The 144,179-nt window shown below is 42.7% G+C and overlaps 1 protein-coding gene across 6 annotated transcripts; it reads right to left on the bottom strand.

Moving 5' to 3' along the window:
- Positions 1-42,047: 42,047 nt before the first annotated feature.
- DCUN1D4 (defective in cullin neddylation 1 domain containing 4) lies at positions 42,048-125,408 on the bottom strand. Of its 6 annotated transcripts, XM_020890143.2 has the most exons (12): positions 125,301-125,408; positions 125,045-125,105; positions 89,490-89,560; positions 89,279-89,318; positions 80,522-80,636; positions 77,414-77,505; positions 69,735-69,805; positions 65,171-65,262; positions 58,429-58,537; positions 47,654-47,758; positions 45,482-45,584; positions 42,048-45,365 (listed from the first exon to the last, which is right to left on the bottom strand). In XM_020890143.2, exons 1-12 carry the CDS (start codon positions 125,304-125,306, stop codon positions 45,310-45,312), a joined length of 921 nt encoding a protein of 306 aa, XP_020745802.1. In that variant the 5' UTR covers positions 125,307-125,408; the 3' UTR covers positions 42,048-45,309. The 6 variants fall into 6 exon arrangements, with proteins under 6 accessions (XP_020745802.1, XP_070314142.1, XP_020745809.1 ...); XM_070458041.1 differs by lacking the exons at positions 125,045-125,105; positions 125,301-125,408 and adding an exon at positions 112,474-112,610; XM_020890150.2 differs by lacking the exons at positions 125,045-125,105; positions 125,301-125,408 and adding an exon at positions 112,004-112,108.
- Positions 125,409-144,179: the final 18,771 nt, after the last annotated feature.

Genomic DNA, 144,179 nt, shown 5'->3' with positions numbered 1-144,179 from the left:
GTCCTATTTTTACCATGCTACTGTTTCAAATACCAGAAATTATAGTGTACTTTCTAAAACATTAGAAGAACCAGAAACAGCTTTTCATAGGAGAGGAGAAAACACAACTTGTTTTAAATTTATTTATATTTGCAGTCATTAACAAGTACCATTTTCATCTATTACTGTTTCTTACCTGGCATTTTGTGACTTTTCATCTGTTTCATGATAACTGACATCCAAACAAATAAAAGACATTTACATTTCATGTGGTAAAAAAACTTTCATCATAAAGTAATTTGATAACAAGAGAGTTCTGATGGCTTTACCCTGGATGGCTGAGAAACACAGCCAAAAGGAATTATCACCAGAGATACAGACAGTCTCTCTTAAGGAGACTGTCTTAACCCTATTATTTAGCAAATACGCACTGGTAGCAATAGCACCTTCTCTGTCCAACAAAGAGGTATTCTTTGCATATAATGCCCAATTAAACAAACGTACCTTTAGGTGCAAGAGTTTGTTTACAGTTCCTTTTTTTTTTTTTTTTTAGAAAGACTACTGTTTTATTATTATTATTATATTTTTTACTGTGGTGGGTCTTCCTTGCCGGGCATGGACTTTCTCTAGTTGCGACAAGTGGGGGCTACTTCTTGTTGTGGTGCATGGGCTTCTCATTGCAGTGATTTCTCGTGTTTTGGATCAGGAGCTCTAGGGTGCAAGGGCTTCAGTAGTTGCTGGTGTGTGGGCATAGCTGCCCCATGGCATGTGGAATCTTTCCAGACCGGGAATTGAACCAGTGTCTCCTGCATTGGCAGGCGGATTCTTAACCACAGGACCACCAGGAAGCCCTACGTTTCTTTTTAATTAAAATACTTCTTTTCTTAAAGAGACTTAAATTATTTTTATTTCCTATCTTTCTCAAAAGATTAAACACTGCCCTCCAAATGGACTTCCTTGGTGGCTCAGATGGTAAAGCATCTGCCTACAATGTGGGAGACCTGGGTTCAATCCCTGGGTTGGGAAGATCTCCTGGAGAAGGAAATGGCAACCCACTCAAGTATTCTTGCCTGGAAAATCCTCCAAATGTATTGAGACAAACAGCTGGCTGATGAAACTTGATTGCTCAATAGCAGCTTACATGTAGGCCCCAATATTATGTTTGAAATGTAAGTGTGGGACTTTCTGCCATATTTTTACAAGATAGAGGGCTATTGTGGCAGTGCAACCCAGGCCCTGAAAGTTGATCTCCCTTGATATGGTCAGGACACATATGTCAGTAAACAGAGGGCCCGCTGACTTTCTCTGCAGGGTAGCCCAAAAGCAGTAGGATGTGCCCTGGGTGGTATACTGAGTAACAGTCAGTGACTCCAGGCTGTCAGAACAGGTCCTTCTTCCTTCTCTGACAACAAGCTTTGCTCTACTCAGAAGGGCTGGAGATGGCTTTGAAGCTTACTGCGGTTTTACCCATACATTTTATGGCTCCATGAAGGTCCATTCCTTTAGAAAAAAAAAAGAGACCCTGCTTTCAATTCCATCACCAGAACTAGAACAGCAGTCTTCATTCAACCTGTGTCCTATAGCATCTGGAACCCCAAGCTTACTGAGACTAAGGTCATGCTTTATACATAACCCCTACCTCTACCTTCCAGCAATCAAATATTGAACTGAACTTAAGGGAAAAATGGATTTCAAATAATCCTTACTTGGTGAATTATTTCATCAAAATAATTAAACACAGAGTTGATGCTTCAGTTTTAATGAAAAGTAGTCTGGAGTAGCTTATAAACAAGGAGCATTAGCAAGGCCTTGATCAGTTCTGGGTGGAGCAGTTTAACCCATTCAGTCAGTAGCAGATGTAGCCAGGAGTGAACCCATGGATTCCTGCAATTTTTGCTAGGATGTGATGTAGAAATTAGAAATGCTTTTCATATCAAATGTAAAGTTACAAAACGAATACAAATAAAAATACGACTAGATATTTTCCATAAATTATTTGCATTCATATAAAGCCTCCTTTCTGTATATTTAATGCCCTTAATACAGTCTTTCAGGTGGCTCAGTGATAAAGAAACCACCTGCCAAGAGGAGACGTGAGTTCGATCATTGAGCTGGGGAGATCCCCTAGAGAAAGAAATGGCAACCCACATCAGTACTCTGGCTTGGGAAATCCCATGGACAGAGGACCCTGGCAGGCTATAGTCCATGGGGTTGCAAAAGAGTTGGACACAACTTAGCAGATAAACAATGCCCTTAATAACTAACATAAATATTGCAATCATTTCTTATACCCCACTGATTTGAAAGCTTGTTTTTCCATTCAAATGCAATGTTTTGACTGGTTAAATAGTAGTTACCTGAATACACCAGTGGAAAACCTAGAGTTGTATTTACTTTCATTGACTATTTTTAAGATTCACTAATTATTAATATTTGCCATATTTATTTTTTCTCTCATACACTTGTGTACACATATATACTAAAAACATATATATGTATTTATATATTATACAATTATGTATTTAATATATACTATTTATTATTATATATACACAAATGTATATACACACATTCCAGAAATGTGGGTGAATAATATCACAAATATCTTCAATATGACAAAAAAGTAAAACAGTATTATCTATGATTCCAGACTCTATGGACATCTTGTAGATACCAAAATCATTATAACTACATTTTTGTCTTGCCTCTGCATCAATTTATTAATGTAGGTCACATTCAGAATGCCATCCCTCAGCAAGGGGAATGAATTTCTGATGGCAAATGATGAAAAATAATGTTGATAATCATGCAGGGAATAAATGCGCTTCCCCTCCTTTATCTTTCTTTCTTTTTTTAAGCTTTGTCATTTCATTCTTTCTTATAGCTGGTGTAGGTAACTGACCTGACTGGGGAAACTCTGTTCCAACTTGGAGCAGTTTCCAGGAGAATAACGGGTCAGAGATGGCAGAGCCCACCATTGATTCTAACCTTCTCCTGTAGCGGAAGAGACTGAAGCAACAGATGAGTAAACTGCTGCCCCCAAGGTCACCCAGTGGGTCCTTGTTCCCAACCAGAATTCACTCTGGACATCCCCCGCCAGTGAGGATGATCCTTATCCTTGCCTCTCTCGCTGGCTGGCTGACAGGGAGGCCCTGCCACCCAGGAGATGTAGAAAACATTCTCTTCAGGATGTCGCAGTATCTTCCAGGTGTTTCTTCCCAAGAAGATGCCACACCCGGCATCCTCTCTGCCCCATGCTCGGGGCTATGGGTGGTACCCAGGCTGTTGCAGCCCTGTCCTCACCTTCCTGCATTCTGGGATGGGCTCCACGGAGCTGTCTTCAAGGGTCAAGGCTTCCCTCTTCTCCCATCGCTCCCTCCGGATCCAGGTGAGCCCTGAGGTTCTCCCTCTGGGGGTGAACCCCCACTCTGCCCTTCCTACCCTGCTCCGTCCCTCAGGTGAGCTGGCTGTACTTGGCAGCTAGGACCCTACGGGCGGTAGCAGCTAAAACGGCCAACTTTTTAAAAAATCTCAAACAGCTGGAGTGTGTTTGTTTGGTCTGGAGTTATTCCTGCTACAGACAGCCGCCACCCAGCTGGCAGAGGCCATTTGCTCTGAGAGCAGCCTCCCTGCCTCCTGCCAGCCCCACGTTAGCTGCACACACCAATTTTTTTTTCTTCTATTTTTTTAATGAAATGTAGTTGATTTACAATGTTGTGCTAATTTCTGCAAAATGACTCACTTAAACACATATACACATTCTTTTTTAATCTTCTTTTCCCTTATGGTCTATCCAGGAGATTGGGTATAGTTCCTTGCTGTTTATCCACTCTAAGTGTAATAGTTTGTATCTGCCAACCACAAACTCCCAGTCTGTGTCTCTCCCTTCCCCACTGCCGCTGGGCAGCCTCAAGTCTGTTTTCTATATGTGTGCACATGTTTCTGTTTTGTAGACAGGTTCATTTGTGCCATATTTTAGATTCCACACATAAAAGATATCATATGGATGAGGTATTTGTCTCTTTAACTAAGGTTGCCACGTTTAGCAAATAAAAATACAGGATGCCCAGCTGAATTTGCCTTTAAGCTAAACAACAAATGTTCTCCAACTATGTAGGTATGTCTCATGCAATATTTGAGACTTATTTATACTAAGATATGATTTGTTATTTAGCTGAAATTTAGATCCAACTGGGTGACCTGTGTTTTACCTGGCAACCTTATTTTCATATTGAAATAAAAGAAGCTGAAAAATCTTCTGCAAGGTCCTGAAAGGATCTGCAGCTCCAGCAAGGGTGTGAGGCAGTGCACACTGGTGAGCTATGTTTGCTGCCACGAGGCAGTGATTAGATGTCTGGTATGTCCTCCGTGGGGCATTATGCACATGCCACCCATGCTTGCAAAACTGCCTCCTCAAAGCTAGACAGTGCTCTACAAGTAGTAAAAATGGAAATTCACTCACACCCAAATCCAGAGGGCAGAAAACCCAGAACAAGTTCTGCCCACAGTTGCCAAGGGAAAAAACAAAATAAACCATGACAAAGCCAAATAGTTGCAAAAGCATTCCCTTACACAGAAGCAAAGAGTTACTTGTAGGGAGAGTGGGTTTGTAAACTCTTGCCGTTTCCATAGGAGCCACTCCTAAGATCTTCCCATTCTGTAAACCCTGCCACTAGCAGTCACCCCAAATAGTCCACCAACTCCCTGTCCTCCTGACTTCAAATCGTATCAGCTTTTACTTTGGCTGACTCAGCAGCCTGGAATGACTCACTTTCTGTTAAATCAGTGACACATTTAAAATCCCCTAAGTATTTATGGTATTTATGGCAGGCCGACTTTGGCTCCCTAAATTGTACATGCACAGATGTGGAAATGTGCTTAAATTTACCTCTCCATTCAAGGGAAAGCCTCTTGTGTGCAAAATGCCATGAGGGCCATCCCAGGGGCCGGGGCTGGGGTGATGGGATGAGAAGCTGGGCAGGTAGGAGTATGAATATTCTGTCCATATTGTGAAGTGACTTATGGGTGTATGCCAGACGAGTGTCAATGTATTGTTTAAATCACTTCTCTAAATAATAGGTGTTAAATTGAATTCAAAAGTGCTAAATGTGATGGGCTCTGGTCCTACGTGGTCATTAGAGGAAAAATCATTTTACAGATTAACAAACAAGATTCGATTTACATTTAGCGATGAAGGTCCAACCATGCAGCCCAGCCTAAACCTAGAGATGGCAGCACCTGGGGATTTTGTCTTCAAGCACGTGATGTTACAAACTGCAATATGTGAGTGAAACTCAACCCAAGGAAGCTGTGCTGGGGCTCATTTCCCTGTACATGACGGTCACCACTAAACCACATGAAGGGGTTCTTTTTAAAAAAGGGAATCCTGACCCAGCCGTGAAGGTATGCAGTTTGCTCTTTTGTTCTTCCCCATTGAAACACAGCTGGGACTTGCACAGTTTTCACGGGGTGGCCAGATCACGTCATTGTCCTGTAGTTGTTGTTGTGTTAGTCACTCATTCATGTCCGACTCTGCCACCCTGTAGCCTGTAACCCTCCAGGCTCCTCTGCGCATGGGATTCTCCAGGTAAGAATACTGGAGTGGGTTGCCATTTCCTTCTCCAGACTTAGTGGAGTAAGTTCCTGGAAAAGGAACAGTGCCCAGGGTCAGGAGTGAAGCCAGTCTCTGTCTTCTAAGTTTGCTATTAGCAGAGTTTCTCCAAGTGAGATCCCAGAACCACAATGTCCGGACACTCTAGGACAGCAGTTCTCAAATCCTCACTGTGCAAACAAATCACAGAATCACGAGAGACCTGGTTAAGATGCAGAGGCTTCAGGAACTCTGCATTTCTAACTTTGCCCAGGAGATAGATAAACACCACACTTTCGGCAGAAGGACCTCAGGATCGTCCTGTAGAAAGCCTTCCAAGTGGGTTCCCTACTTGGCCCACATCCCTACTTGTGTCATCTACGCTGGCCAACCCTCACCGGGCTACTCTCCTTTCACTGCTTCAGCCACACTGGCCACTCTCTGCTCCCAGAACACGCAGGGCCTCTTCCCACTGCAGGAATGCGCACTCTGCAGTGCCTTTGTGTGGAGTGTTCCCACCAGGGCTTCTTATTGTCATCAAGATCTTAGCTCAGATCTCACCTCCACAGATAGGTGTTCCCATCTTATCCTATCTAAAGTACCACACCCCACCCGAAGCATTCTTTCTCACATTCATACCTCCTAAAATTATCTACAAAATCATTGCTTATTTAAATATTTCCTTCTGTATTATCTCTCTTCTCAATAAGAACAAAAATCATTTTTGTCTTGGTCACTAGAGCACCCCCCTGGACAGGGGACAGTGCCTGGCACACAGTAAGTGCTCAAGAAACATTTTTGACTGAGGAGGATTTATTTATTTATTTATTAACTGCAAATAAATTTCAACTAAAGTGCAAAAAAGTGCTTTTCAGCATACTTCTGTTAGAAAAGACACACATGTTAGTGATGGGAAGGTAGTCTCAAGACTGTTCACTTTCCAGAACTCACTAAAGAGGAATGCACTTAATCCCTTTTACTAACTTTATGTGATCTCTTGGGAAGCATTGTCATGATCAAGAAAATTTTAAAAGAAGAAAAATGTTAACTATTCCTGACTTTCAGTCTAACTTTCCCTTCACTTAGAACATTTTCATACAATTTCAATAGAAAGGGTGACCAAGTACTGTTTCTCTGACAGTCTTCATCATTGGAAGAGGGCTGTTTGGATCTAGCTTTTAGATGCTTTGGTAAGTGGAAATCCACTTGTAGATGTATTTTAAAAGGGGTTGGGTAAAGATTCCTGGGATTTCGAGGTCCCTGGCAGTATCTACCCGCATCTCTCTTGAGTCTGACATACCTTCCTCAGCCTCGTTCATGCTTTTACCCAAGCCTTGAACTTGCCCTGCCTTCCCAGGACCCCGCCTGTATTTCTACATGACCCGTGTGCCTAATGCAGCCATGCTTCAGTGGGAGTCTTTTATTATAGTTCGCCATCAGTCCCATCAGGGAGGACGTGTTGAGCTCCTCCTCAAGGGCCAGGGGCAGATTTCTATAATCCTCCTTGGGTCTCGGCGTCTCAGTCTACAAACCTGGCGCAGTGAGGACAGCCAGCAACCAAGGGCCTCCCTATATCTAACTGTGAGATCTTTCATCTGTCTGCTTACCTGGAAAAATCTTTTCAAGGAAGTATGTATAACCCTGGCATAAAAAAATTATCTTAAAAACTTTAGAAGTAGGGATAGTGAATAATTCATCTTCATCCCACTGCTCTCCTGGAGCTCATATCAAATCACAAACCAGATTGTCTGCAGCCAGGAAGTCAACAAACAGCTCATTGTTTCCAGAAACCTGTAGCCACTGAAACCCTGTACACCTGTCCAAATGTGTAACCTTTGCACGCATTCAGGCTCCACAGTAGCCACTGATCGATCCAGTGATTGAAGAAAACCGACTGAAGTTTTCTACAACGAGAAAAGCCATCAATGCTCCCAATCGCTCCCTCCTCCAAGCTCACCAGGTGCTCACAGGAAGGCTGGGGTTGGGGTGGTGACAGTGATTGGGCTCATGACCAAGCTTCGGGATCACCTGCTCTTTATCTTCAGGGAGAGGCTGCCTTGTCCCTCGGGCTGCTCCTTGCACGCACAGCCCTGAGACGTGGCCTGGGGAAGGGGCTGAGAGCTGGGGCTCCTGGCACTCCCAGTGGGAACGTGCTGGCACCTGCATGGTGGATCACCTCTCCCAATAAGGCCAGGAACCAGTCCTGGAGGCCCCGCCCAAAGGGTTCTTCCACGGAACCAGGCCTAGGCCACGGGCCTGCTGTTGAGCAGGAGGATGTGAAAGAGTGGAGGTGAAAGGTCAGAACTGCCCCTCTGGCCCCGAGGAACTGTAGGTGGTGATAAGACAGGAAACAGGAGGGGAGGAGTGAGATAAAGAGGAAGGGAGTTGGGGACGAGATAAGCGGATGCTGAGGGCGTCAGTGAGGACTCTGGGAGGGGGTCCCTCAGATCCTACCCCCTCCCACACACCTGGGGCTGCCTGAGCCCAGGCACCTCAGCCATGCAGCAAGGCCAGGAGGTAGGTGCTGGAAGCTAGCTTTCCAGAGCTGCTCTCTGTACCGCTGTGGTGTGGTTCAGACCAGGCACTCCTGCAAGGGCCCAGAAGGGGGTGCCCTGGACAAACGTGCCCCTCTGGACTGCTTTGGCCATGTGCTCCTGGTCCAGCCGTGCCGGACCCTTCCCATCCTTTGCCCAAAGCCGGCAGCACGCGCCCACCTGTAAGTCTGTGTCTTCACCCGTGGAATAGGGGTAAGAGTAGTGCCGACCCCACAGGCTTATAAAACTTCTTCGTGCCTTGGTTTCATCATTTGCAACGTGAAGATAATACTACCATCTATTTCAAATGATTGAGCTAAGAATTAAATGATTCAACATTGTAAAACACTGAAACTATGTCTGGTACCAATAAGTGCCATACAAATGTTTATTGTCATTGTTATTCTACTTCCAAGTTAGATTTGTTTCATGAACGTTCCTGTGTGAAACTTAGGAAAATTTCATTTCTCTTAGGAAATAAATATATTCCAGGGTCACAGAATCATAGCCTTTCAGAGCTGGAGTGAATTTTTAAAAATTAATCGATCCCCACCCTTTTGTATTTTATTTTATTTTATTTTGTTTGTTTGTTTGTTTTTCTGACTTTTTTTCATTTATTTTTATTAGTTGGAGGCTAATTACAATATTGTAGCAGTTTTTGCCATACATTGACATGAATCAGCCATGGATTTACATGTGTTCCCCATCCTGATCTCCCCCCTTTTGTATTTTAAATGATAAAAGTCATCTCAGTGTAACACAGCCAAGGTGAGTTGGCCCATAATGCAGAGGCCAGAGCAGAACCCAGTTCAGAGCTCTTTCCAACACACCACTCCCTGTCTGTGCTTATCAAACCAAGCACCACGTGTCACGGGCCCCAAGCAAGTCAGAGCCTTTATTGCCACAGTCAAGCTTGGGTCCAGAGAGCAACACAGAAGCATAAAAGAAGAATTTGGGAATCACTCTCCAACACCACCACCACCTCACTGTCTTTGAGATACCTCTAGAAACCTGATCCCCTAATCCTATTAATAGAACCTCTAGAGCTATTGCTGAGTCCCCTCTGAGCTCCACCCACCACAGCTTTCAGTGGAATTCCAGGGATTCAACAGGAAAGTTCTTCCAGTTCTTCAAAAATGAGCTGTGTTTATGCTACCTCTTAATTGTCCCTAAAATGTCTCTTGCCCTGGGGAGAGTTTATGAAACTTTCTTCTAAGGTCAAAGCACTATTCTCTTTCAGCAGCTGGATGTTAATTGGTCATTGATCTTTGAACTATGCTTTTTCAGACTGCTGCACTGAGAAAAATGAATAACATTCGTCTTTTGGAGTGCTTTCAGCAAAAAAACCTCTCTCAGGCATCCTTTCTCTCGTTTGCCACTACCACCTGCCACTACCACCCTTCTCTAGGAGGGCCCTTTTTACACTCCTGGGTGATTTATCACAAGGTGCTCTAGTGCACTGGTGAGGAGGACAGCTTTAGAGTGAGACCTGGGTTTGAGCTGACTCTGCTGTTAGTATGAAGGGAATTTCTTTGGGGGGATTTCTTAAGTCCTTTTAGCACAGATGCAATGGTGATGACTTCGGCTCCAGTCTGCACACAGAGCAAACTTTTTGCCTCTCTTCTCAGATGGGGCGTACCGCCACCCCCAGTGCAGGAGGATTCTCATGTTTAAACTGTGATGGTCGTCTCTGATGGAAGATGTTGCCTACCACCGAGTCTTCATGGATGCTCTCCAGACTTTTTGCTGCTTTTTCTATTTCCTGTTTGGCTTTCAGCTTTTCTTGTCTGTCAATATCATCACCTCCCAATGGAAGAAGGGAAAGTAGGAAAGACGTGCCCAGGAGATGCCAAAAGGCTATTAAGCATGATTGTATACCAAAGCTAACTTTTCCCTAAACTAACCAGTCATTTATCTGGTTTGCTGGCTTAAAGAAAATCTGCTTTGTGATTTTCTCTGAGCTCCAACAGAGTGGAAGAAGGAAGATTACGTGTTGTCCTTACTTTTAGACTCTGCAAAGTTACTCGCTTATGCCAAGGCTCTGCACACTTCCTTGAAAAGAGAGAAGGGAGAGGTGTTTTTCCACCTGTTCCTTCCAACTTACTCTTTCTGCCCGCATCCTCACCACAGCTTACCTGGCTCTTCCATGATTTTCCAGTTGGCCAGCTCCTGACCATCCCTCCTCCTGATTCTCCCTAAACCCATACACCTGATCTGAGCCACTTTGTTTTCCATAGCGAATTTGTTCCAGATACAAACAAATTTCCTCCCTCCTCAGTTCAGTGAAGCAGAGTTTGGAAATTTTTTGAAAGACCTTTATTAAGAACCTAATGGGCAAACTAGTATTGAGCTGGTATTCACCACTGTGATCCAACTGGTTATAAAGTCACTTAAATATTGCAAATGACATGATCTTATAGAGAGAGCCCTAAAGACTCCACTAAAAGCTAGAAATGATCAACAAATTCAGTAAAGTTGCAAGATGCAGAATCAATATACAAGAAGCAGTAGCATTTCTATAAACTAACAACAAACTATCCAAGAAAGAACTTTTTAAAAAATCTCATTTATAATGAGTTCAAAACCAGTAAAATATTTAGGAATAAATTTAATAAAAAGGTAAAATATCTGTACACTGAAAACTATAAAACATTGATGAAAGAAATTGAAGAAGACACAAGTAAATGGTAAAAGATTCCATGTTCTTAAATTACAAAAGTTAATATTATTAAAATATCTATATTACCCAAAGAAATATATATATTCAATGTAATCTCTATCACAATTCTAATGACATTTTTCACAGAAATAGAAAAAAAAATCCTAAAATGTATGTGGAACCACAAAAGACCCCAAATAGCCAAATCAATCTTAAAGCAAGAACAAAACTAGAGGCATCACACTTTCTGATTTCAAAATACACTACAAAGCTATAGTGAATCAAAACAGCATGGTAATAGCATTAAAAACAGACATATAGACCAATGGAACACAATAGAGATTCTAGAAATAAATCTATGCATTTTCAGGCAATTGATTGTTGGCAAAGTTCTGAGAATACACACAGGAAAAGAATAATCTCTTCAATATACACTGTTGAGAAAACTGGATAGCCACATATGGAAGAATAAAACTAGACCCTTATCTCATACCATATAAAAAAATCAACTCAAAATGGATTAAAGACTTAAATATACCTGAAACTCTAAAATTATTAGATGAAAACATAGGTGAGAAGCTTCTTGAGTTGATCTGGACAATTATTTTTTTGGATATGACACCAAAAATCATAGGCAACAGAAAAAAAAAACAGACAAATGGGATTCCATCAAGCTAAAGAGCTTTTGCATAGCAAAGGAAACAATCAGCAGAATAAATAGACAACATGAAACAGGAAAAAATATTTGCAAACTATACTTCTGGTAAGGGGCTAATATTGAAAATAAACAAGGAATTCAAACTACTCAATAACAAGAAAAAATAACTCTATTAAAAATTAGACCATATGATTATCTCAATAGGTGCAGAGAAAGCTTTTGACAAAACTCAACATCCATTTATGATAAAAACCCTCCAGAAAGCAGGCATAGAAGGAACATACCTCGACATAATAAAAACCATATGTGATAAACCCACAGCAAACATCCTCAATGGTGAAAAATTGAAAGCATTTCCCCTAAAGTCAGGAACAAGATAAGGATGCCCACTCTCACCACTACTATTCAACATAGTTTGGAAGTTTTAGCCCCAGCAATCAGAGAAGAAAAAGAAATAAAAGGAATCCAGATTGGAAGAGAAGAAGTAAAACTCACACAGTTTGCAGATGACATGATCCTTTACATAGAAAACCCTAAAGACTCCACCAGAAAATTACTAGAGCTAATCAATGAATATAGTAAAGTTGCAGGATATAAAATTAACACACAGAAATCCCTTGCATTCCTATACACTAAACAATAAGAAAACAGAAAGAGAAATTAAGGAAACAATTTCATTCACCATTGCAATGAAAAGAATAAAATACTTAGGAATAAAGCTACCTAAAGAAACAAAAGACCTATATATAGAAAACTATTAAACACTGATGAAAGAAATCAAAGATGACACAAATAGATGGAGAAATATACCATGTTCATGGATTGGAAGAATCAATATTGTGAAAATGACTATACTACCCAAAGCAATCTATAGATTCAATGCAATCCCTATCAAGCTACCAATGGTATTTTACAGGGAACTAGAGCAAATAATTTCACAATTTGTATGGAAATAAAAAAAACCTCGAATAGCCAAAGCAATCTTGAGAAAGAAGAATGGAACTGGAGGAATCAACCTGCCTAACTTCAAGCTCTACTGCAAAGTTATAATCATCAAGACAGTATGGTACTGGCACAAAGACAGAAATATAGATCAGTGGAACAAAATAGAAAACCCAGAGATAAATCCATGCACCTATGGACACCTTATCTTCGACAAAGGAGGTAAGAATATACAATAGAGAAAAGACAACCTCTTTAACAAGTGGTGCTGGGAAAACTGGTCAACCACTTGTAAAAGAATGAAACTAGAACACTTTGAACACCATACACAAAAATAAACTCAAAATGGATCAAAGATCTAGATGTAAGACCAGAAACTATAAAACTCCTAGAGGAGAACATAGGCAAAACACTCTCTGACAAAAATCGTGGCAGGATCCTCTATGACCCACCTCCAAGAATATTGGAAATAAAAGCAAAAATACACCAATGGGACCTAATTAAACTTAAAACCTTTTGCACAATGAAGGAAACTATAAGCAAGGTGAAAAGACAGCCTTCAAAGTGGGAGAAAATAATAGCAAATGAAGCAACTGACAAAGAATTAATCTCAAAAATATACAAGCAACTCCTGAAGCTCAATTCCAGAAAAATAAGCGACCCAATCAAAAATAGGCCAAAGAACTAAACTCACATTTCTCCAAAGAAGACATACAGATGGCTAACAAACACACAAACAACATCACTCATTATCAGAGAAATGCAAATCAAAACCACAATGAAGTACCATCTCATGCTGGTCAGAATGGCTGCTATCAAAAAGTCTACAAACAATAAATGTTGGAGAGGGTGTGGAGAAATAGGAACCCTCTTACACTGTTGGTGGGAATGCAAACTAGTACAGCCACTATGGAGAACAGTGTGGAGATTCCTTAAAAAACTGAAAATAGAACTGCCTTTCGACCCAGCAATCCCACTGCTGGGCATACACACCAAGGAAACCAGATCTGAAAGAGACACGTGTACTCCAATGTTCATCACAGCACTGTTTACAATAGCCAGGACATGGAAGCAACCTAGATGTCCATTGGCAGACAAATGGATAAGAAAGCTGTGGTACATACACACAATGGAATATTACTCAGCTATTAAAGGGAATGCATTTGAATCAGTTCTAATGAGGTGGATGAAACTGGAGCCTATTATATAGAGTTAAGTAAGTCAGAAAGAAAAACACCAATACGGTATATTAACACATATATATGGAATTTAGAAACATGGTAACCACGACCCTATATGTGAGATAGCAAAAGAGGCACAGATGTAAAGAACAAACTTTTGGACTCTATGGGAGAAGAAAGCGAGGGTGGAACGATTTGAGAGAACAGCAGTGAAACATGTATATTATCATATGTGAAATAGATTGCCAGTCCAGGTTCAATGCATGAGAGGGTGCTCAGGGCTGGTGCACTAGGATGACCCTGAGGGATGGGGTGGGGAGGGAGGTGGGAGGGGGGTTCAGGATGGGGAACACATGTACACCCATGGCTGATTCCTGTGAATGTATGGCAAAAACCACCACAATATTGTATAGTAATTAGTCTCCAATTAAAATAAATTTTTAAAAAAGGAGGCAAAGGACCTAAAAAGGATATTTCACAAAAGAAGACATACATTAAAAAATACATTAGAAAAATACAAACCAAAAACCACAATAAGTTGTAACTTCCATCTGTTAGAATAGCTATTTTCAAAAGACAAGTTTTGGATGCAGAGAAAGGGGAACACATATACACTGTTGGTAGGAATGTAAATTGGTACAATCATTATGGAAAACAGTATGGCGGTTCCTCAAAAAATTAAAATTGAACGACCTGTTATTGACAGGAAAAAAATGCACAATATGAGAGTCATAAGTAAAGTTTATTTGGGCATAAAATGAAGACTATAGCCCAGAAGACAGCATTTCAGATAGCTCTGAGAAACTGCTGCCAAGAGGTAGACGAGAGGTCAGTATTATATACGATTTTAGTGTAGGGGGTTATATGCAGTAAAACATACATTTTGGTAGAGGCTTGCTGCTAGTCATGAAGAGCAGAGGTCATCATTAATGATTTTAGTGCTTTTCTAGACAGGAGGAGTTGCAAGAATTGGGCTCATAAAATTGTCTCCTAAAAATATCTAACCATCCGAAGGTTTGTTCTGCTGTTTTTTTCCCAGAGAACACATTCCTGATCTCCACCCTGAATACCTTTCAGGGTGTATTGAGGATTAGCAGTACGGCAGTTTGTGGCTTAATCCCTGCAGAGGCAGATTGCTTTGCGACCCTATGGACTGTAGTCCACCAGGCTCCTCTGTCCATGGGATTTCCCAGGCAAGAATACTGGGATGGGTTGCCATTTCCTTCTCCAGAGGACTTTCCCGATCCAGGGATCAAACCCACATCTTCTGCATTGGTAGAGGCAGATGGCAAGGGCCAATTTTTAGGTGGCACTATGATCCAGAAGTACAACTTCTTGGTATATTTCCAAAGGAAATGAAATCGAGTCTTGAAGAGATATCTGCACTCCCATGTTTCCTGCAGCATTATTCACAATAGCCAAGATATAGAATCAACCTAAGTGTCCTTCAATGGATGAATGAATAAAGAAAATGTGGTGTATGTATACACAGAGGAATATGATTAGGATTTAAAAAAGAAGGAAATCCTATCTTTTGTGACGACAGAGATGAACCTAGAGGACATTATGTTAAGGGAAATAAACAAGGCACAGAAAGACAAATGCTGCATGATCTCACCTATATGTGGAATCTAAAAAAGTCAAACTTAGAAGCAGAGTAGAATGGTGGTTGCCAGGGATTGGGGGTAGAGAAAATGAGGTGATGTTTGTAAAAGGGTACAAAGCTTCAATTCTGCAGGTTGGATAAATAAACTATGGAGATCTAATGTATAGCATGGGCTTCTCTAGTGGCTCAGCTGTAAAGAATCCACCTGCAATGCAGGAGGCTGAGGTTCGATCCCTGGGTCGGGAAGATGCCTGGAGAAGGAAATGGCAACCCACTTCAGTATTCCTGAGGTTGTAAAAGAGTCAGAGACCACTTAGCAATTAAACAACAACAAATATATAGCATATAGCAAATATATAGATTACTTATGGTGACCATAAATAACAATTGTATACTTGAAATCTGGTCAGGCAACATGTTCTCATCACACACACACACAAATAGTTACTATGTGAAGCAATGGGTATGTTGAATTAACCAAGGTTATCATTTCACAATGTATCCATATATCAAAACATCATTGTATGCTGTAAATATTTATAATTTTTATTTGTCAATTACACCTTAATAAAGCTAGGGGGTGAGGATAGGAGATTAAAACACTGGTATTCATTCGGCAGCTTCCCCAAGATTCCTGAAAGTGAAAGTCATTCAGTTGTGTCCTACTCTTTGTGAGCCTATGGACTTCAGCCCACCAGGCTCCTCTATCCATGGAATTCTCCAGGCCAGAATACTGGAGTGGGCAGCCATTCCTTTCTCGAGGGCATCTTCCCGACCCAGGGATCGCGCCCGTGTCTCCCACATTGCCGGCGGATTCTTTACCATCTGAGCCAGCAGGGCAGTCCCAGCAACAAAGGTATTGTTGTTGTTCAGTCTCTAAGTTGTGGCCCACTCTTTGCAACACTATGGACTGCAGCACACCAGACCCCTCTATCATTCACTGTGATAGAGTGAATGATAAAATTTGTTCAAATTCATATCCATTGAGCCAGTGATGCTATCTAACCATCTCATACTTCCACCCCCTTCTCCCTTTGCCTTCAATCTTTCCCAGTATCAGGATCTTTTTCAAGCAGTTGGCTCTTTGCATCAGGTCGCCAAAGCACTGGAGCTTCAGATTCAGCAAGTCCTTGTAATGAATAGTCAGGGTTGATTTGATCCTGCTGTATAAGCAAAGGCAGAGCACCCACTAGAGCAGCAGGGGGCGCTCCAGATCCCTGCCCCGACACAGCCCCATTCCACTGATTAATGCTTGGTCCTTAAAATAGTCGCCTGTTACCCCACGCTAAGGGGAATAAATAAGATCACACATTTCCAGAGTTAGATTCCTCATCTGAAATTGAGTGGCCAGAGACCGGCAGGCTCCCACTGCCTAGAGGACATAGCCAAGCTCCTCCTAGAACCCTGCCCTGTCCCAGGTAAACTGCCTGTTAGTTGAGACCAAGGACATTTCATTGTTCCTTCTGTTTCTCACCTAGAACCTGGGCTCCCTCCTAGAAGCATGAGGGCTCCTGGCCCAGGGATCCCCAAAGAGCCACTGAGGATCAGTGTCCAACTGAGACGAGGTTTTTCCAGCCTGCTGAGACATGAGTGAAGCAAGAGACACACCCATGTAGAGAAGGGTTTGTCTTTTTTTTGAAGAGGAGAACGATGGTTTCTTTTATTTTTTCATTTTTAACTGTTATGAAGTACATAACATATAAAACTTTCCATCTTTAACATTTTTAAGTCTACAGCTCGGTAGTGTCAAGTGTATTCACGTTATTATGCAGAACTTTCTCAGTGTGCAAAACTGCCACTCTGTGCCTGATAAGTAACTCCCAGATTCCCCTCTCCTTCATCCCTGGCAACCACCATTCTATTTTCTCTAAAAGCTTGATAACACGAGTCCCCAATATAAGTGGAATCATACAGGATTTGTCTTTTTGTGACTGGCTTATTTCACTTAGCATAATGTCCTCAAGTTTCATTTATGTTGTTGCATGTGTCAGAATTTCATTCTTTCTTGATTTGTACATTATTTGGTATCTATATACCACTTTTTGTTCATCCACTGATCTGTCAGTGAACAATTTGGTTGCTTCCACCTTTTGGCTATTGTGAATAATGCTGCTATGAATATGGGTGTACAAATATCTCTTCAAGACCTTGCTTTCAATTCTTACAGGTGTATATATCCAAAAGTAGAAGAGTTGGAGCATATGGAAATTTTAATTTTTTAAATTGTTTTCTAGAGCACCACTTTACATTCCCACCAACAGGAAACATGGGTTACAATATCTCCACATTCTTACCTACACTTGTTATTTTCATTTCATTTCAAGAATGGCTGTGATCATATAGGGTGTGAAGAGAAATTTTTATTTCATCATTTTTTATTCTAGGATTGTGTATTTTTTTTTACTTTTTTAAAGATTAAAATCATCTTTCATCAAATGGCAGCAATCATAGATGATTTTTTTAAAACATACAAATGTGTTCTCATTTGAAATATTTAAACAATAAATATTCCCGTTTTGGTCCAGAATAGCCAATAAAGTTTAGTATAAAAGGCAAACTATGCTACTCTCTGCCACTATAATTATAAATAATTCCCAGTCTAGGGTATATGAAGAACACATACTAATTTGCACGGCTTGTCCTGTTTTGAAGTACCCTGGCATTGTTTCAATATCAGGTACATCTATACTCCACACATTTTAGCAAGCTTTTTTTTCATATTTAAAAAAATTCTTTTACATTATGGTTTATCACAGGTCATTGTTCCCTACGCTATACATTAGTACCCTGTTGTTTATTCATTCTAAAAGAAGGTATTCTTTTTAATATCCTTACATGGAAAATTTTTAAATCGACATTGCTATGTTAATTCCAGCCATTAAAAGAAAAACTTCAGATCAAAACATCCAAGTCTAGAAACTATTAGGCAGAAAGAACAATAAATGCACTAATACTTGTTTAGGGTAAGAAGACGATGGGTTTAAAATACAAGAAAAAATAAAGAAAATAAGTGGATTGTAGAATATATGCAATAGAGACAGAATAATATTGCTTAGCTGGAAGCCAGTCTTATTCCTGCTAATCTAGGAGGGGGAGCAGATGGTATTAGGCTAGTGCCCAGCCTCCCCACGCCATTTCGGGAAGTCTGTGAGTTGAGAATGGATGCAACAGAAACAGGATTATCTGTCTAACTGGCCACCACTGATATTCTTCATTTCGTATTCCTCTTTAGTTTTTTTCCCCATTTAAATTAAAAACTGCACTCTTTATGTGGCTGGTAACTACACTGGAATTTATTTCACATCCTAGGAACTAAAGGCAAACTGCAGGTGTGTTTAGAAAGGCTACGCTGCACAGAGCCACCTTCATACACACTCAGCAAAAAGCCTGGGAAAAGCATCTAGTGCACATTGGTCAGCTTCACAAGACCGCAGGTATTATCCTATTGTAGGCTTAAATGATCTAAAGTTCTGTATCTTGTCATAATTTTTAGCACCAAAGAGAGAGAGAAAGAAAGAGATGATTGATTTTGTATGGCAGAATTTATAAGGGATAATATCACATCATTGCCCAGAATATCAACTCAGCTAATATAAATGAGATGAAGCCTGATATCAGAGGCTGGGTTTTTTTAACCAATAAAAACATGAAGAGATGAATCGGTGTGTCTCTTTAAAGATCATTATCTTGAAGGCTATAAATGTACTTTAATGATTTCTGAAATACATTCTTTTGAATGATTCCCCGGGCAGTAAATTGCCATGCACTCAGAATGGATGTGATTTCTGGAAATAACTAGAAGTGATTCAGAGCCACATCTGGTGAAGATGATTGGAATCACGCAGGGAAATGCTAGTTTCATCTAAAAAGGAGATATGGTTACAACATAATATAGCTGGTTTGTAAACCTTTGTGAAGGCAATTCCAAAAGAAGAATTCTGGAAATGTGTGGAGCAATGAAAAACATTATCGGTAAAAGTGTAGGTGCCCAGCTTGACTGCTCTGTAGAAAAACCAAGTTTAAACTCTGCCATGAATATCTGGGGGAAAAAAACACAAACTTTGCTTTCTAAGGATACTGCCTAACTACTGCTCATGGAACGCCAGACACATGCTGGCAACCCAAAGGCCATGTCTTGGCCTACACTTCTGTTTTCTTTGGCTTGGAGAGTATTTTTAAACTCTGAATATTTAAATTGGAGTATTTAAATTTTTTTATTAATTAAACAATTTTATTTTATGTAGTTGATTTACAATGTTGTATGATTTTCAAGTGTACAGCAAAGTGACTCAGTTATACACATGCCTATTCTTTTTCAGATTCTTTTCCCATTTAGGTTATTATAGAATATTTAAATAGAGTTCCCTGTGCTATACAGTAGGACCTTGTTGATTATCTGTTTTTTATATGGTAGTGTGTGCATGTTAATCCCAAACTCCTAATTTATCCCTCTCCCTCTCTAAACCTTTCTCTTTGGTAACCGTAAGTTTGATTTCTAAGTCTGTGAGCCTGTTTCTATTATAAAATAAGTTCATTTGATCATTTTCTGAAAGTTTTTAAAATCTCAGTTTCTGACTAATCATGGGAAATCAGCAGAATTGTGCTATCACCAGGCATGTTCTGGCACCAGACTGCTTGTGTCTGAAGCTCAGCTCAGCCACTTTCCTACTTGTTTGGCCTTCAAATTACTTAACCTCTCTGTGCCTCAGGACTCGAAGCAACTCAAGTTATCATCTTCATCTGAAAAATAGGGATAGTATCAGTATCTCCATGTAGGGTTACTGTGAGCTTAAAATGAGATCATCTATTTGCCTCCATAAATGTTAAGCTATTTCCTGGGAACACCACACCCTCTTTTCTGCAGTGCCTGCCTGTTCATACAGAGCAAACATTCTCCAGTTCAAGTTCCCGTGAGGTCCACTTCACCCACTGCAGTAACTCCCTGGCCCTTGTGGGCACGTGCAGTTTCAACCTCTGCCTTAGAAACATTGATCTGGCCAAGCAGCCGCATTTCAGGATAAAGAAAGAACTACCTCCCAATCACAAAGTTAGCTAACGGCTGTGCTGGCCAGCCATCTGCCAGTCCATGGCCACTTCTGGTGCCCCTCAGTCCTGTAATCTCGGTTCTCACCGAGTCTTCCAGCGAGTTACAGGTGGCCCACAAAACTGCTCAAAAGCCATGGAGACTTGCAGAGTAAATTGGATTTTTTTCTTTCACTTGTAACTGATATTCTTCCTAGGCTAAGAGAAACAACTTAGACTTGCCAATAAAATATATTTATATCTTTCCCAAATCTAAATTGTCTCCTTTCTGAATGAAATTTTAATCTGTTGAAAAGTATGGAACTCTGGACTTGTTTGAGCAGACTCACTAGAACGACTTCATCTCCTTTCTTTTCCTCTGGTCAGTGTCTGGGTACATGAGGAACACACTCTGTTTTGGGGGCTTTGGGGAGGAAGTGTTCTCAAATTAGGCTTTGCAAGGGGACTTCCCTGGTGGTCCAGTGGCTGAGACTCTGCGCTCCCAATGGTGGGGACCCAGGTTTCGACTCCTGGTCGGGGAAATAGATCCCACATGCCACAACTAAGACCTGGTGCAGTCAAATAATTAAGTGCTAAAATAAATAAATAAAAGACTAGGCTTTGTAGAAGGTGTCACTGGACCGCCCAGTGGTTGCACATCTTATTGTCATTCTCTGGCTGTCCCTCACAGGCCAGACCCTGCCCAGGCTCTCACAAACACTGAAGTTGGCCTGATTTCCCTGCACTTCTAGCCCTAAAGTCCTCCATCAAGGGCCACCTGGCCACATAGTCTGCTTTAGGGCAAGATCCCCAGAAGAAAACCTTAACCACCCTCCACACTTGCTGCCTGATCCTGGGGACCCTAGAAAAAAGATCTTGTAGTAAAACTTAATAGCCAGTGTATTATTAGCAGTGAGACCTGTATGTGCACGCTATGTCACTTCAGTCATGTCCGACTCTTTGCGACCCTATGGACCATAGCCTGCCAGGCTCCTCTGTCCATGGGATTCTCCAGGCATGAATACTGGAGTGGGTTGCCATGCCTTCCTCCAGGGGATCTTCCCAACCCAGAGATCAAACCCGCGTCTCTTGTCTCCTGCATTGAGAGGTAGGTTCTTTACCACTAACCACCTGGGAAGCCTAGGGGGGCCTGGGGATGGGGGACAATCCCTGGGAAGCCAGAGTTAGAGGAAAAGGTCACTGAACAAGGACAAAGGGATGCAAATACAAGACGATGCTCAAAAAAACATAGCTGGTTGCCCAGGGTGGTGGATGTCTCTAGAATGGCTGCCTGGATCTTGGAGTCACTAAATAGTCAAGAACGAGGGAGGAAGGGGAGAGGAGGAAGGGCAAGGAATGCATTTGTGGGCTCCTTCCACTTCCTGTCTCCCTGTTCCAACTTTACCCCACAAACCAAAACTTTCCTGCACATCTGGGTTGCCTTCCCCAGACCCTCTGTGCAGCACTCCGAGAAGCCAAACCCCTGTGAAAGCGTGCTGTGCCTGAACTTGAAAATGGTGGGGCTCTGGCTTCAGCTGCAATGTTTCCCATGGGGTCTACATTTCACCATTAGAGGGTGAGGTCCATAGCAGGCCCAGGGCAGTTGCTCGCTCGGGCTGGGCATTGCTGGCCCAGGCTGGCTACCACGAGAGAAGAGCTGCTGAGGGTGGACAGGGTCCAGCACGGCTGGCCGCAGCCCCATGACCGGGCCCAGGTGTGGGTGGCCAGGGCAGCGCAGGGAGGCGTGGAGCTTAGCTCCAGGGCACCCCTTCTGGGCTCCCGTGGTGCTATCTGGTCTGAGCCACAGCACAGCCTATGACGGCAGCTAGCTTCCAGGCCCTACCTCCTGGCCTTGCTGCATGTCTGCGGTGCCTGGGCTCAGGCAGCCCCAGGTGTGTGGGAGGGGGTAGGATCTGAGGGACCCCCTCAGCATCCGCTCATCTCATCCCCAACTCCCTTCCTCTTTATCTCACTCCTCCCCTCCTGTTTCCTGTCCCTCAGGGCCAGGGGGCAGTTCTGACCTTTCACCTCCACTCTTTCACATCCTCCTGCTCAACAGCAGGCCCATGGCCTAGGCCTGGTTCCGTGGAAGAACCCTTTGGGCGGGGCCTCCAGGACTGGTTCCTGGCCTTGTTGGGAGAGGTGATCCACCATGCAGGTGCCGGCACGTTCCCACTGGGAGTGCCAGGAGCCCCAGCACTCAGCCCCTTCCCCAGGCCACGTCTCAGGGCTGTGCGTGCAAGGAGCAGCCCGAGGGACAAGGCAGCCTCTCCCTGAAGATAAAGAGCAGGTGATCCCGAAGCTCAGTGTTACTTGGTCATGAGCCCAATCACTGTCACCACCCCAATCCCAGCCTTTCTGTGAGCACCTGGTAAGCTCCAGTGAAGAACTTGTGGGCATGCTAAGTTGCGTCAGTCATGTCCTACTCTTTGCAGCTGCGTGGACTGTAGCCTGCCAGACTCTTCTGTCCTTGGGATTCTCTAGGCCGGAATACTAGAGTGGGTTGCCGTGCCCTCCTCCAGAGGATCTTCCCAACCCAAGAATCGAACCCGTGTCTCTTATGTCTCCTGAATTGTCAGGTGGGTTCACTAGCGCCACCTGGAAAGCCCCAAAGAACCTGTTGCTGCTGCTGCTGCTAAGTCGCTTCAGTCGTGTCTGACTCTGTGTGACCCCATGGACAGCAGCCCACCAGGCTCCTCTGTCCACGGGATTCTCCAGGCAAGAATACTAGAGGGGGTTGCCATTTCCTTCCCCAAAACAACCTGCAAACTGGTGCAAATTCTGAAGCTCCAAGGAGTTATGTATTTTTATTCTAGTCGCATTCAGACCTTAGTAATTCATTAAAAACCTTAGTTGAATTCTTACCAACTTGTATCTAGAAGCATCTGCCCTGGTCAAGCAAGTGCTCACAGCCCATTCCTTCTCGGAGATGCCTGTTTACCCTTAGGTTTTTTTTTTTCTCTCTCTCTGTTTTTTAAGCCAAGCAGCTTGTGGGATCTTAGTTCCCTGACCAAGGATTGAACCTAGGCCACGGCAGTGAAGTGTGAAGCCCTAATCACTGGACCACCATGGAATTCCTTAGATTTCAAGTTAGTTGGTTGACACAACTTCAACTCTCTGACAGATTCAAGAGAAATGAATTTGCAGGTTTTCTGCCCCATCATCATACATTTGATTAAAGTCTAAAACACTAGAGAAAAAGATATGATAAACCAACTGAGTAACATGACTCAGTAGTAAATGGAGAAATTGGAGAACAAACCATCAAACAGCAAGAGAAAACCCTGGGTTTTGTTTTCTTAAAACCCATATTAACTTGTATATTAAGCTGTTAAGAAAATTCTAGCATCTGCAAAGTTTCACAGTTCAGCTTGAATTGAGCTGGGAATGGGTGAGTGGTGTGGATGATGTTTTCATTAGAATCCTCTCTGAATTATATAACTTGTAACCATGCTCATTTATCATTTAAAAATATTTTAAAATCAGAGAAGGAACACATTTTATCACCAAGTCATGAGCAATAAGCAAAGCATCCCAGCCACATGTTGTTGATTGCTGCTACGATCTGGGGACACGACATGAAAACAACGGAACCGAAATCTGTCTCATTGAGAACACTGGAATCATTTCTTCTCCAAGAAACAGAAATTAGAAGTCTGGGAAGGGCTGGCTCCTTGTAAACTTGGCATTTCTATGCCTCTTCTAACCTGCTTGATGACTAAAAATATTTGAATTGTTTGTGGCACCAAGTAGGCATTTAAAGGAATCCATAAAATTAGTATTCATGTAATTAAGCTGTATGAGATGAGACAGGCTAGCAGGTCTCACACGCTGAGATAGCTGCCCGGACAAGCAGAAACACCGCAACGGTTGCCATTCACACTGGCTTCAGTCAGACTTCATCCCAGCAAACACTTTGCCATCTGCTGACACCCAATAGTTACCTGAGCTGGAATCAGAGCTCCCAGACAGCCTGGCACCCCTAAACAATCCGAGCCTTGCCAGGGTTGACTTATCTTCTCTAAAGTCACTTTCTTTAATCAACCATTTCCAGAAACACATTTACAGAATGAAATGAGTCATAAGTACATATGTGTAATATCTTAGCTGGTAGTATATTCCTTGGACACGTAGTTGTTTAGAACTTAATCTGAAGAAGGAACTAGCTTTCAGTCACTACAAAATTAAGTCAGATTAAGCCAAAATGTGAAACTTTGGAAATGCAGAATGCTCTTAGCAGCTGCTAAGGAGGTAGTAGAGTGTCAAAATCTGGATTCCTGGTTCCCACATTGGCTCAGTTGCCCATCAGTTCAGTTCAGTTCAGTTGCTCAGTCATGTCTGAGTCTTTGAGACCCCATGAACCACAACACGGCAGGCCTCCCTGTCCATCACCAACTCCTGGAGTCCACCCAAACCCATGTCCATTGTGTCGGTGATACCATCCAACCATCTCATCCTCTTGTCCTCTTCTCCTCCTGCCCTCAATCTTTCCCAGCATCAGGGTCTTTTCCAATGAGTCAGCTCTTCGTATCAAGTGGCCAAAGTATTGGCATTTCAGCTTCAACATCAGCCCTTCCAATGAACACCCAGGACTGATTTCCTTTAGGAAGGACTGGTTGGATCTCCTTGCAATCCAAGGGACTCGTAAGAGTCTTCTCCAACACCACAATTGCTCATCAGAGAGAAAAAAACCAAATTCATAGAATTTCATGTATTTTCAAATAAAGAGATAAATAAAAACCTAGAAGCCCTGACCAAAAAACAAACAAAAAACTGAATGGTGTCGCACTGAGGAAAGTCTGATGTTACAGAATGATGTGTGCTGTGCTTAGTCGTTCAGTCATGTCCAACTCATTGTGACCCCATGGATTAGAGTCCTCCAGGCTCCTCTGTCTGTGGGGATTCTCCAGGTTAAGAATACTGGAGTGAGTTGCCATGCTTTCCTCGAGGGGAATCTTCCCAACCCAGAGATCAAACCCAGTTCTCCCTCATTGCAGGCAGATTTTTCACAGTATCTCCCCTTTTCCTGAAGAATTAGGATTGGAAACGGATGGGGTCCTGAGCAGAACAGGCTTTGTAAAGAGAGAGCTTCTATTGCTTCTAGAAACAGGTAGTTACTCCCTGTCACAGCCAAGCTCTCCTAAGGTCAGAACTTTCTAGCAGCCTCCCCTAGTTCTAAGCCTCCCCCTCGACTAGGCAGGAGGAAGAATTTTCTATTACAAAGCTGCCAAAGGAAGGGCTTTTCACGCAGATGATCTTCTAACCACAGCCAATGGAGAAAACAAAAATATTTTATTTGGGCAGGGAAAAACATTCTACCAGAGCATTAAAAAAAAAAACCAAATTGTATTCTTTCCATCACATTACTGAGATGTGTGCAAGACCAGTTTGTAAAGTTGCTAATGAGCCTGGAGCAGCTGTGTGGACAGACTAGGAGTTTGGGCCCTGCAGCTAGATTGCCTGGGTTCACATCTTGCCTCTTCACTCCCACACTGTGGGAAGTTGCTACACCAGTCTGTGCCTCTGATATTTTCATCTGTGTAATGAGAAAAAGGTTATCGTGAGGACAAAATAAGTTATAGCTTGCAAAGTGGGCCTGGGTCACAAAAAGAGCTCAGCAGGTATTATGTACAATCATTTTTTAAAAAAGATTTATTTATGTACTTATTCTATTTTTTTGGCTGCTCTGGGTCTTCGTTGCTGCACATGGGCTTTCTCTAGTCAGGCGAGCAGGGGCTACTCTTCACTGGGGTTCATGGGCTTCTCACTGGGGTGACTTCTCCTGTTGAGAGCAGGAGCTCTTGGGCTTCAGTAGTTGCGATGCACGGGCTCAGCAGTTGCAGCTTGCAGGCTCTGGAGCACTGGCTCATCAGCTGCGGCACACTGGCTAGTCGCTCCGCGGCATGTGGGATCCTCCAGACCAGGGATCAAACCTGTGTCCCTTACATTGCAAGGTGGATTCTTGACCACTGGACCACCAGGGAAGCCCCACGTACAATTACTTTGGTGGCAAATTTTACATGCCTCGATTGCTTGTGATCCATGACTACCAGTTAGCAGAGGAGGAGAGTTCCCATTGGATATTTGTTAACCTGAGGCTTCTTCAAAGCCCTTGCCCCATAAAGGATTTTCTTTAATTGTCTTGTCCTTGAGATTCCTGGCAGCCCCATGGCTCAGCTGTGACAGCCTAGGGATCCATCTGGATGCTTCCCATACCACACACATTGCGCCCACTTGCCTGATTCTTGAGTTGTGTTGGGGTTTATACATTCATAGGATGAATTGCTGCTGTATACATAGGATACATAGGATGTATGCTGCGATACATAGGATGTATGCTGCTGCATACAAAAACCAGGGCGGTATTTGTATGGCAGTGCAAAAATTTTACAACTTCAGTAAAGTGGACAATTTCCTATGCTATCATGTTAATATAAATTCTTTTTCTGAAGTAGAATATGTATAACTAAAAAGGGTACAAATATTGCAGCACTCCAGGAGCAATTCCAAAGTGAAAAAACTTGTACAACCATCATCCTAAGACAAACAAGTCACTACCAGAACCTTAGAACTTCATCCCCACCCCCCACCTACTCTGCCTCCAAATGACGACTCTTCTCTTCCTCAGAGGAAACCTCCTCACTTCTAACCCTGCAGATTAGCTTTCCTGGTTTTGAATCATATGTAAAGGGAATTACAGAGAATGAACTACATCTTGTTTCTTCCATTTGGTAGTCAGTCAGTCAGTCAGTTCAGTCAGTCAGTCAGTTCAGTCAGTCAGTCAGTTCAGTCAGTCAGTCAGTCAGTTCAGTCAGTCAGTCAGTCAGTTCAGTCAGTCAGTCAGTCAGTCAGCTCAGTCAGTCAGCTCAGTCAGTCAGCTCAGTCAGTCAGTCAGTCAGTTCAGTCAGTCAGTCAGTCAGTCAGTTCAGTCAGTCAGTCAGTCAGTTCAGTCAGTCAGTCAGTTCAGTCAGTCAGCTCAGTCAGTCAGTCAGTCAGTCAGTCAGTTCAGTCAGACAGTTCAGTCGCTCAGTTGTGTCCAACTCTTTCCGACCCCGTTAACCACAGCACACCAGGCCTCCCTGTCCATCACCAACTCCCGGAGTTTACTCAAACTCATGCCCATCGAGTCAGTGATGCCATCCAACCATCTCATCCTCTGTCGTCCCCTTCTCCTCCTGACCCCAATCCCTCGCAGCATCAGGGTCTTTTCAAATGAGTCAACTCTTCGCATGAGGTGGCCAAGGTACTGGAGTTTCAGCTTCAGTGTCAGTCCTTCCAATGAACACCCAGGATTGATCTCCTTTAGGATGGACTGGTTGGATCTCCTTGCAGTCCAAGGGACTCTCAAGAGTCTTCTCCAACACCATAATTCAAAAGCATCAATTTTTCGGTGCTCAGCTTTCTTCACAGTCCAACTCTCACATCTATACATGACCACTGGAAAAACCACAGCTTTAACTAGATAGACCTTTGTTGGCAAAGTAATGTCTCTGCTTTTTAATATGCTATCTAGGTTGGTCATAACTTTCCTTCCAAGGAGTAAGCGTCTTTTAATTTCATGGCTGCAGTCACCATCTGCAGTGATTTTGGAGACCCAAAAAATAAAGTCTGACATTGTTTCCACTGTCTCCCCATTTGGTAGTAGAACTGTAATAATCACACAGCACGTAGGGGTGGTTTGCTTCCATTTCAATATCATTTGGCACACAGACTCGAGCATTTCTGATGAGTTATACCTAGGGGAAAAATGATGAATCACAGGGATTATGTATGTTCAAATTTAGTTTGTATGTTCAGATGACAAACACTTTTCCATAGTATGGGTAGCAAAGCGTACTCACACCAGCCATGGACAAGCGTCTCAGTCATTCAGTCTCCTCACTAAACTGGGGGTAGGAAGGCATTTTATTTTTCATTGTAGCCCCTCAAGGGGTTCTAATTTATATTTCCCAGATGATTAACTGTATGGATCATCAGATACTTAATTAATAAATATCAGATGCTTTTGTGAAATATTTTTTCAACTATTGAGATTATATGATCTTCCCCTTCATGTTGTAAATACAGTAGATTGCACTGACTGATTTTCAAGTAACGTTTCACTCTTGGAATAAATCTGGTTTGATCATCTTTATCAATTTCAATTTAATATTTTAAGATTTTGCATATATTACACAAAAGAAACTGATTTAAAGGATTTTTTCTTGTAAAGTCCTCAGGTTACACTGACATTATAAAACAAGATTCAAAATATTAAAAAAAAAAGATTCAAAATATTAATGTTATCTCTTCCTCAAACATTGGGACAAATTCATTGATCAGGTTCTCCAGGCTTGAAGTTTTGCCTCACTTTGTTTTCTAGGAAGGTTCTTTTGTTGAGAAACAGATGAATAAGTATCCCAAATGCCCATTTCTTTTCCTCTTCCTGTTATTATCCCTCTTCTCAAGAGTAATCCCCATCCTGACTTCTGAGACCATTATTTAGTTTTGCTGTTGGTACCTTATTGGAATCTGTTAAGCAAATCTGAGACTTGTTTTTTGAACCACTATATGGTTACTTTTGGTATTGTTTTACATACACCTGAAAAAATGCCTATTCTTAAGCTGTTGAAAGCTGTGTGCTATGTAAGTCAATGAAGTTTGACCATTTTGCTCTTCAAATGTTGAATATCCTTAATGTCTATTTATCTGCTTATCAGTGAGAGATGTGAAAAAATCCCAACTATGTGGATCTGTCTAATTTTCCTTTTGGTTCTGTTCCTTTTTGTTATATTTTCTTGATATAATAAATTGAATATATCAATAGAGTGATACAACAAATTGAATAGATTGAGTATATTGATAGATATAACAAATTGAGATATTGAATATTTTACTGTTTTGAAATATCTCTCCTTACTTCAGTAACATCAAAGTATATTTCAAGGCAACAGATATTACTAAAGATAAGGAGGGGTATTGCATACTTGTAAAATATCCAGTCCATCGATCTAGCATGAGCTGCTAACTGTGCTGCAAAACCGCTGGGAACATATTCTTTTGGTTTTCAGTTATCTGAAATTATCTTCATTTGCCTTTATTCTTAAAGGATATTCTTACTGGAGTAACTATTCTGGGTTAACAAGTTTATTTTTCACTTTAGCACATTGAAAGTATGGTCTGTCTTCTCACTTCATTATGGTTGATGAGAAGTGGTGGTTCTCAAAATGGCTGTAGCCATCGTTATTGCCACTGAAGCTGTTGTTGCCAAACAAATATATCCCTTTTCACCCTTACTGCCTTTGCAAATTTTTCTTTATCTTTTTTTTTAAATAGCAGTATAGTTGATTTACAATGTGTGTTAGTTTCTGGTGTATAGCAGAATGATTCAGTCATATATACACATATATGTTTGTTTTTAATTTGTTGATAATATTTTACTGTTGTTAACTATAGGTCTGGCCATTATTAAAGACTTTCTGTCTTTTTTTTTCCCCCAGAAGTTCTACTTGTATGTACTTAAGTCTTGTTCCTTTATATTCATCTTACTTGGGCGTTTGTAGGACTCTAATTGGGGCTTGTCTTCTTTCATTAATTTTTGGAAATTATTGAACATTACAGTCCATGGGGGTCACAAAAGAGTTGGACATGATTTAACGACTAAACAAAAACATTTCTTTAAAGACTGCTTCTTCTGCTTTCTCTCTCCTCTTTTCCCAGGACTCAAATTATGTGTATTTTACAGCTTTTCACTGTGTCATACATCTCCTGACTTGTTTTCATGTTTTCTACATTTTAAAAGTTTCTCTGTACTTTCATCTGGATTTTCTGACATATCTTCTCAACACAAATTCTGTCTACATAGTGTTTAATCTTCTGTTAAATCCAATCCACTGAGTTAATTTCATCTAATTTAGTTTCCCAGTTCCAGAATTTCCATTTTGATTCTTTTTTATAGCTTCCAGTTCTCTGCTGAATTTCCTGTCTTACAAATATTCATTTAATTTAAATTCCATGTCAGATAATCTTAATATCTGAATCTCTTATGGATCTTTTTTCTACTGATGTTTCCCCTTAAAAAAATCTTGTTCTTTTTATAGGCCTGTTTTTAAAAAAAAAAAAAAAGATTGCTAACACTACAAACAAGAAATTATAGACATCACATGAGGTTCTGTATGATATTTTTTTATAAAGGAAAGCTTATGTCAAGGCTTCAGTAGTCTTATAAATATCCAAAAATAGACATCAAAAAGCTGAGCAAAAACTGGGGAAATGGGTTATGGACCTGAAACTGAGGACCAAGCTTTCCCATCCATCTCTCAGGGAACTGCATGTCCCATATCTGCTTCTTGCTCCTGCTCTTTGATAATCAGCTTTTATTTCTGACTTACTAGCATATCGTTGTTGTTGTTGTTCAGTTGCTCAGTCATATCCAACTCTTTGTGACCCCATGGACTGCAGCACACCAGGCTTCCCTGTCCTTCACCATCTCCTGCAGTTTGCTCAAACTCATGTCCATTGAGTCAATGATGCCATCCAATATAAACAATGCAAAATGTCAACCTACCCCAAATCTTCATGACATTATAGATCTCATACTCACCTATATCTTCCTGACTGACTCAGTACATCTTAGTTCAAATTTCTGAGGAAGAGGATATAAAAGACTTAGCCAAGTCTGTGGCTGATTGGCACCTGCTGGAACAGGTGTGTACCTCAGGTCCAGTCACACCATAGGTGTGAACTCACATGATCCAAAAAGGCAGCAAGATCAAGCTTAGAAGTAAGGCTCAGCAGGAACTTGCCTGGTGGTCCAGTGGTTAAGAATGTGCCTTCCAGTGCAGGGGATGTGGGTTCAATCCCCAGTCAGGGAAATAAGATGCCACATGCCATGGGGCAACTAATCCCATGTGCCCTTGCCCCACAATAAAAGATCCCACATGCCACAAACAAGACCTCAGGCAGTCAATAAATAAATTTTAAAAAGAAGTCTCAGTAGAAACCAAAGATACTCATATCTAGTATGAAAACATTGTCAGCATCACTAGACTTTGTGTTATCTTCTTCCTTTGTGCTTCCCAGGTGGTTTTAGTGGTAAAGAACCCACCTGCCAGTGCAGGAGATATAAGAGATGTAGGTTCAATCCCTGGGTCAGGAAGGTCCCCAGAGGAGGGCATGGCAAACACTCCAGTGTTCTTGCCTGGAGAACCCTACGGACAAAGCAGCTTGGCGGGCTACAGTTCACAAGGTGGCAAAGAGTTGGTCACAACTGAAGCAACTTAGCACACATGGACACATTTCATCTGTTAGCTTTTCTGAAGATAAAATACATCTCTGCTTTTAATTTGACTTTTGTCATGAGTGAATAGAATTTGACTTCATATATGTATCCCTCGTGGATGACATATTTTTCCAGAGAGAATTTACTTCTGGTTCTGTCAGGCTGTTAGAGGCTATTACCTTAATTCCATGAGGGACTGAACTGATTTGGAACTGAGTTTTAGTCCTGTGAGTACTGGTCTATTTCTAGCTCATCCTTATTCATAGGCAGCCTTGACTCACAGCTTCTCAGGGCCCTAACCTTAGATCTGGTGACCAGAGCTCATCCTCCTGGACACACTCTGCACTCCGGGAATTGTGTCACCCCCTCCCCATGAGACCTTCCAAAGGTCTGGGTCCCTCAGCCTCTGCTTTCACTTTCATGCTTGAGAACTGCCTGGAGGGAAAAAGATGAGCCTCGAATACCAGGCTCATTTCTCTTGGCTTCTTTCTTCTTCTAGATCTTTGCCTAACAAATGTTCACTTCTTTGGTAGCTTTTCAATTCCTTCAAATAGATTTTTAATATTTTGCCTATCTTGTCTAGCTATTCTTAGGTTGCAGGAGGTTGTCCAAGACAACTTAGCCACTGCAGGAAGCCAAACTTCGTATGTCATCCATGTACTTCCCAAGAATGTTATCATTTTAGAATAAGAATTGGTCTTATTCCTGAGATCTTTGGACACTCCATATTATGGAAGATCTTATAGCTAACTTTTATATTAATTGTCTCACCTGATGCTTTTTCTCAACAGCTTTCTGAAAATATAAGCCCATATGGCACATTTTCTGCTCTTGCACCTTGTCTCAAAGAGAGATCCCAAGCTCGGGGTGAGCAACCTGTGAATGTGGAACAGTGTTATCTAAGTCTTATCCAGCTTTGGTGTGGCGAGTGGGATAATGATGACAATGCTTCTTTCTCTGCTTCTTAAATGTGTTGTGGTGCCTATGACAAGATCATAGTCCTGGGGTCAGGCCATGAGATCCATTCTTCCATTTCCTTCCACTCACCATCAGTTCTATTTCTAGATTTCTCCCCACTGGAGTGACTGTCTCCTACCAAAGGTCTTGGTCTTCTACACTTCCTTCCTCCCTCCAGGACAACCTTCAACATCTCCTGTATGCCAGGCAGGAATCTAGCCCTGGAGCTGGACCACTGGAGCATCCCTGGGTGAGTCCTCTTTACCTAAGTGGTCATTAATTGTCTTTATATCTTAGTATATCTCATTCCCTGCCTTGGAAAATTTGACCTCCTCTGATAGGCTGTATATTGTCACCCTGCTGATTTAACTTATATGCAGAATACATCATGAGAAACGCTGGGCTGGAGGAAGCACCAGCTGGAATCAAGATTGCCGGGAGAAATATCAATAACTTCAGCTATGCAGATGACACCACCCTTATGGCAGAAAGTGAAGAAGAACTAAAAAGCCTCTTGGTGAAAGTGAAAGAGGAGAGTGAATAAGTTGGTTTAAAGCTCAACATTCAGAAAACTAAGATCATGGCATCTGGTCCCATCACCTCATGGGAAATAGATGGGGAGACAGTAGAAACAGTGTCAGACTTTATTTTTTTGGGATCCAAAATCACTACAGATGGTGATTGCAGCCATGAAATTAAAAGACGCTTACTCCTTGGAAGGAAAGTTATGACCAACCTAGATAGCATATTAAAAAGCAGAGACATTACTTTGCCAGCAAAAGTCCATCTAGTCAAGGCTATGGTTTATCCAGTGGTCATGTATGGATGTGAGAGTTGGACTGTGAAGAAAGCTGAGTGCCGAAGAATTGATGCTTTTGAACTGTGGTGTTGGAGAAGACTCTTGAGAGTCCCTTGGACTGCAAGGAGATCCAACCAGTCCATCCTAAAGGAGATTAATCCTGGGTGTTCATTGGAAGGACCGATGCTGAAGCTGAAACTCCCAATACTTTTGCCACCTGATGCGAAGAGCTGACTCATTGGAAAAGACCCTGATGTTGGGAAAGATTGAGGGCAGGAGGAGAAGGGGACAACAGAGGATGAGATGGTTGGATGGCATCACCGACTCAATGGACATGGGTTTGGATGGACTCCAGGAGTTGGTGATGGACAGGGAGGCCTGGCGTGCTGCAGTTCATGGGGTTGCAAAGAGTCAGACACGACTGAGCGACTGAACTGAACTGATGCTTGTTCCAAACTAGTAAGGAGTCATCTAGTATTCCTGGTATTGTGATTTTGAGGCACAGCCTACCCCCTTGTCCCACTTTTCCTTTATATTCCACCAGCTGATCCCATCCAGTGCCCCCAAATAATCTCACAGATGCTATCCTCCACTGTGCCTGCAGCTCAAAAGCCATAGAAAGCCCTGGCTGATTACATCACTTCAGGAACTTACGAAGTTTCTCATGTCTGCTTCAGTCTTCCCCTGCTACCTTCTTATCAGTTAGTCACTCAGTCATGTCTGATTCTTTGCCACCCCATGGACTGTAGCACAACAGGCCTCCCTGTCCATCACCAACTCCTAGAACTTACTCAAACTCATGTCTATCGAGGTGGTGATGCCATCCAACCACCTCATCCTCTGTAATCCCCTTCTCTTCCTGCCTTCAATCTTGCCCAACATCAGGGTCTTTTCCAATGAGTCGGTTCTTCGCATCAGGTGGCCAAAATATTGGAGTTTCAGCTTCAGCATCAGTCCTTCCAATGAATATTCAGGGCTGATTTCCTTTAGGATTGACTGATTGGATCTCCTTGCAGTCCAAGGGACTCTCAAGAGTCTTTTCCAACACCACAGTTCAAAAGCATCAGTTCTTCAGTGCTCAGCTTTCTTTATGGTCCAACTCTCACATCCATATGTGACTATTGGAAAAACCATAGCTTTGACTAGATGGACTTTGTTGGCAAAGTAATGTCTCTGCTTTTTAATACACTGTTTAGGTTTGTCATAGTTTTTCTTCCAAGGAGTCTTTTAGTTTCATTGCTGTGGTCACCATCTGCAGTGATTTTTTTGGAGCCCAAGAAAATGAAGTCTGTCACTGTTTCCATTGTTTCTCCATCTATTTGCCATGAAGTGACAGGACTGGATGGCATGATCTTAGTTTTTTGAATGTTTGAGTTTTAAGCCAGCTTTTTCATTCTCCTCTTTCACTTCCATCAAGAGGCTCTTTAGTTCTTCTTCACTTTTTGCCCTAATGGTGGTACCATCTGTATATCTGAGGTTATTGACATTTCTCCCGGCAATTGTGACTGCAGCTTGTGTTTCATCCAGCCTGGCATTTTGCATGATGTACTCTGCATATAAGTTAAATAAGATGGGTGACAATATACAGCCTTGACGTACTCCTTTCCCAATTTGGAGCCAGTCTTATACCTCAAGTATAAACTTCTTATACTTGAGGTCATTCCACCCTAGTCTGATGACTGCTACACAGGGATGGGGCTGACTGCAGGACTGGTCTGGATTTGAAGGCTGGTAGGAATGGCAACTCAGCTCAGCTATGGAAACTTCCCACTTTGTTTTCTATCATCCCTCCACCTGGAAAACAATGCAACGTATATGCAAGCCTTTGGAGATGTACGATAGTTCAAGCTAGGGGAACTGGGTTCGTTGGGCCTCCCTTATTTTTCAAAAGGCATGTCCAGAGATGGGTGGTCTCAGCAGTCTGCAAAGAGAGAGGAGTTTTCCAGGTCAGAAGAGGCTGACTTCCAAATCTCACTGCTTTTCCTATCAGTCGGGGGCTGCAGCCTACCAGCCATGGCACCTAGATTGAATGTCCTGGATCCATCACTTCTTGCTGTGCCAGTCACACAGCCTGCTGCTGCTGCTGCTGCTAAGTCGCATCAGTCGTGTCCAACTCTGTGCAGCCCCATAGACGGCAGCCCACCAGGCTCCCCCGTTCCTAGGACTCTCCAGGCAAGAACACTGGAGGGGGTTGCCATTTCCTTCTCCAATGCATGAAAGTGAAAGTGAAGTCGCTCAGTCATGTCTGACTCTGTGTGACCCCATGGACTGCAGCCTACAAGTCTCCTCCGTCCATGGGATTTTCCAGGCAAGAGTACTGGAGTGGGATGCCATTGCCTTCTCCAGTTACACACCCTAGTCTCATTTTTACTTTTCATTTCTCTCAGGGCAATGAAACTTATTTCTTAATCATCTGTTCTCATTCTGTCTAGAGGCTCTTTCAAACTTTCATCTCTCTACCTCTTCTCTCCCTCTCATTAGAAATCTTTCCATCAGTCCCCGAGAAAATGAAAACAAGGAGAGAAACCTTCATGACCTCCTACCCATTTACAAGAATCTTCCGTCTTCTGCTCTTCTTGGGAAAATTGGTCCAACTGGTCCCTCTAGTAAATCTCTACCTATGCTTTGGAATCTTTTCTCCTTATTCCTTCAGTCCTTCACTCCAACATCATCTCTTGTCTCTCCTTTATTTTGTCAACTTAAAAAAAGTCACAACGTAGAAATTGAGCCACTCAGCCAGTTCCCTCAGTCCTTCACTCCAACATCATCTCTTGTCTCTCCTTTATTATGTCAACTTAAAAAAGTCACAACGTAGAAATTGAGTCACTCAGCCAGTTCAGTCGTGTCTGACTCTTTGCAACCCCATGAAACATGGCACACCAGGCCTCCCTGTCCATCACCAACTGCCAGAGTCGACCCAAACCCATGTCCATTGAGTCGGTGATGCCATCCAACCGTCTCATCTGTCATCCCCTTCTCCTACTGCCCTCAATCTTTCCCAGCATCAGGGTCTTTTCAAATGAGTTAGCTCTCCACATCAGGTGGCCAAAGTATTGGAGTTTCAGCTTCAGCATCAGTCCTTCCAATGAACACCCAGGACTGATCTCCTTTAGGATGGACTGCTTGGATCTCCTTGCAGTCCAAGGGACTCTCAAAGAGTCTTCTCCAACACCACAGTTCAAAAGCATCAATTCTTCAGCGCTCAGCTTTCTTTACAGTCCAACTCTCACATCCATATATAACTACTGGAAAAACCATAGCCTTGACTAAATGGACCTTTGTTGACAAAGTAATGTCTCTGCTTTTTAATATGCTATCAGGTTGGTCATAACTTTCCTTCCAAGGAGTAAGCGTCTTTTAATTTCATGGCTGCAATCACCATCTGCAGTGATTTTGGAGCTCAAAAAAATAGTCTGACACTGTTTCCACATCTATTTGCCATGAAGTATAGGACCAGATACCAAGATCTTAGTTTTCTGAATGTTGAGCTTTAAACCAACTTATTCACTCTCCTCTTTCACTTTTATCAAGAGGCTCTTTAGTTCTTCTTCGCTTTCTGCCATAAGGGTGGTGTCATCTGCATATCTGAGGTTATTGATATTTCTGCCGGCAATCTTGATTCCAGCTTGTGCTTCCTCCAGCCCAGCGTTTCTCATGATGTATTCTGCATATAAGTTAAATAATCAGGGTGACAATATACAGCTTTGATGTACTCCTTTTCCTATTTGTAACCAGTCTGTTGTTCCATGTCCAGTTCTAACTACTGTTTCCTGACCTGCATACAGGTTTCTCAAGAGGCAGGTCAGGTGGTCTGGTATTCCCATCTCCTTCAGAATTTTCCATAGTTTATTGTGATCCACACAGTCAAAGGCTTTGGCATAGTCAATAAAGCAGAAATAGATGTTTTTCTGAAACTCCCTTGCTTTTTCAATGATCCAGCAGATGTTGACAATTTGATGTCTGGTTCCTCTGCCTTTTCTAAAACCAGCTCGAACATCTGGAAGTTCACGGTTCACGTATTGCAGAAACCTGGCTTGGAGAATTTTGAGCATTACTTTACTAGCTTGTGAGATGAGGGCAATTGTGTGGTAGTTTGAGCATTCTTTGGCATTGCCTTTCTCCAGGATTGGAATGAAAACTGACCTTTTCCAGCCTGCTAAGTTTTCCAAATTTGCTGGCATATTTGAGTGCAGCACTTTCACAGCATCATCTTTTAGGGTTTGAAATAGCTCAACTGGAGTTCCATCACCTTCACTAGCTTTTTTCGTAGTGATGCTTCCTAAGCCCTACCCGACTTCACATTCCAGGATGTCTGGCTCTAGGTGTGATCACACCTTCATGATTATCTGGGTCATGGAGATCTTTTTTGTACAGTTCTTCTGTGTATTCTTGCCACCTCTTCTTAATATCTTCTGCTTCTATTAGGTCCATACCATTTCTGTCCTTTATCGAGCCCATCTTTGCATGAAATGCTCCCTATCAACGGAGGTTCATGACATTGTACAGGAGACAGGAATCAAGACCATCCCCAAGAAAAAGCAAAAAAGCAAAATGGCTGTCTAAGGAGGCCTTACAAATAGCTGTGAAAAGAAGTGAAAAGCAAAAGGGGAAAAGGAAAGATATTCCCATTTGAATGCAGAGTTCCAAAGAATAGCAAGGAGAGATAAGAAAGCCTTCCTCAGTGATCAGTGCAAAGAAATTGAGAGGTATGTTTTATTTGCTGGGAATTTTTAGGATTTCAAGCCTGGAAGACAGCATCTCAAGTAGCCCTGAAAGAACTGTTCCAAGCAGGCAGGGGAAGGAGTCAGGTTATATCGAAGTGTGCAACAAACATCAAGGATTATTGTGAATTAAGGAAAAGCAGGTATCTCAAATTAAGGAATATAGCACTCTTCTTTGTATGGGAAGATACAAATGTCTAGGTACACTGAAATCACTCCCTTCATATGCATCTCGGCTATCTGGGGCCAGCACCCTGCTTCGGGTTTCTCACGGCCTTAGTCCCGCCTGCACACTCACTGCAGTGTAAGCAGTCGCAGTGGCTGGACTGCAGGCAGTGCTCTCCGTTTGAGCACACTTGGGGCTCAGACATTCACACCCGGAGCCCCAAATCGCCGATGGCGCAACATCCTTGTTTACTGATATGGCAGGAAATACTCCATTTCACATCTTGAGAGTATTTCAAATTCAAAAAAGGAGGGAAAAGTGGATTGTTCACTGATTATAGGAACACATAACTGCTAGAACTCGTTTTTAAACTTGTCTCTATTGATCAATGACAATTTTGTATCGGGACCCACATGTGGTACTTCAACTTAAAAGAACAGCATGTTTGGTCTTTGTCCCAGTTCCTGACATAGAGCTCCTAAAATCCTTGGGATTTCTCTAAGTGAACAGAAATTATGGTGTCTTTTATTATGTCAATGAGATGCCTTTTAGAAAGCCCCTAAAGGGCCTGCTTGCCAGGGGATCCAGCCCTGTGATTAGAGGGTTGGAATTTCCAGTCTAAACCCCTCATCTCCAGAGAAGAGCTGGAGATTGCATTCAATCACCAATAGCCAATGATTTAACCAATCAGGGCTGTTATGAAGCCTCTTTAAAAACTCGAAAGGACAGACTTCAGAGAGCTTTCATGAGCACGTGAAGATTTGGGGAGAGTGGTGCACTCAGGAAGCATGTGAGCTCCATGCCCCACATACCTTGCCCTTTGCATCTCTTCCATTAGGCTGTTTCTGAGTTACATTCTTTTATAATAAACTGGAAAAGGAAGGAAGGGGCTTCCCAGGTGATGCAGTAAAGAATCCACCTGCCAATGCAGGAGACACAGGTTCGATCCCTGGGTCAGAAGATCCCCTAGAGAAGAAAATGGCAACCACTCTAGTATTCTTGCCTGGGAAAACCCATGGACAGAGGAGCCTGGAGGGGATACAGCCCATGGGGTCCCAAAAGAGTCCGACACAACTCTGACTAAACGACATTGGAAGCGACTATTTCTCCAAGTTCTATGAATCACTATAGCAAATTAATTGAACCTAATGAAGAGTTGTGGGAGATTTAGCAAATTATAGCCGGTTGGTTAAAAGCACAGGTGACAACCTGGACTGGAATTGGCATTTGAAGCGCGGTAGGGGTGCTGTCTTGCAGGACTGAGCCCTCAGTCTGTGGGATCTAACACTCTCTCTGGGTAGATCATGTCAGAACTGAACTGCTTGGTACTGTTGGAAAACACCCACACACCAGACCATGCCTTTGGAAGCAGCCCCAAACTTCTGAAATTGACTAATTAGCAATAAATAGCCTTACTCCAGTGACCTCAATTCCTTGACTGATGCTTAACAAATCCCTAAAATGCCCACTTCTGAAAAATTGGCCAAACCTGAACTCCAGTTTCTCCCAAACTCTTAACAAAATTAACAGGAGAAGGGCACCAGTAAGTCCATCAGAGAACCCAGCAGCGCACAGAGAGCTTACACGCCTCCATCCTCCTCCAGGCCAACTCTCTCCACACCGTGCGGGCACCCCAGCAAATCCTGGGTAGAGACATCCACCTGAGTTTACACCTCGGCTCCCCCACCTTCCAGCTATGTGACTTAGGACAAGTCACTCAAACGCTCTGAACTTCAGTTTCTTCTACGTATGTATTTCCAGGAGATCAGGAAACAGCACATGGTCTGACTGGCCGCCTTCTCTTCCAAAAGGAGCTACATGATGTCATTAAGTCAACAACTGGCCTTCTCGACTGCATCCCTCGAATCCAATACAGCCTGCTGGTGACCAGATCTCAAAACAAAAATCTACACATAAACACTTGACAATGGTGTGCTAAAGTAATGACAATCACTGCGATGGACTAAAAAGACTCTGCCACCTCCACTGGTACCTTTGTGCACACTGCTGCACCTCGTTAGGGACAGTCCTTGGATGAGTCCCCGTAATGCCCAGCTCTCCAAAAGGAACACTCAGCTCCAAGTGAGTCAGTGTCCTTCCGGCCTTCCATGTGTAACTGATCAGGTGCCACTTACACCCAATCAGCATAAGACCTTCCATCCAGAGGTCCTCCCTAATTCTTCAGTCTGTTGATTTTCTATTTATCCCAGTCCCCTCTCTGCACGCTTATAAAATTGAATTCTTATGTTCTTAATTTCACATAGGAATTCTGCCTCAACATACAATTCAAGTTAATAAAGACAATGATTAAACTGAGAATCTGAAAATCAACCTTGATGGGGGAGTAATAAGGTTTGGAAGGATTTCTGAGCACTTTAAGACATGCAGAATAGGTTATTCAAAGCCATCTAGTATTTTAAGGAGTGATTCTGGGAACTTATGTGATGAAGTATTAGTTGCTCAGTCATGCTCAACTCTGCAACCCCAGGGACTGTAGCCCACCAGGCTCCTCTATCAATGGAATTCTCCAGGCAAGAATACTGGAGTGGATTGCATTTCCTTTTTTCCAGAGGATCTTCCCGACCCAGGGATCAAACCCGGGTCTCCTGCATTGCAGGCAGATTCTTTACCGTTGTGAGCCACAGGGAAGCCCTATGTGACAGGATAACCCTTGTCCAAATCCTACTCTTGAGGTGGGATATGTAGGAGCCAACAATAAAGGCAAAATAAATAACAGGCCATCAAGAGGGAACAAAACCTATGGCTTTCAAAATACCATTAGAAGTTAGGCCAAAACTCTGGTGAGTTAGTTCGCCGGTAACAAGTACAGCTGCAGCTCTCTTTAATCATCATACATTTATCCTAAGACTTCTACAGAACACCAGCTTGAATTTCAGACATTCAAATCAGGCAATTCTGAGATGTCACTGCTGGAAAGTGTCAGAGGAAAAACCAAACCTCTTCAGCATACTTTCTCAAGGCCAGAGTTCTTCATAATCTACTCTCCAGGGAGTGATTGCAAAAGAATTTCCTTTAGAGGACTGAATACATTTCTTCGGGAGAAGAGATTTACATTTTAAATGATGTTTTAAAAAAATTTTCCATTTAATTACTACAGTCAATTTTTGTTTTTCAGTTTCCAATTATTATTCTCAGCACAGGCTACTTACCATAATTTCTCAGCAAGTACACTTCTATAGATGGGATGGTTTTATTTTTTGTTAAGGCAATTGAAGATAAATGTTAGGAACCAATTCAGGGGGGTAAAAAACCCAAAGTATTTTCTGTTGAATGTGCCAGAAGTGGTGAACATGCCTTATTTTGGAATATCTCCTGCACCACAAGCTTAGCTTAGGTACACAGGGCCAGAAAGCTTGATGTACTGTTTGCTCACATGATAGGTTTCTTTCTTCTTTCCTTTCTAGCTATAACAAAGTTCCAAGGGCAACTGTTTTCTAAAGAAATCACAAAAGCTTTTCTCTAAGCTTCTGCCTAAAAGTTATTCTTCTCATCAGAATTTGGGGAGAACATTCAAATGAGTCACTTTAGTATGATGTAACCACGTCACCACATCATGGGAACTAGGTCCTGCCTTCCTATAGGTTCAAACAAATGAAGAAAGTTCAGAGGGAACCGTTTCCCACCTCACTTTTGTAGCCTTGGGGCTGACTCGATGATACATGAAACACTTTTAAACTACCTTGTGTGCTGTGCTTAGTCGCTCAGTCGTGTCTGACTCTGCGACCCCGTGGACTGCAGCCCGCCAGGCTCCTCTGTCCGTGGGGATTCTCCAGGAAGAGGACTGAAGCGGGTTGCCATGCCCTTCCTTCTCCAGGGGATCTTCCCATCAGGGAGAGAACCCAGGTCTCCCGCCCTGCAGGCGGATTCTAGTCCGAGCTACCCAGGCAAGTCTAAAACTACCTTAAGGGGTTTCATAGGAGAAAGCCAGAAAAGAGAAAAATAAACAAATCAGTTCTGAAACCAAACACAAATAACTCTTTTATTTATGGGGTATCATTTTACATCAATTCCATTAAAACTTAAAACCAGTTTGCTGTACTCAAGTTAGGTGGCATAACAATATTTCAGTTAAGCTGGGAGTCACAGGACTTGCACACGTTTATGAAGGTGATGCAAATACTGAGGACACGAAGCATTCACAGTTACAGGTTAGCTGCAGTTCACTGACAGTAACCCCGAGAAATGACCTCATGAAAAGAAGCAACCCACATTTTGGTCTCATTTACAGACACCCAACAGTTTAGTTGGTCAATGGATTCTATACATTTATTATACAACATATGAAAGAATAAAAGATAAGGCTTACAGAGGTATTTTAGCAGTTGTAAGAATAAAAACCAAGGGCACAAACTATCTTTTAAAGCTTTCTGTATAAACTTCAAAAGCACTGTTAAGATGGAGACTGAGAGGCAACAGAAGTCTGTTGTTAATCCAGATCCTAGAAGTCTGTCTAGTCAGCTTTATAAAAACTTAGTTCAGAGGTCATGCTTCGAATAAGCTGCACATAACATTATAGAGGATGATTATGGCAAATCAAATAATGCAATTTCCGACCTACCGCAACAGTAAACATCTAAAAGTTGGGTTCCATTATCACACAGTATTGCAACGTGGAGGCCAAAACACAACAGAAAGAGAGAAAGGGTGGAGATGTAGGTGATAAAGAAAAACCAGAAAAAGGCACCCTCATTTACTTAGCATTTGCCCATAAATAAGTGCTTGGTGACTGCTCAACTTATGTAACTCAGGGAGATTTTTATGAAAAAATATCTTATTACTTCTGGCTCTTCTTCCCCTTAAAAATAACTGCATAAAATCACAGAAACCAAGGGCAAGCACGCTGCAGTCACAGAGATTTATTTTTCAAGGGAATTCAGAGATTATTTGGCCTCTCATCCTTTTGGAATACTTACTTCCATGTTACACATCATGAAATAATTTTTGCTTGGCTTTTCCAAAACCCCTGTCATCAAAATGTTCACTATGTATTAAAATGTAACGTTTTCCCTGTAGCCATACTCTTATTTTGGGATTAACTGTGCTTACTGTTAAAAAATTCTCCAGTTTCTTACAGTAGCTTTCAAAATAATTTTAATGATGATTTCTATTTGCTTTAAACAAAACTAGAGTCGATCAAATTTAAGAACTGCTGCCTTTAAAGTGTGATTTGTTAACTTCATGGGACCCTTTTGAAAATGAATCAAGTTCTCCACAGATCGGAACCTGCCTATAGCCAACTGCCAATGGAGTTAATAGGCACCCGTCAGAATGGAAGCCCTTTCAACACACTGGTCTCAGGAGCTGTGCTTGCTGTCAACGTCTTCTGTTCTTTTCAGGGATGAATTTGTGCAAACTGGTGTGAATGTGTAAGGTAGAAGGGGAGTCTACAGCTTCTAAACAAGGAATGATAAAGTATGCTTAATCACTACAGAGTTTTTCAAACTTCTGGTTTATTTCACAGCAAACCAAACCTTTCTATTCGGTAGAAAAAGGAAGTGAATTTCATTCTACCAGGTCATGGTTTTGTATACGCACACACACTGTATATACATACAAAATTCCTGTCTTTGGTGGTTCACTTAGGGAAAAAAAAGGTATGAAAGTCTGAACACTGTTTGCAAAGAAACTGAAATTATAGTCAAACAGTAGCATCGTTTGTGTGCTTTACTCATAATGCCATTTAAAGGTTCACATTTGACCCAAAAGGTTTTGGGGCCAGGTTTTGAAATAATCTGAACCTCTTCCAACTGGCACATGTTCAGTCATGGATTCTGCTCACAACTACGCATTCACTTGCTCAAATGCACCAGTAATTTTCACTTCGTTTAAGTCATTAGCCTACTGTGTTCTCACAAAACTTTAGGGACTAAGTTAAGTCATTCAATAGCACCAGAGAGTTGAGGGAGAAGCATGTTTTTTATACATTTCCTTGAGAAGGGTTAAGACAAGAAAAGAAAAAAAAAAAAAAAAAAACACATAAAAATACAAACCTAAAAATACCGTCCCGTTTGCTCCTGTTTCCTCACCCACATAAATAATGGCTATCACCTCTCTGTACATATTACTCAGGTAATGACGAGCGGCCCCTCCAGGAAAGGTCCTACCGTGTAATAGAGTTTTTAGCTCAATGCTGGTGGTGTCGTGTCCACTGCCTGCAATGGACATTCTGCCAGGAAAAGCCTAGCATGAAAGAAACAAAAAAAGGAAAACAAAACAAAACACCTCTCACTTACAGTATAGTTCTTCCCCCACCCCCCGCCCCCGCAAAACTAGAAAATTAGACACCATGAAAGCTTAACTAAAAATTCAAGCCACAACTAAAAGTGCTCTGCAGTTATAAATTGCCAGCAAACCGTTAGGTTTTCATGGAGGCGGCAAAGTAAATTTTACTTAGAATGGCATAGAAAGCATCAGCAGAACAAACACTGACTAGAAGAATGCAAAAGAAAAAAAAAGCACTAAAAAAGTGTACAAGGGTTTAAAACCAATGGGAAAAAAAGGTGCAATTGTAATTTGTTCATCTGTACCTATATTCAAACTATGACAGCTTTAACATTAGAAAATCAAAACCTATATCCTGCATGGTAGAGATGATTTGTGGCATGGTATGGGTCTATATGTTCAATTATTCTAACTTTCATCACTTCAAAATGCTAATATTTAAGTAAACCAAATTAGATTTGGCATAACGCCTCTGAAAGTTACGACTCCCACCTCCTTTCAAAGTTGGCCTCTTAAATAATAAGGTTAATTCTGGCAACATTTGCATATGGTAACAGCTGTTCTGTCTTGTGTTCTGAAATGCTACATTTTGAGACCAAAGAAAAGTGTAATTGGGTCATCTGAAAAAAGGGACTAGAAATATGCCACAAAAATTATTTTACAATACATTTTTGCAGAAATAATCTCTAGGTGAAGCTTTGTCTTTTTATACACATATACAAAATTTAAACAGCAATATACACATAATCACAGTGAGGACGTTGGCAAATTCACCAATCTGTAGTGTAAATACAAACTGCAAAGCAGCCTTCCAAGAGAACAATGCTACACAGCAAGCAGAGCTGGCCCATTCAATAGCAAACACCAAGACGTCCCTGCCAAAGGGAGACAGTGCAAGAAAGCAGCATGCGCTTGGACACAAACAGCGGTTTATGGCTAACGGCTGACATGACTGTGGTAACAGTGACTCTCTTGCTGCTATGCATAAAGTCCTAGGACATCTGTTTGTCTTTATACCACTCCACAAACTCGTCCAACAAAACTGGCCCTGAAGAGAGAGAGAGAAGAGAGGGAGGGAACAACACAGCTATGAGACTTGTCATGACAAGGCTGAGGAGCAAATGTGCGGGGGGCGGGGGAAAGCGATGCCCACCCAGTACTTACATGCTCCATCTTCATCGTAGTTGCTGAGGTCAAGGTTAATTGTTCTGCTAAACTCTAGCACATTGCACCACTGGTCTTTATTAATAACTTTATATTTTGATTGCTGGTGGGGGAAAAATAACATGAATTACTTACACAACAAGTCAGTTTCAACTGCTGTGACAATCAACTTGAAGGTTAACACTCACGAAGGTTAACACTTTCCATTTGTGGTGTGTCAGGCACCATTCTAGGAGAAGGGTGAGAGACAGCGAGAGGGTAACTTTGGATGACAATTTTCATTACAAAAATATTATGGGGGCTCAACATAAAACAACAAATGCATCAAAGAAACACAACTTTACATCCCTAGAAGTGAAATTTCTAGATGGCGAACGTCCTTTTATGTAAAAGAGGGATAATATCCATTTCACAGAGATGTGGTAAGGATTAAGACAGATAATGTCTGTAATTTATGAAAAGCACTTTACTGTGTGGCACACAGTAAGTGCTAATTAAAGAGCTGCTCCCATTAACAGGCCCTGACGTGAACATCACGCTTCCTGTCAAGCTGTCAGCTAACAGCATATGCCGCTGCGGGTTTACTCAACGAGACGGTGCTAAGTGCTGCAAGCAGTCTCGGGACTAGGAGGCCCAGCCACTGAAGAATTAGTGTCCTAATAATTGAAAACTTGCGTCTAATCATACAAGGACTAAGAACAGCCATGAAGCAGTTTTTCTCTTCCCCCCAGACAAGAAAAAGGCCACATGCATATTCAAAATACAATATTCCTGTATAAAGATCTAAAAATAAAACCCAGTCTGATAATTCTTAAATCTTTGCCACTAAAATCGGGAACACTGGGAAACAAAACGAAAGCAAAGAGAGTTGAGCCAATGGTTTGGAGGATGCAAACACAAGAACAGCTCAAATAAAAGGATTACTGGGTCCCTTTAAAAGAAAAATGCAAGCTGGTGTGAGACAGAGAACAAAGCACAGACTACAAGTGCAGCTTTCTAAGCAACTAAAAGCAAAACCCAGTCACTGAAAGCTGATGGTGCCCCTCGAACCGTGTGAAGTCAAATCAGCTACAGAAGGACCTTCACACCCGGCCTTATATTCTGCCCAGCCTCCTGAGATCAGGAGCCCATTGTTACTCACTTTTCAAATAAAGCTAACATTTCTGAGGGTTGTCAGAGAAACTGGAAGAGATCACTGGTAAATACGGGCTGTCATGTAAACAAGTGCTTCTTATATTAAAAACTAGTTTTCATACCTTTCTTCAGGAATCCCAGTTAGTAATGTTAAAAGCAAATTTTAATAACAGTTCTCAAAAAATCCTACCAGTTGGAAGTTTTTCTGGACCATTACACCAACAAGTTGTAAGGAAGATTATTTCAAGAGTGAAGCTAGAGTCAGGGTAAAGTCCAGGATTTTCTCCAAGATCCAAAAGCCTCATCCTTTCAAGCAAAAAGCAATTTTTAAAGGGGTTTGAGGACTGGAGGGCAAGAAGGAGGCTATATATGACAACCCAAGTAACTCAGACTTCCATCTCAGGTTCTTCCAGGTCTTAACAGTACTATTACATTGGCATCAGAGACGGTTCCTAATAACCAGCAGCTCAGAATTTCTCTCATTAATACTTAGAGCAAACAAACGATAACAATGGAGGGAAGTGCTGGGTTATTTCGAACACAAACGTGAAGAAAATTTAAACTGCAGGAGATACCAACTGAAGGAATTGGCCACTGAGACTGATCTAGGTCCCCAAGGTGCTTGGAGGTAAGAGTAGTTAAGGACATGTTACAGACTGAACTTAAGGGAGTGAATGGTTGCTCTCTAACCTTCGCTTCATCAAAGTAGAACTTCATCTAAAGCCACAAAATAAGGTAAATCTTGTTTTACTCTTGTTATAAAAAGCAGGACACCTAAACACAAACAAAACTTTTAAAGGGGGGACGAGAGAGGAGAGGCCAGAGCTGCGCTGCCTGGAGCATTTGCAGGGGGCCAGGGGCATGTGCAGTGCACACACGGGGACGCGCGGGGATGTGTGCCCAGTGGCAGTAAGTATGTCGCCACTTCCTACAGGCAGGGAAGGAGACAGACAGAAAGGTACAGAAAAGGGTCAAGTAAAGGATACTTGGTAGTTCTAAGCAAGCAAACACACATTCCACAAAGTAGCAATTTAGTACCTCTAAGAACTGGTGAAAAACTGGAAAAAGGGGCCAGATTTTTCCTAGTAACAGTCCCAACATGCACTTGGCAGTGTTTATGTCTAGGCTTCGCTGGTCCTTTTCCTGTTTAACAAACAAAAACAAGGATGAGCCAGGTGCCCCCAAACAATCAGTTTCAACAATCCAAATTCCTATTTCACTTCAGTGAGGAATTAGTAAACAGCTCCTGTATCATATACCATAAAAACCTGAATCAAGACTAAGGTAGGAGGAGGGGAGGTGGTCTATACTTGTACTGTAGAATTTTACTGTGAGAAAGATTCACATCAATTGAATGATCACCCTAATCTATGATTATTTCATGGGATATGTTTGTCATCTTTGATTATTTCTTGGGATAAATAAAAATCCATAACTCAATCACTAGCTGTTTGACATTTATGATTATTATTGACATCATAACTACTGGTCCCCAAAACTTATAACTTAACTAAATAGAGTTTAAAGGTTTCAAATTTCATGCTTAGGAATCAGGTTTCCTTGAAAAAATATCTTTCTTCCACCAATTTTATTTCACTGGTAAATGTTTTTTTGGTACCTAAAAATGATGGAATTCAATGGAGCTCATAATGAACATTGGGGCTCTGGAGACTCTCCCATCCCCCACCCTGGGGGAAAGCAGTATGCCCACCTGTCTACCTGCTTCATGCTGCTTACCTTAGATTTGCTGCAAGCGACATCTAGAAGAACACCCCTAACTAACAGCCAAGTGAAAGACAACACTGCATGGGGAATCCAGAAAAGACACTTACATAAACCTGAATGTGGGCAGATTAAGCTCCTTCTACTTAAATTTACAATTAAAAATGTTAATTTCTCACTGATCTTTCTTATAAGATTCCATTTGGGAACTAAGAAGTGGGCAGGTTGTATGTAAAAGGACAGAGGACCTGGGATCTTGAGTGGTAACCTTAGACATCAAATGCTAGCTAGCCTCCTCCTGATATCTTAGTTTCAAAGAAAGTTTGCAAAAGTATCTTTCTACAAAGGGAGAAAGTGCCTGGCTGTTTCATGTGGATTGGAATCTAAATGTTTACCAGATTAAGGGAGGATGCATGACCCCGTGCGGGCCACATATGCAGCCACACATACCTCCTGATAAAACTGTTACCTCAAGGATTCTAACAGTGAAGTGCTCTTGAGTACAAGGAGAATTTCTGGCCCTGACACTGATTTTAAAGTAAAGGACTTAAACAATACAGCAAACGTAAGTGCCTCACTCAATAGCCAACAATGGAGATGTGCGGCGGGTCTGCCTTTCGGCCCCAGTTGTGAAGCACAACGACCATGCAACCACAGGCCAGGTCAGATGGCTCTCAGTTAGCCGGCCCTGTCCTGGCCACACAGCTTAAGCCTGAGGAGGGCTCCACAGTTCAGGGCAAGGAGGGGCCTGCCCTCCCTGCCCACGTGTATCGCCCTGCTCAGGGGTGCAGGGCTCACTCCGAGGAGAGGACGACAGTGGGCACGGAGCCCTCGTGGGGGCCCCCCTCCTGCCCCCGGGCCTCACAGTGTGGTGCACTGCATGGCTCACACTTCTGCAATGCACTGTGCAAGCAAACAGAAGACTTCCTCTTGTCCTGTCACGTGGGTGCAGCAGCAGCATACCCCGCTATGGAGCACCCTCCGCAGTCCCATGGAAGAAAACCAGGGGCCTGCTGAAAACACACGCAGCTCCACGGGACCGGGCCCCAGTTGAACAACAGCTCAGGCAACGCTGGGCTGAGGGCATGGACGCTCTGGAAATGCTCTCCCTCTGAGGAGCCTGTAGTCGTTCACTAGACCGTAAGTCGCCAGTCTTGCCCTGATACACACTGTGCCTTCTTCCAACACCATCCACATCCCCATCACAATGGACATACACTAAGGTGACAGAAAAGAAGATACAGAGGACCTGGACAGACTCTTGGAAACAGTGCAACCATCTGACAAACTGGTGATCATGAAGGATTTCAATGCATGTGTTTGGCAGCGATGCCAAAACATGGAGGGAAGGCATCCGACTCACAGGGCTGGAAAGCCGAACAGCACTCACTCACTCCTGCTCTGCCAGGGTGCCAGCCAGCAGCTCGCAATCACTAACACCATCTTCTGCCTAGCAAACAAGAGAGAGATATTACGGAGGCACTCGCGATCCGAACAGTGGCATCTCGCTGATCACCAGTGTGGCCTGGGGGGGGTGAGGCTAGGTGCAGATGACCATGACTGCAAACACTGCGGATTCCTGGGGCAGCACGACTGAGAGCTCCCAGAGCAAACATCTATGCAACAGCGAAGTGGAGACACGCCGGGGGTTCTCCGACAGTGATCCTAACGGCACTTGCAAAGGTGTTCCCGACCAAGTGAACTGAATCTCCCAGGATGCTATGAAGCAGCCATAAACACTGAACGTTGTTTTTTTTTTTTTTAAATCACCGTAACAAATCCAAGGAATACGGCTAGAAACATCTAGAAGCCCTTCGAAGGAAATTCAAATAGTACACAGTCAACACTGACCCTGTGACTCTGCTTGTGGAGTATCAGGGTGCGAGAGGCAAACTTTGGCATCTCAATACACAAATAACAATGTTTTTGCAAGGCAATTACTTAATTAAGCTCAACTACTGACACTTCCTTTAAAACATAAAGAAAAAAAAAGATCTGTCAACTGGCACAGTTTTTACACAGTCATTTTATTTGGTATAGATTCTATTATTGTACTCTTAGAAGGTAAGATATTATCTGAAACCTGAGGTTTGTGTGTGTTAGTTGCTTAGTCGTGTCCAACTCTTTGTGACCCCATGGACTATAGTCTGCCAGGGTCCTCTGTCCATGGAATTCTCAAGGCAAGAATACTGGAGTGGGTTGCCATTTCCTTCTCCAGGGGATCTTCCGACCCAGGGACTGAACCCGTGTCTCCAGGCAGATTCTTTACTGTCTGAGCCACCAGGGGATTACAAGCACCTAAGTAATGTCAATGAAGAAAAACTCAACCACTGTTTCTAATTTTATGGCTAACTTTTATTGAGAACTGAACCAGCAACTGTTTTAAGTGCCTTATACTCAATACTCACGTAATATGAGAGGCTATTACTATATGCCTATTACAAGAGGCATTATTATAATCCTCAATTTATAAATAAGGAAACCGAGGCACAAGAGTTAAATGACCTTGATAAGAACTGGGTCTGAACCAGGAGACTGATTCCAAACCTGAGCATTTCATCATGTACCCATTTGCCTCCATCTCAGCTCTTCAGAGTTCAACTCACTTTACAAACAACTGCTGAGCAAATTCAGGCAATAACCAGAGGGTGACCTTAAAGGTAAAGCCGACAAGATGTTCACAGTAACGAACCTGGGATTAAATGACCACATATTCCTCCTACTTTTGTCCTCACCCATGCCTGCCTTCTGTCTTCCTCATAATTTACAGTAAAAGTATAAGGAAGAAGTAGCAAGGAGTGGGTGTATGTCTGGTGTGTTGTGAGTTGTATGGAGAGGGAAATCAGACAAACACATTGGTTAAGAAATAAGAACTGACTCAAGTTAGAAGAGGAAATGAATCAAATGGTCGCAGCAGATCTCCGGTTAAAGCTGGACAGAGTTCTCTGATAACAGGGTGTTGAACATTAAGACCCAACAAATTTTCCTCAGCACACCCTATGAGTGACATCCACAACCATTCCACTAAATGGAAGTGACTAGGACATTAGCTCTAACATGTGACCTGAAACACCTCAAAAACTAAATAAAACCACTCGCAGTTGGAAAAGTTGGGTGCATCATGGGACAGGCTGTGAGGACTGACTTCTGACAACAGATTAACCATCACAGGATCACCTCTCAAGAAGGCGGGATTTCCACTAGTACCTTCTGCCTCCACAAAACCCTGCAATACAACTTCTTAAAGCTTCACTGCAAGGGCTGAAAAGCCAGGACTCGCCCCTAAAGAAATCTCCCATTCTTTTCTTGCTCACTGCCCTTCTTCTCTCTCACCCCACAAAAGCCCCCTTCTACCCATCCAGAAGCCTCTCTGCCTCAGTCACTCAGAAGGGCTGCACTCAGCTCCCATCTCCCCACCGAGCCTAGAAACTTCCCTCCGTCCTCCCCGTCATTCTCGCCTTCCAGCACCTAGGCTGTGGGAAGACCTCCTAGAGTGGGCCATCAATTCATGGTGTCAACTCTCAGCCAGGCTAAGATGCTGTTATTCTCAGCGCCTCACTCAGCCCAACATTCACCCTTCTCAGAACCCCAAGAGGCAACTCCTTCTATGGCTTTCAGCACAGTACCTTTTCTTTGCCCCAGAGAATACAGAAAAAGCAAATTTAACTGATATTTAATAACCAGCATCAGAGCAACCAAAAAATCACTCTATTTAGTCTTTTATCTCATTCTCTTTGTCCCATCTTATTCTCACTAGGTCCTTTTAAAGGAATCAAGCCAAAAATGACTGTTTTACTTAAAGGAATCCACAACATTTGTTTATGCAATAAAATTTATATTAGGGAAAAAAACACTAAGCATAAAAATATTCAAGACAAAATTCCCCTTGCAGAAGGGACTGGCCATTTCAGGCCAAGTCTCTCTCCCACCACCTCCCTGGAACAGGACCCCCCGGACGGTGACAGTCTGAGTCAGGAAGGCGGTGTGGCTTAGGGACAGAGCCGAGGCCCTCAGTCTCATCGTCTGCACGGTGACAAGACTGAACCAGTGTCCTCCACAGCTTCTCGCAGCTCCAAAGCGGCGCGATTCTCTGACGTCTGTAAGACTATATGTAAGCTCAAGTCAAAGTAAACTTGCGAGAAAAATAATATGACTTTATAATCAAGGGCTATTTTTAATCGGCTACAAGGTTCTAAGGTGAGGGAGAAAACAAGCATGCCCTTAGGACTATAATTTTGATGGAGAGATGTTAAAAACGGGCATTTTATCTTTTCCTAGTGTTGTCTATAGTTTCTTCTCAGGTATATTAAAGGGTGAAGTCAAGTGTAAGTTGCTCAGTTGTGTCTGACTCTTTGTGACCCCATGAATTGTAGCCCACCAGGCTCCTTTGTCCATGAGGATTCTCCAAGCAAGAATAGTGGAGTGGGTTGCCATAGCCTCCCCTCCAGGGGATCTTCCCAGCCCAAGAATTGTACCAGGGTCTCCTGCATTGCAGGCAGATTCTTTATCATCTGAGCCACCAGGGAAGCCCCAAGAATACTGGAGTGGGTTAAAGGGTAATTTGAAAAATTTAACAAATGCAACTGTGTGGTCTTTGAGAAAAAGAAATGAGCCCCCAGTGACACCAGCATACTGTGTGGAGGTGGTTTCCAGGCTGCAGCACAAGAAGGGGAAACCCAAACCCAGCCCAATGGAGCACCAACGCACTAAACTGGAGAAGACAGTTTGTGAGTTTCAAGGAGGCATGTAATTTGTGGGGCAAAACACCAGCGAGGTAGAACCGCAAAGAGAGACCTGGGGACCCACACTGTCTCCCTAGTTGCTGGCTGAAGACTTGTCCGTGCACATGTGAGAGGAAATCGCCTGAGTTTAGGGAAAGAAACTCTGCAGAAGAACAAGCAGAAATTCCCAGAGTTCACACAGGGCTGGGAACAGTCTGAATTCCCACCAGGCACAGTCGAAAATTCTCAAAATACACAGGGCCTTGGGTGGAATCCTCAGGAGGGTGTTGTCTTCCTGCTGGGGCTTTGTCATCCCTAGACTGAGGCTGCTCTGGACCAGTCCTTTCAAAAGAACAACATGATTCCAAGTAACTTAAATACACACCAGGAAAAAAAATTTAATCCAACATTAGTTAAAGGAACACAACAAACCCAGGCAACCAACAACCTAAAACACAATACTCAGCATCCAATTAAAAAACAGAAAAAAAAAAAAAAAAAACTATCAGGAATGCAAAGAAGTGGTAAAATATGACCCATAGCTAAAATAAAACTTTTAACCAGAGAAAGAGATAAAGATATGACAGATATGACAGAACCACAGCACAATGCTGTTAAAACACCTGTCATAAACACATCCGAGAAGTTTAAGGTGGTAGAAGAAAATATTATCATGATGAGAGAAATGGATAGAAAAAGTCACAAACAGAATTTCTAGAGATGAAAAATATAGCATCTGAAATGAAAATATACCATCTGGAGTGAGCAGAAGAAAAGATTAGTATTAGAAGGTACAGTAATAAATATTACCCAAAGGGAAACAAAAAGAGAAAACAAAAACTGAACACAGCATCAGTAGCTTGTGTGACAGTATCAAGCATCTAATACAAGTACAACTGTAATCCCACAAGGAGGAGAGAGGGGGAACAGGAGAACTATTTGAAGAAATAACAGCTGAGAAATTTCCCAATTAATACAAACGGCTTAAGTCCAAAGACCAAAAAACTCAACAAATCCTAATCAGAATAAACATAAGGAAATTATGTTGAGGCACACCATAGTCAACTTGCTGAAAATCAGTGAAAAGAGAACAAAACCAACCAGAGAACAAAACAAGACACTATGTGCAAAGGCATCATGAACGACACCAGACTCACCATCAGACACTGCACAAGACAGAAGATGGTGAGAGCGAGCATTAAAGCACTCAAAGAAAAAACGGCCAATCTAGAAATCCTTTCTCTAGATAAGTGCGTTCTACGTTGAAGGCAAAATAAAAGCTTAGAAACTCATCACCGGAAAATCTGCACTACGAGCAATGCTGAAGGAAATTCCTTAGGCAGAAGATAAATGATACCAGATAGAAATCTGGATCCACACAAAAGGAAGGAAGCACACACAAGTGGTATATATCTGGGTAAATATAAAAGACATTTTTGGGACTTCCCTGGTGATCCACTGGCTAAGACTCTGTGCTGCTCAATGCAGGGGCCCAGGTCCAACCCCTGGTCAGGGAAATATATCCCATGTGCTACAGCTGAAAGCCTGTATGCTGCAACTAAAGACCCTGCATCCTGCAACTAACACACAGTGCAGTAAAATAGATCATTTTTTTAAAGTTGCTTTTTAAAAAAAGGCATTTCTGCTTTATTTAAAGCAAAAAGATATCAATATATGCTATACTGATATTAATGTTTGTGAATGTTTGTGTTCCCCCCTTCCAAGTGATGGTAATAAGAGGTGGGGCCCTCATGACTGCGGAGGAACGCCCCTAAAACAGAGACTGCAAGGGAGCTCCCTCCTCCCTTTTGCCATGTGAGGTTACAGCAGGGACACACCTACCCTGCTAGCACGATGAGCTTGGACTTTCCAGTCTCCTAAACTGTGAGAAATTAATTTCTGTTATTTATAAGCTTCTGAGTCTCTGGGACTTTGTTAAGCAGCCTGAAAAGACTAAAACATATATTGTGAGATGTGTAACACATGTATAAGCAAAATGTGTGACACAGCAGCCAAAAGTATGGAAGGGCAAAATTGAAGTGTACTATTATAAAGGCTCTTACATTATACACGAAGTGGTATCATATTATTGGAAGACAGGCTGAGAATTTAAAGATGTGTGCTGTAGGGATTTCCCTGTGGCCCAGGGGTTAAGAATCTGCTTGGCAATGCAAGGACATGGGTTCAATCCCTGGTGCAGGAAGATTCCACATGCCGTGAGGCGACTAAGCCCATGTGCTGCAACTAAGGCCCAATGCAACCAAATACGTGAATAAAAAAAAAAAAAAAAAAAAAAGATGTGTGCTGTAAAGCTTGATTAATCACAAAAAATAACACAGAGATACAGATAATAAGACAACAGTGGAATGGAATGATAAAAATGGAGTCTGAAAAAATCCAAAAGAAGTTATGAAAAGAGGAAAAAATAAACAAACATAGATGGGACAAAAAGGGAAAAGAACAGCAATACAGGAGATGCATCTTTTATGCTATCTAAAAGAAACCCACTTTAAATAAAAAGACACAAAGGTTTAAAGATGATGAAAAAAGACATATCACATAGACTTTACTTAAAACAAAAGCAGAAATGGCTATATTTCTATTAAATAAAGTAGACTTCAGAACAAAGAATATTATCAGAGATAAAGAAAGACATTTCATAATGCTAAAAGGTCAATTCTTCAAGAGGACATAACACTACTACATATATCTAAATCTAGCCTGAAGCCTCAAAATAGGGTGAGACGAGAAATAACACAAACAACAGAAGTAATCACAGTCGGAGAGTCCAACAAAGAGTCTCTCAGCAGATAACAGAACGGTAGGCAGAGATCAATCAGGGTACAGAAGACCTGACGAATACTACCAACCAACTTGACCTAATTGACATTTATACAACATCCCACTGAACAGCAACAGAATAGTCATTCTTTGCAGATACACATAAAACATTCATCACAGCAGATCGCATTTCAGACCATAAATCAAGCCTCCATACCTGTCAGTGGACTGCGACTATACAGAGCATGTTCTCCGACCATGGCAGAATTAATGACAGAATATTTGGAAAAATCCTAGTAGTTGGCAAGTAACACAACACACTTCTACATAATCAATGGGTCCAAAACAATCACAAGGAAAACAAGAAAATATTTTGAGCTGGATGCAAATGAATATTTAACACCTCAAAACTTGTGGGATACAGCTAAATAAAACAAATTCAATAACAAATTCATCTTAGGGTATATTTTAGCTGAACTGAATCTATCTGGTAATGATTAAATATGGGTGACTATTATTCAGCATTACATAATGGGGCTTTACATAATGGGGCTTAATTCACTGATATTTATTGATACTCTCCTTAAAAGGCAACGATTTCTGCAGGCTGCTACCAGAGATAGGAAGAAAGAAAACACGCAGTCCCTTAAACTGTCAGAAAAAGTGCAGGCCTGGACCCAAACTCCCAGGGCCAGCTAGAGGGGACAGGAGGGCCATGTAAGTGATGATCCTATGTGGCGGTGGAGCCAGGTGGCTTGGCCCAGAAGCTGGAGCGAGCAACAGGGATACAGACAAGGCCCAGACAGCGCCTGGCATGGCAAAAGGCAGGGGCAGGCGGCAGGTTCAGCAAACAGCTAGTTCACCGTCAGCAGAGCAGAGGCATCTTGTGGAAGGGGAAGCCTGGATGGGACTGGACTGCAATGGCCTGGGGGACCCTGGAGATGGGACCTACAGCCAGAACCTGAGTGTGGTCCTGGACCTGCTGCTGAGAAACCAGGGGGCCCCAGTTCACCCCACTCCTTGGTGAAGGAGAACGAAACCATCCCATTCATCACTCGGCTGCTAGGGAAGCAACTGTGATGTCCGCACAGTGATTGAAGCGCTATATTCACAGGGAGGCGATGGTGCTCATGGCTGAAGGCGGACAAGTGGCCCAAGGTTGCGGGAGACGGACCAAGCCCCGCTGGTGTTAGTGCCTGTGAGAAGGGAGACGGCGTGGACAAGAGGTCATGGGAGCAGTGCAGGCAACGAGCACGGCCTCAACCCCAACGGAAGGAGCCTCTGTGACCGACCGAGAAGGGGACAGCCAGCCAGGTGGAAGGAAAACTGAACCCAGTTTTAAGCAGTGGATATGTGGGGAAATTTCACTTCCAAACAAGGAAGTTAGAAAATACAGTTGTTCTGGTGAAAAGGCATGATGCTTCTAAACAAAACTTCACCCATACGATAGGACACTGCTCACTCAGGGAGGAAAAAAATCTTGAGAAGGAAAACACTTAATCCTGGAAACTATGCCTCTACTCTAAAAGCATCTGACCAACAACTTTTAGACACAATTACACACATGCCGTTGAGTGAAACACTGCATCTGAGTTTGACCTATCACTTCTAACATCTATACATCCTCATGCGTGCCCTAACTCTATTTGCGGCTGCGGAAATCCACACGTGAGGACACCGCTGTGGACTTACTGCTGTGCTGTAGGTGCACCAGATCTCACAGCAAACAAGCTTTTGGCTAAACTAACAGAGCCAAGTGAAGAAAAAGTGAAAAGATCCACATGGTGCTAAGACAAAAAAAGAACTGTTACTCAGTTCTCTGCTCAAAAAAAAAGAAATCATTTAAAAAAATCATCAGTCAGGAAAGCCTAATCACCTGAACCCACCAAACACACAAACAGAACAGAAAACTACCATCCTGCAATAGAGCATAATCGTTATATCGTTATGAACGGGGCCGTGGACAGTGAAATGAACACAATGCCAACTGGTGCCTCAGGATTTACTCACTGCCTGTGGTGACCAGGCTGAAAAATACAGCTTTATTTCACTCTGGTAGAACCACCGCCACAAACTTGGCCTGGCTCACTATGTGACAAATAAGATGATCATTTTTCAAAATGATGACTAGAAACTACATTTGAATCCTGTCCATTTAAATTAGCTTACATTTGAATTAATTCAAATTCAAATTATTTCCAGGTATGATCCAGCACCCCAAGTGAAACTGGCTTTGACCTGACTACCTTATTCCAGGAAACTCAATGAGCGAAGGTTTGCTGTTTTGTGAGAAGCTTACCTAAGAGCTGTTTAGAACAATGTCTATGATGTGCCCATTTATAATTACTTCTTAGCCAATCACACGAGCTATTAAAGGCCTGTCACTAGAGCTTTTCGTTGACATACTACATTCTTGTCCAGACTCAGCTCATGTAGACAGTGTGTGTGTAGACAGAAATTCTAACTAGCATCCTGGGAGTAGCTTACTCAACTTCCTTGCTGTAGCATATAAAACAAACCTCAAAAGGCAGTGAAAAGGGGGAGGGGAGAGAGAGAGAGAAACATCTGGATAGGATCCAGAGGACTCACCCGTGCAAAGTCAAACGCATATCTGTAAATAAGTTTAAAGTTTGTAGAATCATTTAATAATGATCTTAAGTAATCCAAAGTATTTCTGAGTTTTTCTGTTGTATCACATCTAGAAAAACAGAATAAAGGCAAATTATAACCTGAGTTTTTTTTCTGACGTGGGGAATATAAAACACAATCCCAAAAGACAATAAAAACCCTGGAGTCGGAACACATCCACAATGAACTATTTTTCCTATGCTTTTTAAGAAATTTCTAATGTATGGAAAAGCTGAAGGTCCTGTAAATAAGCAGCCATGTGCCCATTCCCTGGGTCCACCATGAACACTGTCACATCTGTGCTCTCACATACAAGCACTTTTTTCTGTGCCTTTTCAAAGTAAGTTGCCAACATAATGCCACTTTACTCCTAAATGCCTCAATGCCATCATCACTCTTAATATCCCAGGAATGTTTTCTTAGCTAATATATGACTCACGTGCAGATTTCCCAGTTTTCCCCCAGCTCCAATTTTCCATCAGAGATCCAATCAAGGCTTATGCACTGCTCTCAGGTGTCTATCTCCTTAGTCTCCAGAAGGTATCTTGCCTCTTTTCTGTCTTTCTTGACAATCTCATTTTTGAAGGGATCAGACTAGTTGTTTTGCAGAATCTCAGTTTGTCAGATAATTTCCCTATGATTACACTTAGATTAAGCACTCATGATAAGAACACTCCAGGCTATGTGCTTCTCCTCCCATGAGGACAGTCCGTTCCATTACTGGTGATACTAAGATGACTCATTTGGTGAAGGTAGTACCTGCCCATCTCCACTTAAAGGTACTCTTGGCCCCTCTAAATGGTGTGTAACCTTGAGAATGACACCTTGAGACTGACAATCCTGTTCCTCAGCAACCCATCACAAGGTGGCTTCAGCATCTGTTATGATCCCTGCCTAAATCAGTTTTAATTTGAGGATGCAAAATGGTGATTATTCTAATTCTGTCATGCTTTTACAATTATAGGCCAGAACTTTTCTATGGAGAGAGTTCCACTCACCACCTTTCTTAGCTTTGGACTAAAGGACTCTTGCCTTTGACTCGGGGCTATGATCTGTTACTGTCCTCATCCTTATGGTGCACAACTTCCCTCCAGTGTCCCTCTGACACGTCCCCATCAGTCTCTGAGCGCATCCTCACTTTCTGACACAATATATTCTAGTTCACCTTGTACTACTCTCTCTACCCTAGACTTGAAATCAGTTATTTCTCCAGAAAGCCCTGGTGATGACGACCTGTTTTCACAGGTAAGTGACACAGTTTTTTTTCTCGTTCAGTCACTCTGTCGTGTCCGACTCTTTGCAACCCCATGGACTGCAGCAGGCCAGGCTTCCCTGTCCTTCACCATCTCCCGGAGCTTGCTCAAACTCATGTCCATTGAGTCAGTCATGCCATCCAACCACCTCGGCCTCTGCCATCCCCCACTCCTCCTGCCTTCACTCTTTCCTAGCATCAGGGTCTTTTTCTTAAGTAGCATCACAGCCTTCTTCCTAAGTAGACTATTTGGCTATTTTTACAAGCTAACTTTCTGTTCCTAATAGCTAGCCCTTAAAACTGAGAACCAAGATTCATCATTTTCACTGGCAATATTAAAGATTTTCAATGCTGGATGTGCTTCTTTGTTTCCCTATAGAGCTTTTACCTCCTACCAAATATAGATAATATATATTACAAGTATTAACAATGTAAATATTTTACATATTTTATTAAACCAAAATATAGTTCATTATAGGACACACTGATTTGTTTTCAGCACTAAAATTGTGAAATTTCTGCAATTTTTTTTTTGCTATCTACAAAAAGCTTCACATGATCTATTGAGATGATAAATATCTAAAAGTCAAAAGTTACAGTAAATGTTTCACTTTTATGAGTTTACAAGAATTTAGAATATCCTCCTTGATTTCTTTGAAAACTAAAAAAGATTAAAATTAGGCTAACTTTAGAAGTCAGAAAAGGCTTCTTTAAGGGACTGACTTGTAAGTTGAGAGCTGAAAGATAAATGGAAACTAGATGTTTTTGGAGAGGAGGGCTTTCTAGATTAAAGGAATAGTATGCATAAAGGTCTAGCAGCATGCCAAGCCTAAAGACTAAAAGAAAATCATGTGACTAGACTGGGTAGAGTAAAAGGGAACATGGTCCAAAAAGAAGCTGAAAGAGAAGTAGAGCCAGACCATAAAGTTTTTGTGGTCCACAGTGGGGCTTTTTTTTGTTTGTTTTGGGTTTTGTTTTTTTTTTTAATACCTAGAAACAATGGAAGCTATCTCCTATCATGAGAGTTACCATGATCAGGCTTCCATCTTGAAAAGCCCACTCTGGATCTCTGTGGGAAAAGGTTAGAAATGGGGGGGAAGAAAAGACACTGATTGATAGCCTAGTTAGACAGTTAGTGCCAGAACCCATAGGGTTCACGGAGGCTAGAAGGATGCATGAGAAAGCAGCACGTGGGAACCTGTGAGGCAGGATCAGGAGCACAGCTTACTGTGTATTGGGCTCTCTACTCTACGGTTTGATTTTCTTACCACAGATATATGAGTAATATTTTATTAGTAGTAATATGGGAGAGGAGTAAAGAGAAGGGAAACAGCTAACCCCAAAATACCTAGGGCTGGAATTCCCCTCTTCATTTGAAAAAAAGGTTAAGGACCAAAACCACAGGAAAGTGGCCAGATTTGGGCCAGTTGGTTTAGTTTAGTTCTGCCCAATGAAAGGAAAAGTAGTTGCTTGTTTCAACAGATTCTAGAGCAGGAACCACTGCATAGCTGAAAGAAAATAAAGCAGTTACAAGGTGAATGTGAAGTTCTACAGCGAGCTGGGGAGTAAGTCCAACCAATGCTGGCAAAGATGTCCTGACACTGCAAGACGCACAGAGTTGGTCTGGAGAGTCACACATAAAACGCCCAAAGTGAACTTTCACTCCATGTGTCTATTAACGAGGTTAGAGATGATGCTGTCAATCAAGAGTTTACTGTTAGTATTAGTCATTCAGTCGTGTCCAACTCATTGGGACCCCACGGACTGTAGCTCACCAGGCTCCTCTGTCCATGGGATTCTCCAGGCAAGAATACCGGAGTGGGTTGCCATTTCCTTCTCCAAATAAAGAGTTTGATCTGCTTTAAAAGGGGCCTGGTCCCGTAGAGCCCGTGGACTAACCCCCACCAGGGATCCAGGCCGCTGAGTCACCCTGTCTGAACCGTACATTGCCATCTAGTGGCCGCTCAGCAAGGTCATCTGCAGACGGCTCCGTTCCAACAAAGATGTGAAGAAACAGGCTTGGCCTGAGACTTCGGAAAGCAGCCAATCATTCAGCCCATCTCCCCAGCTTTCCTGAGGTAGTCACGGTGTGACAGTGCCATGCTGCTAAGGAGCTTCATTTGCCACAAGAAAATATGCACGCATTGTGGAATCACTGCTTCTTTCAACCGTGCTGCTGAAACACAGTCAGAAGTAACAAGAATGAGGATAATCTTCAAAGGTTATACACTCAAAGGTAGTTCTCTTCTATTACCCAGGGACAGCCTTCACCCCTTCACTCAGTCAGCCCATAGGTAGGTATTTTTCCAGCCCATCATCATTTCTATGCAAAGTTAGCTACAAGGCTAACATACATTTTTGGTTTTGTTTTGTTTAGCTTAAATGCTCTATAAGCTTAATTCATCAGAGGTAACCTTAAACCCACATGCTAGAACAAGACAAAAAATAAAACAGCCAATTAAAACAAGAGCTGGGAATTTCCTGGCAGTTCAGTGGTTAGTACTCTGTACTTTCACTGCCCAGGGTATGGGTTCAATCCCTGGTCAGGGAACTAAGACCCCACAAGTCACATGGCAGGGCCAAAATAAAATAAGAGCTGTGCCTTCTCTAAGAACCATCACAGGAGTCTGGAGATCAATGTTCCCTTCCCTACCAGCTGCTGTCACTTCTTCCAAGAATCATGAAACACAGCCCTGGAAATGCCAAGCATGCAGCTCCTCCAGACAACGTCCAAGAGATGAATTCTGGGTGCCCCACATTCCATCGCTTCAACCTTCTTGGTTTTAGGGACACTACCAAAGACATCCAGGAAGTGGCAGATTCAAAACTCCCTGGTTCTAAAATGCCTGGGCTTCCTATTTCTAGCATGCACCCACAGTACAGTAACTTAAAAAAAAAAGTCTTTTTTTATACTTTAATTTTCGCTTGAGTCCAAAAAAGTTCACTTGACAGATTTAATAAACCCAAAAATGAGAAAAAGGAAAAAATTCCAAATAGAAGACGAAACAGATCATTCAAAAGATGGAGTATTTTCCATCTTTAGAAGATATAAAAGACTGGCCTCTGAGTTTTCTTATTTATTGGGTGCAAATACCTTATAAATACAAGTAGCATAAACAGAAGTGACCTTATTACTTTTGGATGTTTTGGCTGAACATTGCTTCCAAGCTCCTGCCTCAAATGGACTTTGTCTTGTTCCTGGCTTTTGTTTCCCCAGGACCTAGAATTCCATGCTTGGCACATCACTACCACTCAAATATTTGCTAAACAAATGATGGATCTAGGGAGGCAGGAGGGGGAGGAGGGTGGAAATTCATAAAACTTGAAATTGCACTATTTCTGAACTACAAAGAACCTTAGAGGTTATTGTGAGTAATCGCCCTCACCTCACTGAAGAGGATGCTTAATCTCAGAGTTTCATATGACAAAAAGAAAGATTCCTCATTTTTTCCCGCAGGGATCAGGTCTGTTACTACACAGTAAACCACAGGACCAAGTGCCAGCATTCTCTGGGAATCCACCTGCCACTACTTGTGTCACACAAAATGTCAGAGTTCCCAACAAAGAGCGTGTGGAGCGCCCCCTACCCCGGGAGCATACATGCAAGGCATCTTTCGGGAAACTGCACAGCTCAGCTCCCAGACAATGTGATCCTCAAACCATGAGCAAGGCCTTGCACTGGGTAATATTCTTCTGTAAAGGCAAATGTAAAAATGAACCCAGAACTACACAAAAATGGGATATTATACCCTCTTAAGACAAATGAAAATGTGCCTGAAAAAAAAAAAATGCTGATGGTACCTCCTCTAAAGCCTTGAATGAAATCTTGATTTAACCTTGCATTCATCATTACTTAAAAAGGAGCAGCCGTCCCGTGCTCTATCCGGAAAGCACCAGAGAGAAGCAGCAAGGAAAACGATACAAGAGTTAGTAGGCTTAACATCACGAGGAGATGTTTCCCAACAGGACGAACACAATCCTATGAGATCCCAGAGACTTAACTCCAAAATTCTAGACATGCTGAGGAAAGTGTATTTTCAAAAGGGTTATTTGGCTTTCACCTAAAATGCATGTGTCATTGGATAATAGTTGTTAGAGGAAGAATGTGACTGAAGAATCAGAAGTCTTAGGTTTTCTTCCTACCCCTAGTCCCATCGCAAATCACATAGCCCTTTGAAGCCTCTGTCTCCTCACCCGTAAAATGGGCAGGATGAAGTCTGATCTGTCAAGGTAGGTGTGAGGATCAAACAAGAAAACAGTGAAAAGGCCTCATAAAAGTGAGGCCTTTTGAAAATAAAGTATTATTACCAACGACAAAGGGACAATGATATTAAAAGTTTACAAATTTCTAAATTATTTAAATAAAACCATTAAGCCATTTCAATTCCAATTTTAATACAAGTCTATTATTCCTACTTAAAATAAAAAGCCATTCTAAGTACTTTAGATCAGTTATTCAACACTATCCTAAAAATCAGCACTTCTCCTTTTAATATCATTTGAAATGTTTCATCATTCACCTCATTTGTATCTTTCAAGGGATAAAAGAATGACAATTTATGTTTTCTTGAGTGAAACTCTTAGCAAACACACACACGAAAACACAGACACAGACATACATGCGTGTAAGCACAAAGTGAATACATAAAACCACTGATTTCTTCCTCAACTCTGCACCAAGTAACATAAACAGAATCTTTATTATTATTAATTTTTAATCACTAGAGTAATGAAATTTTAAACTTTCACAAAGCTAATGTGAGAATATATCGAATAAAAGATAAGTATCTTCACTTGTAAGTTATACTTTACTCAACTGTTCTCACTAACTATAAACCAGATGCTAACACTATGATTTTAAACTTATGCTGTCGAACATGGTAGCCGCTCAACATGCACAGCAACTGGGTACCTGAAATGCAGCTGATGAAGACTGAGATGTATCATAAATGTAAAATATATACCAGATTTCAAAGATTCGATATGAAAAAAAAGTAAAATATAGCTCAGTGATTTTTAAAATATTGATTAATGTTAGGATGATAATATTTTGGATATTCTGGGCTAAGTAAAATACATTAAGACAAATTTTACCTGTTTCTTTTTCCTTTTTTTAATGTGGCTATTAGAAAATTTTTAATTATATATGTGGCTCACATATACGACAAAAAAGGATGATCCATTTCTATTGAACTGCTCTAGAAGAATACTAAAATAAACAGTGTACATTATATAAAAACCCCAATTGCTAAAATTTATCCGTATAGCCCTCCTCCACATATGAAAAAGGAGCTTGGTCTTCACACCTGTGACCACAGGTGAAGCCTGCCCAGATCCCCAGGCTTTCCTCCAGTCACCCAACCCAAATGAGGTCCCAGAGGGAGGCAGTCAGCCAGGGGAGAGCAAGGACCCCCACTCCCACCCCCACCCCAGGGCAGCCTTGGGACTTACTGTAGAGAAGTCATTCCTTTTAACCATTCCTGTAGAGTAAAATAACCCATATTTTGTGCATCCAATTTCCAAGCTAGGACAAGCATAACTACCTGTTTAAAACAAAACAAAGCAGAAAGACCAATCAAATCAGGAGAACAGACCTCAGCAATTAAATACATTAATATCACACCAAATGTTCACAGTAGTTTAGTCACTGAAATATGAACAGGGTAACTCGAAAATGAGTTTTAGTTTGGCAAACATCTAGAAGTTTGATAATTCAGTCTGCTGACAAGGGTTTGGACAAACGTGACTTCTGTTGATGCCTGATGGTCAAAGGATAAAGGGATTAACCTCTCCAAAGAGGATCTGCAGTATCGAAACTGGAAGCAGCAGTTCCACCTAGGAGGTTATCTCACAGCTACACCTGAACACGTACACAAAGCTGAACAGGCATCAGGACTTAGTACAGGACCATCTGTAGTAGTAAAAAACTGAGAACAACCAAATACCTACCAGTAAGGGACGACTTAATACACCTTTGCTAAACACATTCTACACAAAGGAAAACGATGTCACTATTGAGACAAATGAAGTGGAGCCATCAACATAAATATGGAACAGTTTCCAAGATTTAAGAGAAAATGAAGAGAGATGTGCAGAACAGACTGTTAAAACCCAAAAGGTAGGTGGTGGGACAGACAGTGGACATCATGTTTGTAAATTCAACTCTAAAAGGGGGGAGATGACTTTAATGCAGCCCAACACTCCACGTCTATGGCGCTGTGCCTGCAACACGCACAGACTGAACAGACTGCCCTCAGGCACTTCTCAGTGGGTACCATCCTTGCTGTGAGTGGATCTTCTGAAACTCTGCTGCTGTGAGCAACTGTGACAACCAGTTTGTGGCACTGATCATCACTTCTTCACTTAGATGTTTTAGAGAAAAGGGTGGCACCAAGATAGTTAGGGTTGAGTTTAATAAATACCTGAAGGTATAGAAGACAAAATTACATTCTGAAGATGCCTCCAGCTTCGAGCTCTCTGGGGTTCTTACACAAGGACAGAGCTGGGGCCGTCTAGATTGGGGAGAGAACAGGAAGCCCTCCCACCTCATCTACTTCAAGACCCAGGACAAGATGAGGAGTAACTTAAAAACAAAGCATGCCATTCCTGGAGAGGTGAAGAAGTGGGACGGGGCCTTCCTAGGACCAGCCTGCCACTCTGCAAGGCTGGCAATCTCTGGACAGTCACTCATATAGGAGGGAACTCGAGTTCTCAACTGGAGACCACACATACCCTGAACGGCTGTTTGTCTATTTGGTGTAACAAAAAAAAGGGCAATGGGCCGAAAATACATATTTCTATAATACAGTTGGCTGGGGACAAGCAAACATGGCATTTGGCAGGTAATCTCATTTCTTTACACCAGAAGAACTGCCCCACACCATTACACTACTACCTGGGTCAGATGGTGCCCAACTGGGTCAGATGTTGGTGACAGTGAGAGGAAATCAGGGTGATATAACATAAAAAATGAGGCAAGCCAAGATATGGAAGCAACCTCAGCGTCCACAAACAAGGCAACGGACAAAGAAGGTGTGGCATGCACACTTTTTAATTCACACTGGTATGCTCTCAGACAGCGTCTGTACTCAGTCCTCTGTTAGAAAGATTAAGCACTCCACACAAACACTTGTTAAGAAAATAAAAAAGTTATGGCAAAGGAACACACACACACAGTATGCATGTAATGTGGCCAAACAGCCAAAGCAAGCATTACAATGGGAATTTCTTTACACAAAACAGACCTTTCACCAGGACAGCCAATAAGAAGCTAACTAAAGCACTTCAGTATTACCTCAGTGAATGAAAGCCGACCTGAATTTTACAAGCCTTGCTTACATTTCATGAGCTATAAATATCAGGCGGGGTGAGGGTTTTAAATGCTTTAAAGTGCTCACTTATCAATACAGATAAGCCTTTAAAAAACTATTTCAGTGTCTGTTTTCAAACAATTTCTAAAACTGGGATGCATCCATAGCTTATGGCTTATCAGATTTACTTAACATTTTTCCCTTTAAGTGATGAATAAAATAATAAAATTTCTATTAGTGGCATCTTAAATTAAAATACAGTAATAAATACTTTAGAATAACAGTCTGCATTGGGTCTTTTGGTCTTCTATGCGATTCAACATTTCAAGATTTTCTATTCCTACAGAAATGGAGAACCAAAGACTCATAATTACCAAAAAAGATAATCATGGCAACTATTTTTTATTGAGTATTGGTATTTGGGGGCTTCCCAGGTGGCACTAGTGGTAAAAGAATCCACCTGCTAATGCAGGAGATTAGGGTTCGATACCTGGGCTGCAAAGATCCTCTAGAGTAGGAAATGGCAACCCACTCCAGTATTCTTGCCTGGAAATTCCAAGGACACAGGAGCCTGGCGGGCTGCAGTCCATGGGGCCACAGAGAGTCGGACAGGACTGAGCAACCGACACACACGCTGGTATCTGGGGTGAGCAACTTTAAAGCACGGGGCCTTGCCAGTTTTCTGCTCAGAAGCAGCTGTGGCACTCCCCCACACAACAGGCCTTTCTCCCCTGAGAGCAGACGCCCACTTAATCCCTCTGACACCTGTGGCCTGACACCTCCCCATCTCCCCACCATCGGGTCCTTCGGTCCACCCCCAATTACATGCTGACTGTTGTTCCCTGGGTAGAAACGGGACTCCTCTCAGAGCCAGCTCACTCTCGCCCCTCTTATGCTGCCCTCCAGAAAACACTTGTCAACCTTAGCCCATTTCCTGTCAGAAAACTTCCTTCTTAAAGTCAGTGAAATGTTCTTTTCTGTCTATGTTCTTTTCTGGCTATGGACCAGATTAAGCAAAACACTACTGACCCAGCTGTCCCCAGACCTTCGCACCAATCTGAATAATGTATTAAGACATCTGAACCAGAAAGATGGCTTAAAACTCAACATTCAAAAAATTAAGATCATGGTATCCAGTCCCATCACTCCATGGCAAACAGATGAGGGAAAAATGAAAGCAATGACAAATTTTACTTCCTTAGGCTCCAAAATCACTGTGGACGGTGACTGTAGCCATGAAATTAAGAAGCTTGCTCATAGGACGGAAAGCTATGACAAACCTAGAGTATATTAAAAAGAAAGACATCACTTTGCTAACAAAGTTCTGAATAGACAAAGCTATGGTTTTTCCAGCAGTCATGTATGGATGTGAGTTGGACCATAAAGAAGGCTGAGCACCAAAGAATTGATGCCTTCGAATTGTGGTGCTGGAGAAGACTCTTGAGAGTCCCTTGGACTACAAGATCAAACCAGTCAATCCTAAAGGAAATCAACCCTGAATATTCATTGGAAGGACTGAAACTCCAATACTTTGGCCCCATGATGCAAAGAGCCGACTCACTGGAAAAGACCGTGATGCTGGGAAAGACTGACAGCAAAAGGAGAAGAGGTCAGCAGCGGATGTGATGGTTGGAGAGCATCACTGAGCCAACAGACATGAATCTAAGCCAACTCCAGGCGACAGCAAAGGACAGGGAAGCCTGGCATGTTGCAGTCCATGGTGTTGCAAAGAGTTGGACATGACTTGGCAAATGAACAACAACCTGAACTAGATCACATTAAAATTAAAAATACAAGGCAAAAATCAGTCCAAAAGCTCTTTAGAAAATTTAAAGTGTTACTGGGAGAAAGTGGGGAAGATGTGGGCATAGAAATGGTAACAAAAAATTTTTTTAATAAAATTTCTTGGCGAAATCTCCAGGAGCATGACATATCGGCATGAGCACCAGGTTATTTTACCAATGCTTGCTCTGATGAAAGGGATGATCCCTTGGGAGCTCTACCAGAGTATAAATTCATTGAAGATGTAAGAAGTATTTGTTAAACTGGGGGCTGTAATATTAAACTGTATAGCTAACGAGCCAGGGCATTTGTATAATTTTTCATTTTACAGTAAGACAGATGTGGGAATAGGAAAAATATTCAATAATAACATGATGATAAGAATTAGGCAAAAATAATTAAGCATGTAAAAAACTTCTAATTGAAGTTTTTAAGGGAAATACTTAGGGTTTTCACACTAAAAATCAATCACTTTCCAAGCTAAATTCAACTGGAAGTGAAGGAGCTGTGAAAAATCCTTGATAATTACAACCTATTCAAAACTCTTAGAAATAATTAATTATTCAAAGTCCTGGACAAACTCTACATTAGGCTGGAACAACTACAGAGGAGGACAAAGATACACAATCCCCGAGTTATCTGTCATCGGAGGTACACATGCGCACACCACTTTTAATGTCTACTTTAGTTACTTGATTAGTGAAATTAAAGAAATTAAGAAATTAAATGAGAAAAAAAATGACTAACTGTAGTTACACATCAACTGCAAAAAAAGTTCTGCTTTACAAACCAATTCAGAATGGAACTTACTTCTTAGACTGCCTCATAAAAACTAACATATCCTTACTTCTTTACTGTTGCATTATTTGTTGAGAGACAAAATCAGATCAACTGATTTGCCCAAATTAGTAAGTTAGACTTACATTTTCTGGCTCAACACCAATGTCTTCACAGAATTTCTCCATGCCTTCAGGACCTACAACATCATCAGTACCTGTGATGAAATGCAATTTATATAAAGTAAATCTAACCATGTACAGATATTATTACTACTGTAGCATTATACTGTTAAAATACTTATTATTAAGATCAAATAACACCTAAGGACCATAAACCCTTCCTGAAGGAAGAAATTACCAAGTATAAGTTGAAAAATATTCTGGAATTTAAGTTCTATCTTTAAAGGACTCTGCTTTGCACAATCATTTACATCAATTTATGGCCGAGTCCTTCAACCTACAAATGATGTACATATAATTGATATTTAAAGATAAGGTTGCTGCTGCTATGTCACTTCAGTCGCGTCCGACTCTGTGCGACCCCACAGACATCAGCCCACCAGGCTCTCCCGTCTCTGGGATTCTCCAGGCAAGAACACTGGAGTGGGTTCCCATTTCCTTCTCCAATGAGTTAAAGTGAAAAGTGAAAGAAGTTGCTTAGTCGTGTCCGACTCTTAGCCTATCAGGTTCCTCCATCCACAGGATTTTCCAGGCAACAATACTGGAGTGGGGTGCCACTGCCTTCTCCGAAAGACAAGGTTACAGGTATTCAATTTCTATTCTTTAAAGTAGCTTATAAAACTCTATTCTTATTTTGATAATAATTTCAACACATAAAATAAATTTTGGAAACAGTAAAAAACCACCTAATATTCTTTATAAAATAAACTGGGAAGTAATATAATTGTTTCTTTTACACAGAAAAAAAAAATCAGCAGTCTTTTTTTGTTCTACAGAAGGCAACAGTGCTTTCTTCGCACTCCACGTTAGCTCTCTCTTTTCCTGAAAGCAGTGTCCACACATCACAGCTCTATCGCACCCCCACTCACTCTTCAACCACGGCCACTGCTTCCTGTCCCTCTCCCTCCATGGAACCCTTGCCAAGGCCACCGATCAGCTCTAATCACCACATCCAGCAGACACAGTCCGTCTCTGCTTTATGTGGCTTCCCTGGAGTGGCTGAGATTATCCTTCCGGAGTGTCTCAACCCGGGTCAACAGCTGAAACGGAAGGCCTCATCCCGCAGTTCCCCCTTCTCCTACATTCTCAAGAGCCAATCAGTGATTCAGTGCCCTGCCAATTTTACTTTCCAAATATTTCTCAACTGCTGACTTGTGATTCAGACGTCCTTCTCTCACTTAGATGACCTCAGCAGCACCCTCAGGGTCTCCCTGTTTCCAGAGCCTCATCCTGTACACAGCCGCCTGGAGGGTCCACCTCAAACATAAACTCCATCCTGGCTTAAAATCCTTCGATTTTAAGCTCCCTACCATCTATGGATGAAGTCCAAAGTCTCTGGCATATCAAATAAGGTTCTTTATGATCTATTGCCACCCTTCCTCTTCAGCCTCATAACTTTCCACCTTCAAATCAAGTTTCCCGGATATAAAAGAATCAAATAAATATTGCTGAATGAACAAAAATTAGGATCCAGAAATGCCTACCCATGGTTCGCTCCGCACACATACCCTGACATGTGATACTACTACACAGTACTACATGTGGTACTACTACACGGTACTACATGTGGTACTACTCGTGGGGCTCAGTCCACCTCCCTCTCCCCTCTCCTCCCGTGAGCTCCTTCCCTCTTGCAGACGGGACCATACAGGCAGCCCTCCCAACGTCCCCACTCCCACCGATGGAGGCCGGGCCAGGCAGTCCCCATGCAATGCGAAGAATGCTTTTCCCACATCTGCATCGAGTCCCAGCTCATCTACCTTTCCTTCTAAATTCCAACAGAGTAAGAGCTATTTATTCTTATAACCTCAACCTACTACCTTGGCATAAAGTAGTTGCTCCATAAATTTTATTGAATGAATGGATGCATATCAGAATACAAAAATCACTCCACAATCTTTCACAGCCTTCAGATGTACCAAGCTGCCAAGATCAGCAGAATCCATCTAAATGCCTGTTTTATCCAAGTGTTATCAACGGGGCACATCCTGGAGCTATTCCCTGTAGAAGTAGCTGACGAGGAGTAATACATGGTCCCTGCCCACCAAGATTGGAAATAAAGCACGAGAGTAATCTCAATGCAAAGTAATAACGAGATCACAAAGTATACGGTGGCTGTTCTCAACAAAGGGCGACAATTAAAACCACCTTGCACGCTTACTGGTCAGTCCTATGTCACTTCTCTCTTCTAGTCCTTGGCTTCTCTTAAAGTCCAAACTCAGGCTCTTCCACATAATCTAGCCAGAGCAAATACTTTTTCTGCCTGTTTTACTTGCCTTTTAATCACAAATGTGCTATTTTGTCACAAATAATTTCCTTTCACATAATTCAAATCGGTTATCTTTTGGGAGACTTTCTCTTTTTTCTCCTTTTATTTTACATGTTTTTCAAGGTATCCTTAATTTTGTCTTATTACAGGAAAATCAAATAAAACTTTACTTAATTTTTAATTCAATTTTTTGGGCAACATTAATACATACAATGATATGAAATTTCAATTAAAACTGAAAATAAAAGTGCTAAAAAAGCAAAAGTTTTCCTTCTAACCTTTCCCTACACCCCAGAAGAATTTCTTTAAAAATCCTTCCTCAAATAAGCTATTTTATAGAATTTTAGCTACAGTAAATATATGTATATTTATTTCTATAAGTTTTTCAGGCAATTCTCTTTGGCCTCCAGGTACACAACAATCATTTCATCTTCAATGAATGATTTATTTATTTCCTGTATTTATTTATGTATTATTTATTTATTTCCCTGTATTTATGCCCCTTCTTTATCTAACAGGATTAGCTAATAACCTCCCAAAACAATGGCAAATCAGAAAGAGTGAGAATGGGCACCCTTATCTCATTCTTGACTCAAACGGGAATACAGTCAGCATTTTATCATTTGGGTTTGTGTGTGCATATGGGCTTCCCAGGTGTCTCTGTGGTAAAGAATCTGCCTGCCAAGGCAGAAGACCCAGGTTCGATCCCTGGGTCGGGAGGGTCCCCTGGAGGAGGAAATGGCAATCCACTCCAATATCTTTGCCTGGAAAATCCCATGGACAGAGGAACCTGGTGGGCAACAGTTCATGGGGTCACAAAGAGTCAGACACAACTGAGTGACTAAGCACACACACGTGTGCATATACCTACATGTGCACACACGTATACATTACACAAACGATACATGAATACATTCATGTGGTGAAACGTTCAAATAGAGAAGTCCAAGTGCAGTAAAGTAAAGACAAAGCTTGCCTTCCTCTCTTCCTTACCAGGCAGGCATGTATTCTCTTGGACCATTCTGCTATGTATTTATGTATGTGCAAATATACAGTGAGATGGGGTTCTTAACTTGTTTATCTATGCACATGGTTCAGACCATATCCTGCTTTATTTTACCATCTGGTGATCTTCCCGTAAAAACACCCAGCCGATATTATGTACACTACTCCACCGTAGGCCACTGTGTGTGAACTCCATGTTTCATAGCCCTTATCATTCCACTACCGTGAAGTTATCTGGGCTGAGATTGAAGAGCAATGATATCCGATGGAAGTATCCATCTATTTCTAGCCTGCTAAGAGGTTCCGTTTGTAGGAACAGATGAGTTTTTAGTATCTACTGAAAGGACTCATTGGGAGGTGGTTACACAAAGCTGAGGGGAAAAAAGCACTTTACAATCTTAAAAAAATTTTGTCTTTGGTTTCTATATTTTGTGATCTAAAAAAAGCCTCTTTTTCTGCTACCTATTCCTGAGCCTGGCAAGCCACCTGCCGTTCCCCTGCCTGGGCACAGGGCTTGGGGGTCTCCCAGCTGGCTGCCCCACTCACACCCCCTCCAACCCTACCTCCCCTCGCTGTCAATGCTCATCAGAGTGATGGCGCGTCTCCATTTGTCTGTTTATCACACAACAAAATGCGCTCCAAGCGCAGCACTCCGGCCGTCCACACTCACCCCACAGCCTGGCATGCAGCAGGCCCTCAGAGCTTTGCTGAGTTACACTGGGCAGTGGTGACATTAAGTTTCCCATGCTTTTTTCTTTTTTTTCACATTTTATGCAATGCTATTGTCATATTACTTATATACACTTGCATCTGTGTATTTTATAAAAAACAAGGTTTTTAACAGCATGGTTTCCAATGGCATGACTCCTATTACTTTAATATTTTATCCTAAAAAAATTAAAATAGAGCTTATCAGTCAACATTACTTAAACACTACCCATAATCCTGTTATCTACAATAACTTTTCCTTTTTTCTCATTATCATTCCCATGCACACATTCAGATCTATTTGTAATCACACTGTTCACTGGCCTTATGGGTGTACCGACACTAGACTTATCATTTATCTGTAGAACTGAGCAATTTTAGTCTAACAAAAGGACTTCCCAGGTGGCTCAGCAGTAAAGAGTCCTCCTGCAGTACAGAAGATGCAGGTTCAGTCCCTGGGTTGGGAAGATCCCCTGGAGGAGGAAATGGCAACACATTCGAGCATTCTTGCCTGGGAAATCCCATGGACAGAGGAGCCTGGAGGGGTACAGTTCGTGGGATCACAGAAGAATCAGACATGACTTAGCGACTAAACAACAATCTAACAAACAGGCCACTGGCTAACACAAAGTGGATTAAAAGCAGGTTTGAGGGAGATGGTTTAAAAGCAATGGAATGCCCTAGTGATATGATACTAGAGGTACATTTAGAAGGTAGATATACTGACAATAATCTAGAAGAGAGCGGTCCTCCCAGTTTCACTGCTATTTTAAGCAGGGGCTCCTAACTAAATATATTTAACCTCTTCATGAGGGCCCAAGACCATCATGGTACAGTTTCCATAATCACAGCACACTGCATCACTGGGGCAAAAGGGGCCACACTGTCTCCTTCACCGACAGCCCACTGTTTCTGATCCCTAACCTCACTTTGGTAAACCAAAACACAGCTCTGCTATAGAACCTAATTCAAAGTAGAGATGAAGAGCCTACAATCAGGACTTGCAGAACCTTTACAACTCACATGTGTGAGCTTCAGTGTGACTTAAATGTTGGCACCTGGGTACTTGCTCTCATCTCTTATTCTTAGATATAATACTTCAGAAGGTAAAAGCTATTAAACTATTTATGTATAGCTGGTTATTTTAATGAAAAAGAAATGAGATTCCAGCTTCAGACAGAGGTCTAAGTAAGACACTCCCCCAGTCTTGCCCTCAGCAACCCTTTCTAAAGTCAGAGGACTAGAGTACCATAGCACCAAAGTGAGTAAACCTATAACTAGAGAACAGGACAAGAGCCGCAGTCGAGGCAGTTTCATCTATCAAATCTCTGAGAATCAGAAACTAAGTTGACAGGGATTTTAAAAGGCAAGAGGCTGTATCCTAAGAGGTGCAAAGGAGGGCGAGGCTCAGGCCAAGGGAGGGCGGAGGGCAGAGGGCAGGGCCAGAGGTGGAGCTGAGAGCTCTGGGGAGAGGAAAGGTCCGGCTGTGTCAGGGGGCTGCACCGCCAAGGCCCCTACCACCCTGCACTCCACTCTGTTCCGGGCAGGGAGTCACCCCAGGCGGGCGGCTGTCTCCCAGGGAATACCACCACACCACAGGGGGACCCTCATCCAGGCACGGGGCCGCAGCCTCACTCTCTGCCCCCAGACTAGCCCGCAGCACAGCCCGTCAACCTTCCTGCGGCCCCTCACCGTGTGTTTTTCCTGAATAACACTGAACTACAGTTTTTATTCATGTGGTTGGGATATTAAAAAATGAAAGAAGGTGCCAGGTGGGGCTTTTAGTTATTCCCAATTTCAAGTCATTTTTCCTGATGAGATACAAAAAAAGGGGGGGGGGGTATAAAAATAGGGAGAGCCACACCACAGAAACTTCTTGCAGTAATGAACCCCACAACGAACCACCTGGCAGGGGTCTCAAGGAACCTAAAGAATGCAGCTTAATCTTTATCCCAAATGTCACCTTTTTGAACCAGAGAAGAGCAATCAAGAAGGAAAAACTGTACTGTGTTTCCTTTTAAAGGAAAACAGAAGTGTGGCTTTTACTATGGAAAAATTTATATTTGCTCATAAAGGACACAACAGTATCAAAATGATTGTGTGATGGTGGTGGGATTAAGTGTACCTTTTCTGTTTAAACTTTCCTTCTTATAATACATGTCATTACAATAAATGTGAACCAATAAAAGAAAGCAAGAGATTTTCATAATCAAAGTGACAGGAATACGAGAAACTGCTCCATCACTCAGACCCAAGTACTGAACACCTGGAAACGTGCCGACTGACTACTTTCACTAGGAACAAACTGTCTTCAAGAGAGTCATGCTTTCAAGATCTAAACGTGAAAAAGACAAATTCTAATACTATGTAAGTGTCTACACTGTGTGTCCATCCCTGCAAATAAAACCCAGCTCAAATTAGTTCAAGTGATGAAAGAGAATTCATTAGAAAGACACTGGGGTAGCTCACAAAAATCCAAAAGACTACAGGAAATCAGGATCACATCCATTCAAGTCTACCACCAGAAGATAAAAAGGCTCTTCTTCCAGTTTCAATCTGAAAACCCCAGGACATTTTATCTGATGGTCCTGACCTGGGTTACCTGCACGCCCCAGGAACAATCTCTGTGGCCAAAGTGGGCAAGACTTTTATCAGAAAAGGGTGGGGTGGGAGGAAAACACTGGCCTCAGGAAGAATTCTCACTCTGAAACCCAAGAAAAGGGCATGGAAACCAGTTATGAGCAATGCCCTTCCTGTAGGAGTACAAAGAAGGTTATTAAGCTAATTAAGCTAAGAGATGCACCATGTGCTTGTCAAATGGAAAACGAGAAAAACACTCCAGGCAAGAGACCACTGTGAGTTAGCTGTCTTTTCTCCTGCAGGTAGCAGGGGTTTTTAAGTGGGGGTAAGGGTGTAGTGGATTGTTAGGGAATGACATGTATGATCTGCTCAATTTTTTTTTCTTCAAATTAGACAACAGGCAACACATAGACTGATTGGGGGTAGAGACTGATACTGAGAAAATTGGTTTGAAGGTCACTGGACCTGTCAAGTGCATACGCTGGGATAGAAATTTGGTGGGGAAGAGAAAAAGTAAAATAGCCTTCAGTTCAAACTTGTCTGAAAGTTTTTCTTTTCCCCTTTTTCCACACCATACACAGCCACAAAAACAAACCTTTTATTTCAATATTATTCAACTGGTTATAATAAACTGCAAAAATGGGACTGGTTTTAAGATATTTTAAATGACAAAACCAACACTGTCTGCCAAATGATTTTTCAAAACAGAGACACAATATAAGAAATTCCACTGCATGACATAAAGGTTCAAAGCAACAACGCCTATTTTAACTTGGACACATGAACCAAGCAGCCACCCGTTACCAGCATTCTCAACAGGTTTCCTAGCAATCCAAACTATTTCTCCCAAGTGCATTTCATCTTTTCAGTTCCCTCTAGTGCTCTGAGTTCTCTGGCTTAGCTGCTGGCTATAAATAGAACCTTTGGTGATTTGTTTAACGGTGCTCCCTCTCGAAAACAGGAAGACACACATACACACAGACACACACCCCAAATTCGAAAAGTACTCTTTTTTTAATTCTTTAGTTTCCTCTAAAGCACTCTGCATTTTCATGAGGCTCAGCCTTAGGTGATTACCTACCTGCATATTCATAGAACCATTCTAAGCACCTCTTACTTGAAAAGGCTTCTTCTTCAGTCTTTATTCTAGTTGAATCATATTTTCTATACATGCTAGAAATTGAGAAAGGAGTTTTAGAAGTTATTTAAAGATACTGAGTTTTTTTAAGTAACAAGTAGTTTTGATTTTATTACCCAATCAGATACTTAGTCAATAGGTATTTCACATACATTTAGAACACTCCACTTCTTGCATCTGGAAGCGTCACCTTTAATAGCTATAGTTTTAAACACAGTCATACCTAGTATAGAATTAAATGGTAAGCTCTTAATACAGGTTTTTCTCCGATGAACAAATAGCTAGTAAAAACTGAACTGAACAAGTATCTGATATACACCTTTCTACCTCTCTAGCCAGAACCAACACAGAACAATAGTGAGATGCAGGAAGAAATGTCGCTGGTATTTTCTTCAACTGAAGACCCTAGAATTCAATCGTGTTCCTGAATTAAGTTCTCCTGATGCCCATGTCATCTGAGTCAGGCTGGGCACAGAGCACAGTCTAAGGAAGAACCTGGCAATAGTAGAGACCTCCAAGAAACTTGTTAAGCAAATGAAAAGAAATATCAAATTATGAACAAGCCTCCAGGGGAAAAAAACCTCAGGAAAAAGAAATACAGAGCAATCCTGGCTCCTGCCCTGCTCCTGGTGTGTCCCAGCCTGTGGAACCAGTGCATAAGCTGGAGAACTGAGTCAGCAAGCACAGGGCCTCCTCCTGCCCTCTGTGACCCTCGTCAGGAACTCCTTATCTCATGACGGCATGGGGCTGAGGAGCAAGACATTCCCTACTTGGGGAGGGGAAAAGAATCAGCATCATTACAAACAGTGATTTCAATAGAAAAGTTATAAGTTTTATCCCTTATTTATATATGAACATTTATGAATACAGCTTTTATTTACATAATATATAGTATCATACATAATTCTTTTGAAGTGAGCACTTATTCACGATCGAGACTTTCACCAGGATATCTGTATATACTGCTAATTAGAGATTCTGGGTTTTCATACCCAAAAAATCCCAAAATATGTTATAGGGTACTAAGATACTGAAACCACAAACCACTAGTTTTGTATTTCCTCTATAAAAAGCAGCCATACCGCCTGGAAACAGAGGTGGATACTGGCCAGGGGTTCAAACAGATTTGCTCTAGTCCTGGGCTTGGACATTTTTTTCTCAGCTCAAAGTCTGTAACTGGTCAATTAACTGGAGACCTATATAAGACACTGTAATGTCTGAATTACCTGACAATATTCTACATAAAAAAGGACACTGGAATAACACTCAAAAAAAATAAATAATATATGCTACTACATGGAAGAACTTCAAAAGAACTATGCTAAGCAAAAAAAAAAGGCATTTCACATAAAGGTTCATTTATGTGAAATCTTCAGAAAAGGCAAATACGAAGGCACAGAAAGTGAATCTGTGGTTCCCTGGGGCTGAGAATAAGGGCAGGCAGACTGTAAGCGGGCGTCAAGGATCCAACTGGGGTGAGAGTTAAAACTGGTTTGTAGTGATGGTTGCAAAACAAACTCAGTAAAAATTACTGAGTTGTACACTTAAAACTGTACACATTGTGGTATGTAAATAAAAATTTTCCAAAAAAGACCAAGAATGAAACTCAACTAAATCATCCAGCTATAGAATTAGCTCCCCATGCCCTGGGTGACCAATGAAATGCTATCAATGAGAATACCTCACACCTTTCTGGCAACTCAACTACCAGTTTTTTTGTGTGTATTAAAACACTGTATTTTAATGAAAAATAATTCTAGTTTTAAAAATAAGTGAGAAGAGGGGCATTATTTTACATTTTTGCAAATGCTTTAAAAATATGGCTTTATATTAGACTGTTCAGTTATCATTATCTGTTTCTACATTCAGATTGTTGAGATATACTATTCTGGTTGAATTAGTGAAGAAAATTCAGCTTTGTACAGACTTTAAACTGGCTTTATCACACTAGAAGAATTTAGACCCCAGTGAAAAAATAGTAAGTGATACATACAGTCATGCTATGTGATAATCAGAATTTAACAATTCCTTGATAATCATATCTGTACCACCAAATGGTCAAGGAGCTTGGCTTCATAAAGCTGAATCACTGGTCTAAACTGTGTTGGTGATTATCTTCTAAATCACGGCTACAGTTTTTTCAAATACTTTCCACTCATTTGAGAAAGGAACAGTGACACGATTTTCATGTTCTCAGAGTCCATCTCTCTAACCCTCTAAGACTTGTAGTATATGAAACATCACAATGAGAAAGAAGCAGAAAGATCTCATCTGATCCCTCTGATTATCAATATGGCAATTCAGGCCACATCAGTGAAGTGAAATGACCTACAGAGCCAGAATGGAGGAAGATAGGAAAAGGCAGAAAAGATTAAAACTATGATGTCTGTTCACTGTTTAAAAAAGAGAGAACAAAAGTGGCCATTAAAATCTGGCTGAAACAGTAAAGATGCCTAAAATAAGCCAACCTAACAGACCTTGGGAGTTACCGAAATTAGCAGGTCACTTGTCTGAAAGAGAAGTGGTCTCAACAGTCTTGTTTTTCATGGCTCCTAACAAATCCTCACTCTTCAGAGAAGGAACATCAGCTCAGCTAATATTCCATGCAGGCTCAGAACACTCGGGGACAGGCAGCTCCCTTCAGCCACATGGCCCAGGTCCTTGCAAAAGCAGCTATGGGAATCCTGCTCCAGTTGCAGGTAGTGAAACCCTCTTAAAGAACAGATACATACCAATCCTGAGGTCCTCAACAGGCACAGACAGCAAGCCCTTAAAAGGAAAGAAAGAAACTCTACACCAGTTTTGGTGGATCAATGGACTAAGATAAAACTTAAAATTTCTAAGAACCCAGATTACCTAATTCGTTTTTATTTCATGAACCCACACATTAAGCATCACGAAATAATTACACTTTGCAAGTATGCCTATCAGAACCAAAACAACATTCCAGTTGGTATTCGTGTACTTGGAAGGTTCACACTGGGCTCATAGCTCAATGTGCCTCTTTGGCACGTATGCCATCAATGTGGATCCACTGTCTCTGCAACGTACCTATCGTGTCTACTTTTCTTGGCAGATAGATCATCTCCAGAAGCAGGTCTTCTCTTTTTCCTCGGCGGCATCACTTTACTAAAGCAGTCTGAAGAACTGCAAGACCGCAGACTTCCTACAAGACACAGTGAAGAGCATAAAAGTAAGGACTACCACATTGAAACCCTTCTGAATACCACCACTGAATGAACAGCTTTCACAGTTTATGCTACGAAGGGTTTATATGTCACCTGTAAATGCTGTAAGGTGAAAATATGGTTTTTAGTTCCTCTTTGAGAAAACGTTACACACACAATTTGGATTTCAGGGCAAAAGCCTGATATGATCTTCAGCAAAGCTTCCATAGAACTTTTTAGTTTGTTTCACCACTTAAAGAAGATTCTGGTCAAAAGACCAAAAGGTCAGGGTTCTCTGAGACATAGCTTCAATTTGGTAAAAGATATTAAAAATGTAACACCATCATAGAACACCTATTGAGACCTTACCATATGCCAGGCCCTGCTCTTAACACTTACATGTATGAACTCACTTAACCTCATGACAAGTTTATGAAAAGAGAATAATAATGCCTACGTAGATAAGAAAATGGAGGCAGAAAAAGGTCAGTAAGTGGCAAAACTGGAATTCAAACCCAGACAGTCTCACTTCAGACTGTTTTAAACCATTGTAAATTAAAAGACAATTACAACCCCATCCTGGCACAAGTACTATGTCATTGGTTCCCACAATAACACTGAATGACACACAGGGCAGAGATAATGATCTCTCCTGACAGATGGGAAAAGCTAAGGATCAGGCATTCAAGAGACGTCCCAAGGTCTTGGAAATGCTAGGCGGTGAACTCTGGACGGCATCCTGCTCACCCGCTAGGGCCTTGGTGAGAGGCCTGGCCCTCAGAGAGCCAGGCACTAGTGGCCGGGTGCCCTGCACTCCGGGCATGAGCTCCGGCTCCTCACCTGCTCATGTGGCTTGGGCAGTCAATGACCCATCCTGGGTCTCTGGTTCACCATCTGAAAATGAGACCTTCTCAGGAGTGTTCTGAGGTAACTCCTCAGGAGTTTTCTGAGGGAAAAACATCCACTCAGCAAGGGCTCAGGTGCCAAGCATCACGTGTAGACAGATATTGGGAACTGAGTTTCACAAAAGAGATATGTGCTCAGGCCAGAGTTCCACGTTTACCTGATCCTTACAACCACCCTACGATGGAAGGCATCCTTAGCATCCCCATTCTTACAAATAAGGAAACTCAGGCAGAGAGATGAAGCAGTGGCTGGAAAGCAGCAGGTGGGACCAAGGATGGAACCCTGGCATCCCAGGAGCGAGGCCCTGGCTCCCTGCCACCGCTCACTGTCACTGCCACAGGGCCACAGCAGCAGAGCTGAGAAGCAGGGGACCGAGGCCAGAGCCCGGGAAAGGTCAAAGTAGCTCAGTCGTGTCCGACTCTTTGCAACCCCACTGACTATAGCCCGCCAGGCTATTCTGTCCATGGCATTCTTCAGGCCAGAACACTGGAGTAGGTACCTGTTCCCTTCTCCAAGGGATCTTCCCAACCCAGGGATCAAACCCAGGTCTCCTGCATTACAGGGAGATTCTTTACCATCTGAGACACCAAGGAAGCCCAAGGATACTGGAGTGGGTAGTCTATCCCTTCTCCAGATCTTCCCAACCCAGGAATCAAACTGGGGTCACCTGCATTGCAAGCAGAGTCTTCACCAGCTGAGCTACCAAGCCCTTGGAGCCTGGGGGAGTGTGGATGTTGGGGACTGGGAAAAGGTGATGAGGACCTGGGTGGGGAGAAAACCTGGGTGAGTGTGCTGTCCTCCCAGAGGCCTGAGGAGGAGGAGTGAGCTAGGCAGTGGGTGGGGCCGGGGCAGGCAGCAGTAAAAGGCAGCAGCAAGGGGTGGAGGCGGAGGGGTAAGGCTGGGGAAGGGACTCAGCAACCTGCAAAGCAGGGACAGTTCTTTGCAGAAGGCTGTTCGGAAGGCAGGGAGAGAGATGTCAGTAGCTAATGGTTCCAACCTGAAAAGAACAAGGGCAGGGACTGGAACCTAAATCCTGGACACACTCAGGCTTCCACCTCCAGGCGATGTACTTTAGGAAGAGGCCAGCCAAAAGCACCTCTCCTGAAACAAACCAGGACGATGGCGCCAGCGAGCGGGGGTCCAGCACTGGCTATTGGACCCGGCTGGCTCCTCAGGGCACAGGCAGAGCCCCCCAGGCTGGAAAGACGACCCTCGGCCACCCTTCCCGGAGCTCAGCCAGGGTGGGGGTAGAAGATTCTTCAGAGACACCAGACACCCTCATCTCTCTCACAACAGTAGCAAGAAGAGGAAGAAGAGCCAGAGCAAGTGCTGCCACCATACACACCCGTCCGTCCTCCCTGCGAACCCAGTCCTGTTTACCCCGACATACCAGGAGGAGGTCTGAGGCGGGCAGAGCCCCGGGCTTTCGCAAACCGCCACCAGGCAAGACATTCTTGTCCAGTAGTGCCTCGGGGTGCGGCTCGCAGAACTAAAGAGTGTGACCCAACTTGCCAGAAAGCCTGCCACGCTCCTCGGAAAGGAGCAACTAGAGGTTTGCTCCTCCCTTTTGGATGCGCACGTGTGAAGGAGAGACACTGTCCCCCCGCACCAGTCACAGTCAGGTTCTGAGCATCCAGTCCGGCAGTGACCTCCCCCTCCCACCAGTGTTCACAGAACACAGGAAATGCACACCTCTCCCCAGCCTGGGGGAAGATGAACATCATTTAAAACAATGTTTCCACCAACATTCACCAGTAAGATCTGATCCACCACCAGCTCCTCTACGTTGCCTCTTCGTGGAAACACTGCCATCATAAATAAGTTAACTAACTTTCTCAACTTTTTTTTCTTACTAATGAATGCATTCTGTTAAAGTTTCACAAATCACTTTTCCTGGCATAAAACGTATTCATATTTCAGCCCCAAAGCATCTCAAATTTGGCATTCTGTTCTTTTACTTATTCACGTGGCCCCCGTTCAGATGTCTCTGCTCTAATCATGGGCCTAAGTAAGGGACTGTCAGGAGCCGTCCTTCACAATGAAACATTCCTGTTCATTCCTGATGCCTGCTACAGTTCAGGCACCCACTGGCTCCTGGACCCCATCACCCCCACCTCACAGGAAGAATGTGTCCAACTCGCAACCCAGAGAAGTCAGAGAGGACAGCACAGCACAGCCCTGCAGGCAGAATCCCTGAACTCGATGACTTGTTTCAGGCTAAGTCAAAAGCAAGTGTTTAATGCTGAAGAAAACAAGCTGACCTAAAATAATTTGGTGACATGAACCAAGTCAACAAAAACTTATAGACAGCATACAACTCAAGATGGGGCAGCCCTAAACCCCCAGTATGGCTTCAGGGATTCTACCTGAGCAAAAGCAACAACTCAAGATTTTTAAGTCCACGCACCAAAGTACATCTGGGTTTGCAGGGTTCTGTCTGGCTCACCTGTGCAGACAGAGCAGCTAATACAGTATCATTATACGGTAGTAAGGTATACATATCCTACAGTAGACTCTGAAGAAACATTTGTTGAATAAATGTGTTCCTCAAACATTTCTAAATCAAATTCTGCTAAGAAGTAAGGACATTTCCAGAGGTTGAAACACCTATGAATAGGTAATACACCACCATTTCAGATTTTTTCACCCATTTATCAGTTAAGACAAGTACTTGACTCAAGTATCCTGGCAGGTGGGATTTTTTTTTTTAAACACAAATATTTGAGAATGTTTGCTTAAAATAACTATGTGATGTCTTTTTATAATCAAGACACTTAAATCCAAATGAATGGTTCACAAATTTGTATTTATCGGTATCATTAAATTTAGACTTTACTGCCTCAGAACTTGAATCACTTAATCTACCTGAATTACACTTATTTTACACTGAAAATTTAGTAAGCAAATAATATAAACAAGAATCTTATGGAATGTTTATCTGTTTTAAAGAAGCTTTAGCTATTTTAACCTGCTACAAGTATCCACTTAGGTGCAAATAATCTGCCATTATAGGTAAGGAGGCAAAATATTAAGGCTGATGTTTTCAATTAATAACTACAAAGCACTTTCAAAGTTATCATCACAAACCTGAGAGGTGTTATTACCACCCCAATTCGACATATAAGAAAACTGGCCAGTAAGCTGAGCTCCTCAAAGTTCCTATTCAATAAATAATTAACAAATAAAAGCTAACTAACCCACAAATTCATTTGAAATGATCAGAGTTAATACTCTGGTTTCTCTTCCAATCATATTATAGCCTTTTTGGAGGGAAATGATCATAGTTACAAGTTTCCAACGTTTGCCAATCAGGCATCACTGACTCAATGGACAAAAATTTGAGCAAACTCCAGATCATGAAGGACAGGAAAGCCTGGCGTGCTGCAGTCCATGGAGTCAGTCGGACATGAATGAGCAATGGAACAACAACAGCAAAGAAAAAAGAGGAAAAAGGGAAGATTTTAGGAATCCATCTTAAATCTCATTAGAAACGTTTGGCAGGCACTTACGAAAAAGGAAAGGCCTTTTTATTATAATAATAAAGAAGTAGGAAGATGAAGGGATGAATAATCTCAACTAGCAATCCCAAACTATGATTCAGGCTCCTTCACATTACAGTGATAGACATTCTGGTGTTCAGTCTGCAATATCTCTCCATTAGACAGACAGTGACTCTGAAACCCTCCACTCATTAGAAACACTTTTGATGCTGAAGTGTTTGTATGATCCTTAGGAAAACAACAGAAATTGTTTCTATTTTTTAACCAAAGGTTATGATTGAGTTCAAGTTCATTTCTTTTTGGTTCAGTGTTAAAGGAGAACAAATAAATTAGTCTATTAACTGACCATAATTTCAAATAAATCTGACCATATTTTCAAATAAATCAGTCAATGAATTGTAGCTCTTCTTCTAACATTAAACAATTAGAAATACTGCAACATCTTAAACATATCTAATAGTTGGTCCCAGAAAAATCAATTTTAAACAGCAAATTGAGTTCACCTGGATCAAACCACAAAGCCTTTTAATGCCTATGCAGTCGGCTGTTTTCATAATAATTTAACTAAGTATGTTATTCCTAATAAATGGTATCTAAGTAGCTGCTCCACTACTTTTTCCAATTTAATCAATTTGCTTGTGGGCCTCAAGTTAAAAAAAGGTCCTGTTGAGGAATTAATTCTCCTACGACATATTAAATTGTGCGCCCAGTTTCATCCTCAAATAAGAGCTCTCTACAATTAGAGATCTTTTTCTGACTTTTCCAAACTTAGTATAAATGCATGTTCCAATACAAAAATCTCACTATCGAATTTTCATTATGAGTTTGTTGTATCATATAACCTTGACTCACTTAATAACATTTTATATGTTCATTCTGCCACTTCAATAATTTTTATATAGCTTTTTCACAGAACAATTTCACAAAGGTATAGTCATTTAAGTTGATAAATGCAAGTGTGCTCAGTCGTGTCTGACTCTTTGCAACCCCACTGACTGCAGCCCACCAGGCTCCTCTGTCCATGGAATTTTTCAGGCAATACTGGAGTGGGTTGCCATTTTCTCCTCCAAAGTTGATAAATAGGTTGTATTTTAAGACATTTTATCAGTATCAAAATATTTTATTTCATTTTCTTAAACACACCACTGAACTACTTACTTGCTTGAGTAAAACTTCAGTGTCCAAGTGTGCAATTTTTATCCTACTGTTAAAGACTAAAAAATTTCTTTTCCTTTCTCTCTAAACAATACGACTTCCAACATCTATCATCCTCCCTCACTATTATTATTACTATTGGTCCTCTCTGGCTTTTTAAATTCAGGCCCACTATTTTGGGCTGTTTCTCCAATATTAATGTACATTCTCTCCCCTTTTTCTTTTTTGGTGGTAGGAAGACTGAAAGAACCAAAGAAAAGTATTAAAAGAAAGAGAGGAGAAAGATACTGGCCTCTTGCACTTGGTTTCGCTCTTCCATATACAGTTGGTATAGAAATTGCTCAGTCTACCCTTGAATGAAGAGATTCAAAGAGGCACTACAGTGATTAACTTTCTCAGATTTCCAAACATCACAGATTTTATGTTGTTTAATTTTTCAAGTATGCTTTGTCAGATATGATAATCACAAGTGATGCTATAACCAGATGGGAAAATGTTAATGAAATGGACTACTCTAAGAAATTACTAATGCTAGTTGACATGGACTGGCACGTATGAGGTACCAGGCACTGCACCAGCAAGTCATATACCAAACATCAGACACACCCACTGTCCCCAAGGGCAGAAGAGGAGGTGCGAGGCCAAACACACTCTCCACTTCAGTGTTTCTGAATTATAGCCCCGAGTTATTAAACTGCCACATTCAGGTTAAATATTTAAATGTGACATTACTATAGTAACAATACTCACTTAAACCCAAAGTTCAACATTAACTAAATAATGTACAAGATGCAAACTTAGATGCTTCATTATCGTAGCCAAGGGAAAGACAGCCGAAACACTCTACCAACAAAAAATTCAGTTTTAAAAAATCAAAACAACTATCAAGTTTAAAAAATCTCCAGTGCCTACCAATGCATTTTTCCAGAATAAGAAGACAGAAATGTGCTTTTTCTTAACTATTAGAACTGGCCCTGAAAAACTTTATATATATTTTAAAGTTTTTTCAGCATTATTGGTAGTAGCTAAAAGTTAAACACACTTAAGTGTGCATAAACAGAAATACATTATGATGTAGTCTCAAGATAGAAAATCATGCAGTCATTAAAAATACAGCTTCATAAATGTGCTATAAAAAGATCTCCAAGATACACTGAGTGACAAAAACAAGAGGCATATATAAATGTATACTTGTATTTGGGGGAAAATATATCATCGCTATCATTTGGGAAACAAATACAAGAATATAACAGTTGTCTCTGGAGAGTCAAGGGTGTAGTACTAGAGGGGGATGGGAGCTGGGCTCATAAAACTAGATGGCAACCTTTGCTTTTTTATACTTTTGAGACACTTCTTTTAAAATCATGTGCATATACTGCTTTTAAAATTATTAAGGAAACTGTTTTTGACTGTCCTGACCTAGGCTTACTAAAACAGAAAGATCAGGTGAAGGGACCCTCTGTGGCCTGGCCTTCTAAAACACAGCTCCTCTTCTCTCACCCCTTTCCCAGGGAGGAGGAATGTCTGATCTAATTGGTAATGGGGGGGCACGGGAACTGAGCAGAGGGCCCAGCCCCTTCTGAGTGCCCTTTCAGCCCGGCCTGCCGGCAGAAGCTGCTGCCCCTCCACTGCCCTAAGTGGGGGGTTAGAGGTGGGCCAGGTACGCGGTGCCCTACTGGCTATGGCAGTGATGGTGTGGAAGGCTGTCTAATGAAGGTGAAATACTGAAGAGCTTCTGCATTTCTGCTGTTCATCTAAGCTGTGTTTTCCAACACAACTGTTAGTTCAATATCCATCTTATTATGCCTAATTTTCAACTGATCCTGAGTCAGTCTGGAGGGGAAGGGTAGGGAGTTCTAAATCCCAACAACCTCCAAGGTAATTTTTTTTTAATAAAAAAATTAAATGAAAAAAAAAAAAAGACTGATGCTATATAGTATATACAGTATGAGCTCACCAATGCTAAAAAAAAAACAACAACAACAAAACACTACTCTACTACTACAAAAACATATGCAGGTACAAAAATATCCGAAAGAATAAGTATGAAAACAGCATACAAAAGGAGGGTTTTCCTTCATTTGCTTTTGTGCTATTCTCTAACAAGCATGTGTTCATATACTATGTGGTAACTTTCAAAAACTTTAAAATATATTTTAATAACTATCACTGGAAGTTATCATAACTATAGATCAAGTGCAAGTTTCTGAACTTTGTGATTATCATGGTTTAGAGAAGTGGTTCTCCAAGTGTGATCTCCAGACCGGCTCCATCAGGATCACATGGCAGCTGGTCAGAAATGCAAATTACGGGGCCCTACCCCAAAGCTCTGGGGGTAGAGCCCGCTGAAACTAGCTCCTCCCTGCACCCGATTATAATGCCAGCTAGAGTTTGAGAACCACAGGGCTAGACAATTGTTTACAATAATCCACTTTCAAGTTTCCCAGTCATAAATCCTCAAAGTGAAAGAAAGTGTTAGTTGCTCAGCTTTTGCAACCTCATGAACTGTACCCCGCCAGGCTCCTCTCTCCATGGGATTTTCCAGCAAGAATACTGGAGTGGGTAGCCATTCCCTTCTCCAGGAGATCCTCCCAACCCAGGGATCAAAACCAGGTCCCCCACACTGCAGGTGGATTCTTTACCATATGAGCTACCAGGGAAGCCCACAAATCCTCAGGACCCATGCAAAACACACAGATACACTCCTATCTCCCTATCAACTCATTTTATAGCTCAAGTCAACAAGCATTTATGGAAAACCTTTCAAGCGGCACTACTTTTTAGTATAAGCTAAAATATTTCAGTAAAGGAATGACTATCTTCAAACCACTGGGGAGAAGCCCCAACCCCATTAAAGGAACTGAAGTGCTCCGTCATAAACCAGAGCCCTAGAGCACATCCCCTCCTGGGAAGGAGCCGAGGCACGGCTGCCGCTATACATCTGAGAAAGATCCTCAACCAAGGAACAACTTGCCAACGGGATGTATTATAATAACATGGAGTGTTCTCAGATAGCGCTTCTCCTTCATAACTATTAGGAAGTTTACTGAAAATTAAGTAGTGATAGCATTTATAGATACCTGTTTGGTGATCGTCTTGGCCAACGTCTTCTGTTAGATTCTGCAAGAAATATGTTCATTATTACCAAGAAATCACACACCATACAGCAAGTTTTAAAATTCAATATTTTCATAAACAGCTGATATCTTAATATCCGTAATCTAAATTCTTATCAAATACACTTAAAACAACTGAACAGCTGGTAGTTTTGTCTTTAAAAAATTGACTTACTAGCTTATTAAGGGTGTGGTAGATCTTATGAATATTTGCCAGTGTTGAGAGATGAGAGTTCAGCTGAAAGTCTTTAAAAGAAAAAGGGGAAAATTCAGTGTCATTTATTTCCCATACTGCAAAAAGACTATTAAAAAATAAAGCTCAAAAGTGGAAATAAATGTTTTGATACAATTGAATACTATTGCCATTATAGTTGATACTTATTAAATAAGATACAACACAGAACTACCAACCTATCTGCTAGAAATATTTTGACAATAAAGTTAAATTCCCAACTAAATGTTAAAATATAGCTCATGAAATTTTCATGTGAATTGTAAGGCAAGACAAAAATACTTCAGTAGTTATAACATCCTATCAGCAATGAACTTAAGCTTAATAGAAAAATACCACTGATGCTGGCAAATTAAGTAACACAAATAGAAGACAGATCTCAAATGAACCATATTCACTTTCTCTTTCTCCTCCCCAGAATTACTAGTACAATACAAGCTCCTGGCAAGAAAATAAACAGGAAAGCATCTCATTCACTTGACATTTCTTATAATATACGTATCTTGTTGACGCTTACACAACATAGAGCAGAAATGGAATGTAAGCCCCTCCCTCTCCTGTTTAACAAACACAGATAAATCAAAGGACTGGCCTGAAAGTGGCCTGTCTGAGAGGCCAGGGCCCTGGGATGGAGTCTATAGTTCCTGGCACTGCAACAGTAAAATGTGCCAGAGCGCCAATAAAACAGGGCAGAACCTGCACTCACAGAGACACGGCCAAATCAAAGACTGTCTCCGCCAGCCATTTCTAACAACTTCAGGACTGCCCACTAAATCATACTCAAAAGACAAAGTCAAGCTGCTCTATCACACAATACCACACAACATAAAACTTAATGTTCAGTTTTTTAATCTCCAATTTCAAATGTTTTTCATAAAAAGTATGCTTGCCTACATGGTAGGTTATATGAGTATGAGTTAAAAGTCGACGGCTATTTTCATATTTGAATAAGCATCAATAGAAGCAGCTTCATAAATAAAATATCAAGATTTACATTGGTTCCTTTTCTTTACTATCGTAATGATTAGTAAATGTTAGTCTGAAAGTAACCCGGAAAAGATACTGTAACTTTCCAAGTTATGCCATTCTGATAAAAAAAAGAGAGAGAGGAAAAAAAAATCACCCTTTCCTGGAATATTTATTTAGGATGCATGTCAGATGCAAGGAGCCAACACTACAACATAAATTGTCTCTGCTGAGCTGGACTCTCTGGGCTGGAAAGCAAGCTGACCTGCCTGCCAGTATTTAGAAAGCTTCACTTTTCTTCTCTAAACCGTGCCAGGAATCCAGGCCTGGGCTGGCCCGGAGGGCAGAGGGGCCAGCAGGCAGCAGAGTCCCTGACATGCACACACCACTGTCAGGAGCAGCGGGCTGTTAAGTGGGCACAGTGCTGGCCCGACCAACGGCCGCCCCGGCCTGACACCACAGGCACAGCCATTGAGAGCGGTCCAGAGAGTCAGGGTGCCTGGCTGAGACACAACCAGAGAAGGGCCTCAAATTACTTAGCATCTGAGTGGTTGAGCCATATTTAAGGTAAATGATGACATAAATATGTGCAGACCTTGATTTTCCATCTTAATTAGTGCAACCACACAGAAAAAGATTTTAAAACATTTGGGGTGTTTGAATATATACGTATATACACGTGTGTGTATTTATGTACTTACACTTCTATTTCATAAACCTAGGTAGGGGGCTCTAAAGCTAGGAGCAGTAGCAAAGGCTTTGGGGAACTTAATCTTACCCCCACCCCTCTCCCCTGGCATCTATGACCAAGCCATAAACTCCCTTTTTGTACTCTCTCAATTTAAAATTTGGAAGACAAACGATACACTACAGTAGTATCTTGATATATAAATTAAACTTCTGGACTCACACACACAAAAACAAAACCCAGAAACTTAAGGATCTAGATTCTCTCTTCACTAAGGATACACAGGAGTCTACCAAAGATCACCAAAGCAACGAGGTCTCCAGACCTGTTGCTTCAACTGTCAAAGTTCACACAGGAGAATCTAAACAAATTAAAGTTGCTAAATCCATCTTTACACACACACACACACACACACACACACACACAGAGTTTATGCCAAAATAAAACTCCGAGCTTTACAACCTGACTCTGGAGTCTAACAATTAGTTTGAATCTCAGATCGATCAGTGATTTAACCTAAATTTCAATGTCCTCAGTTGTGAATGAGACTACAATGCCTGGATGTGGCAGAGTCAGAGTAATGTGTGGATCACAGTGAGTGCCCAATAGAAGATATTATCACTGGCAGATTATACCATTTCCCACACCACCCACCTACAGTGGTTCCTACTTCTGTAGATCCAAGTCAGCCCCACATCAAAGGTCTCAAAGCTGTAGCTGCCTCTGTGACAGAGGCATACGGCCTGACACATCTCAACAGCCTATGACGCTATGCCTACATTCATATGCCACCAACTGATTTCATAATGATGGTGGAAGCATATCTCAGCAGTGGAAAAAAATATACAAGAGCATTTAAGGTTCTATATATCAAGTTTCACTTTACAGAGGATGCAAGTAACAATGTTCATTTCACAAGTCACATAATATATGTCAGCAAGTCTCTATTTCCATATCCTGTGTCTACTATCATAACCACCTCATCATCATCTCATCAAAAAAAAAAAAAAGGAAAAAGAAAAGGAACCAGCAGCATGAACGAAACAGTTTTTCTTTAGTTTCATCAAGGTAAAAACCTAAGGAGTAGACACAAATTCAGGGAAAAAAAAAAAAAAAAGACCAAAATGGCATTAAAAGATAAATCCACAAAGGTTAACACATATTGAATTCATGGTTCATCTGTTCACTGCTCAGGGCAAGTAACAGACCTTGAAATCTACAATAGATTCCATATCCTTAAGGAATAGATGTTAAGGGTAAAGATCACATGCTTTACAGAAATGCATTTAGGAAAGTACTAACTGATTCATAAAATCTCCTTTGGCTCCTATTTCAATTCTAAAGGCTAAATGCTCAGTTAAAGTCAACTTTAGCCTGTGATCAAAAGGCTCTCCACCATAGTCACTGGGTCAGACTCTCATGTGTGACATGCAAACCTAACATTCTGTATTAAAAGTGACAAATGGCTCTGCAGAAAGACACAGCATGCTTGATAAACGGCTTGCCTATAAAGTATCTCCTGAGTATTCTTTAAAATGATCAACAAATGCTGATGTGGCATAAAGTTTTCCGGGAGTTTGGGGGGTTTGTTTTGGGTTTTTTAATAATTATAATTTGTTGTGACCTGTATAACAGAAAAAAAGTGAACACCATTGAGAGGGTCAAAATTCAGTTCCTCCAAACTACCCTTTGTATGTAGAATCCCACAATATAGAGGCATATGTATTAGGAATAAAACAAAAACTGGTAAGTTCAGACAATGACCATCAACCAAAAGAATCAACTTTAAGAATTAACAGTCCTAACAGGAGTTTACTTCCATAAGAAGGTCAGAAACAACTGAAATACATAAAAATTCAAACTCTTCTTTTATGCCATAAATAATCACTTGTTAGTATACCTGGGAGGTGATCTCAGTTATAACAGCAAGGAAAAGCTATAGTACACGTAGGAATAAACTTAAATGTGCAACATTCAAGGGATGAAATAATAAAAGTTTACAGATGCAAAGATAATATTCCTGGAATGGAAAGACCCAGTATCGTAAGATGATCACTTCACCCTGTAACTGAACTACAAAATTAAATGCAATCAAATTCCTATTCTCCCTACTTCCCACTTCCCCACCCCAAAAAAGAGGTGAGGGAAAGGGAAGGGAGTCAGGCAAGCTTAGCAGATTGATTCTAAAGTTCACCTGAAAAGAACAAACATGCTTGACTTGCCAAGAAATTGTTGAAAATAAAGAATGAAGAACAGGCCTTATCAGACCATATATAATATAAAGCAAAGGTTGGTAAACTCTCTGCCAGAGTGCCAGATCTTAAATTTTATTTTAGGCTTTGTGGACCATCTGATCTCTCCTGCAACTACTTTGCCACTGGAGCTCAAAAGCAGCCATAAACAATACACAAGCAAATGAGTGTGGCTGTGCTCCAATAAAACTCTATTTCTAGAAAACTAGGTGGTGGGCCCGATTTGGATCATGAGCTGTAGTTTGCCAAGGCCTGATATAAAGGCACAGTACTATAAAATATGGTACATGTGCAGTAAGACAAATCACTGAAAGAGAGCTAATAAACATGTCTACGCATGTCTGCATGGTTGTGTGTATGTATAAGCACAGAATATGATTAAATGGTATTTCAAATCAATAGGGAAGAGATAATTATTCAGCAAGCAGAGGGCAACTAGCTACCATGTGGAACAAATTAAAATTAATTCCAACCTCAGCAGTTACAGGTGGAAGGGAAAGGCACTCAAGGCTAAAGAGAAGTTACGGCCTCAGGGCCCCGCACCTTCTCTGCCTCTTCTACCCAATCTCATCTCTTACCTGTCTTCCCCTTACTCACTCTTCTCAGTCACAGAGCGCTTCCTGCTATCCTGTGAATACTCCAAGCAAGCTCTTACCACAGGGCCTTTGAACACACTATTCTCTCTGCACTGAGCCCTCTTTCCTCTGATAACAATGGCTTGCTCTCACACTTCATCAGGTTGCCCCTGAAACATTACCTTCTTATAGAACCTTGCCAGACCCAACAAACAGGACCCATTCTTCACTATCCCATTACCACGCTTTATTTCTCTTTATGGCATTAGTACCACCAGACTTTATGTCATATTTGGGTGCCATCTTCCTCTAGCATTAGAATATAAGCTTCACAAAGGTCAGAACCTGCTCTTGTCCGCTGCTGTATCCCTAGTACCAAAAGCAATGCCTGGCACACATCAGGTACTCAATAAATACTCAAGGGATAAATGAATGCAGGGACAAAGGCATCAAGACTTCAATTCAGTACGCTTTGGTATTTCAGAGCATTCACATCACTAGATCTTCACATGTGAGAAGCAGCATGGTAACAGAAGAGACTCCAAGGCAGGGCAGGACAGAAAAAGGGCAGCTCTGAACCCCGTTTAAGAGGTTAATCTAAGGATGAGTATTTCCACTGGGCCATATGCATCGGAGGGTACGCATTCCCCCTCAAAGGTAACTCATGTACAGCTGTCTCACATAAGACGACACACGACTATGGCATGAGATCGGAACGAAATTTCACCAGACCAAGTTACATCCCCAGGATCCAGAGAGTACTTAATTCTGCACAGCAGAATGGTGGAAGCACTTCTGAGCCTGGGTGCCACAGGAGTGTTTAAATCAGCCTTTTCTGGAAAGGCTGCCCAACGGCAAGTGTGGCCTGGATTCAGAGTGGTGTTTCATGAAGGCTACTGGTAGTGACCAAGGTGGGAGATGACTGGGGCCTTCAGGTGGTCTGCGGCAGCAAAAGTGGAGAATACAACTGGACCGCAGGACATCCACGTTTAACTCACACCAATTCATGGCAACAGCTTGGCAAAAAGAAGAGGGAGAAAGACAAGTCAATTGTCCCAGTAACTGCCCTGAGGCCTCTACTTAATTACAGGGAGGAGGGCAACAGGACTCTTGACAGTCGCTGGGCTGCTCAGCCTCCACGTGCCTCTCACAACACTATGTGAGCCTAGTATTTAGGAGATGCATTTTTCATAAAACACAGTCCCGAAACATAAGCCAGCTGCTTCAACTGCTGCTCAACTGAAGAAGAGTTGGTGGCCTGTCCTAATGCTGGAGGAAAACACTGCTGTGCTAGAGACAATCTGCAATGAGGGGGCACCTTCTCCAGTATTTCCAGTAATTTTTTTTTAGTATATTTTTATTTATTTATTTGACTGCTCAAGGTCTTAATCGTGGCATGCGGGATCTAGTTTCCTGATCAGGGATCGAACCCAGGCCTCCTGTATTGGGAGTGTTAAGTCCCAGCCAATGGACCACCAGGGAAATCCCTCCAGTGATATTTTTAATACTGGTGATTTTCACCTTAGATATGGACTTTAGAACTCACCTCTATATAAAATGTGATTGCACTAGGAGGAAAACCAACAAGACTGCTTTCAGGAGCTGTGAGGGAAGCTCATGTCCTTTTGTCCAAGTCCCAAAAATTCTCCTTGAGCTATGAAAACTTGCACAAGCAGAGTCAGGTAACTAGCTGCGGCCAGGCTGGGGAGAATTCACATTCCCAAGCCCATCCCTCCATTCTAACTCATTTCTGATGGGAGCATCAGGGAGTAAAGAGCAGCAGCATGTCCCACCAAAGTTGTCAATTAGTAAACACACCAAGTTAGAGAACCTTAGTATTAAATAAGAAGATAATAAAACTGGTGAAGTCAAAAGCAATCTACCAACTTAAAAAAAAAAAAAAAGATGGTGCAGAAAAGACATAACATCCATGTTATTTCTATTTCAAATACACCTCTTTCTTCTTGTCACTAAGAATTCACAAAAGTATTTTATTATTAGCTAAACTCCAGCTGGTCAATCAGTAAGCAATGCTCTCGGGCACAAAATTTTTAATATAGCACTAGGCACAGATATGTACTGATAAATGCATTCTGAAGACAATGAAAATGATGAACTAAACCAGTAATGGCTTTTGGGGTGGAGGTAGAGGGGTCAGAATATGGGGTTGTTACCATGTCATTGCCAAAAAAGTGAAACAAAATTAAGGTTATCAAAATCAGCATTCATCCTACATGTTTCTGGAACAGAACAAGAGCAAGATGCAGCGGTGCAGGGCTGGGTCTCTCTAAAGCCGATTCCACATGGAAGGCTCAGGGATGCTCCACGCCATTGGTTACACGGCCCACCCTCCTGAAACCTTAGTTTTACTCAGTGATATGGAAAAAGTATATAATAGTGTATGTAACTAAGATTCACTGTTTAGGTCTGCCCTTTCTTCTAGAGAGCTTCCCTGGTAGCTCGGCTGGTAAAGAATCCGCCAGCAATGTGGAAGACCTGGGTTCAATCCCTAGGTCGGGAAGATCCCCTGGAGAAGGGAATGGCTACCCACTCCAGTATTCTGGCCTGGAAAATTCCACGGACAGAGGAGCCTGGCCAGCTACAGTCCACAGGGTCACAAAGTGTCAGACAGGACTGAGTGACTTTCACTTTCTTTCTTTTTCCTTCTAGAAAGAGGAGCCCATTTTCCTACAGATTTCAGGTACACTGAGGATATGAATGTCAGTGAAGGGGAAGAGAGACCCCTGCCAACCTGCAAAGGACAAATAACAATGTAAGGTTGTAATCATGAGATTTTGGATTTGTGACTGCCGCATGAAAGGAAAAACTCCAACAAGTCCGTGCAAGGCCCTACATGATCTGACCTAAGTCATCCCACTTCATTATCCTGCTCACTCCAGTCCAGCCACACTCTTCTTGACTACTCAAGTGAACCCCTAGCTCAGGGTCTGTTTTATTTAATATGCCCTCCTCCTGTTTCCCACCTCTGTGGTCACTGGCCTGATGCTGACGTCACGGAAATACCTTTTCAGACGTCACCTCATCCAGAGGCCTCCCTCCCCTGACTTCCCTATCCAAACCAGCACCTCCATCTCCACCAGAGTTAGGTTTTTACAAAGCACTCTTCATTTTTTGACCTTTTTTAAAAAGCCTTATTGAAATAGAAATCACATACCAAACAACTGATCCATCTAAAGTGCACAAGTCAATGCTTTTTAGTGTATTCACAGCTGCGCAACCATCACAATGTTATTTAACAACGTTTCTATCACCCCATCAGCAATCACTCCTCATTTTTCCCCTCACCCCTACATCATCAGGCAACCACTAACCCTACAGTTTGCCCCTACAGATTTGCCTTTTCATTTTCTATCAATAGAATCATAAGATATGAGGTCCTCTGTGACCCAGACATTATATTTTATATATATTTACATCTTTATCCTTTGTCACACTCCCTGGAGCCCAAGCTCCATGATGACAGGCATTTTCTTTTGCTTTGTACACCACTTTATCCCAATACCTAGAAAAGCACAAGCCTAGCACATGACAGGTACTAATAAACAGGGGGGAAAATGCTTTTAAAGTACCCACTGGGGACTTCCCTGGTGGTCAATACTCTGAGCTCTCAATGCAGAGGACCTGGATTGGATCCCGGGGCAGGGAACTAAATCCTGAATGCTGCAACTAAGATCCGGTAAATCCTGAATGCTGCAACTAAGATCCGGTGCAGCCAAATAAATAAATAAACTTGAAAAAAAAAAAAGTAGCCACTGAATTGAGCAATGTGCAAGTTACTCTATAACTGTGGTGAAGAATGAAATGAGGCAAGGCTGGAGCAAGAGGTGAGGGATCAATCTATTATCAGGCATAAAGAACTTGTTGCAGAAGCTTTACCAAGAAGGGAAAGGAGAAACGCACAAAGGACAGAGTGGGTATTGAGTTTGGGCTTCACAATGATGAGCCTGGAGCACATTTAAAACGCTGAGATTCAGCTTGCTTCATACCCTAGACGGTTACAGAAGCCAGAGCGCAGAGAGTGGGTCAGATCACAGGTCAGGGTGGATCTGTAACATGAGCACAAATATACATAGCATATGTATGTCATTTTAAAAGAAAATTACAAAATGCAGTTTTAAGTTTAAAAATTCATTAAAAACGAGTTTTACTTCAAAATGACTTAAAATGCAAAGTCTACCATAAAATGAAGTCTACTTTTGGCCCTATAATAGCAGTGTTTTCAACTGGTATTCTAGAACCAACTCACGCTCCTGCACACCAATTGGTAAGTCACTGAGCTATGTGAGTCGACACAAGCACGTCTCACTTGTAAAACCTAGTATTTTCACATTTGAGACCAAACTGTCAAAACACACAGGTCTGAAACAAGTTTCCACGCTGCAAAACTAGGAAAAACCAAAAGCCAGCTTTGTGGGTTAGCTTCATACCGCACACTTGTCTAAGAAATAGGAACCTCTTGGTCTAACACCACCTGCCTCCCGAGAACACTGTGAGGATCAGACGAGCTCCTGCTGCAGCGTGCCCAGCACACTGCCCGGCACAGAGCGGGCACCACCTGCCCACGAGAACACTGTGAGGATCTGACGAGCTCCTGCTGCAGCGTGCCCAGCACACTGCCTGGCGCAGAGCGGGCACCACCTGCCCACGAGAACACTGTGAGGATCAGACGAGCTCCTGCTGCAGCGTGCCCAGCACACTGCCCGGCACAGAGCGGGCACCACCTGCCCACGAGAACACTGTGAGGATCAGACGAGCTCCTGCTGCAGCGTGCCCAGCACACTGCCTGGCGCAGAGCGGGCACCACCTGCCCATGAGAACACTGTGAGGATCAGACGAGCTCCTGCTGCAGCGTGCCCAGCACACTGCCCGGCACAGAGCGGGCACCACCTGCCCACGAGAACACTGTGAGGATCTGACGAGCTCCTGCTGCAGCGTGCCCAGCACACTGCCTGGCGCAGAGCGGGCACCACCTGCCCATGAGAACACTGTGAGGATCAGACGAGCTCCTGCTGCAGCGTGCCCAGCACACTGCCCGGCACAGAGCGGGCACCACCTGCCCACGAGAACACTGTGAGGATCTGACGAGCTCCTGCTGCAGCGTGCCCAGCACACTGCCTGGCGCAGAGCGGGCACCACCTGCCCACGAGAACACTGTGAGGATCAGACGAGCTCCTGCTGCAGCGTGCCCAGCACACTGCCCGGCACAGAGCGGGCACCACCTGCTCACGAGAACACTGTGAGGATCTGACGAGCTCCTGCTGCAGCGTGCCCAGCACACTGCCCGGCGCAGAGCGGGCACCACCTGCTCACGAGAACACTGTGAGGATCAGACGAGCTCCTGCTGCAGCGTGCCCAGCACACTGCCCGGAGCAGAGCGGGCACTACCTGCCCATGAGAACACTGTGAGGATCGGACGAGCTCCTGCTGCAGCATGCCCAGCACACTGCCCGGAGCAGAGCGGGCACTACCTGCCCATGAGAACACTGTGAGGATCGGACGAGCTCCTGCTGCAGCGTGCCCAGCACACTGCCCGGCGCAGAGCGGGCACCACCTGCCCATGAGAACACTGTGAGGATCGGACGAGCTCCTGCTGCAGCATGCCCAGCACACTGCCCGGCACAGAGCGGGTGCCCCCAGAGCGGGGCTCTGTGTCACTTGGTGTCACCTGCATGCTGAGCAGGGTGGCCTGGACGCAGCCTTGGCACCCTCCCCGCCAAAGCCCAAACCAAACCCGCGTACACATGGAGCTACTGAACACTGATCCAGAGGGTGCACATCAGAATCACCTGGGGAGGCCAAATAACGGCCACGGCTGGGGGCCCATCCAGGTCAATCAAACAAAAACGGGAGTGGACTTGTCGGAGCTTCTCAAGCAGCCCAGGTAACTCCACACACAGCCAGAGAGGAGCGTGCGCCCTCAGCCTCTCCTCCACCCCCAATCCACATCCAGTTCACAATATCAGCCAGGCCAGAGGGGAGTCCAACCCATTCATGGCAAGCCCCACCGCGTGAGGACAAGATCAAGATCCAAGCTGTTTAAGGTCAAAAACCGAGGTGCAAACTTAAGGAACCAACGGACAGTGAGGAGGAAGGCATGAACATCACTCTCTTCATCAATAAATACTTGTTATTTCCAAGACACAAAGTCAGGAAAGTGAGCGCGGAAAGGAAACTGACGAGGAATGGGACCTGGTCATCGTGGGTGACTCAGCGCTTTCTCTGAACACAGGATCTGAAGCTAAGGCCATCCAAGCACACCACAGCTTCTGGCTTTTTCCTCATGACTCTCACAGGACCTGAAAAGGGGCTGGGAGGCGAAGCCCCATCCAGGACAGGTGGCATGCCACCCAGCCCCCGTCACCAGCGCATAGCCTGTGCCTGCTGGTGCCACCATCTTAAAGGAGCTGGCCACTTCAGGACGGCCAGACTGGCTGCTCTCCCACCCCACAAGATACAAAGGGCCCGAGACTCACTGGCTTCACCCCACCCTACCCACTGAAGAACACAGATCCATTTCATCTCACTAGTGTTAGAAGAGGCCTCGGAAAGCCCCAGGTTCGAGTCCCTGCTCCGCAGTGTCCCAGCTGAAGGACCTTCCTGGTACCCAGCCTCACTAAATCAAAAAGGAGGCCCCTCCTCACCAGGCTCTTAGGGCGTGTGCCAGGCGCTCAGCACAGCACTGGCGTACTGTGAACCAACCAAGGTTCATTATTTTAATCCCTGTTGTTATTATTCAGCATGGAAGAGGCTACGGCAGACAGAACCCAGACCAAAAAGACAGGGCAGAGGAACGACAAGGGGGCGGACGGGTCTTTAAAACTCTCATGTCAATAGCCAGCTGTCCGGACTTGAATGTTCAACACTCCTTCTCAAGCTTCCTGTTTAATTAAGAACAAATAATCTGTGGTCTAATTTTGGGAATGGAATCTGTAGAAAGATCTTAAAGGGGAAAAAGACTTAAACTCACCCTCAACTACAGAAAAGATAAGAAGTCAGTTCAAAGATGTTACACAAAAATGACATTAGTTAGCTCTATAGGTTTTCTGGCTTTTCGGCAATGATGTTAGGCATCTCCTATATTCAAAAAGTGTATGCTTAAAAGGTACTTAATACAAATGTCTGTTTAAAATAAAATCTTTAAGACTAAAAATGACTATTTCATTAGTGACAAGAAAAAGTATGGAAATACTCTTCTTTGCCATAATCAGTTGCCCAGCTAGAATGCATTTTTAAATGACTACTTTCATTGTGAAATGGCAGAGATGAAGGAAGAGGAGTGGGAAAGAAGGAATTCATCCCAGACCCTGTTGGGATCCATTCCAAGAAGAAAAGAACCAAATGCAAAACAAAGATAATAACAACAACAGGCACTGCCATCAGCATTCATAGGCCAGCGACAAAACACGGAACTCCAATATGCCTGCCAGGTCACCAAAGGGTTAAATGAAACGCACAAATAAAACAGTGTTATTTCAGAGTGTTCGTGCCTGGAAAATCCCATGGAGAGAGGAGCCTGGCGGGCTACAATCCACTGGGTCCCAAAGAGCCAGACACAACTAAGCACATGTATTTCACAAGCAGTCATGGGCACCTGAACACCAGTGTCAGAGTGCCTGAGTCAGCAACGCAACTCACCACTCACCAGCTGTGGGGCCTTGACAAGGTTAGTTAACCATTCTGTACCTCAGCTTCCTCACCTGTAAAATGGGGATGATAACAGTACATTCATATTCCTACTTTCAAGGGCTGGGGTGAGGAGTAAATGAATGAATGTCAGCAAGGCAACTGGAACAGCCCACGAATAATCACTGTGTATAAACACGCTGTCAGTGCCTCTCCTCCCCGACCCCGCTCTGGTCCCCCTTTCTCCCTGCATCCCACATCTTCTGATTTCTCTCTCACCCCTCACCTCCCTTCCGCTCCCTGGGGCCTCTCTCTAGCCCTGTCCATGTGGCTCCTGCCCACCCCTCCACCTGATTCCCCTTGGCTCTGGCCTACCCAACTCCCTTGCTACTGCCAGGCTGCTCCCTGGCACTTGGAAAGCACCCTTCCACCTCACCCCCGCAGGCACACACCCATCTTTTCCTTCACAGAGTAGACCTTCAAAAGCTAAGCTTACGCAATAGCTAACCCTTCCCTGAAAGGCTTCCCTGGTGACCCAGATGGTAAAGAATCTGCCTGCGATGCAGGAGATCTGGTTTCGATCCCTGGGTCGGGAAGATCCCCTGGGGAAGGGAATGGCAACCCACTCCAGTATTCTTGCCTGGAGAACTCTATGGACAGAGGACCCTGGCAAGCTACAGAGTCCACGGGGTCACAAAGATTCAGACATGACTGAGCAACTAACACTTCACTTCACTTCCCTAAAGTCTAATTTTAATGACTACCTATTTGTTTCCGAGCATGCTGGGCATCCATCTAACCTTCCCTGTCCCATATTTTCACTGTCCAGGACTTCTCTGCCTCCACCACTAAGCACTGGAAGGAAGCTCCTTAAACACAAGGGCCAGGCTCAGCTGTCTTTGTCGCAGCAGCATCTGGCTACAGGAAAACCCTCAAAGGTTTGGTGAGTGACTAAGTGAGGCAATGCCTCACTTGCCTGTTTTCTTTCTTACGACCTCTTTTCCTCTCCATGGTCTCCTTTCATTTATTTATTTGGCTGCTTTGGGTCTTAGCTGAGTTACATGGGATCTTGAATTGTGGCATGCAGCTCTTGTTCCCTGACGAGGGATAGACCCGGGCCCCCGGCACCGGGAGAGCAGAGTCTTAGCCGCTGGACCACCAGGCAAGTCCCTCGAGGGACTCTTTTTAAAGAGAAGAAAGAAAACTGTCATTACACAGTAATCATTAGCAACAAAAACAGAAAAGTGCCAAGCATTTCTCTAAACATTTTGTGTTCTACCTAATTTAATTCTCAGGGTCACTCCAGATCTTGCCTCCTACTCCTCCTCTCTGCCCAACCCCCAACTCCCCTCCAAGCTCACTTTGCATGTTTGCCATTCCGCAAACACAGGTCTGCTCCCCTCCTCCGAGTCTCTGAATTTGTCTTCCCTCTCCCTAGAATGCCCCTCACGTCCCTCAGGGCTTCCCCGCACAAGCCACGGAAACTACAACACCCTCTGCTCTCGTTCCCCTCCCCTGCACACACGGGGCATGGGCATGCTCCCCATTCCTGCTTGGTTCTCCTCTAATGAAGTGATCACCATGGAACACACTCATTACCCACCTCTTTCCCCACGCTGGAATGAAAACTTCACAACAGATGAAGAATGGGGCCGAGTACACAGTAGGTGTTCAATAAACACCTTTGACTGAACAACTCCATACCCTACAGTAGGTGGCTTTATGAATGCAGAACCTGAAGCTTACACAGAGTAGCTGAGTAATTTATCCACAGTCACACAGCTAACAGGGGCAGAACCCAGATATTCTGACTCTAGGGCCCACACTTAACTACTATGCTTCCCTGCCTCCCGACCTGACCCAGAAAGCAAATCATCTCATCCAAGGAACTAATCCTAGAACTGTATGCCTTTGGTCCACAGAAAAGCCATCCACCAGAAAAATCTTTCAAGGGAACAAGTCAACTAATTCAAGCCAATTCTATGTGTAAAGTATTAATTGTCAGATTTATAATTTATGCAGCACTGTTAGTTTTTCTTTGGGTTTAATAATTCAGTAAGAAGAGATGATTATATCTTTTTACACTGTAATACCCTCACAAACAGCAAAATGATAAATCATCAAATAACATGGGGGAGGCCTAAGCTGATATATATTAAAAGCCAAAAATTGTGATGGAAAGTAGAGAAGTACAGACTGCAAGGGAATACAAGGGTATTTTGAGGGGTAACGAAGACATTCTATATCTTAATTATTGTGGTGGTTACACACAGACACGTATTTATCAAGTGGGTACAAATTTATAGAATTAATTACACTCAATAAAGTCAACCAAAAAGCAATTAGGACTATTAGATACGATTTTTGGCTAAACAAAATAAACATTCTACCAGTGTTATTTCCATACCTAATACTCTCAACAATTTGGAGGCGGGGGAGAGGACACAGGTGTGATTAAGAGAAGACAGCAGTACAGAGCTCTACACGGTGAGATCAGGGGGGTGACTGCATGCCTCAGAGTCCTGCATGACCACTGACAAAGGCAGCTCCTACCACGGACACTGCCTCAGTACCCTCTTCCATCTTTTGGATCACCTCGAGCCAGGGCTCTTGGACTCTGAACAGACTCCAGGCAGGGTGGAAAGGCAGATCACTGCTCTTCTCCACAACGGCCTCTGCCATGTATCGACCAGTGATAGATCTGAATGTTGAATTTGTCAGAATTCTTAGTTACAAGCATTAGAAACCAACTAGCTAACTTAAACAGAACGGCAATTTTTCTCTTTTAAGGTTATTAGGTAGTTCCCACAATCTCCAGGAAAACCAGAGGACCAATCATGCCATCTGTACAACCAAAACATCTAAGGGCAGGGTGCACCACTGACAACCTGGACCTGCCTTCAGCTTCAGAATCATACTCTGGTGTGGGTGTGTCTGGGCAGCTCTGCTTTGACAGTTAGAATTCCCCAATCAGAAGAAGAACCAGGGCCCCAAAGACTGGCAAAGGCCATCACAGATATAAAGGGATGACACACCATCTTTGCAAATACTACTGCCACAGACAGCAAGTAATGAAAGGTTTTCCAAAAATATTCACAAGGAAAACAATCCTCAAAGATGGAAGTAAAAAGAATCATACTCAGAGGTAATGTCATTTGGGGAAGGTGGGGGTCTTTTGACGCATTATTTAATGTTTTACGGTGGCTTAGTTGATAAAGAATTAGCCTGCAATGCAGGAGACACACGTTCAATCCCTGGGTTGGGAAGATACCCTGGAGAAGGAAATGGCAACCCACACCAGTATTCTTGCCTGGAAAATCCCATGGACAGAGGAGCCTGGTGGGCTACAGTCCCTGGGGGTCACAAAGAGTTGGAGGTGACTTAGTGACTAAACCATCACCACCACCACCACCAGTATATTAATTAGTAGTTTCAAAAACTACAAAGCCTACCTTCCCAGATTGAAAATAACTCATTAACAGCATTTTCGGATTAAAAGAAAAACAATTCAAATCTAAAGCAGCAAATACTTTGTCTATCAGAATACTGGACATGATAGAGAAAAGATCCTTAGATCTGAACAGTCATGTGACAATTGCTAAAATATATGATCCTATTTAAAATGCATTTCAGTATTTTTTTCTATTTGAAACATACGCCAAAAATTGTAGCCTCTTTTATAGCCACCAATACAATAGCCTCTCTTATGGCCACCAAGGGTCCATCTAGTCAAAGCTATGGTTTTTCCAGTAGTCATGTATGGATGTGAGAGTTGGACTATGAGGAAAGCTGAGTGCTGAAGAAATGATGCTTTTGAACTGCGGTGTTGAAGAAGACTCTTGGAACTCCCTTGGACTGCAAGGAGATCCAACCAGTCAATCCTAAAGGAAATCAGTCCTGAATATTCATTGGAAGGACTGATGCTAAAGCTGAAACTCCAATACTTTGGCCACCTGATGATGAACTGACTCATTGGAAAAGACCCTGATGCTGGGGAAGATTAAAGGTGGGAGGAGAAGGGGACGAGAGAGGATGAGACGGTTGGATGGCATCACCGACTCAATGGACATGAGTTTGAGTAAACTCCAGGAGTTAGTGACGGACAGGGAGGACTGGTTGCTGCGGTTCATGGGGTTGCAAAGAGACAGACACGACAGAGCAACTGAACTGAACTGATAGCCACCAATATTTATTTTTTTAGTACTTTTTTTTGTTTGTTTTGTTTTTATTTTTGGTGGCTGCACAGCATGCAGGATCTTAATTTCCCAATCAGGGATTAAACTTGTGCTCCCTGTAGTGGAAGTGTAGTGTTTTAACTGCTGAACCACCAGGGAAGTCCCAGCCACAATTATCTTTAAATGTATGTTCTGCTTAAAAGAATAATTCTCAAGAGGTACTTCTGCTAACCTGAATCTCAGAATTAAAAAAAAAGAACATGCTATGAAAGCCTACTGACTGTAATTTAAGCTGGTCACCTAAACAGAGATGTCAGCATTAATGTCAGAGGCTCAGAAAACTCACCTCCAACTAACACAGTCTACTTCCTAAATAAAGAAAGCCTTTGGAGAGCTTAATGTATCCTTAACATTAAAATAAAAAAACCCTTAGGACCAGACTCTGGTCATAAAACAAAATAGGAAGGGAGACAGACACTTCCAGGCCCTTTACCAACAGACCTGCCAAGCCCTGCCCAAGCCTTCCCCACGGCGGCCTATTACGCCCCAGGTCAGAAGTGGACACACGTACTGTCACAGGCACACTCTCGTCCCTCAGCACATCACCAGCACACTACTCCCTTCTGGAGAACTTCTCCATGCCACAGACATTCTTCAAAACTGATATCTGCATGTATTTAAAAATACATATTATTTAAATTGGTTTGCATAGGACAACTCTGTCCAAAAAGAGGACAGAGAATGAATAAGTGAAAATCTGTATTCCTGGAAGAAAACCTAAAGATAACAAAAGACATCTCAGAAGCAGAATTGCAGGAGGAAGCATTAAAATCTTTCAGATAATTCACTAACTGCTCAAGAGTTGACCATCTAAGTTCAGTTCATTACATATTTGAGGTCCTAAGCAATGCAATGCACTGGACCACAGCATGAATACTAAGGCAGAGTCCCAGATCTCAAGAGAGAGTTATCATCTAACTGGAAAAGGGACAAGAAAGTAAACACACAGCTACTGTTAAATAAGATAAAACCGAGAATAAAAGTCAGCAGTCCTTGGAGATTCGGTGGAGGGAAGGAGTCTGCTTGAGTGGGAAACGAACAATGAAGAGACGTGGCGTTGAGTGCAGGGGGAGGGGGAGGGTTCAGGGGAAAGAAGCTGAGCTTAAACTACAGAACCAGTTCAACCCCAGCTTCGAGACATCTGTAAGCAGCTGTGAGCCTTTGAGGTTTGGGGTAGAGGGGTCCTAAGGACAAAGATATTCAACTGATGATGAAGAGGATAAATAGGAGGCTAAGCCTGACAAAAAGATTACTGGTTAGAAAGGATGGCTCAGACCTAGGGCAATGGCAATCAGTATGCAACGGCATAGGAAGAGATGCAAGTTTGCACACGCTACCAACCAAAAGAGAGGATGAGCAATGTCTAAGCTTCCAGCTTGGGTTATTACATGAACTGCAGTTTCACTCAACAAATGAAGAAAAAATGAATTGGTCTTGTTTTCATCTTTATTTTGGCCACTAGGAAGCTCAGAGCCAAATACATGGCCCATTTCTAACATACAGCAAACATTTATGTATAGCTTGTAAATCTATATTTTCTTTCTCTTGACAGAATTTTATTTATAAAGTTGCCTCTAATTATTTTAGAATGTGGCAGAAAATAAATCAACAGATAAAAATGATTGAGACCAAGTCAAAGACAGTTGGACAAAGTAGCTGATTCAGAGATATAACTATAGGCTGCCAACTCATAGCATTCTCATCACCTTTCTTCTGCCCTAGGGAAGTCTGGAACCCACAACAGAAGCTAAAAATGCCAGACTTAAAAAAAAAAAAAAATGCGCCAGACTTTCACCTTCTCCACCTCCCTTACAACTAGTAGTGGCATGATGTCAATTCCACCCAATGAGACTAAAGAGAAAGTCTCCAAGGTGACCTTCCAGAAAAGATTCTCTGTAAGGGAGGGAATATGCTGCTTTCATCCTTTTCTTACATAGGCATGATGTCTGGTGCTACAGCAACCACATTGCAAACATGAGGCAATGAGCCTAAGGCTCCTGATAAACCAAAATACTAAGAATAAAGGGAAAAAGTATACAAAGAGCCTAGATTCTTAAAAAACATACTGAGACTCTGTACCAGCCTTAGAAACATCCATCTCTAAACTTCTTGCTACTGAACAAAAATAAGCTCTATCCCTTAAGCCACTTTTGATTGAGTATTTATCTGCCAGAGGCATCCTAAATCATACAACAAAAGTTCTCATGAGGTCAGTTTCTGAAGCCATGATTTTTTTACACTGCTAACTACACAAGACTATTATTATTGAGATGAGAGCAATGCAAACATATATGATAGTCAGGAAAAAAGCAATCAATAAGCATTTCTGGGAGCAGTTAAAGAGAAATGGATATAATGATAAATAACATTTGAAAAAATATGATCAAGTGCTAATAGGGGTACTTCTTGGAAGCAAGAAGAGAGGAAGAAAAAACAAAAGTACAGAAATTCTCAGAAGTGGAAAATGTGAGCTCAGTTGTGTCCTACTCTTTGCAACCCCACAGACTGTGGCCCACCAGGCTCCTCTGTCCATGGGATTTTTCAGACAAGAATACTGGAGCAGGTTACCATTTTCTCTTCCAAGGGAGAAATGAGGGGCTCTTTCTTTCCTGGCAATATTACTGGTAAAACAACCTGAAAATTTTCCCACTATAGAGCTTTCTCTACTTACGATGGGGTTATGCCCTGAGTAAATCCACTATTTAACTGAGACTATCCTATGTCAAAAAACACATTTAATAAACCTAACCTACAGATAACAGCTTAGCCTAGCCCATCCTAAACATGTTCAGAACTCTTATGTTAACACATAGCTAAAAAATTATCTCACTTCAAGCCTATTTTATAGCAAAATATTGACTATCTCAGGTAATTTTTTTTTTTTTTTTTTGCCATGCTCTGTGGCATGTAGGATCTTAATTCCCCCACCAGGGATGGAATCAGTGCTCTCAGCATTGGGAGCGCAGAGTCTTAACTGCTGGACCACCAGGGAAGCCCCCTCAGGTAATTTACTGAAAACTGTATTGAAAGTGAAAAACAGGATGGTTGTCTGGGTACAAAATGGTTATAAGTATACTGGTTGTTTACCCTCCTGATTACGTGTCTGACTGGGAGCTGCCGAAGCCGCCGCTCTAGCGTCAGGAGAATATAATACCATACATCACTAACCTGAGAAAAGATCAAAATCCAAAATTCAAGGTACAGTTTTTATCAAATGCATACTGATTGAGCACTACTGTAAAGTCAAACCATCCTTAAGTTGGAACCATCTGCTTGAAACAGCCACAAAAGTTCTGGGTAAAGTTTAAGAAACATCTGTTTAAATGCATAAGTAAGCTCATAAGAAAATAAAACCACCTCCCCAAAGGCCAAAAATCAAAGAGGAACCTAAAAACCATAGCAGAAAGGAGCTATGATAGTAATGTATAGGAACCCGGGGTTTGAGGGCTAGGGAAGAGAGAGTGTCACGTATCTATAGGGCACCTGCCCTTTAGGATGAAACTGAAAAAAGAGAAAAGGGAACAAAATGACTGGCCTAATATTTTTTTTAAAAAACACCACCTTAAAGACAATTACAGCTCCTGTTTTCAACTTCATACACTTCACCCTTTACAAGAGCAAATTTCATGACACACGCACGTTTAGAAAAAAAAAGGAAAACATAACCAGGTTGAATATTTACATATCACAAAGGAGTTCCTGGATATGTCACCATAAGCTTAAGTAAAATATAAAACAGATATAAATCTTTTCCTGATAAAATCACACACTGCCCAATTTTTCAGCCATTATGAAACAAACCATGTGAGTTCACTGAGTCAAGCACGCAAGTTCAGTTTATTTGTAACCACACTAGACAGTTTCCAAGTCTTTGGACTTCTTGGTAAAATTTTTATCATCAGGGTCATCACAATACTCTTCTAGTGACCATGCTACCAATGGTTTCATAATACCTTATACATCACATTAAAAAACTCCTGTCATTTCTGAGCTAACCTGATAGCCCTCCACATTACACGTTTTGGAGTCGTCATCGCATATAAATGGTAAAGGGAACTGGCAAAGGATGTGTGTCTGCAGAGTCTACAGGCTGAAAGGATGGTTTCCAACACTAAAGAAAAACACACGAAAACCTAAGGTTCCCTCCACTGAGTTTACCTTCCTCTAGTCTCATTTGCCTTCCATGCTTCTTTGAAAACCGAAGACATCATATTCCCTTTGTTCATCTTCACATTTTCACGCTGGCTTAAATAAATGAGATCATTTTCACCGCAATTCCACTAAGCCACCTCCAGCTCTCAATTGGTGGCCCAGTGGTAAAGAATATGCCTGCCATTGCAGAAGACGCAAGAGACCTGAGTTCGATCCCTGGGTCAGGAAGATCCTCTGGAGTAGAATTGGCAACCCACTCCAGTATTCTTGGCTGGGAAATCCCATTGGCCAAAGGAGCCTGGCGGGTTATAGTCTACGGGATCACCAATGAGTCAGACAGGACTGAAGCGACAGAGCACACACACGTACGCGCACACACTAAATTCAAGACCATCTTTCCCCCAAAAGTCCCCTTATTCTTTGGCAATCCAAACGGCCCAAGAACTGCAAACATAATTTATACTATCTCCACAAGGTTTTTACGTGTCTCCACTGCATTCCTAGATTTAACTAAGACGGAACCTTTTAACCTGATGTTTATACACACAGGAAGCCACAAATATACACTATTCTAAACGCTACTTTAAACTGCGTCGCATCTTCAATGTTTTTCCACAACCTATGCACTAAATGGTTGAAGACTAAGCATTTATTCTACAAGTAAGGGCACCAAATGCAAGTGGGAAATATTCAACTTGGAGATGAAGAACCCAAGTGTGAAGGGACTGCGCTTGGCTTGGTTCTCGCCGCCCCGCTGACACGGGGAGAAGGGCCCAGGGGACAGGGGCGCGCTAGGGTCCGCGGGGAATAAAGCCCGAGTTAGATCTAGGAGCTGGGAGGCTCCGAGGGGCGCGCTGCATTCTGGGACTCGTTTCCACAGTTACCCACGTGCACCCAACCCAACCGCGGTCCGGACTACAAGTCCCAGCATTCCGCGGGACCGCCTTTCCCCTTCACACCCGGCGACTGGTGCCAGACCCTAAAGGAAACCCCTAAAGCGCCCTCTCCGAACCGCTGGAAGAGGTCGCGCCCCGCGGGCGCTGCGCTGGGTTTGTGGTCCGGCCCTCCCGGCAGGGAAGCGGATCCCGAAGCACCAGCCTCCACACCTGACGATCAGAAATTAGACAACTGCGTCACAGACGGCCAAATTCTCGGACCGTCAGGGACCCCCCCACCCCCCGCCGCCCCGCCCCTGGACTCCAGGGCCCGACCCCTCCGGCACCCACGGCGCAAAACCCGCAGCCTGCTCCCCTGCCCCGCCTCCCAGTCCCGCAGCCATAGCCCGCGCCAGCGTTGACCTCGCTTCCCGCCGCTCAGGGGAAACCGCGGCAAGCGCCAACCTCAGGGCACCTCCCCCGCCCCCCCCAGCCCCGCCCCCCCTTATACCCCGAAGCTCAAGGCTCCCTTCAAGGGACCCAGCCTGAATCCAGGGAAGGATACACCTCCCCCAAACACATAGTCCGACACCTTCCCCTCCCCGAGCCCCGCGCGGACAGAATCTGGACAAGACAGTGTTCCCCCTGCCCCGGCCCCTCCCAACCTCTCTTCCCTCACAACTAGCTCTTCACCGTCACAGCACCTCCTCTACCCCTGCCCCCATCCTGTCACCCCAAACCACGTTCTGCCTCTCCTCTCACTCCCGATTTCCTTATGTTCCCAACACCTGCTCCATCCTATTACCCCAACGTCGGCCCCTCTCACCACTCCCAGTTCTACCCCTCCACGCTTCCTTTGGCCCTCCTGCTCGCCGGACTCCCCAACTATCCCATCACACCCCAATCCCTCCCACCATCTCGCTTTCCCATTACATCAGCCCTCATCTCCTCGCCTGCCCTCCTGCCCCGCACGGCCGCTGCCCCCAATCCTCCACCCCATTGTTCCCCCCACCCCCGCCATCCAGCCCTTCTTCCCATTGTCCCCGCCCCCGCGCTCCCCTAGCACTCACCCGCCTTTCTCACGGAGCCGCCCGCACCGCTCAGCCCCTAGGAAATCCTCACCCCTGCGCCCCGCTCGCTCGCTCGCTCCCTCTCTCTCTCCCCCCGTCGGTGCCAACCCCCAACCCTGCTCGCTAGCGCCCGCCGCCGCCTCCACCTCCATTCACCCGGGACACTCTGGTCCCGGCCCTTCATCGCACGTCCCGCCCCCCCCTTCCCCCAACACTGAAATGGAGCCAGTCCCCACCCCCCTCACCTCCGCCCTCCCCCGGCAGGCCGGCCCCTTCCCCCCACGCCCGCCCCCGCCCCGCGCCGCCCGCAGCGTCACCGCCCGCCCCGGCCCCGGGAGGGGAAGGGGTGGCTCCCGGGCAGGGGATCCCGGCGCGTTTCGGGACAGGAGGCGCGGGGCGGGGACTGCGGGAGATGAGCGGAGAGTGTTGGCAGCCGCCCGCTCCCAGCCGGCTGGTTCTCTGTTACTCACTGACAGCGGCGGCATCCGAGTGCATTTTCGGGCAGCTCACACCGCTCTCGCCGCCCAAGCTCCCGCGCTCGCCTCGCTGTCCCCCCACCGGCTTGCCGCACCTCGGCTGGGAGCTGAGGACCCGCCGCCGGGCACTCTCGGCCCGCCCACCTCGCCTCCTCTATTGGCTGAACTTCGGCTGAGGGGCCGCCCACCCGGGTCTCTCATTTGACAAAAAGAGTGCGGAGAGAGAAGGTCTGGAGCTGGTAAAGAGGCCCCGCCCCCTGAAGTCCAATACGATTGGCCCCGGCGCCTCGTCCCCGTACCGCCCCTGGCGGGGTCCATGCTCCCGGATAGCAGGTTGGACCTTGCCGCTGTCACTCAGCCCCGGGGGTCCAAAAGCGCGTGTAGGGGCGAGGCTGGGGAATTGGTCCACCTTGACCCTGGAGCCCCGCCCTCTGGTGGGCAGGACTGGTGGAGCTGTAGACCAACCAAGAAAGATGGGTCGGCGTCTGAAACAAAGCAAACGAAGTGTTTCCCAAAGAACCGAGGAGGGGAAGAGCTGTTGGTGCGGCTTGTTCCCGCTGCACTGAGTAGGGGAACCAGCTCTTCCCCGCTGACTCGACGCGTCGGAGTCTCCTGCTTGTCTCTCAGACCTCCGAGCGGCTCTCTACGGGAGCCCAGTCCGCGACGAAGTTGGACTGGGACTTCTCTTGCTGGCTGTGTCTTGCAGCTAGAGACTGGTAAAGAATCGCCGCGTCTTTATTTCCAGCAAACCCTCTAGTGAGGAACAAATTCTTTCTTGCACAAGTCACAACAATCCATTCTGTCCTCATTTTCGAAATGCACTTCTTTTCCAGCGACAACACATTTCCTCCTCCTTCGTCACAAATGGGCTGTTCTAAAGGCTTCGACTGCTGCATGGGCGGTGATACACATTTGTGCGCCCGCAGACCACACGCAGGAAACCAAGGGCCACTTTCTGAGCTTCGGCCTCAGGCTGGCACCTGAGCAAGTCCAGGGCTCAGGTCACCAGCCTTCGAAGGACAATAAGCGTCAGCTAAGTGAACCTAAGTTAATGACGGCAAGAAGCGGCCAAGAAAACTGTTATCCGGCTGTTATTTGGCAGAGGAAGGCGTTAGTTTAGATGACTTCTGACCCTTGAGTTTCCTCAGTCAAGAATTCTCACCATTTTCCAGAGTTCCGACGAGTTTTTCGCAAGGCTTTCAAACCAACTCATCACACTCACCGTATTATTGTAGCGGAATAATATTTTGAGATATTAGTGGAGGACCGCCTCTCCTATCCTAGCCGCAACACACAAACAGCACTTCTCTGGGTGCCGAAGCCTTGCCCCATCCTGCAGCTAGGCCCTTCCACCCTCCCGCCTTAGAGAATGGAAGACACTAAAAACAGCTGGTAACAAATGAGTCGTTTTGGTTTTAGCCTTATACAGCCGAAGCTTTTGAGTTTCAGGGTTCTGAAATTTATGTTTCAAATCAGGGCGTAAGTATTAAGGCCAAAAACAGCATATTTGAAAGAACAAAATGAAACCAGTTCCTCCATCCCACACCACTCCCCTTGTAATATACTCCATCTTTCTTAATCCCTAATGTCTCATTTTGTGTCTATCATGCTTCTATCATTCAAATACTTATGAATCACTCCATCTAGTCATACATTCTCAGAATTGAACCTGAATTTATCCACCTAAGGTTCAATTCAGACAAGATAAGAATCTCATCAGTGGTAACCTTTGACCTAACAGAGTATCAGCTGGGCCCTGCCGAGATGGGTAGGTACCTCTGGACTCTGAAATAGACATCCTTTTGGGGCAGATCTAATTGTAAGAACGTCTATCCTTAGCGTGAGCAGAGAAACTTCTGCATTCTTTATACCATTTGTGTTTTCAACTTACTCTACACATCTAAGAAATAGTTCATCCAAGTTTATAATATGTTGAATATGTGATATTTGCATGGCTTTTTACTGCTTATCATGGTACTTCAAGGGCTGAGACACATGTTTTTTTGCACAAAAATGGACTTGTTACTTGTCACCTCTAAATTAAAATAAGAGCAAAATTAATTTGTTGTAGGTAGTCATTTGCTATATCAATTTATTTGCAGCCAAAAATAATGTATTGATATATTAATATTAATCTACATGAGGTGCCTGCCAGCTGCTTTGCCCCAACACCCAACATTTTCCTCTGACACATGCTGTCCATAAAATGTACAGAATATACAAGCCTTTGTTGTATTCCAGCATCACTTTCAGTTGGGTCCATATGATTATTTTTAAAGAAAAAACAGATCTAGAGAGTAATTTACACAGATGTTTATAGTGAGTCAGCTGTAGCCTGAGGATTAGCAGGCAAAGCTCACAGTCTGCTAAGCCTCTCTGGCCCACAAGTTTTATGAATAATAAAACAGATATAATGAAGTGACTGCATAGTGGAAGTGTTGCTTACTCGTGTACGAATCTTTGCGACTCCAGGGACTGTAGCCCGCTACACTCCTCTGTCTGTGTGATTCTCCAGGCAAGAATACTGGAGTAGGTAGCCATTCCCTTCTCCAGGGTATGTTCCTGGCCCAGGGATCGAACCCAGGTCTTGATCATTGCAAGCCAACTCTTTACTATCTGAGCTACCAGGGAAGCCCAAGTGACTGCATAATATTCTGCATATATTACCCTGTCATTTTAACAATCCCCAAGATTGTAAACCTTTGAGGGTAGGAAGCTTGTTTTTAATCTTTGTGTCCCCAGCACCAACTACAGTGCATTCAGAGTGGGCACTAATTAACTCTTCCTCAGAGTGAACTGCACAGTGACTCTAAGGTGTAATTTTAGATGTGGAAGGAGCCCTGCAGATGATCAAATCCAACTTCCTCATTTAAGAATATGAGGCTTGAGGTCCAAAAGAATTAAACATATAGTCCAAGTCATTCAGCTAGTTAATAGCATTAAACTCCAGTATCCCAACTCCTAAACCAGGTCTTTTCTTAAACCACACTGTCTAATAGCAAGTCTTCAAATTCCAAAGATGGATAAACTAGTCTCCTTTTCCATTAGAAAGTTATCAGTCTACCTCAAATTCTGTACTTAAGAGTTAGAATATTGCCTTCTTTTTTATGAAGTTCCGTAAGGAGTTTTTTAAATATATAATACATTTCCACTTTTTCTCATTGGTAGCATTCCCAAATCACTCAATTCCTGTGGAGATGTTTACTGAGATAATAATGTTATTCTGTGCATTTATATTCATGTCCTTAGAGAACCACAGTCTTGGGACTGTGGTGGGTAGAGATACTTGGGAATGTAGTCTCTGCCATTTTGCTTCACCCAATTACTGCTTTATGGTAATATTAAAGCAAGTTACTTTGTTTCAAATGATAATTTAACTGGAATTTTTCTATTTTATTTGTTGTACAACATTAATTTTAATCAGCTTCTTTACCATCTGAGCCACCAGGGAAGCCTCCTTAATTTTAATCATTTTTTTTTTTTAAATACCTTAAGCCTAGATTGAAATTTGGTATGGAAAAGTCTAGTGAGAAAGAACAACAGTGCTCTTTAATAAAATTTTAAAACTTCTCCCCAAATTCCACTATAGCATGCTTTTCTTGCATTTAGGGTTGGGGTTACAGAATGGAAAATAGTGTAGTCCTCAAGACTGAAATAAAGTTGGGCCTGCTCAGACAAATAAGAACCATAGTAATTTGCCACTGATAAGTAACAGAGCCCCTAAGAAGTCAAACTCCCTGTGTTGTAGTGTTCCCATGCTGGGCTTCAATTCTTCCTCTTCTTAATCAGGTTAATATATGCCCTCATACCTGAGTGGTTTATTTATAAGGATATAATATGGATATGAATGTGATTTTCAAAAATGGTGTATGAAACCTGGCCTCTTTCTAGAGTATCTAGCCACTCCAGCTGCCATTGTAGATACATATTATGAAAAATATTAGAAAGATTATGTCCAGGTTACTACATCTTTCTTATCTATTTGCTCCTTTTGATCTTATTTCAAAAGCATCTATCTACTTCATGCTATGTCATTAATGAGGTTATTTATCCAGAGTAGCTAATGAGGTTCTGCTGAATGTAATAAATACTCTCTGACTGAGCACGCATTCCCAATATATCAGTAAGAGAGGAAAGCCTCTTCAGCCTACTGGAATTAACCTTCTAACCACTGAGGCCTGTGTTATTGGGAACCAGTTTCAGCTCTTAATTTAATTACGTATGTCAGAGTAAGATACATTGCTTTTCACATATATACATAGAACAGTTTTGCAAACAGCAATTTGCCAGATGCTACTAGGATAATAAAAATGTTGGTTTCATTTTTCAAACCTGCATCATAGTCAGGTCCCAATGATCACGTTGTTAAAGGAACAAGCATAGAAGTAGACATTTTCCTCATTGGCACCAGAAAGGACGGCCTCTCCTCAAAACTGGGAGTAACTGACAAGTCAAAAATATAGCATCATTTGCCTTCTGTCTTACTTTACTACACTTTTCCCTTCATCAGCTTCCTTTTCCCCTGCCTCTCTTACACTGGAGATTAAACACAACCAAGTAACAGTGAGTACAGATTACTTCATAAAATTGATATGCTTTGGTCATGTGGGCTTATAATGCACATTCAAGAGTCTTCCATTTTTTCAGCAGCCTCCATTGGGACTATATCGTGTCTCCCAATATACAAAAACACTTAGCAGATGGAACTTTCTGGAACCACCTCTACACTGGACATTTTTTAGCCTCCAGAGCACTTATGCCATCTTTTTTTGAAGCAGAATTTAGGCTTTCTGCTGTCAGATTGCCTGGACTAAAATCCTGTTGGTTGCTTACCTGCAAAATAGTGAAAATAGTAGAACCTACCTCATAGGAATGTTGTAAGGATTCAATGAATGAGTTAAATACAAGTAAGCACTTAAATATACCTGGCAGAGAGTAATGCTCAATAAACATTAGCTGCTGTGATCAGTGTGACACTCTCCAGGACTCAACACATTCTAGAAAAAACTTTTCCCCCTTCATGTACAGCTTTTCACCCCAAGCTTGTTTTTCATCTAATCTAGTCCCTAACTCCACAGTCACTATTTTCTATTAGCTAGGCCTCCTTCTTCCCTTCTAGAGTTCACAGCAAACATTCAGTTAGTATACAAGAACATCCTTCACTAGGACCTAGGACATGCCACCAGTGTGAAATTGTTTAGTTTGAACTGACATGTGTAACTTCATACAGTAGAGATAAAAAGTGAGTACCCAACATCAATGTCCATTGTTCAAATTCTTTAAAAACTTGTGTAATGAAAATTGATTGATACTGGAAATTCAAATGGATCTAGGAAGTTCCTGTGGCTATAGAAAGATGGTATACCCCAAAGGAGCCATCAGTTATGGGGATTCTGCCTGAATAGAGACTCAGGTTATGTTCTGTAATGAATAATTTCTCTTACTTGTACTTTGATGTACTACTGCCTTTTCCCAAGAGCCACAGGAACTGGTATAAAAGAGTTTAAATCTTCTGTATTAGAGGCAGGGCTTCCCTGGTGGCTCAGATGCTAAAGAATCTGCCTGCAATGCAGGAAACCCAGGTTCAATCCCTAGGTCAGGAAGATCCCCTGGAGAAGGGAATGGCAACCCACTCCAGTATTCTTGCCTGGAGAATTCCAAGGGCAGAGGAGCCTGGAGGGCTACTGTCCAAGGTCGCAAAGAGCAGACACAGTGAGTGGCATGCTAGAGGCAAAGGCAAATGTCTTTAAGTATTGCCCTTGGGCCAGCCTGAATTAAGGCTTAAACCCTACTTCCAGATGTTCAAGCCGGTTTTAGAAAAGGCAGAGGAACCAGAGATCAAATTGCCAACATCTGCTGGATCATCGAAAAAGCAAGAGAGTTCCAGAAAAACATCTATTTCTGCTTTATTGACTACGCCAAAGCCTTCGACTGTGTGGATCACAATAAACTGTGGAAAATTCTGAAAGAGATGGGAATACCAGACCACCTGACCTGCCTCTTGAGAAACCTATATGCAGGTCAGGAAGCAACAGTTAGAACTGGACATGGAACAACAGACTGGTTCCAAATAAGAAAAGGAGTATGTCTAGGCTATATATTGTCATCCTGCTTATTTAACTTGTATCCAGAGTACATCATGAGAAGTGCTGGGCTGGAAGAAGCACAAGCTGGAATCAAGATTGCTGGAAGAAATATCAATAACCTCAGATATGCAGATGACACCACCCTTATGGCAGAGAGTGAAGAGGAACTAAAGAGCCTCTTGATGAAAATGAAAGAGGAGAGTGAAAAAGTTGGCTTAAAGCTCAACATTCAGAAAACTAAGATCATGGCACCTGGTCCCATCACTTCATGGGAAATAGATGGGCAGACAGTGGAAACAGTGTCAGACTTAATTTTTGGGGGCTCCAAAATCACTGCAGATGGTGATTGCAGCCATGAAACTAAAAGATGCTTACTCCTTGGAAGGAAAGTTATGACCAACCTAGATAGCATATTAAAAAGCAGAGACATTACTTTGCCAACAAAGGTCCATCTGGTCAAGGCTATGGTTTTTCCAGTGGTCATGTATGGATGTGACAGTTGGACTGTGAAGAAAGCTGAGCAACCAAAGAATTGATGCTTTTTAACTGTGGTGTTGGAGAAGACTCTTGAGAGTCCCTTGGACTGCAAGGAGATCCAAGCAGTCCATCCTAAAGGAGATAAGTCCTGGGTGTTCATTGGAAGGACTGATGCTGAAGCTGAAACTCCAGTACTTTGGCCACCTCATGTGAAGAGTTGACTCATTGGAAAAGACCCTGATGCTTGGAGGGATTGGGGGCAGAAGGAGAAGGGGATGAGAGGATGAGATGGTTGTATGGCATCACTGACTCAATGGGCATGAGTTTGAGTAAACTCCAGGAGTTGGTGATGGACAGGGAGGCCTGGCGTGTTGCAATTCATGGGGTCGCAAAGAGTCGGACACGACTGAGCAACTGAACTGAACTAAACTGAACCACTTAGACTCTTTTTTTTTTAACCACAAAGATTTTACAATTCCAGTTCTTATATAATATACCCCAAACCTTTTATTTTTTAAAAAACTATATTTATTTACTGGCTGTGTTGGGTCTCAGGTGTGGTGCATGGTCTGCAGAGCACAAGGGCTCACTAGCTGTGGCATGTGGGCTTGGTTGCCCGGCAGCACGTGGGATCTTAATTCCCGGAAAGTAAAAGTGTTGGTCGCTCAGCCGTGTCCGACTCTTTGCGACCCCATAGACCGTAACCCACCAGGCTCCTCTGTCCGTGGAATTCTCCAGGCAAGAATACTGGAGTAGGTTTCCATTTCCTTCTCCAGGGGATCTTCCCAACCCAGGGATTAAACCTGGGTTTCCTGCATTGCAGGCAAATTCCTTACCTTCTGAGCCACCACCTGAGTCCCCCCGCATTGGAAGACAGATTCTTAAACACTGGACCGTCAGGGAATTCCCCCAAGACTTTTTCTAAAGTAAGAAAACTTCAGGCCTGAACACATTATATATGTGCGTGTGTGTGTTAGTTGCTCAGTCGTGTCCAACTCTTTGTGACTCCTTGGACTGTAACCTGCCAGGCTCTTCTGTCCATGGGATTCTCCAGGCAAGAGTACTGGAGTGGGTAGCCATGTCCTCCTCCAGGGGATCTTCCTCATCCATGGATCGAAGCTAGGTTTCTTGCACTGCAGGCAAAGTGTTTGCCTTCTGAGCCATGAGGGAAGCCCGTGTGTGTGTGTGTGTGTATGTGTATGTATATGTATGCTCATGCTCAGTCACTTCAGTCGTGTCCGACTCTCTGCAACCCCGTGGACCATGGCCAGCCAGGCTCCTCTGTCCATGGGATTTTCCAGGCAAGAATACTGGAGTGGGTTGCCATTTCCTTCTCCCACTTAGACTCTTGAACAGGCATCAAACTTGTCTGGGCCTCAGTTCTTTCAACTGTAAAAATGGGACTAATACCTTCAAGGGAGAAGCAAGGACTAATAAATAAAAGCATTTTATAAAAGTCAGAGGGAAACACAAATGGATGAATGCTTAAGCGCCAATTATGTGATGGGATCACGTATTTCCCTGTGAACCTGATGCAGTCTTATGAGATGCAGTTGGCTAATTTTTATGCTTGGGACTATTTCAAGTAAAAATGAGTCTGTATTTTTTAATTCTAGAAGAGCCTGGTTTCTTTATGAAGCAGCCATCTTAGGCTTCTCTCAGAAAAGCTAAGAATTTTTCAATTACACGGAGATTTGACATCAGTGTTTCAGTTTTTAGTTTCATTTAGCACTAAATTTTTTGCCTGTCCTCAATATAGAGAAAATTTCATTTATTTTTAAAAGCTATTTCTAACCTGCAAGATTTCTTGACTTGTGACAATTAGGGTAGCATTAATAAGCCTTTTTCTTAAACTAATCTTTTCTCCAGCCCAACTGTAAGATGCTTAAAACGACTCCTTTCTTTTTTATCCAGAGCCTTTTATTTTATGGAAATCATACCTGTCTGGGGATTTAACAGAATATTTGAATAAAAATGTATTCATTCATTACCACAAGTTCTTCTCTGAATTGGGTGTTTTCACCTTAATCGCATTGAGCTAATCAAGTCCTAATGAGGGCGCATTAAATTCAATCTCAGAAGGTATAATTTTCCAATAGAATCTAAACAATGGATGACCTTTAGAGTGCCTTTCAGAAATATAGCATTGCTTTAGTTACTCCAGTAAGCAGGGGATAAGACAGAAGGAAAAACCATTTTACTTGGACAACGGCTGCTGTGTGTTGTTGAAATGAGGCTCTTCATTTCTCCTTGCCTTTTCTAGCCCGCTTCCATAAGTACAATGTCTTTTTAACATCCCTCTCAGGGCAGTACAGAGGCCCCATCCATCTCGAGACGTCGTGGCTGCTGCAGCCGAGCATCTCATTACGGCACCGTGAAGCATGCCGGGAGGGTGGACGGAGCTGCAGACGGCGGCAGGAAATGGGGAGGGAAGAGGAGGCGGCACGCTGTGGAAAAGACGTGCCCACTTCCTTGGTTCTGCGTTATGGAAGTATGAATTTGCTGTTTTACAAAGAAAAGACTATGTAGGATGTCAAAAACCTGTGACTGAGCAGATTCCAGCCCCTACAACCTGGGTACACCGCCTCAGACACCCCACACCTCCCGACAGTCACACCTGAACCCCAGTCGGAGCTACCACGGGAGCCATGTCGGTAGGAAGAAAGCATGAATCCAAGCATTTAAGGGGAAAAAAAAAACTATGGTTCCAAAAATGAAACAGGAAAGAATTTTGACACACAGACAAACCACCAACGGAATTGAAAACTATGTTCTTCCAACTAATCTGAATGCTTCCATTTTAGTTTGTTCCACTGCCTTAACCAAAATAGGTTAAAGCAAATGCCCTTAACATTTTGAGAATCACAGACTCCTTTAAGAATCACTGAGAATGATGACTCTCTGTCAAAGGCCTGAAACCTACCTACGTCCACCCCATCACCCCCTAAATTAAGGATTCCTAGATGAGAAATTCATTTTAGTTTACAAGTTTTTCCTTTTTAAAATCCATGTACCTTAGGGACAGTCCGTGGCTAGCAGTAATTTAGTTATTGAGAGATGAGTTCCTCTCTGTTAGCTTTCCTTCAGGCAGGCTGACTTCTGAGCCTGCATTCAGATAAGGGGAGTGGAGGGTGAGGTGAGCAATTTCAGGTGGGGAGGGGCAGCATTTTCAGGGCGGTGTGCATGTAGCAGACACAGAGAGTGTCTCACAGAGGGGCTCTCTGGAGAGGAGGTGCCAAAAATAAATTTCATCTCTACAAATTTTGCTTACCTCCAGTTCCAAACTGGGTTGCCGTCAAAACTGCTCTTTCTGCATCACCCACATTCAGACTGTGAGCCCTACCCTGCCCACTGTCGCCTCATGCCTTCTGTGTCCCTTAATTGTTTCTTCCCCACATCCCCAACCCCAGGTCCTCATCAGCTCCAGCTGGGCTCTAGGCCTCCCAGCAGCCCCCTCCTCCTCCACCCCCCACCTCACAATCTGGTGGGTTTATCCTGTAAGTCCTGCCTTGCATCTCTATAACCGCTTCCATTTTATTCTCCATTCTTCCATCCTCATGATCACTTTTTCTGGCTGCTAAGCTCTATCACCACAACTTCAGCCTGTTCTAAGCCTCTATTCAAATCCTATAACTTCAACTTTGGGAAACATTTCAAGTTTCAGACGGTAGATTGAAGGATATAAATTTTGGCAAACACTTAAGTTTTGCAATACCACTCACTTGGCACCAGGTACTATTCTAGTGCTCCTGTGGATTCGTTTAACCTTCCCAACAATTCCATTTACTCGCTTGCTCGTGTTTGCTCAGTCATGTCCGACTCTTTGCAACCCCATGGACTGTAGTTAACCAGGCTCCTCTGTCCATGGGATTTTCCAGTCACGAATACTGGAGTGGGTTGCCATGCCCTTCTCCAGGGGATCTTCCCAACCCAGGAATTGAACACATGGCTCCTACAGCTCTTATATTGACAGCCAGATTCTTTATCACTAGTGCCACCTGGAAAGGCCAACAATCTCACCAGGCATAAGTAGGTAAACTAACTTGCCCAGAGTCATACAGCTAGTGAGTGACAGAACCAAAGGAATTACACCGACACAGACTGGCTTCAGATCTATACTTTTGGTCACTATGCTATGTTGCATCTTTGTAAAGCATTTTACAAGCGGTTGCTTACCCACCCAATTCCCTCTCCGCCAGCACACACTTCAGGACCTCTAATGCGGAAGCTGTAAGCAGTCACACCTTGTATAGTGCTAGGGGTCCCGGCAATGTCCTGTATTCTCACCATTCATCATTAGTGGTAACATGGGACACAGTTTCCCCAGTTCTAGGGTGTGGAATTTTATTCTCTTGTTAAACAGAGCCTTGGGTGCAGCAATAGGATGGTGTGTTGGGGTGTGTGAGAGGGTCCAGAGTAGCGGTGCTATTATAGGATTGCCACCGAACCCAGCTCCAGACTGTGCCACTCACTCCCCTCTTGCCACATCCCCTTGGAAGCCTTCTCTCCCTCTTCCAGTCTCCCTCCCAGGTGCCAGGAGCTTGTATCGTGGAGACTGGTAGATGGCCCTCCTGGACAGACTAAACCCACTTTCAGAACAAGACCCATCCTTAAGGAGTTAAGGCATACCTCACTGTTCCCCAATAGGAACAAGATTGACAAAGACTGAGCTTAGCTTAAACAACATCCTCAAGGAGTTGCTTGAAAAGTTGGAAGGAAAACAGACAGACAGCAGCAGGTTATTGTACTTAATGGACATGGGAAGGGTTTAGGGCCAACTGTGTACATAAGAGCCTCAAGCATTTTAGCATCTTGAAATGGAGACATTTCTTTGCTCCCTGCCTCCCTTAGTCAGTCTCATCCCTGGAGCAAAGCTATCCTCAACCCCCAACCAGCACACATACAAAGTACAGTTGTCCCTTGAACTATTGGAGGGGGGCGGGTTGGGAGCACCAAAAGTTTGCATATAACTTTTGACTCCCCCAAAACTTAATTCCTAATAGCCTAATAGCCTACTATTGACTGGAAACCTTACTGATAAACTGTTGACTACATATCTGTACATTATATGTAACATACTGTATTCTTACAATAAAGTAAGGTCAAGAAATGTTATTAAGGAAATCATAAGGATAAGAAAATATATTTACAATACTGTATCAATACTGTAACCTTAAGCTTTATGAGTCATCTGTTAGTATCAACATCAATATTGTCTAATATGATACAGAGCACTATAAATATTATGTATTACTAACACTAGTCATCGAAAAAGGAAGAGATAATGTGAAAAATAAGTTCATATATTGGTAATGAAGAAGCAACAGTATGATTGCTTTAATGTAGCTTGTTGCCATTGTTGTTCAGTTGCTAAGTCGTGTCTGACTCTTTGTGACCCCATGGACTGCAACACACCAGGCATCCATGTCCCTCACTGTCTACTGGAGTTTGCCCAAGTTCATGTCCATGTAGCTTCTGTAATTCATTTGATTGCTTCTCAGTAGCCTTCTCAGAAGCATTGCTTCACATGCTTCTCATGTGAATGAATCATTATAAAATTTCTATGGCATATAGTGTCATATTCATAATACAGTGTTGGAAACATTGCAACGTATTTTTTAAAAACCATTTACCTGTGATGATAGGCTGATATGCAGTGTCTCCAATTATGAGAGAGAGAAGCATACTTTACAGTAATGTAATTCTTTGAAAGCAAAGTTATAAAACAGCAAGACAACTAACACTTTATTAATTTTATATTATCACTCACCTTATGCCTAGCTACATAAAAAAAGGCTGATCACTTCAATACAAATCTTGAACACAGTGTTCTACAAGTATATTTTTGTATATTTATTGAAAACCACATAAAAATGGACCCATGCAGTTCAAACCATGCTATTCGAGGGTCAGCTATATACATCAACCCCACGATGATCAGCCTAATTCATACATGCAAAAGATGCTTATACTCAGGATCTATTTTGATTATCAAAACTTACCTGTCCAATGTCTCATTCCCTCAGATCCTTGTGGATGAGTGGCTTGCTGTTCTTGGATAAGCTAATTCAGGAGAAAATATGGGTGAGTTAACATGGCATCCCTTACAAAGATATTTACTCTTAAAAAAAAAAAAAAAAAACAACTTCTGGCAAACAAATGACTCAATACCAATCCCTAACATACTGCCCTAGCCAGCCCCTCGCCCTGAGATGCCATCCCTCCTTCCCCTGCCTGCCCCCTAAGTGTAAAGCTCACCTCCATTAAGTCTTCCTTGACTGAGGCTGCCCACAGTCATGTCTTTTTCCACTTAACACCTGTAGCACTGGAACAGAATTTGGCAGGAGGAAACAGAACCAGAACAAAAGGGAATAGAACACTGGGCTGGATGATCTCAGAGGTGAGCTCAGCTGATTCCCTCATTTCACAGGTGAGGAAACAAAGACACCAAGTGACCGGCCCAGGGCAAGTCAGCAGCGGTGTGGGGGCCATCAGAGTTGATTCTGTCCAGCCTTCCCCTCTTTCGCTAGCAAGGGCCTCCTCTTCTTTGGGGGAACTGCTCACCCCACCATTCACCAAACAGCTTGGAGAGGAATTGCCTGTCAGGGTGCTCCCACTCCCAGTGGACATGTGATCTCAAGTGGGCTAGCTAGCATCCTTCCCTGGAATTCTAAAATTCAGAAGTAAGAAGCAGCAGCCTTCTCTGTCTGTGGGCTTATAAGCTGCCAGCAAGCATAGCCCCCTGCTCATTAAAAAAAGCCAGTCCCAGAGAAATAAAGAAACACACACTCGTTTGTTTGTGCATCCATTTATTCATGAAACAAACATTATTTATTAAGGACTTCTCATGTGCCAGACACTGCTGGGCCCTTGGAATCACATGTTGGGCAAAAGCAGACCCAACTGCTGTCCTTGTGGAGACATTCCTCAAGTAATCATGCAAGCAAAGTAAAACTGCTGTTTTGACAAGTAGTAAGGAGGAAAGGAACAGTCTTCTGAGAACACACAGTAGAATACAGGGTTTTGGTTTGGGTTTTGTATTTTGTGTGTGTGAGCACCACATCACTTTACTACTTTGGTTTTCCAACTTCCCTCTCAGACAATGCCGATTCAGTCTCTCACTTGACTGGTCAGTGGTGTCGTCCCTCACTGAGGATGGCCACGGCCCCTGAGGAGAGGCTCAACAGAAAGACTGGGGTCTCCAGGTGCCAGCCAAACTAGCTGAGGACTGCGGGGTCCACAGCAGATGGGCTAGTTTGTACCTGGCATTAAGTTGTACTGCCAAGGAGGGAAGGGGGCTGAAACCCCACCTGGAGTCTCCTAACCAAGCCACAGGGCCTGGTATAAAGCTGTGTGTGCCAAGAGGCCGGAGACCCTATTTTTCACACACTGGCATTGTCCCCTCAAAAGGGTCACCTTTTTCTAATTGGCCCCCAAAGGCTTGAATAAATCTAGCTGGCTTTCTGGGTGTGATTCAATCAGGCTGCTGAGCAGGGGGAGTGGAGGCTTTCCTGAGGAAGTGACTGGACACATGAATAATGAAGGCGAAGGTGAAAATCAAAGTCATTCAGTCATGTCAACTCTTTGGGACCCCATGGGCTGTAGCCCACCAGCCATGTCCATGGAATTCTCCAGGCAAGAATACTAGAGTGGGTTGCCATTCCCTTGTCTAGGGGATCTTCCCGACCCAGGGATTGAACCTGGGTCTCCAGTGAGCAGTAAACTAAGTTGGGGGGAAGAATTTTTTCAGACACAAGCCTGTGCACTGACCTTGTCTTGATGGCTATCTAGTCCCAGACTCCAGTCACTTCTGAAGCCTAAGAGGTCCCCTACCCTTCCAAGGGATTGCTGTCCTGACCATACATTCCCTCTTTGCAATTCAGGTTAGGTTTCTGTCACTTGCAATCAGGAGAGTTCTGACTCAGAGCCAAGCTGGACCACCTCTCCTTCCCCCCAAGTCTCCTTCGCCCTGCCAGGCCCCACCCTCCCGTCTGGAGAACCTCCACTCTGTGTGGCCGCCTCACCTTCAGAGCAGGAGCTCTGTCTTCGATGATCTAGCACTGTCTCCAGCACGTAACTAGAAACTCAATAAATATCTCATCCATCAAGGGTTGTTTAATCTGCTGGTGATCTTTGTTTCCACTAGGACTGGAAGATGTGGTGAAGAATTAGAGGACACAATGGCTTTTCTGTACCTTTGTCATCACCCACCAAGTTCATCCATGGTTTCTACTGTCTCTGAGCATACAGCCTCCAGTTTATACTTATAATGATAGAGAGCTCTGATTTGTCTGTTAGAGTTTGGCTATGGGGAGCCAGTGGGATTCATTTCACAAGGAAGAATCAGCGATCTTTATTCTGTCTCTGCACACTTCATGTCAGTGGGCCACCTTTAAGATGAAGCACATTCCAGATATGAGAGTCTATGCATGTGTGCATGCTAAGTTGCTTCAGTCATGTCCGACTCTTTGCGGCCCAATGGACTGTGGCCCACCAGGCTCCTCTGTCCGTGGGATTTCCCAGGTAAGAATACTAAAGTGGGTCACCATACCCTCCTCCAGAGGATCTTCCCAGCCCAGGGATTGAACCCACATGTATTACATCTCCTGCATTGGCAGGTGGATTCTTACTGAGTCACCATGGAGACCCCTGAAAGTCTGTAGTCGGATGTTAAAAATGGTCTTTACTCTGTGCTTAATATCTGCTAGAGCCCTGCCTACAAGTGTCAGGAAACTTGAGTTCCTCTGTGGTTTTATGAGCCAGGAACAGTCTGCTTTCCCGTTGGTCTTTGTTTTATTCTCAAACTAAGGGCAGTCATTCTTCCTTCCCTTCCAACCCCAGGGCCTGAACCATTTCAGCTTCATGGTATAGCTCATGCCACCACTGCTGTTAGTCTTGTTGTTGTGGTTCTTTTTAAATCTGGTATTTGAGGCTTTTTGAGATTCATGTCTCCTTTTAATAAGCCAAACTCTAATGCTTGAATGCACTCTGTTCTACAGAGACTGGCGAATGAGCCAACATTAGGAATAAGAATCAGAGAATTTGATTGATTTTCTTCACTGTCTCAAGACTCAAGGGTTGAGGAACAGCGCTTCATCTTAAAGGTGGCCCACTGACATGAAGCGTGCAGAGACAGAATAAAGATCGCTGATTCTTCCTTGTGAAATGTCATGTTAGGTGGTCTCCGTCCTGCTGTTGTTTCATACCTTGGAACCAGATTTTGGTACACAGGAATCAGTATACATCATCCTATTCTTGAATCTGAACCTTTGGTCTAGAAAAGCAGTTTTAAATCTTTTTTTTTTTTTTGCCATAGTACACCTGAAAAATATGTTCCCATCAGCAACTTGTTCCCACAAACTTATTAACATCAGGAATAAGGCAATATTATACCATAGATTTGTATATATGCAGGTGGCCCTGTTTTCCATTCAAGAAAGCACATCAGAACACAAGGAAGTGAAGTTTATGTTAGTATAAACTTTTAATCAAATTAATTAATTTTTTTAGAAAAATATGGCCTACAGATTGGGGAGATATTTTTGATTCACATATCTAACAAGAGTTGGTATACAGAATATATTTTTTTTAATGCTTAAAATTCAAAAACACAGTCACCCAAATTTTAAAATGGGCAAAGAATTTAAATAGACATTTTTCCAAAAAAGATACACAAATGACCAACAAGCAAATGAAAAGATGCTCCACATCATTAGTCATTAGGGAAATGCAAATCAAAGCCACAACGAGATACCACTTTGTATCCACTAGGATAGCTATGATAAAAATTTAAAAAAAGAAGAAATATGTAAAAATGTGGAAGAGGATGTGGGGAAACTGGGGATCTCGTCTTTTTCTGGTGGGGATATAAAATGGTTCAGTCATTGCAGGAAATAGTTTGGCAGTTCCTCAAAAATCTAAACATAGAATTGTCATTAAAAAATAATAAAGTTAGTTGTTCAGTTGTGTCTGACGCTTTGTGACCCCATGGACTGTAGCTCGCCAGGCTCTTCTGTCCATGGGGATTCTCCAGGCAAGAATACTGGAGTAGGGAGCCATTCCCTTTTCCAGAGGATCTTCCCAACCCAGTGATCAAACCCCGGTCTCCTGCATTGCAGGCAGATACTTTACCAGGGAAGCCCCAAGAATTGTCATATGACCCAGCAGTTCTACTCCTAGGTATATACCTAAAACAAACAAGTGTTGGGGAGTAACTGCTTCATGGGTACAGGATTTTACTGTTGAATGATAAAAATGTTTTAGAACTAGATAGAGGTGGTGGTTGTACCACATTGTGAATGAACTAAATGCCACTGAATTGTTCACTCTAAAATGTTTAATTTGATATTATGATAATTTCACCTCAACAGAAAGCATAATGAAGCATTCAAATGTAGGCATTTTATTATTACTAATAAGAACCTAGTGACACAGCTAAAGCTGTGAAGACACATGCCCTACCATGACAGTACCACTTCTAGTTCTCTTTCCTTTAATTCCCAGCTGAGTGCTCATCACTGGGTACATGAAGATGCACAGATTTTTTAGTAGGTGTGTTGTATTTTTAGGCATACAAGTCATTGTGCTTCCTTTTCTATCAGTCAGCTTATTTGGAATGGGGACATAACTCTTGATTTCTTTAGTTCAATTGTGTGTGCATGCTCAGTCATACTGAATACGACCCAGGGATGGAACCCAGGTCTCCTGCTTGGCAGGCAGATTTTTTTTTTTTTTTTTTTACCACTGAGCCATCTGGGAAGCCCTTAGTTCAATTATCAATCCTGTTTAACCAAGTCTTAAAGATACCTATAAGTTGTGTTTCCTTCCCCTTGTTAACATCTTAAGCCCACTTTATCACCATGCCACTATACTAGTGTTTCTCAAAAGTGAAAACTGTGGATCACTAGCATCAGAATCACCTGGCCCCAAATCCAGACCTACTTAAACACACTATCTAGGGGGTGACCTCAGGAATGTGCATTTTTACTTTAAGTACCACTGCTATATGCTTTTTGTGTGTAGATATGGGGACATTGAGCTTACTAAGTGGCTCAGTGGGTAAAGAAGTTGGCTGCCAGTGCAGGAACCACAGGAGATGTGGGTTTGATCCCTGGGTCACCAATATCCCCTAGAGGAGGAAATGGCAACCCACTCCAGCATTCTTGCTGGGATAATCCCCATGGACAGAGGGACCTGGGGGGGGGGGGGGGGGGGGGGGCTACAGTCCATAGAGTCAAAAAGAGCTGGACACAACTGAGTGACTAGGATGCATGTACTTGGGCTATTAGTTTTAGTCTTGATTTACTTTTAATAATTAATTTACTAATTCATTCAACCGAACATATTGAGTGCCCATTAGGGCACTATGTGAGATACTGTAGTGAGAAATGGAAACCACGATTTGCACAAAACCAAAACAAAACCCCACAAACAAACAAAAACCCTGTATTGTGATTCACAAAATAGATTAACTGTGCCAGACTGTAATGTGCAACACGAAGTATCTAAACTCAAATTATTTTAACACCTGCTCATTCAGAATCGTGTATCCCAAGATCAGACCTATGATGGGATTAGTGTCCTTATAGCCATATGAGGTTACAGTGAGAAGTCAGCCGTCTGCAAGCCCAGCAGAGGGCCCTCCCCAAGAACCAAATCTACTAGCATCTTGAACTTGGATATCCCAGCCTCCAGATGGGTGAGAAATAAGTGTCTGCTGCTTAAGCCAGACATTTTGCTATGGCAGCCTGAGCAGACTAAAGACAGGAAGTGGAGATCTCACTGCATTCCTTCCTGAATCAGCCTCAACACCTCATTGCAGCCACAGTCATTTTTACCTACACCTGGACTCTCCCGCAACATCATGCTCTAAGGTAGCTCTCAAGGCTGGTGCCTGGATTTCTTAGCACTGCAGATTTCCAGCTCCTTCTTCTCACTTTTTCCCTCTGCCACCCCCCACACATATTTTCCCCATCATAGTCCAAAGTGGCTCTTTAGCTCTCACCTCCCATTCCTGGGCACAGACGGGAGAAGAGGCACACTCTCCCTTTAAGGACACTGCCTGGAAATCTCACACACTCTTTCCTCTTAGATCCTGTTGTCGAGAACTCAGACCCATGGTTGTTCCTCACTGCAAGGGAGGTTGGGAAATATAGCCATTTTTTCCCCTCACTGTCCATGTGCCCAGCTAAAATTTGAAGGTTCTTACAAAGGATGGAGGAGAAGAAATATCAGAAGACAACTAGCAGGCTCTGCCACAGTGGTGTGTCTCAATTGTGATTTGTATCACCAGGAAATCTGTTACTAACAAAGTACTCAAGATTATGAATGAATTATTAGTATTTCTAAAACAGGATAGATGCAGGGTCACCTCTTTGTTAACACTTACTCTCTCTCCCTCATATTTTGATAAGTTTTCTTGAGAGGTAGTGTTAAATTCCACAGTAGGGAATTGAGTAAAACCCAATCTTATCGATGTCTCGGTCTGCTGTGAATCACTGCTGCTAATAGTTATGGCATGTTTTAGTTGTTCCAAACCTTTGTGGTTTTGTCAGATGTGAATATATTAATGAGAAGTGTCATGCATTTATCTTAATGGCAATCATCTTGGCTCTCGTGAAGGGAAAAAGGTTAAGAAATCTTACACCAAATGAGCTCTGAAGTGCTAATCAGTTCTAAAACACCGTGATTCAGGGCATATAAATTCTCTTGTGCATGGACCACTTGAAATAGAATTGCGTAGGAAGCTTGTTAACAATACAGATTCTTAGGCTCACCGCATACTGATAGAATAAAAGTCGAGGGGAGTGAGGCCCAGAAATGTGCCAATTGCACAAGTTCTCCAGGTGATTCTTAGGAGCACAAAAGTCTCAGTGCATTTCCTGGGTCTCTGAGAAAAACTTTGTCTAATACTTTTTATCATCTCTCGTGAATTAACTCGGCTGCGTCTAGCTGCCAGGCTGAAACACGCACAGCTTGAGTCAGAGGCTACTTGCTTCTAGAGCAGGGGTCCCCAGCCTCCAGGATCTAATGCTTGATGATCTGAGGTGGAGCTGATGTGACAATAATAAAGGGCACAGTAAATGAAATGCACTTAAATCGTCCCGAAACCATTCGCGGTCTGTGGGAAAACGTGTCTTCCACAAAACTGGTCCCTAGTGCCAAAACGTTTGGGGATATCTGCTCCAGAGGATGATCAGTAGTGGATTTTACTAGCTGTTCCTCACAACAGCATGATGTTGAACTGCTACAGTCTACAGCATCACTGACACTGCTGTTCTTTGCAGCTTGGAGTTTCACTGGAAAATTACAGGGGGGATCGGGATGGGGAATACATGTAAATCCATGGCTGATTCATGTCAATGTATGACAAAACCCACTACAATATTGTAAAGTAATTAGCCTCCAACTAATAAAAATAAATGAAAAAATAATAAATAAAATAAATAAATAAATAAAAATAAAAATTTTTTTAAAAAAGAAAAGAAAAGAAAATTACATATACCTCTTGATTAGGGTAAACATGTTGAGTATACTTACTTGCTACCCTCCCCACCCTGTCTGTATTGGCATGGTATCACAAAATGTAATATACAAGGTTATAGTCTGTGGACTGTAGGAGATTTTTTCTGTTTTTAGTTTTTGTACATATACTGATGTCTTTGGGGGCTAATAGATCTATCTTAGCAGACAGAAGAACTTACACTACTGATGCTAGGGCATCCACAGCTATATGGGAAAAGAGGAACTGAGGGTCTGTTTTGTGCTCAAGGTTCGTTACATGCTTCTGATACACACGAGCTTACTTAATTCTCCTTAACAGTCCTGTGAGATAAAGCATCTCACTTTATTTTCATTTTCCAGAGTGACTAAGTAACTTGTTTAAGTTCACCCAGAAAGTGAAAGAGGCTAAATTTTTATACTCTTCCCCACCCAAGTTTAATTAGCAAAATAGGGAGATAAAAGGGTGGGGAGGAGGGTATATGGCTCTTGAGTCAGCAGGTTTCCATTACAGCGTCGCCTTCCAACATTTTTGTGTGAGCATCCCATCAGTAAATATGTCTGAGTGCCTCTCCCATCTCTGTGTATTTTTTAAATAAATATCCATGTTAGAAACCAGTTTGCTTTTCAAACTCTCATGGATATCAGAATCACCTAGAGACCTTGTTCAAGCACAGCTCATGGGATCCCACCCCGAGAGGGGCAGAGATTCAGTAGGTTTGAGATGAGACCCAAGGATCTGAACTTCTAGCAGGTTCCCAGGGGACTGGAAAAGGCCCTGATGCTGGGAAAGATTGAGGGCAGGAGGAGAAGGGGGCGACAGAGGATGAGATGGTTGGATGGCATCACCGACTCAATGGACATGAGTTTGAGCAAGCTCCAGAAGATAGTAAAGGACAGGGAAGCCTGGTGTGCTGCAGCCCATGGGGTCGCAAAGAGTCGGACTTGACTGAGCAACTGAACAGCAACAGCCCAGGGTACAGCGACGCTGCCTGTGATGAACCTCATTTTCAATAGCATTGCTATTAACGTAACACCCAAATCGAGATTCTAAAACACTAAAATACAGTGGAGTAAAATAGTAATTCTAGGGACTTCCCTGGTGGTCCAGTGATTTAGAATCTGCCTTTCAATGCAAGGGACTCAGTTTTGATCCCTGGTCAGAGAACTAAGATCCCACATGCAACCAAGAGCAACTAAGGCTGAGCACCGCAAGGACAGCCCACATGCCACAACTGGAGTCCGTGCACCTCAGCGAGAGATTCTGCACGATGCAAATAAGATCCTGCATGCTGCAACTAAGACACAACACATTCAAACACATAAATATTTTTTTAAATAGTAATTCTAGTATTTTTCCTGCACCCCAGGAGCGAAGGAACTCATTTTGGAAACCACTACACTAAACTGAGCCACAGTAGCTTTCCCTGGCAGAGAGGTAAGCTTGGTGGCACTTTCATAAATCACAGACATTTCCCAAGCCTCAGACACTGTGGATAAAGGAGATGATAAAGGGACACATCAGATGAGCACAGCTCAGGGTCTCACTAATACTCCCCGGCAGCATGCAAGCTCTCTGCCTTTCATTTCCAGCTAACCACTCCTATCATCTTTCCTCTGCTTTAATTTGTTTCCCTTTGTGATAACAGCCACCATTGCTTTTAGGTGATGCAATCTAGCACTCCTGTTGTTCCTTTTATGGAAATTCTAGCCACTGCAAGTACATGTGGTACTTGATATCCACAAAGCAAAAATGTTCTGAGTGAAGGATGCTTTGATTGAACTTTAATTTTGCTGTTACTTTGAAGTCCTGAGCTACCGGGATGCAATATTCTGTTCAGCATTGTTACATTCAGAAGCACTTGGAAGGGAATTTTCCCATTTACATCTGATGTAGATTTCCAAAGTGCTTTTGTAGATTTCATTAGTGATTTTGCTGCTTGGTAAAAAAATAGGACAGGTTCTATTCAGTAAAGAAAACAAATTTCAGTACTTTGGAAGAGGAGCGATGAGGTATTTGCAAAGACTTGGTTCATGAATTTAAATCTAAAGGCTACGACAGCAATAAGCTAGCAAAGTCATGGAAGCCATGGCAATAGGCTATTATAGCAATATCATTATACTATAAATTAGATAATGTTACATAATTAATAATATAAAATAATACTGGATAATATAGCAATAGGCTCTGCTATAGTAAGAAAAAAGAGGGTTAGTATAGCCACTGCTTCACTGGAAAAAGGCAAAGAAGCATCTTTTGGCATTTTGAGATAAAGAAAAGTGAAAGCATAACTTATTAGTAAAGACAAAGTGCCTTCGACCAGAGAAAACCCCAGAATTTCCCATGACCAAATCTGAGCAATAGAGCAAATGTCATGTACTGGGTGGTGCTTTTCAAAAAAATCATTTGTACTGTACAGGAAAAGTACTGTGAAGTGTGCTTGGACTTCTGTTAACTAATGTCTCAATTTAAAGCCAGATTCCAAAGGACTGATTTTTATTGGTCAGTGAAATGACTCCTCCTTATTCCCTCGCCCTACAGCTGTTTATTTCCTGACTAGTTTCTCACCCCCATTCATCTCAACTAAATGGCACTTCTTTCCTTGGTGGAGCCCCTTGCTTGCTCAGAACTCAAAGCAGTGGGACCAGCAGCCTAGGCTAAGAGCAGCATCTGACGCCACAACAAGTATCCTGACCCCCAATTCTTACAGAAAGTACTCCCCCTTTCCCCTCAGCCCTCATCTCATTCCTGCTTCAGGAAGAAAATTGGTCACGTGGGAAAAGAGAGCACATGCACCATCAGAAATGCAGGCACTTAAGATAACATGCCTGGGTCCTCAAATGTCCTGAATTCCCCCAATATACTTGAAAAGCTCAGAAGCCAAAAAGAGGAAGAAGAAGGGTTGCATATTATGTTCATCAGAAAATACGCATTTGAGCCCAGCAAGGTCTCCAGCAGTTCAGGTATACTGGCCTTGGAATCAGCAGTCGTGGGTAATGTTTCACCTTCCCCATCTCCTAGACATGCCCTTCTGGTCAAATCAACTCAATTAGCTTGAAGATTAGTTTCCTCATCTAGAAAATGCAAAGAAAAGCTCCTGAAATCTAACTGTGGCAGATTAAAGACACTCACATAACTTTTTTATACCTTTACTATTGAAAGTGTGGTCCTGGTCCCCTATCCTTGAATTTAGCAACTACCTTGGTGAGTAGGATATGGCAAAAGTGACTAGTCTATCCAAGCCTACATCTTAGTCTTATGGAAGCTTCCATTTTCTATCCCCTGGAATACTCGTTTAGGAGCCCTGAGCCACCATATATAAAGTTCACCTACTCAACATAGAGAGGACAGTTAAGAGACTCAGATGAGTCCTCCTCTCCAGCCTTCCTCATCAAGATACAGTCACATGGGTAAAGCCAGCCAGGAATCTCTTGTCCAGCTCAGTTACCATCCATATGCCAGCAAGTGACTCAGTGCCACAGGGGACAAAAGGATTGTCCAGCCAAGTTCTGGCTAAGTTTCTAACCCAGTATAAAAAATTAATAAACCTCAATTAAAGTGGGGCTGCCCTGCTGGCTCAGACCATAAAGAATCTGCCTGCCATTACGTGAGTTCAATCCCTGGATTGGGAAGATCCCCTGGAGTAAGGAATGGCAAAGCACTCCAGTATTCTTGCCTGGGAAATCCCATGGACAAAGACGCTTTGCAGGCTACAGTCCATGGAGTGGCAAAGAGTCAGACAGAACTGAGCAACTAAGGCACTCAACTAAGGCACTCACACAGTTAAAGCGAGGAGACCAGAGGGGGTGCTCTCATGCCCTGTGATAATAGCAGAGACCCACAGGAAGAAGAAAGACTCCTCTTCTTTCCTGGCAAGACTCAGCCTTGGAGTGTTTACTATAGCACTCCCAACTTCTTTTTCTCCTCTATACAAGGGGTCTCCGTCCCTTGCCATGTGGGGACTTCCATGTGGCTTGTTGTGGTCACAGACCCTAAATTGCAACTGTCTGCTGATCCAGAATAAACCTATCTTTGCTGGAGAACTATCTGGCAGTCTATTTGTTTTACGTCAAAAACAAAATCATGAGACATAGTTAATTATACAATAATACATTATTAGGACATCAGCTAAAAAGGTGACTGCTATAATCAAAAAGAAATTGCAGGTGCAAAAGGATTTGCAGACTACAAAGCAACATGTTTTGTCAATAGTATATAAAAGAACACAGTCTCTGAACACAGGTGTTTACAATGATTAATTTTGTGACATTTGCCATTCCTGTTGAGGGATGTAAAGTCAATTACCATCAGGTATCTGTGGTAGAAATAAAGAGAAATACATCCAGATTCTAGTTCTTTATTTTGATGGGAGCCAGGGCTTTGTGAGTAAGGGATATTAATACTATTTCCAGCTGGGAAAAGAATATGCCATCAGGCTTTTATTTATTTCATTAAGGAATTTAGGGGAGTGATTTCTTTTCCTATGACTTATTCACCTTAAAGTATTTTGAAGCAATGATCTCAATTAACCAGAGTATTCAAAGAAAATGGTATTCTAATTAACTGAAAATTTCATCAATGCTTCTCATTGATCTTTCTTAAATGCTATAATAACTTTGTCTTAGTATGTTGTTTGGAAAGTCTAAACTCTTAAAAAAATCGTGAAAAGGTAATTTATTAAAAAGCTTATAAGTTGAGTGTTTCAATAGAGTACATTTTCCCATTGAAATAAAACTATAAATGATAAGATTCCAAGACTCAGAGGCAACAGAATTCCAAATGTGCTATCAGTTCAGTTCAGTTCAGTCGCTCAGTCAGGTCCAACTCTTTGCGAATCGCAGCATGCCAGGCCTCCCTGTCCATCACCAGCTCCCGGAGTTTACTCAAACTCATGCCCATCAAGTCGGTAATGCAACCCAGCCATCTCATCCTCTGTCATCCCCTTCTCCTCCTGCCCCCAATCCCTCCAAGCATCAGGGTCTTTTCCAATGAGCCAACTCGTCACATGAGGTGGCCAATGTACTGGAATTTCAGCTTCAGCATCAGTCCTTCCAATGAACACCCAGGACTGATCTCCTTTAGGATGGACTGGTTGGATCTCCTTGCAGTCCAAGGGACTCTCAAGAGTCTTCTCCAACACCACAGTTCCAAAGCATCAATTTTTTGGTGCTCAGCTTTCTTCACAGTCCAACTCTCACATCCATACATGACCACTGGATAAACCATAGCCTTGACCAGACGGACCTGTGTTGGCAAAGTAATGTCTCTGCGTTTTAATATGCTATCTAGGCTGGTCATAACTTTCCTTCCAAGGAGTAAACATCTTTTAATTTCATGGCTGCAGTCACCATCTGCAGTGATTTTGGAGCCCAAAAAAATTAAGTCTGACACTGTTTCCACTGTCTCATCTATTTCCCATGAAGTGATGGGACCAGATGCCATGATCTTAGTTTTCTGAATGTTAAGCTTTAAGCCAACTTTTTCACTCTCGTCTTCACTTTCATCAAGAGGCTTTTTAGTTCTTCTTCACTCTCTGCCATAAAGGTGGTGTCATCTGCATATCTGAGGTTATTGATATTTCTTCCAGCAATCTTGATTCCAGCTTGTGCTTCTTCCAGCCCAGGGTTTCTCATAATGTACTCTGCATATAAGTTAAATAAGCAGGGTGACAATATACAGCCTTGACGTACTCCTTTTCCTATTTGGAACCAGTCTGTTGTTCCATGTCCAGTTCTAACTGTTGCTTCCTGACCTGCATACAGGTTTCTCAAGAGGCAGGTCAGGTGGTCTGGTATTCCCATCTCTTTCAGAATTTTCCACAGTTTATTGTGATCCACACAGTCGAAGGCTTTAGCATAGTCAATAAAGCAGAAATAGATATTTTTCTGGAACTCTCTTGCTTTTTCGATGATCCAGCAGATATTGGCAATTTGATCTCTGGTTCCTCTGCCTTTTCTAAAACCAGCTTGAACATCTGGAAGTTCACGGTTCACGTATTACTGAAACCTGGCTTGGAGAATTTTGAGCATTACTTTGCTAGCGTGTGAGATGAGTGTAATTGTGTGGTAGTTTGAGCATTCTTTCGGATTGCCTTTCTTAGGGATTGGAATGAAAACTGACCTTTTCCAGTTCTGTGGCCACTGCTGAGTTTTCCAAATTTGCTGGCATATTGATTGCAGCACTTTCACAGCATCATCTTTCAGTATTTGAAATAGCTCAACTGGAATTCCATCACCTCCACTAGCTTTGTTTGTAGCGATGCTTTCTAAGGCCCACTTGACTTCACATTCCAGGATGTCTGGTTCTAGGTGAGTGATCACCCCACTGTGATTATCTGGGTCGTGAAGATCTTTTTTGTACAGTTCTTCTGTGTATTCTTGCCATCTCTTCTTAATATCTTCTGCTTCTGTTAGGCCCATACAATTTCTGTCCTTTATCGAACCCATCTTTGCCTGAAATTTTCCCTTAATATCTCTAATTTTCTTGAAGAGATCTCTAGTCTTTCCCATTCTGTTGTTTTCATCTATTTCCTTTCATTGATCGCTGAGGAAGGCTTTCTTATCTCTCCTGGCTATTCTTTGGAACTCTGCATTCAAATGGGAATATCTTTCTTTTCTCCTTTGCTTTTTGCTTCTTTTCACAGCTATTTGTAAGGCCTCCTCAGACAACCATTTTGCCTTTTTGCATTTCTTTTCCATGGGGATGGTCGTGATCCCTGTCTCCTGTACAATGTCACGAACCTCCGTCCATAGTTCATCAGGCTCTCTGTCTATCAGATCTAGTCCCTTACATCTATTTCTCACTTCCACTATATAGTCATAAGGGATTTGATTTAGGTCATACCTGAATGGTCTAGTGGTTTTCCCTACTTTCTTCAGTTTAAGTCTGAATTTGAAACAAGGAGTTCATGATCTGAGCCACAGTCAGCTCCTGGTCTTGTTTTTGCTGACTATATAGAGCTTCTCCATCTTTGGCTGCAAAGAATATAATCAATCTGATTTCAGTGTTGACCATCTGGTGATGTCCATGTGTAGAGTCTTCTCTTGTGTTGTTGGAAGTGGGTGTTTGCTATGACCAGTGCATTCTCTTGGCAAAACTCTATTAGACTTTGCCCTGCCTCATTCCGTACTCCAAGGCCAAATTTGCCTGTTACTCCAGGTGGTTCTTGACTTCCTACTTTTGCATTCCTGTCCCCTATAATGAAAAGACATCTTTTTTGGGTGTTAGTTCTAAAAGGTCTTGTAGGTCTTCATAGAACCGTTCAACTTCAGCTTCTTCAGCATTACTGGTTGGGGCATAGGCTTGGATTACCGTGATATTGAATGGTTTGCCTTGGAAACAAACAGAGATCATTCTGTCGTTTTTGAGATTGCATCTAAGTACTGCATTTCGGACTCTTTTGTTGACCATGATGGCTACTCCATTTCTTCTAAGGGATTCCTGCCCACAGTAGTAGATATAATGGTCATCTGAGTTAAATTCACCCATTCCAGTCTATTTTAGTTTGCTGATTCCTAGAATGTCGACGTTCACTCTTGCCATCTCCTGTTTGACCACTTCCAATTTGCCTTGATTCGTGGACCTAACATTCCAGGTTTCTATGCAATATTGCTCTTTACTGCATCGGACCTTGCTTCTCTCACCAGTCCTATCCACAACTGGGTGTTGTTTTTGCTTTGACTCCATCCCTTCATTCTTTCTGGAGTTATTTCTCCACTGATCTCCAGTAGCATATTGGGCACCTACCGACCTGAGGAGTTTCTCTTTCAGTATCCTATCACTTTGCCTTTTCCTACTGTTCATGGGGTTCTCAAGGCAAGAACACTGAAGTGGCTTGCCATTCTCTTCTCCAGTGGACCACATTCTGTCAGACCTCTCCACCATGAAGTGTCCGTCTTGGGTGGCCCTACATGGCATGGCTTAGTTTCATTGAGTTAGACAAGGCTGTGGTCCTGTGATCAGATTGGCTAGTTTTCTGTGATTATGGTTTCAGTGTATCTGCCCTCTGATGCCCTCTCTCAGTGCCTAGAGTCTTACCGGGGTTTCTCTTACCTTGGACGTGGGGTGTCTCTTCACGGCTGCTCCAGCAAAGCAGCCGCTGCTCCTTACCTTGGACGAGGGGTATCTCCTCACGGCCGCCCCTCCTGACCTTGGATGTGGAGTAGCTCCTCTCAGCCCTCCTGTGCCCCATGGCATAATTGTACATTTTAAAGTTTTTAAAAATTTCTACAACCAATTCTATGCTGTGAACTTTTTTTTAAGCCTCATAACATGCACTCAGCCTGATCAAACCCTTTTCAGTAAGATCTAGGGAGCCCCCTGGATGCCAGACTCCAAGTAGGATGGCAGTTTCACAACACGGAGGCTGTGTCCTGGCTCCCTGTGCTCAGCACAGAGCACAGACCTCAGAAGCTTGCTGTCATCCCTGAAGCAACATAGCACAGTGCCTAAGGTGTGCCTCAAGTCAGAGACCTGGCTTTCATTCTGCCCTGCCTCTTGCTAGTGTCAACGTTGGGCAAAACTCAGCATCTCTAAGCCTCAGTTCTTCAGCATTAACCTGAAAATCGAGTGTGCCTACCACATAGAGCTCCTGCAAAATTTCAGTGGGGGACTTCCATAGCAGTCCAGTGGCTTAGACTCTGCCCTTCCACTGCAGGGGGCTTGGGTTCAATCCCCGGTCAGGAACTAAGATCCCACATGCACATGGTGTTGGGTGGGGGGGGAATTCAATGGGACATTTTATGTAAAGACTTGTCATGTCTGGTACATAGTCAGGGCTCAAAATGTGGCAGTAATCATTATTACTATTATTGAACACAGACTCATCCCAGGTGTGGCTCCCAGAGCATCCACCGCCCATTTCAGCAGTTCTGGGGAGTGGTGGAAGGAGGATCTGCAAAGAGTATTTGTGACAATTTCTATTTATATTTCTTTTTCCCCCAAATATTGGAGATCAATTAAGTTTTATTTATATTTAACATATGGGTTAATTGTAGTACATGTATGGAAGTTATAAGTAAATATATTGAGAGTGTATGCTTTTTTTTTTTTTTTTTTTTTTACTTATAGGGCTGCATACATCAAAATATTTGTAAAGTTTTGGCCTAATTCTTCAAAAAAGTGACTGTATCTGAAGCTGGGCAGACGTGGATACTTGCCTCAGAGAAGGAGCCCAGCTGTGAGCAGAGGGAGCTGAACATTCTTGGCCACAAGTGAGATCTTGAGTCTTTATCCTCCAGCCTCCAACAAAGACAAGGTCCTGCTTTCTTAAGGGAATGACCTTGGAGGAGTAGATGAGTAAAGGATAGTAAGAGAGGAAGGGAAGAATTCTAACAGACAACCAGCCAGCCAGGCAAGGCATCAATGATGAAATTAGCCAGTAAATGGGTTTGGACTACCTTTGCTCAGAGTGTCTCAACAAGATGGTGGGGTAGGGTGGGGGGCAGGGGTGTCAAGCAGAGTTTCCATGGTGTTGCTGAGAGCAGGATGAATAGAGTGAAAGGAAGAAATGAGGTCCAAAAAGTGGTTGGGAAAGGAATCTCCTCCACCAGTGATACAGGCCCTATTCTGGTGCCTGGGGGGAGGGGGAAAGGAAGGAGAAACAGAGATGCAGGTGGAAGGTCAGGAATGTCCCTGTACGGTAGTGAGTCCAGGATTGGGTCACCATCTGTGATTAGAGATGTATGGCAGACAGACAGACAGACAGACATAACTCAATTTGGTGTATCAGTTTTTATGGTGTATAAGCATGGACTGTCCATCAGATACTCATGATATACCCTGGAAATATACCCCCTCTCAATCCCAAATTTTATAGGAGGCAATATTGTATGGAACACACAGTGCTGAACCAGGGAGTCAAGAAAACTGTGTTCTTGTTTCAGCTTTTCTGTTATTTAGCTATGTCTTTGTGTAGGCACCTGGCTTCTGAATTCATTTTGTCATCTGAAAAGAAAGAGAACTAATTTACATGATCTCTAGGTTCCCTTCCAGCCCTGTGATTATTTCAGGATTCTGAAAGGGGCATATTCTCTTAGGAATTGCCTCTTCTGCCTACACATTGAGTGCAGAGAAAAGTTATAGTCTATTAAGGTTGTCTGATTATTTGTGTTATCAATCAATGTTTGACTAGGTGGTTCCCCTTCTAGAGTCTTCTTTAATGTCTTTACTCTGAAATAACTTGACTGTGTTACTGCTCCTATTAGCTACTCACATAATGAAGGTAGCTCAAGGCATTAACTCAGAGTTCCTTGGTACTGATTAAAATGTTCTAACTGAAAGAAAGAGAAAGGGAGAGAGAGATTGCATTATTAGTTCATAAGAAGCTATGGCTAAAATAATCCGATGCTTCCCAAATACACTAAAATTGAAATAACTACTGATCCAGCTGTATAAAATAAGATAAATTCACCACTCGACAATAAAGCAGATCAGCACTTTTCTTTTTTCTTGTCTCTTCCACTATCCTCAGAATCCACTTGGTCATTTAAAAAGTGTACTAGAATTCAAAAACGAAATGAGAAAATCAGTTGGAGAGAAAGCAGGAGGAAAAGGAGAGCCTGGTCTCCAGAGTGGGGGGGACACTGGCTGTTAAGAATGTGTCCACTGTAAAGTGGGCGGAGAGATTTGGGTGTTTCCCTTCCCCCCATCGGACTCTATCCTCTTCCATCTACAGACTGTATAGTCACTGTATTATCAGACCTGTTCTTTTGGTCAGTTAATGATGCTATAACAAATTACAATGGACTGAGTGACTTAAAAAACATATGTTTCTCCCAGTTCTGCAGGCTGGGAAGTACAAAATCAAGGTGCCAGCAGATCCAGTGTATGGTGACAGCCTCATTCTGGTTTTGCAGGTGGCTTTCTTCTTGTATCCTCACAGGGTGGAGGCAAGAGAGAGAGAACACTCCTTTGTCTCTTATGAGGGCACTAATTCCCTTCATGCAGGCTCCACCTTCATAACCTTATGACCTCTTAAAGACTTCACCTTCTAATACCATGACATTGGGGGTAATGATTTCAACATATGAATTGGGAAGACAAAAGCACTCAATCCATTGTACCTGTTCCCTTAAGGGCTTATTCAAGAAACAAATATATTCTCATCTTAAATTTAAAAGGAATCTGGGGTGGGGGTGGGGAGTGGAAAAACATTTGCTGTCTTGCTTGCAAGCTCATTTTTAAAAAGAAAAAAAATCTAGGTGGAAAATTGCCAGAAATGTTAGAAAATGTTTACAGAGATACCCTTAGAGATTTTCTGTTATTGCAAAAAAAAAAAAAAAACAAATTAGGGGGAAAAAAAACCAGAAAACTTTAAATAGTGTTTTACTATACTAGGAAACAGTGCAAACATAAAGAATCTGTATACCTTCTCTACCCAGTAAGCTGAATGTGAAGAGGAACTAGGTCTATAGATTTCCGCAAAAACCCTAAAAGTAAGGAGAACTAAAAACATATTGTATTTTGCTGGATTGACAGATTATACCCATTTACCAATCATTTCAAGTGCATTCACATTACCAAAGTCGCCAAAGCAGTGTCCTGAGTCCAAGGATGGCAACGTTCCCGCTCGTCCCCACCCCAGTTTACAACCAGCATCAGCCTCCTACTCCAAGGCATCTTCTCAGAAGGGCTCA

The sequence above is a fragment of the Odocoileus virginianus genome, chromosome 29 (assembly GCF_023699985.2).
Source record: "Odocoileus virginianus isolate 20LAN1187 ecotype Illinois chromosome 29, Ovbor_1.2, whole genome shotgun sequence".
NCBI lineage: Eukaryota > Metazoa > Chordata > Mammalia > Artiodactyla > Cervidae > Odocoileus > Odocoileus virginianus.
Note: the sequence above shows the minus strand (reverse complement) of the source record. Positions and strands in the feature narration are given on the sequence as shown.

Bases quoted from the DNA above. Each gene is read 5' to 3' on its own strand.
- DCUN1D4 (XM_020890143.2), bottom strand. The intron at 65,263-69,734 runs GTAAGTCTAACT...TGTTTTAAACAG, and splicing joins TTGGTGTTGAGCCAGAAAAT to GTAGTTATGCTTGTCCTAGC. The intron at 58,538-65,170 runs GTAAGTCCCAAG...CTGTTTTTCTAG, and splicing joins AAAGGAATGACTTCTCTACA to ATGTGATACAACAGAAAAAC.